The following is a 121,896-nucleotide window of genomic DNA, read 5'->3' on the forward strand; positions in this document are numbered from 1 at the left end:
CCCTCCTGAACCTTTTTTAACCCTTTAACATATTTAAATATTTCAGTCGTGTCCCCCCTTTCCCTTCTTTCCTTCAGACTATACAGATGGAGTTCCTGAAGTGTTTCCTGATAAGTTTTATGCTTAAGACCTTCCACCATTTTTGTAGCCCATCTTTGGACCCGTTCAATTTTATCAATTTTATCAATCAATTTAGAGACATTAAGAGGCTGTTAATGTATAAGTTGGGTTGACAAAACCAGAAACGAGGAAGTGATAAACCGCCTGGAAAAGCCAAGGGAAAGCATCAAAACCATTAAAAAAGCGAAAGTTGGAATATTTCCGGCATGTGATGCAACATCCGGAAAAATACAGCATCCTTCACTTAAATCTCCCAGGGAGAGATTGAAGGCAAAGGAGGTCCAGGCAGAAAAGACCATTGTGGCTTCAAAATCGAAGGGACTGGTTTGGACAAAACTCAGCAGCACTTTTTTTTTTTTGCTGTTGATAAAACATAGGATTGCCAACATGATTGCCAACGTCTGATGGAAGGATATGGCACAAGAAGAAGATTAAAGACATCCAAAATATGTTGATTTGCATTTATAACCTTCTCATCATCTTTCCACCTCCACACACTTTTTTCTCCTAAGAATAAAACAGTGTTTACTGTGACGTTGTCCTCAACCATCAGTTGACAATACAAGGAACTGTCTGGCCTGGAAGCTTTTACTGTAACCAACGTCAGATGTGCTAAATGTTTTGCAATAACTTGTTAAAGAGCGGACCCACCTTTTTTAACAAGTCTGCTTCAGTTCAGCTGTCAAGCCATTCAAATTTCCTCTGTAATCTGCTAAATATAAATCAAAGACAACCTTTTTCACAAAATATCTTGCAAAAATTTGTCTTCAGCAGGCGAAATGCCTGTTTTGTGGTAATTCTGTAGAGTTGTGCACTTTAGGATTTCTCCAAACACTTAAAAAACCAAAACAAATTAAGCCAGTTGCATAGAGAAGAGAATTTAAAAAGTGTTATTAAAAATGAATATGGGAGCAGTCTACCAGCATCTGGGAGAGATGGGGATAATTTCATGGGGAAAATATCTAGAAACATGGCACAAGGCAGCCAAGAATGATAGGATAGCTTAATGGTTTAAGTGCAGATCACATTTCCCCCCAAAACTCATTGATCCATCCTAATTCAGAGAAGTTACAAGCAAAAAATGAAAAGTAATCACTAATGCAGAGCATTTAGGAGAAAATCCTAAAGGAGCAAAAGACTCATCAATTAGATATCAATGACAGACAACCAACAGAGAGACAGAAAAGAAAAACAGACTGTTGAGTATGTTAATATGCCATGTAAATAGTTGCCTGAGGTGAATGCTGTTACCAGGCAGATTGGAAATGCTAGGAGGCGTCTGATTGGCTCAGACGCAGGACAGCTCTTTTGGCGCGAGCCTTAAGAGTATAAATAGAGCCGAGTTTCTCATTGCCGGCTGGTGAGTTCCCAGCTGATTGTCACTTGCGGAAAGAGCTGAATAAAGGGAACCACTGTTTAGCACTTCGTCTGGAGTCTCAATACATTTCACTGGCGACGAGAACCGGAGAGAACCTACAAGCAAGATGAATCCTTCGCAGATCGGCCGAGCACCCGACCATTTCGACCCCGAAAAGGCGTCTTGGGAAGCCTACATGACCCGCTTCGAAATCTTCCTGGAAGCCGCCGGAATGGGGACCGCCGAAGACGACAGAAAGCGAGCCATCTTCCTTAACTATTGCGGCCCCGAAATCTTCGATTTGGTTCAAACGCTCACCGATCCGATTCCTGCCAAGAACGTGCCGTGGCCAGACTTACAATCCAAGCTTGCGGGTCATTTCAAACCCACGAAGCCAGCTGTGGTATACCGCCATCAGTTCTCCAGGATGGCCCAACGTGAAGCTGAGTCTATTAACCAATTCGCCACAAGACTCCGAACCGTACTGTCAAAATGCCGTTTTGACAGCCCAGAAGCTCGACTTACAGACGCGATCATATTCGGCATGAAAAACGCCACCGTACGCGGCAAACTCCTCACCGAGGACGAACCTACTTTGCAAACCGTCATCAAGCTAGCCCAGACAGCCGAGGTCGCCGAAGCGGCTGCCAAAGACCTCCAAAGCCACGTCAACAAAGAAACCGTCTCTAAAATCTCCTCCACAGCTGATCCAGCCGACGACCTCAGCCCTCCAGCCGCCACCGACGACTCCTGCCTCCTGCTTCCGAGCGACCCCTCAAGACAACCGAGATACCCTCGCACACCAGCCCCATGGTATTGAGACTCCAGACGAAGTGCTAAACAGTGGTTCCCTTTATTCAGCTCTTTCCGCAAGTGACAATCAGCTGGGAACTCACCAGCCGGCAATGAGAAACTCGGCTCTATTTATACTCTTAAGGCTCGCGCCAAAAGAGCTGTCCTGCGTCTGAGCCAATCAGACGCCTCCTAGCATTTCCAATCTGCCTGGTAACAGCATTCACCTCAGGCAACTATTTACATGGCATATTAACATACTCAACACCCCTCCCTCCTTAGTCAAGTGCCAACTGTCCATCAGTTGAGCCATGTGATGAAGTCCTCCAATCGAGTGGGTCTGCGCGAGGCTCGCTCAGACCTGCGCAGATCAGTTGAGTCTGGGACTTCGTTGGTGGAGGTTGGCTCTCTGTCGGATCCGGAGCCTGGCTGGGCCCGAGTGGGGGCTCCGGCCTGCAGCGATGTTCGGATGGAAGCTGAATCGACGTCGGAGGAGGATGATGGTGGCTCGTTGGTGTCGCGGGAGCGTTCCAGCCTCGGTAAGCCCAAATCTACATCCAACAATTCTGGTTGTACATAAGAGTCTGCTTTGGGGGAAGAGGTTACAATGGCGGTTTGCGTATTTTCAGAGTTAATCCGCCCTCTTAAGTAATCAATGTGCCGTTTCCAAATACGGCCATCCTCTAATTGTATTAAATATGTTTTAGGCCCCTTTTGTTGTAGGACTTTTCCTTTTACCCATTGAACTCCCCCATCAAAATTTCGGGCAAATACATTCTGGCCTAGATACATGCTTCTTTCAGGTATTACAGACATTTCACCTTGACCCATGGTATTTGAATATCGAGGATGTAACCTGTCTAAAGGAGACCTTAGTTTCCGCCCCATTAAGACTTCTGCAGGGCTTCTATGGGTGGCAGCATTTGGAGTAATATGTTGCATTAACAGGAATTGGTCTAATTTATTTTGTATTTCCCCAGGGCCTGCTCTGCGCAGCGCCTCTTTCGCCACACGTACATAACGTTCAGCCAACCCATTAGCCCATGGGGAGTAAGGGGAGATTAGCGCATGCCTGACCCCTAGATTACTCAAAAACACCTCAAACTGTCGTGCGGTCAGTTGTGGCCCATTATCTGAATCAAGGACATCAGGACACCCATGGGTTGCAAACAAATGATACAGAGCCTTAATAGTGGCACATGTTGTTATATTTTGCATAGCCACTATCTCTACCCACTTAGAAAAGGCATCTACGACAACCAGGAAAAACTGGGACCCAATGGGGCCAGCAAAGTCTATATGTATCCTGGACCAAGGCCCAGTGGGCTCTCCCCACTCTACGGGGGCAGTTCGAGGGGGATTGGGTCGTGACTCTTGACAGGGGTCACACCGAGCTACCCAATGTTCAATATCGAGATCTAGGCCCGGCCACCACAGGTATCCCCTTGCCAAACCCTTCATTCGGACAATGCCTGGGTGTCCCACATGTAACATAGTCAGCACCTTTTTCCTAAGTGTAGTTGGAATGACCACTCGATCTCCCCATAGTACACATCCTTTCATGTAGGACAATTCTAGTCGCTTTGTCTTAAAATCTGCCAGTCCCCCCCTCCTCTGGTCCCCCAAGCCAACCCCTGTGTATACAATTAATTACTGTTTGAAGAATGGGATCTGACTTAGTATGCTCGGCCACTTCCCTGGCTGAAGTTAGGGGGGTTTCTTCTATTTCTAACAGTAGTACATCATCAGAAGGAACTGGTTCTTCCCCTCTTTGTGCCAAAGGGCACCTGCTTAGTCCATCAGCGTGGCTTATGGACTTCCCTCCCTTATGTATTAAGGTATACTGATAACTGGAGAGGAATAGAGCCCATCTAATCAGTCTAGGGGACATGAACGGAGGGGTAGGTTTATCTGAAGGCAACAGTCCCAAAAGGGGTTTGTGGTCTGTTATCAATTCAAACCTCCTTCCAAATAAGTAATTATGAAATTTCTTAATGCAAGCTATTAAAGCCAGGGCCTCCTTATCCAACTGGCTATAGTTTCGTTCAGCAGGGGTCAGCGTTCTGGAGAAAAAAGCTATAGGTGCCTCAGTGTTGTCTGGCATTACGTGGGCCAATACTCCGCCCACCCCATAAGCCGAAGCATCGCATGTAAGCCTTATGGGCAAGACTGAACTGTACTGCACCACCACACTATTAGAAGTCAATAAGGTCTTTATTAGAGTAAATGCTTGGCGTTCAGGTCTGCCCCAGGTCCAGGGAATTCCCTTCTGAAGGAGTCGGTGGAGGGGTTCTGCGACCGTTGCCTTCTGTCTCAAAAAAATAGAATAAAAATTCAGAAGACCTAAAAAAGCTTGTAGTTCAGTCTTATTGGTTGGTTCAGGTGCTTCGGTAATTGCTTTTAATTTATCAGTTGTGGGGTGGATGCCCTGACTATCTATTCTATACTAATTTCGGCTAAAACCATTCCCCAATTGAACCAGAGAATCAGGGCTGTCCTACAACGACTCCAATCCAAGGGCCTCAGAGTAAAAGCAGACAAGTGTGTATGGGGCACCACTAGCATTGAATTTCTAGGGTATAGAATAGATAGTCAGGGCATCCACCCCACAACTGATAAATTAAAAGCAATTACCGAAGCACCTGAACCAACCAATAAGACTGAACTACAAGCTTTTTTAGGTCTTCTGAATTTTTATTCTATTTTTTTGAGACAGAAGGCAACGGTCGCAGAACCCCTCCACCGACTCCTTCAGAAGGGAATTCCCTGGACCTGGGGCAGACCTGAACGCCAAGCATTTATTCTAATAAAGACCTTATTGACTTCTAATAGTGTGGTGGTGCAGTACAGTTCAGTCTTGCCCATAAGGCTTACATGCGATGCTTCGGCTTATGGGGTGGGCGGAGTATTGGCCCACGTAATGCCAGACAACACTGAGGCACCTATAGCTTTTTTCTCCAGAACGCTGACCCCTGCTGAACGAAACTATAGCCAGTTGGATAAGGAGGCCCTGGCTTTAATAGCTTGCATTAAGAAATTTCATAATTACTTATTTGGAAGGAGGTTTGAATTAATAACAGACCACAAACCCCTTTTGGGACTGTTGCCTTCAGATAAACCTACCCCTCCGTTCATGTCCCCTAGACTGATTAGATGGGCTCTATTCCTCTCCAGTTATCAGTATACCTTAATACATAAGGGAGGGAAGTCCATAAGCCACGCTGATGGACTAAGCAGGTGCCCTTTGGCACAAAGAGGGGAAGAACCAGTTCCTTCTGATGATGTACTACTGTTAGAAATTGAAGAAACCCCCCTAACTTCAGCCAGGGAAGTGGCCGAGCATACTAAGTCAGATCCCATTCTTCAAACAGTAATTAATTGTATACACAGGGGTTGGCTTGGGGGACCAGAGGAGGGGGGACTGGCAGATTTTAAGACAAAGCGACTAGAATTGTCCTACATGAAAGGATGTGTACTATGGGGAGATCGAGTGGTCATTCCAACTACACTTAGGAAAAAGGTGCTGACTATGTTACATGTGGGACACCCAGGCATTGTCCGAATGAAGGGTTTGGCAAGGGGATACCTGTGGTGGCCGGGCCTAGATCTCGATATTGAACATTGGGTAGCTCGGTGTGACCCCTGTCAAGAGTCACGACCCAATCCCCCTCGAACTGCCCCCGTAGAGTGGGGAGAGCCCACTGGGCCTTGGTCCAGGATACATATAGACTTTGCTGGCCCCATTGGGTCCCAGTTTTTCCTGGTTGTCGTAGATGCCTTTTCTAAGTGGGTAGAGATAGTGGCTATGCAAAATATAACAACATGTGCCACTATTAAGGCTCTGTATCATTTGTTTGCAACCCATGGGTGTCCTGATGTCCTTGTTTCAGATAATGGGCCACAACTGACCGCACGACAGTTTGAGGTGTTTTTGAGTAATCTAGGGGTCAGGCATGCGCTAATCTCCCCTTACTCCCCATGGGCTAATGGGTTGGCTGAACGTTATGTACGTGTGGCGAAAGAGGCGCTGCGCAGAGCAGGCCCTGGGGAAGTACAAAATAAATTAGACCAATTCCTGTTAATGCAACATATTACTCCAAATGCTGCCACCCATAGAAGCCCTGCAGAAGTCTTAATGGGGCGGAAACTAAGGTCTCCATTAGACAGGTTACATCCTCGATATTCAAATACCATGGGTCAAGGTGAAATGTCTGTAATACCTGAAAGAAGCATGTATCTAGGCCAGAATGTATTTGCCCGAAATTTTGATGGGGGAGTTCAATGGGTAAAAGGAAAAGTCCTACAACAAAAGGGGCCTAAAACATATTTAATACAATTAGAGGATGGCCGTATTTGGAAACGGCACATCGATTACTTAAGAGGGCGGATTGACTCTGAAAATACGCAAACCGCCATTGTAACCTCTTCCCCCAAAGCAGACTCTTATGTACAACCAGAATTGTTGGATGTAGATTTGGGCTTACCGAGGCTGGAACGCTCCCGCGACACCAACGAGCCACCATCATCCTCCTCCGACGTCGATTCAGCTTCCATCCGAACATCGCTGCAGGCCGGAGCCCCCACTCGGGCCCAGCCAGGCTCCGGATCCGACAGAGAGCCAACCTCCACCAACGAAGTCCCAGACTCAACTGATCTGCGCAGGTCTGAGCGAGCCTCGCGCAGACCCACTCGATTGGAGGACTTCATCACATGGCTCAACTGATGGACAGTTGGCACTTGACTAAGGAGGGAGGGGTGTTGAGTATGTTAATATGCCATGTAAATAGTTGCCTGAGGTGAATGCTGTTACCAGGCAGATTGGAAATGCTAGGAGGCGTCTGATTGGCTCAGACGCAGGACAGCTCTTTTGGCGCGAGCCTTAAGAGTATAAATAGAGCCGAGTTTCTCATTGCCGGCTGGTGAGTTCCCAGCTGATTGTCACTTGCGGAAAGAGCTGAATAAAGGGAACCACTGTTTAGCACTTCGTCTGGAGTCTCAATACATTTCACAGACCATATCTTAAATCAAGCTGTCAGTCTCTCTTGCCATGTCAGTCAATCCTGGAGAAAGAGATTTGTCCAGGTGGGTGGGTTTCAGTGCTCTGAAATTGTTACCCAGGCTGTTACAAGAATTCTGGGAGCAGAAATCCATAGAACTGCAAAAACCTGGAGTCCGTTGCAGTTCCTCAGGATTTCCACAGGAGAATTCAGATTTTTTTTAAAAAAATTATTTTGTCAAGTACATATTGGTAGTATACAAGGATATAACGCTGTTTATATACTGTACATGAGATGGGTACTAATAAGAGGGAAACATTAGGACAGGGGATGGAAAGCATGCTGGTGCACTTATGCACATCCCTTACTGACCTCTTAGGAATTGGGTGGGGTCAAAGTGGACAGTGTAAGGCAGGGGTGTCAAACTCGCGGCCCGCGGGCCAACTGCGGCCGTCGGGACAATAGCTTGCGGCCCCCACCTCAATATCAAAATTTAATGTTAGTGCGGCCCGAGTTTGATAGGAATGGCACTTTTCAGTGTTGGGTGCAGAGCTGAATGAACTTGCCAATCACGGTGGGGTATATTGCTCTTGGAGGTGGGACATCAGCCGGGCATATTGCAAACATGCGCCATTACCCCGGGCTCAGAGGCAGAGGCGGAAATTGCTACTCAGCAGGACAGAAAAAAGCCGCTAAACACTGAAACAGTGACACCAAGAGCCCCAAACATGTCTTTTTCAAAGCCTGCAATGAAGAGAAAGGTTGGTGATGAGCACAGACAATTTCAGGAAAAGTGGGAAGTGCAATATTTCTTTGTTGAGCACAGGGGCATCCTGACGTGTCTTATTTGCACAGAGAAAGTTGTGGTGCACAAATAATACAATTTGAAATGTCATTACACAACTAGACATGCTGAGGAGTATGCAAAATACCAGGGAGATGAGAGAGCAAAACAGGTTGCTAATCTTAAAACATATCTACAGGATTTCTTTAAGAAAGCAACCAAAGAGAATGATGCAGCTGTCAAAGCTAGCTATGTGGTTAGTGAGATGATTGCTAAAGCAGGAAAGCCATTCAAAGAAGGCGAATTTGTAAAAAAGTGCATATTACAGGCAGCAAGTATTGTTTAGCAACATCAGCCTTTCTGCCAGTACCATAGCAGAGCGCATTTCTGACCTGTCAAGTGACATTTATGTGAGAAAGCAAAATGTTTCAGTGGCTATACTCAGTCGCTCTTGATGAGACCACAGACATCACCAACACTGCCCAGCTCGCAATCTATGTCCGTTAAATGTTAAAGTACTGTTAATACAGATATTATTATTACAGAATCTGAATAATAATATTTACATTTCTCTAGTCAGCAACTATTTGTAGTTTCTTCAGTCTTCTATATCTGCTGTATTATTATTATTATTATTATTATTATTATTATTATTTTCATTTTACTGATTTATTTATTTTTTTCTTATGAATTTTTCTTATGAATTATTTTTTAACAGATGAAAAAATAAAGACATTTGATAACATTGGAATGTTTCTGTAAGAGCTTTTCTTGTGGAAAACCTGATGCGGCCCAGCCTTACCCAGACTCTACCTCCAGTGGCCTCCGGGTAAATTGAGTTTGAGACCCCCTGGTCTAAGGGTAAAGTTTTGGGGGGTTGGTAATGTTACTACAGAGTCCAGTAGTGAGTTCCATATTTTATTTATTTAATTGGATTTATAAGCCACCCCGAGTCTTTGGAGAGGGGTGGTATATAAATCCAATTAAATAAATAAAATAAATAAATATTAATTACTCGGTTGCTAATGTTATATTTTCTATAGTCAAGTTTGGAACGGTTTACTTTGAATTTGTATCTGTTGTGTGCCTTTTTATTGTTGTGGTTGAAGCTGAAGTAGTCGTTGACAGGAAGCACATTGTAGCAGATGATTTTGTGGGCAATGCTTAGGTCATGTTTGAAGCGACATAGTTCTCAGCTTTCTAAGACCAGGATTTCAAGTCTGGTTGCATAAAATATTCTGTTGTGAGTAGAGGAGTGGGGGACTCTTCTCGTAAAGTATCTCTGGACACTTTCTAATGCAGTGTTTCCCAATCTTTTTTGAGCCACGGCACATTATTCATATTTTCAAAATCCTGGGGAACACTGAACGGGGGGGGGGGCCCCTAAAAAAAAGTTTGGACAAAAAAAAATTCTCTTCCTCCATTTCGCTCTATTTCTCTCTCCCTCTTTCTCTCTCTCCTCCTTCCTTCCCTTCTTTCTCTCTCTCCATCCCTCTTTCTTTCTTCCTCTTTTTTTCCTCTTTCGCTCTTCCTCCTTCCCTCCCTCTGTCTTTCTCTCTCCCTTGCTCTCTCTGCCTCTCTTGCCATCTCTCTGTTCATTCTCTTTCTCTGTCTCTCTTGCTATCTCTTTCTTTCTCTCTCTCTCTGTCTCTCTCTGTCTCTCTTGCTGTCTCTTTCTTTCTCTGTCTCTCTTGCTATCTCTTTCTTTCTCTCTCTTTCTCTGTCTCTCTTGCTGTCTCTTTCTTTCTCTCTTTCTCTGTCTCTCTTCCTATCTCTTTCTTTCTCTCTTTCTCTGTCTCTCTTTCTCTCTCTCTGTCTCTCTTGCTATGTCTCTCTTTCTATCTCTCTCTCTCTCTGCCTCTTGCTGTCTCTCTTTCTCTTTCTCTCTTTCTCTGTCTCTCTTGCTATGTCTCTCTCTTTCTCTCTCTCTCTCTCTTTTGCTATCTCTCTTTCTTTCTCTCTCTCTCTCTCTCTCTCTTGCTATGTCTCTTTCTTTCTCTCTCTGTCTCTCTCTCTCTTTCTACTATGCCAACAACAGTGGCATTAGCAGTAGCCAAGGGTGGCGGCAGAGCAGCTGACTGTGAGCGGGAGCCCTGACGGCGGCAGGGAAGCTTCAGCTGGGCGGGGCGCTGCTCCGGTGCCTCTGACCTGGAGCTCCCACTCGCAGCTGTCCCCCGGCTACTGCCCGATGCCGCTGTTTCTGGCACTCTCCTGCTGGGCCCCAAAGAAGTAAGGCGGGGAAAAGGAGAGCTTCATTCTTCGTGCCTCCTTTTTCCCGCCTTCCTTCTTTGGGGCTCAGCAGGAGAGCGCCGGAAACAGCGGCATCGGGCAGTAGCCGGGGGACAGCTGCGAGTGGGAGCTCCAGGTCGGAGGCACCGGCACTGGCAGCACCCTGCCCAGCTGGAGCTTCCCTAGGAGCTTCGCGGCACACCTGACCGTGTCTCACGGCACACTAGTGTGCCACGGCACACCGGTTAGGAAACACTGTTCTAATGCATTTATGTCCGAGATGCGCTGTGGGTTCCAGACAGATGAGCCGCATTCAAGGATTGGTCTGGCGAAAGTTTTGTATGCTCTGTGTAGTAGTATGAGATTACCGGAGCAGAAGCTACATAGGATTAGGTTAACAACTCTTGGCGATGTTGCAGTGGGCTTTGGCACTCAGGTCATTTGATATGAGTATCCCAAGGTCTTTTACGGACTGAGGGTTGTTTGAAAGGTCTTCTCTATTCTGCTTGTATTTGATGTTCTGATTCTTTTTGCCAATGTGTAGGGCAGAGCATTTGTTAGCTGAGATTTGGAGTTAGAAATTATTGCACAAAAATGAGAAGCGCACAAGGTATGACCAAAAGAGGGCTGAGAAATTTCATTGCTAAAGCAAGGTGGTTTGCAAATGAAATCATGACTCCAAAATGCTGCAAACTGCCATAAATACATGCTGGTTGCCAGGGTCATGAGTTTGTTTATATGACCATGCAATGGTCATAAGTGTAAGGACCAGTCGTAAGCCACTCTCTCTCTCTCTCTTTTGCACCATTGTAACTTAGAGTAGAATAGAATAGAATAGAATTTTATTGTGATTGGACACACAAGGAATTTGTCAGCGTACAGAAAAGAAAAAGATACATTGGACAAGAATCATGTGGTACAACACTTAATGATTGTCACTAAACAAATAGTTGCAAGTCAAGGACTGCCTCGTGATGCCCATTTTATTTCTGCCACTCCACAGGACTGAAATTCATTTTTTCTGCCACAGATATCTGGGGGGGGGGGGGAACCTGGCACTGATAATATCACATTTGGAAGCCTTAGCACCAAGGCAGCTGAGGTTCGCCTCAAAGCATCATTCAGCCCCCAGCCCGCTCTAAATTTTTCTTAAAAGTGTGGATTTTTAAAAAATTACAAATTAAAGAATAGGGAACTAGCAACTTGCAATGCAAGCCATGGCAAATCCCTCATGTGCGTGTGCGTGTGTTTTTTTCGTAGATTTGCACGGGTAAAGGTGTGTAGGTGTTGGCATATTCAGGTTATGCCAAGATCTACAAACACACACATGCAAATTGGGTGCTCTGGGGTGGAGCTCCATTTTTGCTACCCCACTGCGCCCCCCCCCCGGTCCGGACAGCAGCCCACCCCTGCATACCCCACAATTTTCTTATACAGTGGTACCTCTACTTAAGACTTATGAACTTTTCTAGATAAGAACCAGGTGTTCAAGATTTTTTTGCCTCTTTTCAAGAACCGTTTTCCATTTACAAACCCGAGCCTCCGAAACTGTAACCAGAAAAGGCAGGGAGAAGCCTCCATGGGGCCTCTCTAGGAATTTCCTGGGAGGATACAGGACCGGCAAAGGCAGGGAGAAGTCTCCATGGGGCCTCTCTAGGAATCTCCTGGGAGGAAACAGGGCCAGAAAAGGTGGGGAGAAGCCTTCGTGGGGCCTCTCTAGGAATCTCCTGGGAGGAAACGGGGCCTCCACCTTTCCCCAATCGCACACATTATTTGCCTTTACATTGATTCCTATGGGGAAAATTGCTTCTTCTTACAAACATTTCTACTTAAGAAATGAATTAAGTTCGTAAGTAGAGGTACCACTGTATAGATTTTCACGTGTACAGGTATGAAGGTCTTGACATACTCGGGTTTCTTCCCATGTAAGTTTCAGAAATTTCTGGCAACGTTTTGACAAGGTCCCACTCGTCATCTTCAGGCTGGTGCTTCTGTCCTTGTTCTAGGGCGAACACAGCAAGACCTGAGCTGCCTTCCCTCTATAAATACTGGTGGGTGGGTGTGGTGTGCTTGCTCAGCAGCTGCAAGCTGAATAGAAACTTCCTGGTGAGTCAGTGGGGTAACATCTGGCGGCATTGATGTAATTGATGTATGCTGATTAGTTGATGTTTGTGGATTGGGGGTGATATCCTGAGTAGTTGGAGCTTGCAGACTACTTAGCTGTTTTGTAATGTGTGTCTGGGGTGTGGCAATTTTGGTTTGGCTGCGAGTTTGTGGTCTGGTCATGTGTTTATAGTGTTTGTCAGTTTGATTTGTGTGCAAGTCAGAGGGGGCTGCAACAGTTGGGGGCACTGCTGTAGTTGGCTTCTGAGTAGTGGTAGTATTTGGTCTTCTGGGTGGGTTTGGGTCTGGTGGAGGTGATTGGTGGTAGTGTCCTGTGTTGTTCTGGGTCTGGTTTGTGTGGCTGGGATACGTTTGTTAATGAGGGCTGGTTTCCAGATGTCTGGTAGACGGGAGTATCATCACGTTTGTTCATATTGTGGGTGTGTTTTTCTATTTCAATGACTTCCATGATTATTCTTTTGTTGTAGTGTTCGGTTTTGGAAATTAATTTAGTTCTGTCAAAATCAATTTCATGTCAGCACTCCACACCCACCCACCAGTATTTATAGAGGGAAGGCAGCTCAGGTCTAGCTGTGTTCACCCTAGCACAAGGACAAAAGCACCAGCATATGTCAATAATATAGAATATTAGAATATATCAATAATATACGCAATTATACATTTGTTTTCATAGATTTTCACGGGTATATGTATGTAGATTGTTCTGAGTTCGGGTTTTGCCCCGTATAATATTTTGAGTGTCTATGCGACGTTTCAGTGAAATCACATTCACCATCATCAGGTTGAAGTTGTAAGCTTCGTGCTGCTGTAGATATACAGTAGTTTGTTTGCAACTGCCATTTGTTCCTTATAAATAGTGGTGGGGGTGGAGATTTGGTTTGAATGTAGCAAGTAGATTGGGTGGCTATGTTTTAATGATTTGATTGGTTGGTGGAATCACATTTAGTTGAAGGATTGACATGGTGATGATTATGATATGTTTTTTTGTTTAGGGCTAGTTTCCAAATTTCTGGTAGGCAGGACGTGTCATCACATTTATTCATGCTGAGGGGGTGTTTTTCTATCTCTATGGCTTCCATGATTATTATTTTATATACGTGTCCTGCTTTGGAAAGTAATTTAGTTTTTTTGAAGTCAATTTCATGTCCTATTTTTTTAATATGCTGGACAAGGGAGGAAGTTTTTTCTTCTTTTTTGACTGCATTTTTATGTTCTGCAATGCGTGCGTTTATTCTTCGATTAGTTTGTCCAATGTATGTGGCTGCACATTGTAAACTTGAGAACAAGGAAAGGGTCAAACCGATCTACATACATTTCACAAAGCTGAGGATAAGTACTTGCTGAACTCCCATTCTTAAACTGCCTGGCCTGCCTCCAGGTCATTAATCTCCTTCTACAAGCTTCAAAGGCTCACCTTCCAACGGCTGCAGGTAGAAATATCGACTTAAGCAAAATTCCCACCCTGGATTTCCAGCAATACAATGAGGTCTCTTGGGGCAAAATCTCACCTGAATGAAAACTGGATTGAGAAATCTTAAGACTTTGGGAAAGCTTGACAATGAATCAAACCCACAGAGTAGTTTATTGTCAAAAGACTCACCTTGCATTTCCAAGGAAGGAAGCAAAAATACTTTAGCCTAATCCAGCCATACATACTGCTAGCCCAGAACAATGCAAACTGTTTTACTGTCAAGGAAACAAGTTGGGTTTTTTATTCATTTATTATGGTGCAATCATAACAGGGGAGTTCAAGTGAAGGCTGGAAAATATATATCAACATTGTGTGCTAACCAATCCTGGCTTTGAGGAAAAGGTAAGAGGATTCTACAGTAAAATGACAGGGTCCCTATAATATACGCCAAGCCCTTCTGCAGGATCTACAAAAGGGCAGAAGTTTCTGAAGGCATCTTTCTGATGAAAGATTTGACCACAGCTTTGATTTTCTTTCTTTCTCTTTTAATCCTGTTGGATCAGAACCAGGATCTTTCAAGCCTTGATCGAAATTGAGAAAACACTGGTGTTCTGTGAGTTTGGTGGTTTCCTTGCAGACAAGTAACACTGTCCTGTTTGGTGCATGAAACATCGGCAATAAAACCACCAAAACCATCAGAGAGCACCAAGAATCAAACAGTCTTCCTCCATGTTACAATTCCTTCCAGCATTGATGATGTTACCTGGCTAGGTAATGAAACATCTGAAGGAAACCACCAAGCTCAGAGAGCCCCCCACAGCCCCTCCCCATCCTACAATTCCTTCCAGCACTGATGATGTTATCTAATTGGGTAATGAAAGTCTGCAAGGAAACAACCAACCCCACTCCCTTCTGGCACTGATGATATTACCTAGTTGAGTGATGAAATATCCACAGGAAAAATGCTACACTATTGCACCAAGGACCCTTCAAGGACCCTGAGCTTCAAATATTCTCCTTTGTTGGTTAAAGATAGTTAACATTTCATGTTTCCTTTCATCCAAAGAGTTGGAGTTGGAGAGGGGCGGGGAGTTCAAAAAAGGCAAGAGGGCATTTTTGCCCCTATAATCCAATCAGGGGTGGACAGCAGGCAGGACGGGGTGGAACACAGTTCCACTGGCAGAAATGAAGCTGCATGTGCAGCTCTGGCTGACCGGAAGCAATCACTTCCTGGATTACCAGTCTTACCTTGGCTCTCTTTCCCCCCCCCCCTCCTGCTGCTTCTGCACGCGCCTCGCTTTTTTCCTCTTTCCTGGCCTTGGACGAGCTTCCCTCTCTCCTGTCCAGCTCCCCTCCAGCTTCAGGCGGCCACCTCCTGAGGTGAGGAAGGAGGAAAGAAGAAAAAAGCAAGGAGTGCACAGCAGCAGCAGCAGCAGCAGGGGAAAAAAGGAGAGTCGAGCCGAGCCACGCCAAAGCAGTCTGGTCTTGCGAAGCCCTCACTCCACCCGCAGCTGAGATGAAAAGGCATCGTGCAGCAATAATAATCTTGTGACTCTCCCTCAGCTTTCCGATATTTTTAAATCCCCCCTCCTGTCCTCCTCCTCCTCCTCCTCAGAATTAGATTAGATTAGATTTATTGGATTTATATGCCGCCCCTCTCCGCAAACTCAGGGCGGCTCACAACAATAATAAAAACAGTACATAATAACAAATCCAATGCCCACCAATCTAATTACAGTTTAAAATTAATAAATTCATAAAACAATCCCAATGTATATAAAAACAGACACACAGTCAATCAATCAATGGCAAAACAACATGGGCAAGGGGGAGATGTTTAGTTCCCCCATGCCTGACGGCAGAGGTGGGTCTTAAGGAGTTTACGAAAGGCAGGGAGGGTGGGGGCAATCCTAATCTCAGGGGGGAGCTGGTTCCAGAGGGTCGGGGGCCCCACAGAGAAGGCTCTTCCCCTGGGTCCCGCCAGACGGCATTGTTTGGTTGACGGGACCCGGAGAAGGCCGACTCTGTGGGACCTAACCGGTCGCTGGGATTCGTGCGGCAGGAGGTGGTCCCGAAGATATTCTGGTCCGGTGCCATGAAGGGCTTTGTAGGTCATAACCAACACTTTGAATTGTGACCGGAAACTGATCGGCAACCAATGCAGACTGCGGAGTGTTGGAGTGATATGGGCATACTTAAAGATGCCCATAATTGCTCTCGCAGCTGCATTCTGCACGATCTGAAGTTTCCGAACACTTTTCAAAGGTAGCCCCATGTAGAGAGCATTACAGTAGTCGAGCCTCGAGGTGATGAGGGCATGAGTGACTGTGAGCAATGACTCCCGGTCCAAATAGGGCCGCAACTGGCGCACCAGGCGAACCTGGGCAAACGCCCCCCTCGCCACAGCTGAAAGGTGTTTCTCTAATGTGAGCTGTGGATCGAGGAGGACGCCCAAGTTGCGGACCCTCTCTGAGGGGGTCAATAATTCCCCCCCCAGGGTAATGGACGGACAGATAGAATTGTCCTTGGGAGGCAAAACCCACAGCCACTCCGTCTTGTCTGGGTTGAGTTTGAGTTTGTTGACACCCATCCAGGCCCCAACAGCCTCCAGGCACCGGCACATCACTTCCACTGCTTCGTTGACTGGACATGGGGTGGAGATGTACAACTGGGTATCATCGGCGTATTGATGATACCTCACCCCATGCCCTTGGATGATCTCACCCAGCGGTTTCATGTAGATATTAAATAGCAGGGGGGAGAGGACCGACCCCTGAGGCACCCCACAAGGGAGAAACCTAGAGGTCGACCTCTGACCCCCCCACTAACACCGACTGCGACCGACCGGAGAGGTAGGAGGAGAACCACTGAAGAACAGTGCCTCCCACTCCCAACCCCTCCAGCCGGCGCAGAAGGATACCATGGTCGATGGTATCGAAAGCCGCTGAGAGGTCAAGGAGCACCAGGACAGAGGACAAGCCCCTGTCCCGGGCCCGCCAGAGATCATCCATCAACGCGACCAAAGCAGTTTCGGTCCTGTAGCTGGGCCTGAATCCAGACTGTTGAGGACCTAGATAATCGGCTTCTTCCAAGGACCGCTGGAGTTGGAGTGCCACCACCTTCTCAACAACCTTCCCCATGAAGGGAAGGTTGGAGACTGGATGGTAGTTATTAAGCATGGCTGGGTCCAGGGAAGGCTTCTTGAGGAGGGGGCGCACAAGTGCCTCCTTATAAAGGGGTGGAAAGGACCCCCTCCCCAAGGAGGCGTTGACAATCTCCTGGACCCAGCTCCGTGTCACCCCTCGACTGGCCGAAACCAGCCAAGAGGGACACGGATCCAGTAAACAGGTGGCGGAACTCACAGCTCCAATGGCCTTGTCCACTTCATCAGGTGTCACCACGTCAAACTCCTCCCAGACAGATGGACAAAGACGTTTAGCCCCAGTCACCTCGACTGACTCGTTGTCAGTCGACTCTGTTTTACAACTGGAGTCGAGGTCTGCTCGGATCCGAGCGATTTTATCAGCGAAAAACGTGTTAAAATCCTCGGCACTACTCTGCAAGGGCTCTGCAAGAAAGTAGCAGGGAGACTAGCACTGGCAGGAGTGGCGGGGGACCCTTTTCCTCCCCCCTTTTTTCTCGACAGCTGATTGGCACCTAGCTACCCAGCCTGAGGCGTGGGGGCCACCCAGGAAGGAGAGCGTGGGAAACGCCAAGCAAATTGTAACCCCAGCGAACGACACCAGTGAGGTTGTAAGTCAAGGACTTAACAGTTCACATGAACGATGATGATCATTTAAGCCACTCCCCCCTGGTCACATGGCCAGCAAGCCACTCCTACCCAGTCACATGACCATCAAGCCATACCCACAAAATAAACCAAACCCACAGTGTGGCAGTAAAACTTTGGCTGCCCATTACTGAATCCAATACCTTTGCCCTCTTCTAAGGTGGTTCGTGAGGTTCAGAGGTTTTTAACTGCAACTTTTAAGAATAGGAACAGAATAGAATAGATTTTTTTTATTGGCCATGGGTGAGTGGCACACAAGGAATCTGTCTTTTGTGCATAGGCTCTCAGTGTACATTAAAAAAATACATTCATCAAGAATTATAAGATACAACCCTTCGTGATAGTCATACGATACTAAATAAGCAATCAAAATCACATTAGGAAACTAAATAAAACAATATAAATTGTAAAGATACAAGTAACAACAAGGTTATAGTCATAAGTAGAAAAGGAGACAGGTAATAGGAAAGATGAGAAGAATAATAGTAATACAGAGTAAATAATTTGACAGTGTTGTGGGAATTAGTTGTTTAGCACAGTGATGGCACACAGAGAAGAATTGTCCTTCTATCTAGTGGTTCTGGTGTGCAGTGCCTTATAGCCTCATTTTAAGAATAGAAGTTGAAATAATTTATGTCCAAGATGTCAGAGGTTTGTAGAAGAGGTTCTGATCTATAGATTTTATCTTTTTTAAAGTTTTCTTTATTAATTTTTACAAAATATGATTAAAAGAAGATGTATACACCGCAATATCTTTTTTTTTTAACAGATCTTACCCATTTCATCATTTCCTTGTACAGTATTTCCATTTTTAACATTTTATATATTTGCATTTATATATTTACATTTCTATATCAATCACTTACCAGTGAGGACCTGGTATCAAACTGTGTGAAAGAGGCAGGGAGGCAGATTTTCCAACAGAACAATCAACCCATGGAACAGATTAAGATAATGAAGGGCCTGGACTGGAGACTGAAACATATGAAGAACGGCTGCAGGAATTGCATATGGCCTGTCTAGAGGGAAAAAAAGGGACGGTGGGGGGGTATGATAGTAGTCTTCCACATGTGAGGGGCTGCCACAAAGAAGAGGGGGTGAACTAATTTTCCAAAGCACCAGACAAGGAAAGGCAAGAAACAACGGATGGAGAGAAGCAACCTGGAATTAAGAAGACACTTCCAAATAGTGAGGAAATTAACCGGTGGAACAGCTGGTCTCCAGAAGTTGTGGGCGCTCCATCACTGGAGGCTTTTAAGAAGAGACTGGACAACCGCTCGTCTGATGGGGTAGGGCAGTCATGGAGAACCTATGGCACGGGTGTTACAGAGGGCATGCGGAGCCATATCTGAGGGAACGCAAGATGTTGTCCTATATCAGCTCCAACACACAAGTGCACTCTGGAGAGCTGATTTGGGGGCTTCTTTTTAGCCATTTTCATTGAGCCTAGGCTTCAGGAGGCTTTCCTGAACCCTGGGGACAGTGGAAAAGGTCCCAGCAAGGCAGCTGTAAGTTCTGAACTTCCAGTTCTCTCATTGGGCCATTTCCTGCTGTCGCCAGGGTTCAGGAAAGCCTCCTGAAGGCCAGGGATGGTGAAAAACGGCCCAATGGGAGTTTATTTCTCACTGTCCGGTTGGCCTGTTAGGCCGTTTGTTGCTGTCCCCAGGCTTGGCCATTTTTCACTCTCTCCACACTTCAGGAGGCTTCAGTGAGCCCAGTGTGCATGCATGGGGGGGCATTGCATTATGGGCATGGGCACATACACGCGCACTATTGCATGCACATGCACCCTTTTGACACCCGAGCCAAAAAAGGTTCGCCCTCCCTGGTGTAGGATCTACTACTTATTTGTTTGTTTGTTTGTTTGCTTGTTTGCCAAAAACAAGTGGTGGCATACAAATCCAATTAACATTAGCAAAGTAGGTACAGGTAAGTTAGGCAATAGGACAGAAGGACAGGGACGGTAGGCACATTGGTGCACTTATGCCCGCCCCTTACAGACCTCTTAGGAATGGGGTGAAGTCAACAGTGGATACTCTTAAGGGTAAAGTTTTAGGGATTTGGGGAAGAATCCACTTGAGCAGGGGGCTAGGCTAGAAGGTCTCTTCCAGTTCTATTCTGAGATTGATTGATTGATTGATTGATTGATTGATTGATTGATTGATTGATTGATTGATTGAAGTTGTGGGAGCTTTGTCACCAGAAGCTTTTAAGAAGAGACTGGACAGCCACCTATATGGAATGGTCTAGGGCAGTGATGGCGAACCTTTTTTTCCCTCTGGTGCCGAAAGATCATGGGAGCATGCTGTCACACATGCCCGAGAGCCCACACCAGGGGTGGGCTGCTGCCCAGACGGCGGGGGGGGACACTGGTAGCAAAAATGGAGCTCCACCCCAGAGCACCCAATTTGCACTGGAAGATGTTGGAAGAAAATGCAGGCAGTCCTGCATGAGCCACACCCACAATGTGGTGGTAAAAAATTGGATAGCCCTTCACTGTCCACAGGCATTGAATTATGGGTGTGGACCTGCTTTTCTTGAAGAGATTGTAACCCTTCCTTCCTTCCTCCCTCCCTCCCTTCCTCCGTCCCTCCCTTCCCTTCTCTTCTTTCTCCTTCCTCTCCTCTCCTACTTTCTTTTCATTTCTCCTACTTTCCAGGCCTCCTTCCCTTCCATCTTTCTTCTTCCTCACCTACCCTCCCTCCCTCCTTCCTTCACTTCTCATTAAATATTTACCTTTCTTGATTAAAAAAGCTAATTAAGTTTGCACAAACACACACCACACCCATCTTATTTCTCACATAAAAGTCAAGCTCTGCCTTCTCCTTCTTGAGAAATTGGGTGGTTTCAAGAATGGGGGGGTGGCGGTGAGGTGAGAAGTTGTGATAAGTCTAGAAAGAATTCAGAAAATAAGATAAAACTGAAACCCAAGGGCAAAGGCCAAGGCCAAAATCCGAGGAACCTGGGTATGTGTATGTGGGTGGGGATGTGCTTCCCAACACTCCCGAATCCCCCTCCCACAAGAACTCACCTGAAGGAATCCTACGGCAACACCTCAATAAAAATCATATATATTTGATAATTCATATCACAACTGCAGCTAAAATAGCTTTCACTCAAATGTGGAAAAACGAAGAAATACTACAGGAAGAGCTAATACTGGAGAAAATTACAGTGCGCAGAAATGGTCAAATTAACACTAGAATTAAGAAATAATGAGGAATCTCACTTCTACAATTGCTGGGGTCTATTTTATCTATTTTATCTTTTTATTTTATCATTATCCTCCACGCACAAAATCTCCAGAATTTGCGTTTCTGTTCTTTCTCCGCCTGCTAAACCTCGATTACAGGCAGCCCTTGACTTACAACAGTTAGCAGTAGCATTTAGACTTACATAACGCTTCACAGTGCATGTGTGTAAGCAAAAAAAATCACACACGTGTCCCCTCACAAGATTTCAGCGTGTTTTGGCTTCCTGTGAGTGCGCAGAAGGAGAAACACACTAGGGACACGCGTGCATAGCACATGCACATACACAAGACAACCGAAGTTGCATGCGCAGCGCACCAGTAATGGCAGTAATAGCAATCCGTCCCTGTGGATGCCCCCTGGAGGCCAGAAACAGCCTTCCCGAACTTCTGGGAGGCCCATTTTTCACCCTCCTGAGCCTCCACGTGTGCCCTGCACTTACCTGCATTCAAGACGGGCTGTGTGGGGACTCCCGGGAGGAGGGGGCATGGGGGCAGCCAGGAGTGGGATTTGGGGGTCCTCCAAACTGCACAGAATCTTAATCAGAGATTATCCCACATCCCTGAGGACCCCGAGCAGCCCCCTCCCTCCAGTCCTAACTCACTTTTTTCAGTGCTGCTGTCACTTCAATCAATCACTAAATGAATATGTCAAGCCAGTGCAGAAGTTGGTGATAAATAAACGGCTTGCCTCATTATCTCTAGAAGGCCGGATGCAGTGATGGGCTGCTGCCCTCATGGGAGGGGATGCAGTGGGGGTAGTAGGTTTATGCACTATTTATTGAATATTTAATAGTTTTTTTTATTGTCCTTCTTTCTATAGTACCTTAGTGTGATCCTTAATTACTTTTAAAATAGGAAATAATTAAGTAATGTGCTTTTACCCCTAAATGCTTTAATTTATTTATTTATTTAAATCATTATCTAGAAATGAACTTTTATAGCAATTCAAGAAAATTGAGCTACTTGCCTAATCTGTTATCATACTGAACCTTGTGAGTTCAGTACAAAACCTTACAATGTGACTGTGCTCCTCAACAAATAATGCTGTCTATCATTTGTCCTTTTGGTGGCTATTCAAATAATGGGACTCAACTGAAAAAGAATCCAAGCATCTATTTGAAAACTTATCTTAGTCGGTAAGCCACTCCCACCCAGTCACATGACTTTTAAGATACCCCTGGTCAAATGATTGTCAAGCCACTCCCACCTGATCACATGGCTGGAAAGCCATTCCTACCTGGTCACATGACCATCAAACCAAACCCACAAAATAAGCCACGCCCACAGTGTGGCAGTAAAAATTTTGGCAGCCCATCACTGACCTGATGTTTATGGGAACTTGGGAGGGGGGTTTTCAGGAGGGAGCAGATGCAGCCACAAAGCATTCTTTCAAGCAGTTCAAGGACATCCTATGCCCACCCACCTGGGCGGAAGTGGAAGGAGGACTGGCCACACTGGCACAACCTGAGTGGGCAATGTGACATGTTTGTGGGGGGGGGGGGGATGAGAAATGTGAGCTTTTGACTGGGTGGGGAAGTCAGATCCAGGTTTCCCAGTGTCGGTGCCAGGATGGCTCTGGAAATAAATTGGAACTTTAAGGAGCACCTGGACTCGGATTCTGATTTAGTTCGGATGTTACCGATTTTAACCTTGACAGAATAGTTGTTAATCCAGCACTACCTCTATACATGCACATTAGATTACAACCAGGAGTGGGTTGCTATCGGAACAGTAAGTGACGCCACATTGATACCAAAAGTTGAGATGTGCGTGCAGCTTCTGGTGTCTTGCATGCGTTCGGAAGCACACGTCCCAGCGTGTTCTTGCTTCTGAGCATGCACGGAAGCAAAAATAATGCCGAAATCTCTCATGCACGTGCGTCCCCTCATCAGATTTTGCTTCCTGCACATGCACAGAAGCAAGAACACGCTGGGACAGGTGCATACCAGAAACCCAAACTGCATGCGCAGCGCACCAGTAGCTGCGGTAATAGGAATCCGCCCCTGGTGCACACCGGACTATATCACCTCTGTTTTGTGAACCAGAATGGCCACATTCGCCCAGGAGAAGAGCAACTCACCCCACTGTGATGCAACCGAACGGAGGGACGAGACTTCCGTCTGCTGAGCTCTGAGAGGCACCAGACATGTCAGGCTTATCCAGGCAAGTCACCTTGATGGTTCCTGGCCCTGCGAGTGACCCCAAACTTTGTGCTTGTTCATTTGAGTTGTGTTGCTATAAACAATGCAGTGAGCCTGCCAAATGAGGTTGCCAGTTGTGAGGTTTTTTGCCTGGCATCTTTTCCCCAGCAGTCAGGAGATCTCAACCAATCATCTTGTCCAGGAATGCAAATCATTCTTTGAACATTTGTAAAAGTTCCCACAGAGAACCGTTTGAAAGATTTGAGCTAATATGCAAATAATCTGACGTACGTAACAATTGGTTTGTGCAATTTTGGTTCTAGAACATCCCAAGGGGGCATTTTTCAAGAGGCAACTGGACTTTCTTTTTTCTTTCGAAGACGTTTCACTTCTCACCCAAGAAGCTTCTTCAGCTCTGACTGGATGGTGGGGAAGGGAAAGATTGATATTCCTTGCAGACAGCTGGTCCTTGGCATCCTTTGCGAGGGTCTCAGAGGCCAGTTAGAGGTTTGTCTGTGTCCCCAGGGTCTCCTGAGTAGTACAAATAGGTGTGGACCCTTCTTTGAATTGTTGAAAGGACTGGAGATAGATGATGTCCTGTCCTTCCTCCTCTGTTGATGTCTCTCTGTCTCTGTCTCTCTCCTCCCCCCTCCTCCCCCCTCCCCCCCTCCCCACTCTCTCTCCTTCCCTCTTTCTCTCTCCCTCCCCCCTCTCTCTATCTCTCCCTCCATGTGTCCAAAACTTGCATACAATCAACTCTCAAAAGGCTTTGGGAATTTGTGAGTTTAGTGGGAATTCTTTCTCAAACGCTCAGAACAGTTCAGCTTGAAGACCCCGCAGTCTTACAGCATGTTACATGCTCACAAGTTTCTCATTATATCCCTATCTTAAAACAAAAGCAAATGTACAGAGTGTACCAATATCAGACCCCATAAGCCAATCACAATGGATTTGATTAATTGTAGGCATTAATTCTTTTTTTTTCTGAGAAAAATTGCACTCAGGAATGTTCAAAAGTTGTGTGTCAAACAAATAGGGAAGAACTGAGAAGAATTCACAATTGGCTGAACAACCACACTCGGAGGGTTGTCTTCAATGCAACTATATCTAGATCCATGATGGTGAACCTATGGCACCCATGCCACAGATGGCACGTGGAGCCACATCTGCTGGCACATGAGCCAGAGTGGTGCAGCGGTTAGAGTACAGTACTGCAGGCTACTTTATTTTGTTTGTTTCTTTGTAAAACAATTATAGGATGGTAATTTGTATAAATGAAACATTATACAATGATAGAAGACAATAGAACAGTAGGACAGGGACGGTAGACACAATGGTGTACTTATGCACCTCCCTTACAGGAAAGGGACCAGACATCCCACTTTTGGTGGGACAGTTCCGCTTTTTGATAATTTGTCCTGCGTCCCACGGCATTTGAAAAATGTCCCACTATTTTGAAAGATCAACTGCTGCACAGAGGTAGCTGGCGTGACAGTTGGTGTTCATCGATGGTTCCAGGCTGGGTAGCTTCCCATCAAGGCACCCACACCGGCCTAGGCCCCCTCCTGGATACGACCCGGGTAGATTTGCTGTGGGCGGAGCCTCCAAGTCCAGCTGAGCCAGGCCACTCCCTGAAGAGGCAGCTGGAGCTGGCAGCCGGTAGGAGAAAGCCAAAGCGGCCGGGCATTTGACAAGCCTTGGCATCTCGAGAAGTTCCTCCTCTTCCTTCACCTCCTGTGTCAGTCTTTCTGGCCAGCTCCTTCGGTGTGAAAGGCTCGAACGACTCTACTTTCCCCCCTCCTCCTCTTCTTCCTCTGCCCTCCCTTCTACTCAGCCATGGCATGTGGTGCGACCTTAAAACAGAATCTCCATTTCGCCCCTTTGCTGAGCCCGGCCTCGCTGAAATCATGGGAGAGGAAGAGAGAGAGAGAGAAAAAAACTAGAGAGAGAGAGGGAGAGGGAGGGAAGTAGGGAGAGGGAGGGGGCTGTGAGCCCCTTCCCCTATCCCCCCTCTTCTTCCTCTGCCCTCCCCCCCGACTCAGCCATGGCATTCTGGGAGGGAGAGAGAAAGAGAAAGAGCAAGGGAGGGAGAGAGAGAAAGAGTGAGAGGGAGGGAAGGAGGGACAGAGAAAGAAACATAGAGGGAGGGAGAAAGAAAGAAAAAAGAGAGGGAGAGAAAGAAAGAGAAAGCAAAAGAAAGCAAAAGAAAGAGAGAGAGGGAGGGAGAGAGAGAGAAAGGGAGGGAGGGAGGGAGAAAGAGAGGGAGGAAGGAGGAGAGAGAAAGAGAAAAAGAGAGGAAGGAAGGAAGGAAGAGAAAGAGGGACAGAGAGAGAAAGAGAGGAAGGAAGAGAAAGAAAGAGGGAGGGAGGGAGTAAGAGAGAGAGAAATAGAAAGGGAGGAAGAGAGAGAGAGAGAAAAAAGAGAATTTTGTTTTTGCTCCATATAGACCAAATTTTTAATCAAGAACCTTCTCCCTGCCCAGTCAATGGTGTCCCTCTTTGCCAATGGAAAAATCTGGTCACTTTACCTTACAGACCTCTTAGAAAGAGGGAGAGGTAAATTGTAGATAATGTAAAATTATGTTTTGGGGTTAGGAATAGAAACCACAGAGTCAGGTGGAAGTGGAAGCAGTGGAAGTGATGTGCCGGTGCCTGGAAGCTGTTGGGTTCTGGATGGGTGTCAAAAGACTCAAATTCAACCCTGATAAGACGGAGTGGCTGTGGGTTTTGCCTCCCAAGGACAATTCCATCTGTCCGTCCATTACCCTGGGGGGGGGAATCACTGACCCCCTCAGAGAGGGTCCGCAACTTGGGCGTCCTCATCGATCCACAGCTCACATTAGAGAAACATCTTTCAGCTGTGGCGAGGGGGACATTTGCCCAGGTTCGCCTGGTGCACCAGTTGTGGCCCTATTTGGACCGGGGTTCACTGCTCACAGTCACTCACGCCCTCAGCACCTCGAGGCTCGACTACTGTAATGCTCTCTACATGGGGCTACCTCTGAAAAGTGTTCGGAAACTTCAGATCGTGCAGAATGCAGCTCCGAGAGCAATCATGGGCTTCCCTAAATATGCCCATGTTACACCAACATTCTGCACTCTGCATTGGTTGCCGATCAGTTTCCAGTCACAATTCAAAGTGTTGGTTATGACCTATAAAGCCCTTCATGGCATCGGACCAGAATATCTCCGGGACCGCCTTCTGCCACACGAATCCCAGCGACCAGTTAGGTCCCACAGAGTTGGCCTTCTCCGGGTCCCGTCAACTAAACAATGTCGTTTGGCGGGGCCCAGGGGAAGAGCCTTCTCTGTGGCAGCCCCAACCCTCTGGAACCAATTCCTCCCAGAGATCAGAATTGCCTCCACCCTCCTTGTCTTTCATAAGCTCCTTAAAACCCACCTTTGTCACCAGGCATGGAGGAACTGAGGTATTCCCTTCCCCCTAGGCCTATACAATTTATGCATGGTATGTTTGCGTGTATGTTTGGTTTTTTAAATAAGGGTTTTTAAAATTATTTTAAATATTAGATTTGTTACATGTTGTTTCATTATTGTTGTTAGCCGCCCCGAGTCTACGGAGAGGGGTGGCATACAAATCTAATAAATAAATAAATAAATAAATAAATACCAGGTATTGATTACTCTATTTCTGAAATCATATTTTTTGCTGTCTAGTTTAGAGCGGTTGACATTTAGTTTAAATCTATTATGTGCTTGTGTGTTGTTGCAGGTGAAGGTGAAGTAGTCGCTAACAGGAAGGACATTTTGGTATATGGTTTTATAAACTATAGTTAAGTTGGAATGGAGACAACGGAGTTGTAAGTTGTCTAATCGAAGAATTTCAAGTCTGGCAGAGTCAGGTATTTTGTTGCAGGAAGAGGAGTGAAGGACTCTTCTTGTGAAATATTTCTGGACTCTCTCAATTGTGTTGATGTCCAATATCCAATGCAGGTTCCATACAGGTGAACTGTATACTAGGATTGGTCTAACAAATGATTTGTAAGCTCTGGTTAGCAGATCAATATTACCAGAGAAGAAGCTGCGAAAGATTGGGTTAACAACCCTTAAAGCCTTTTTGGCAATGTTGTTGCATGGGCTCTGGGACTTAGGTCATTGGATATGAGTACTCCAAGGTCTTTGACAGAGTGGGGGTAATCAATAAGTTCAATTCCTTCAAGTTTATGTTTAGTATTCTGATTCTTTTTACCAATGTGTAAGACAGAGCATCAGGGGTAGAAATTTGAAGTTGCCAGGTTTTTGACCATTCAGCTACGTGGTCAAGGTCTTTTTGAAGGGTAGCAGTGTTGGTGGTGGTATTAAATAGTTTATCAGCAGCAGCAAAGAGGGCACAGTTGCTTGTGATGTGATCACAAAGATCATTCATGTAAAGCAGGGGTCTCAAACTCAATTTACCCGGGGGCCACTGGAGGTAGAGTCTGGTGAGGCTGGGCCGCATCAGGTTTTCCAAAAGAAAAGCTCTTACAAAAACATTCCAATGTTATCAAATGTCTTTATTTTTTCATCTTATTTTGTGTTAAAAAATAAAAATAAATTAACAAATTCATGAGAAAAAATAAACAAATCAGTAATAAATAAATAAAATGATGATGATGATGATGATGATAATAATAATAATAATAATAATACAGCAGATATAGAAGACTGAAGAAACCACATATAGTTACTGACTAGAGAAATGTAATTATTATTATTCAGATTCAAATGTCTGTATTAACAGTTCTCAACATTTAACTTTCTGAACATGAATGGAACATTGAACATAAACTGTTTTGAACATGGCTACTTTTGCCTATTTCTTGCTGCTAAAGATCTGGCAGTGCTTACTCTCGCATAGCCGAGCCACATTTGGCTTAGGGGAGGAAGCAGTTGAGACTCTCAGTAGGGCTTGAAGAAGCTCATCAGTAAGTCTGGACCTGTACTTGGACTTATTGAAGTTCAAGGTAGAGAAGAGCTTTTCGCACAAGTATGTGCTCCCAAAAAGACACATGGTCCGCTTGAACGTTTGGGAAAGCTCAGGGAAGCTGGGGGGGGGGCAATTCCCTCAAAAATTGCCCGACCATGTCTGCTTTTCCACTCACCTCCCTGAACTTGGCTTTGAGTTCAGAGTTGCACTGCAGGTCAATGAGCTCCATTTGAAGCACAGGAGGGGCATCCTGCACATCAAAGGAAAGGGGTCCGCAAAAATTTGAAATGTGGCTCTGTGCATCTTGAAGTTTGCAAATCTGTGATCAAATTCCTCCTTTAGCTTCAAAATGACCTCCACATACTCCTCAGCACTGAATGGTGTGCCTGCATCCATGAGTGCCTTGCATGCTGGGAAATGGTTTGTCTTAGAAAGCTGGGCTTTCCATAACATAAGTTTTGTAGAGAATGCTCTCACGTTGTCATAGACAGCACTGACAAGTTGCCCCTGGCCTTGTAACTTCTTGTTCAGTACATTAAGCTCATGCATTGATATCAACAAAAAAAGCTGATGTCCCGCCTCCGAGAGCAATATACCCCACTGTGATTGGTAGGTTCATTCAGCTCTGCACACAACACTGAAAAGTGCCATTCTTATCAAACTCAGGCCGCACTAACATTAAACTTTGATATTGAGGTGGGGGGCGCAAACTATTGTCCCGAGGGCCACAGTTGGCCTGCAGGCCGTGAGTTTGAGACCCCTGATGTAAAGTATGAAGAGTATTGATCCTAAAACCACTGTTGACAGGAGCAGGATGAGATGTGGCACTTCCTATTTTGACCACTTGTTGTCTGTTAGATAGGAATGCTGTTAACCATTCGCATAGTAGTCCAGAGATGCCATAGGATTTAAATTTCAGAAGAAATCTGTCGTGAACAACGAAGTCAAAGGCTTTGCAAAAGTCGATATAGATTGCATCAATTGATTTACCCTGGTCAAGTTCGGTGGTCCAAATGTTTTTGCAGTGTAAGAGTTGTAGATTACAGTTGTAGATTACTTCTGCTGATCACCAGTAAAGTAGGCGTGAGGGGAGGAGGTGGCTACCAACTGTTTGCAACAGGAAAGGGCCTGGGCTGGCAATGGACCAAAGTCGTAAAGGCCAGCTTGTCTCTGCTTTCAGCAAACAACACTTTCTCCCTGCCAGGCAAAGTGGCACCAGCCCAGGAGATTAGTCAGCCAAATATAAAGGACAGGAAATTGTGATTTAGCTGGCAATTTACTTTTCTCCCTACAGCTACCCACGAAAATGCAGGAAAACCCCACATAAAAGGCAAAGATTAAGACTGACAAATAAATGTTTGGATTGGGTTTGATTTGCCAAAGAGAAGAAGGTTGTTGGCCTTTTCCTCTGACCTCCATTTCCTTCTCTTTGCACTGGCCGTGTTGATGCCAGCCTCCCCCAACCAGTCCAAGGATCCAAAGTCACGATCGCTGACATTTCCAGAGCAGCAAAGATTAGCCAAAATCTGTCAGGAGCAGGGGTGGTATTTAGCAGGTATGGGCAAGCTGGTAGTTGTGCCCATCTACCCTGGCGCTATGCTCTTCTCTTTGGCCACATTCTCAAGTCACACACATGCGTCCAAGCCGTGCGTGGGAGCAAAGCATATGTGCAGAAAGCCACATGTGTGCACAACCACATGGGCAAACTGGTAGAGAAATTATGTGGTCAGGAGCAAAGGAGCAGGACTCTGCATGAAGTTGCTGTTCAGAATATCTCTGGAGAGTCTCCATCTTCCAGGTCCCGGTTGTCCCAAAGAAGCTTTTTGTTCAAGAGGCAACTGGACTTCCTTTGTTTTTTTCTTTAAAGACATTTCTCTTCCCATCCAAGAAGCTTCTTCAGCTATGACTGGATTTCCATTCTTCCATTCCCCATGATGCACTCAGTGGTGAAGAGGTTGAAAAGAAGGACCAGGGGAGACACGAGAGCAGCCTTCCAGTATCTCAGGGGTTGCCACAAAGAAGGAGGAGTGAAGCTATTCTCCAAAGCACCTGAGGGCAGAACGAGAAGCAATGGGTGGAAACTAATGAAGGAGAGAAGCAACTTAGAACTAAGGAGAAATTTCCTGACAGTCAGAACGGTTGATCAGTGGAACATCTTGCCACCAGAAGTTATGAATGCCCCAACACTGGAAATTTCTAAGAAGATGTTAGATAACCATCTGTCTGAAGTAGTGTACTACTTTGCTATTCTATTCTGTTCTGTTTGGTTCCGTTCGGTTCGGTTCCATTCCATTCCACAGATTTTTCCAGAAGGGTCTGTTTAAGGAATGCTAGTTTAAGGGAAATGTTAAGGGAAGTTGGAAGCATGAGGGAGAAAGGAGAGCAATCCCATCCAGCAGCCCCTTTTTCAACATAATCTGAACAACAAGGAGATTTGTACTCTACATGAAGCAGAAAATCACAATGGGCTGGGCTAAAATTCTGCAGCTAGCATTGCCCTCCTGTGGCCATTTCATTATTGCCAGTGCTTTCAAACTAACACAGGCGATGGTGTTGTTTCCATGGCATTCTCTGGATGTGAAAGTTGGATTTTGTTTTGTTGTCTTTGTTTGTATCATAGAAAATGTAATTTTTATTATAAACAGTGTGTTGTCTGGGCACAAATAATTTTAAAAAGTTGTTATGATAATAATAACAATAATATTCATAGCATAAATACTAATCAGATTATGGTGATGATGATGATGATGATGATGATAACAATAATAATAATAATAACAACAACAACAACAATAGTATGTGCTTATCCAATTTAATGAATCTTATTTATATAATTACCTCTCATGCTTTTAAATTTCTAACATCTGTTTCTATTAGTTAGCCATTGATAAAACAAATCCCATGTTAAAAAGTATTCCATTTCAACTTTCTCCTTAATTTTAAGTGTCAATTAGTGGTGAGTTGCTCCCAGTTCAGCCCGGTTCTAAGAACTGATAGTGCTGGTGTTGGGAAGCTCCACCCCCCTGCCTGGAAGCATGACCTGCGCGAACCAATAGTAAAAGGTTTTAGAGTCCACTACTGGTGTTAATCTATCAATTTCTGCACATTCTAATAGTTTTTAAATTACATTTTCATCTGTTGGGATTTTTCTTTAAAGACATTTCTCTTCCCTTTCAAGAAGCTTCTTCAGCTCTGACTGGATTTCCATCCTTCCATTCCCTATTCCCATTCCCTTCTCCTGGTGAAGGACTACGGGAGACATGATAGCAGCCTTCCACTATCTCAGAGGTTGCCACAAAGAAGAGGGAGTCAACCTATTCTCCAAAGCACCTGAGGGTAGAACAAGAAGCAATGGGTGGAAACTAAACAAGGAGAGAAGCAACTTAGAAGTAAGGAGGAATTTTAGAATGGTTGATCAGTGGAACAGCTTGCCTCCAGAAGTTGTGAATGCCCCAACACTGGGGCAGATGTTGGATAACCATCTGTCAGAAGTAGTGCAGGGTTTCCTGCTTAAGCAGGGGGTTGGACTAGAAGACCACCAAGGTCCCTTCCAACTCTCTTGTTGTTGTTGTTGTGATGAAGAGGAGGAGGAGGATTGAGAATCTCCCGAAACTCCAATGATTCTAAGATTACACCAAAGTTATCACTCTAGAGACACAAATGGCAAGGTTCAAATTTTTGTTTGCCACAATGTTTTAAAAAATGCTGAGACTCTAGAAAGAGTGCAGAGAAGAGCAGCAGAGATGATTAGGGAAGCGGACACTAAAATATACGAAGAATGCTTGCAGGAACTGGGTGTGTTTAGTTTAGTGAAGAAAAGGACCTGATGATGACAGTCTTCCAGTATTTGAAGGGCTACCACAAAGAAGGGGCGGTCAAGGTATTCTCCAAAGCACCTGAAGGCAGGACAAGAAACAATGGGTGGAAACTAACCAAGGAGAGAAGCAATTGGGAATTGAGGAGGGATTTCCTGGGCTTATACTTTCAAGGAGATTTTTTACATCTTTCTCTGTAAAGCCATCTGAGGTTTACAGCCAGCAGGGTCTGATCAGAGCCATCCCCAGTAAGCTGTCGAGTTTTCATTTACTGACATCTGTCAGAAATGGTGTCGGGTCTCCTGCTTGGGTGAAGGGGGGGAGTTAATTAATTAATTAATCCAACTCCCGAGGGCAGTGATGGCGAACCTTTTTTTGCTCAGGTGCCCATGTGCCCAGACCCATAATGCAATGCCCCCCACATACAACCCCCCTGCGCTGACTCCCCCCGCACAGGTGTGTGGGCCTCATTGAAGCCTCCAGACTTCCGATAGGCCCCGTAGGCCATTTTTTGCCATCCACAGGTCCCAGAGGCTTTCCTAAAGCTTGGGAAGTTTCCTAAAGCTTCCCCCCTCTGGAACGCCACGACTCAGTACCCAGAGCAAGCGTGCATGCTGGAGCTGAGATAGGATAACACCCCGTGCCCTCATTTGAACCTCACAGCAAGTTGGGGTAGACCATAAACTACACAACTCCCTGGTAGACCCTAAACTGCATTTCTCCCAAAACCTCAAGTTATAAACAAGCAACAACCCTCCCTCCCCCATCATTTGAACTGATAACGTTACCTAGTTGGATAATGAAACATCTGCAAATAAGCTTAGAGAGCACCGAGACCTCCATAGTTCCACCAACAGAATTTCAATTATCTGCCTGGTGAGCTACAATTCGGCCGTGATCTAAAACCACAGTAAACTGAAACATGAACTTGACTGTAAAAAATATGACTTCAGTAACCAAGTTGTTGAAGCATGGAACTCATTACTCCATAGTGTCATCCCCAAACCCCCAACACTTTACCCTTAGATTATCTACGGTTGACCTATCCAGATTCCTAAGAGGTCAGTAAGGGGCGAGTACAAGTGCACTAGAGTGCCTTCCGTCCCGTCCTATTGTTCTCCTATATCTCCTATACCTTCCTTCTATTCCTATATCTCTTCTTCTATTCTTTCATTGATATGTTTCATTCCTATATCTTCTCTTATATTCTTTCTTAGATATATTTTACTGTGAGTATATCCTATAACCTTTATTATGTATTTAACTATGTGTATACCCACTAAAACCCTCATTGTGTATTGGACAAAATCAATCAATCAACCAACCAACCAACCAAACAAACAAAAAATAAAGTAAATAAATAAATAAATAGATGATAGATTAGATAGATAGATAGATAGATAGATAGATAGATAGATAGATAGATAGATAGATAGATAGATGCATTCTTTTCTGGGACACACCGACATTTTATTGCTTGTAAGTTATTCTCTTCCCTTTGTGAGCCACCTAGAGTCCCCGGGGCCGTGATGGAGAACCGATGGCACCCGAGGCGTTGCCCCGTATCAGTTCCAGCGCCCTCTGGAGTGCAAAAACCAGCCCAACGGGCAAACCAGAAGTCTGTTTTTTTGAACTTCTAGTTTTCCTGTTTTTAATTTGTTCCAAGCTTCAGTGAGGCCTGTGCGAATGCATGGGGACGGTATGTGTGTGTGCACATGCACAGGGCAGTGCAAGGTGTGTGTGCATAAGTGGGGAGGGGAGATGTGTGGGCACACACACACGTGCTAGCACATGCACTCACATCCTTTTCGCACACGAACCGAAAAAGGTTGGCCCTCCCTGCCCTAGGGAGTTGGGCAGCATGCAAATGTAATTAAATAAAGAAATAATTCCCCTCCTCCTAACTAGAGAGCCTTCCAAAAAATGACAGCTCCTCTTCTCCACTAAATGTGCCAACACCTACATATTCTTTATATTAAACATGCATTTTGTGTATACCGGTAGATGGCAAGTGGTGTATGAAATTGTATCTCCTCCACCTGCAGCTGTTTCTACTCCAGCCTCCACCTTTAACTGCCTGAGTTGCAACCTTCCAGTTCTTGTATCACCTGCCTTAATCCATGACACCTTTCCACAGCGCTCGAGGCCCAACACAATGGGAGTGTGGGAGTCCGGTGGCTGACCCTGCCCTTTGTCCTCTAGGGCAGTGTTTCCCAACCTTGGCAACTTGAAGATATTTGGACTTCAATTCCCAGAATTGGGAGTTGAAGTCCAGATATCTCCAAGTTGCCAAGGTTGGGAAACACTGCTCTAGGGAAAATCCAGGGGTAGGCAAAGTGGGCTCTTCTGTGACTTGTGGACTTCAAATCCCAGAATTCTTGAGCCAATCATGCTAGCCCAGGAATTCTGGGAGTTGAAGTCCGCATGTCACCTGGACTAGATAGATGACCTTCAAGATCCCCTCCAACTCTGTGAACGCTGTGCTGTTCTACCTGCTTTTGATGTTTTGGCGGCTTTTATGCTCTTCCCCTGATTTTCTTCTTTTGTTGCAAAGTCGGATGTTCAGGCTGGATTTGCATTTTTATCTATAAGCCCAATAGGTAGATGCTGTTGCGTAATACAGAATAACAGAGTTGGGAGGGACCTTGTAGGCCACCTAGTCCAACCCCTCCACTGCGCCGTCTTCGGTGGTCTCCAAGTTTCCTCTGGGTTTTTTTTTTTAATGAATTAAAAAAATTAAATTCGAGCGCAACGCGGCTCGAAGAGAACCGTCTCATCTGAAATCCGGTTGGGCGCTAAGTTTGAGAGGACATCCGCCGATCCCTCGGCTCCGACAGAAATAATCCGGCGGAGGGATATCCTAGCAGTCTCTGAACGCTCAACGGCGCCTGCGCAAAAATCCTGCCTCGTCAAAACAAGCGACGTCAGTTTTGCAAATTTTGTACGACGAAAGAGAGTTAGTTGGCTAAGCAGTCAGGATGGCCGAGCGGTCTAAGGCGCTGCGTTCAGGTCGCAGTCTCCCCTGGAGGCGTGGGTTCGAATCCCACTTCTGACAAATGCCTATTTTGTCTCCTTTACCATGAGGAACAATACTTAATGATAGTCCAGGTAAAAATAAGCAATCAAATTCTATTAGGAAATAGTCTATATAAATCGTTATATATAAAAGTTGCAGTCTGGGGATCAACCCCTCACCCAGCCTGGCACTCCCTTGAATCTTAACTGCCTGCAAAGAAGGTGGAGCGGAGTCCCTTTTAATTCTCTAGAGCAGTGTTTCCCAACCTTTTTGGAGCCGCGGCACATTTTTCATATTTTCAAAATCCTGGGGAACATGGAGGGGGGGGGGCGCTAAAAAAAGTTTGGACAAAAAAAACTCTCTTCCTCCCTTTCGCTCTATTTCTCTCTCCCTCCCACTTTCTCTCTCTTCCTTCCTTTCTCCATCCCTCTTTCTTTCTCTCTTCCTTCCTTCCTCTCTTTCTGTCTCCTCCTTCCTCTCTCATCTCTTTCCTTCCTCTCCCTCCCTTTCTCTCTTTCCTTTCTCTCCCTTTCTGTCTATCCTTTCTATCTCTCACCCCTTCTCCCTCTTTCATTCCCTTTCTCTCCCTCCCTTTCTCTCTCATTCCTTTCTCTCCCTCTTTCCTTCCTATCTCTCTTTCTTTTTCTCCCTCCTTCATATCTTCTTTCTCTCCCCCTTCCTCCCTCTTTCCCTTTTCCCCCTCCCTTTCTCTTCCTTTTTCTCTATCCTTTCTACTTCTTACTCTTTCTTTCTCTCCCTCCTTCATTCAATTTTCTCTCCCTCCCTTTCTCTCCCTTTCTCTCTCTTTCCTTTCTCTCCCTCCCTTTCTCTTCCTTTTTCTCTATCCTTTCTACTTCTTACTCTTTCTTTCTCTCCCTCCTTCATTCAATTTTCTCTCCCTCCCTTTCTCTCTCTTTCCTTTCTCTCCCTCCCTCTCTTCCTTTTTCTCTACTTCTTACTCTTTCTTTCTCTCCCTCCTTCATTCAATTTTCTCTCCCCCCCTTCCTCCCTCTTTCCTTTCTCCCCCTCCCTTTCTCTTCCTTTTTCTCTATCCTTTCTGCTTCTTACACTTTCTTTCTCTCCCTCCTTCATTCAATTTTCTCTCCCCCCCTTCCTCCCTCTTTCCTTTCTCTCCCTCCCTTTCTCTTCCTTTTTCTCTATCCTTTCTACTTCTTACTCTTTCTTTCTCTCCCTCCTTTATTCAATTTTCTCTCCCACCTTCCTCCCTCTTTCCTTTCTCCCCCTCTTTCTCTTCCTTTATCTCTATCCTTTCTACTTCTTACTCTTTCTTTCTCTCCCTCCTTCATTCAATTTTCTCTCCCTCCCTTACTCTCTCTTTCCTTTCTCTCCCTCCCTTGTTCTCCCCTGGGGCTGCCTGTGCCTGCCCTGCACCACCCAACACGGACGGACAGCCCCCAGTCGTCGGTTCGTCGCCCCCCACCCCCCACGGAGGGAGATCAGGCTGGCGAGGGCGGTAGATCTACGTCACCAGCCACTGGAGGGAGATCAGGCTGGCAGGGGCGGCGAATCCACCTCCCCAGCCGCGCGGAGGGAAATCCGGTAGGCGGGCGGGTGGCCGCGGCTCCCTGCGCGCCCCTGGAAAAGCCTACAGGGAACGGTGCCCGGGGCCGCTTTAGCCGCCCCCCCCGCTCCCCCCGCCATCTCCCCGCGACTGCCTGCGCCGCTGCAGCCGCGCCCCCCCCCGCTCCCACCGCCAGTGCCCTCCCGCCGGGCCCCAAAGGACACTTGCCGATGACGACAGGGAAGCTTCAGCTGGGCGGGCGCTGCCGTGCCGGTGCCTCCGACCTCCCGGTTCCTGCTCGATGCCGCGGTTTCTGGCGCTCTCCTGCTGGGCCCCAAAGAAGGAAGGTGGGAAAAAGGCGCAAAGAATGGAGCTCTCCTTCCTGCCTTCCTTCTTTGGGGCCCAGCAGGAGAGCGCCAGAAACCGCGGCATCGGGCAGGAGCGGAGAGGTCAGAGGCACCGCAGCGCCCCGCCCAGGCGGCACACCTGGCGGTGTCTCGCGGTACACCAGTGTGCCGCGGCACACCGGTTGGGAAACGCTGCTCTAGAGACCCCCAACTGGAAGGTATTGAAATCCTTCTTGAGATATAACTCAGAGTTGCCTTTCCTAATTGTCTCAATGTGCTTTCTGCAGAGGGTCCCCTTGCCTGGGGAAATCTAATCTCAGCATCTTCGGAAGCCAGAGAAAAGTGGGATGGACAACCTCACCAACAGATGGATACAGGGGGGGGCTGCTGCCTGGACGCGGGGGGGGGGGAGGAACGCAGTGGGGTAGTGAAAATGGAGCTCCACCCCAGAGCACCCAATTTGCACCGAAAGATGTTGAAAGAAAATGCACAAGCCACGCCCACAGTGTGGTAGTAAAGATTTTGGTAGCCCATCACTGGATAGATCCACAACTGGTTGGCAAACTGTACTCAACGAGTAGGCCTTAATGGGTCTAAGTCTACATGGAGAGAAGGAATCAGTGGGGTACTGCAAGTACTACTCTGTCTTAGGCCCAGTACTCTTCAATAATCTTCATAAATGACTTCGATGAGGGAATAGAAGGAGAACTTACCAAATTTGTGAATGATATGAAGCTAGCAGGAATAGCTGTTAGTACATGGTACATACCGATATTTGGTGTTGCCATGTATGTTAAACTACCTATTGTAGTTTGCATTTGTTACAGTTGTAATATCTCTTTAAGGACTTTGGCTGGCTAGCCATAAGAGGGCACCAGCACTCTCTCCTGTTGATGAAGCTGGATAGCTCATTCACCTTTTGCCTTTTACCTTGATGGGGGAGTATTTTTCTGCTTCGTGCTGCTATGTGCGGTTTGTTGATTATTTCTGCTTTGTGCTTGTAAATATGTATATATATAAATAATACTTGTTCAGCATACTAAGTCTGTGTCATTACTGGCTGTATCACACATCCACACTCTTCCTTAAACTCTGCTCAGCGTATGTCAAAGGTCTCGTAGCCTAGCTGCACCGAGACAATAGCTAACACCCTAGATCAGTGATGGAAAACCTTTTTTTCCCTTGGGTGCCAAAAGAGCATGAATGCGTGGTGTCATGCATGTGTGAGTGCCCACACCCATAATTCAATGCCTGGAGAGGGCAAAAATAGCTTCCCCTGCCCCCCGGAGGCCCTTTGGAGGCCAGAAGTGGCCTGTTTCCCAACTTCTGCTCCGAGTCCTCGGAGAGGGGCGGCATACAAATCTAAATAATAATAATAATTATTATTATTATTATTATTATTATTATTATTATTATTATTATTATTATTAATTAGATTTGTATGCCGCCCCTCTCCAAGGACTCGGAGCAGAAGTTGGGAAACGAGATCACTGTGCTGGATTTTGTATTTCATCATCAGTCGAGTGATTCCCAAGTGATGTAGCGGCAAATTATGTTTGCCGATCCCAGTAAAGCAGCCTTTTACAATTGACAGATGGAGATTTTGTCAATTCCGACCACATTTTCGGGCTTATGATCTCACCAGTTCTTTGCCACTGGTAGATGGTAGTTCTGGCACAAGCTTAATAGCAATGATCGTGAGAGGGATCTTGGAGTCCTAGTGGACAACCAGTTAAACATGAACCAGCAGCCAAAAAAGCCAATGTAATCCTAAATTGCATTAACAAAAGGATAGAATCAAGATCAAGGGAGGTACTAATACTTACTAAAGCCTTAGTAAGACCACACTTAGAGTACTGCATCTAGTTTTGATCACCACACTATAAAAATGATGTTAAGACTCTAGAAAGAATGTAGAGAAGAGCAACAAAGAGGAGACTGGAGATTAAAATATAAAGAATGGTTGCAGGAACTGGCCATGGATAGTCTAGTGAAGAAAAGGACAGCAGTCTTCCCATATTTGCGGGGCTGCTACAGAAAGAAGGGGGGGGCAAGCTATTCTCCAAAGCACCCAAAATTCAGCCAAGGAGTAATGGATGGAAACTGAACAAGGAGAGATTCAACATAGAAACAAGGAGGAAGTTTCTAACAGTGAGAACATCAACTAATAGAACAGACATTGCCTTTGGAAGTTGTGGGAGCTTCATCACTTGAGAATTTCAAGAAGAGACTGGATTGCTGTTTCCCAGAAATGGTGTGGGGTCTCCTGCTTCAGCAGGGGTGGTGGTGATGGAGAAGATGACCTACAACAGTGATGGCAAACCTATGGTATTGGGTGCCACAGGTGGCACGCGTGCCATATCTCCTGGCATGTGAGCCATTGCCCTAGCTCAGTTCCAACCTGCATGTATGTGCCAGTCAGCCGAATTTTGGCATCCAGAGAGCCTCTGGGTGAATGGGGGGGGGTGTTTTTACCCTCTCTCAGCTACGGGGAAGCCTTTGGAGCCTGGGGAGGGTGAAACACGAGCCTGCTGGGCTTATCAGAAGTTGGGAAACAGGCCATTTCTGGCCTCCATAGGGCCTGGGGGCGGGGAAGCAGTTTTCACTCTTCCTAGGCATTGAATTATGAGTGTGGGCACTCACGCATGTACGATAGCACAGGTGGACACTCTTTCAGCACGAGGTGAAAAAGGTTTGCCATCACTGACCTGCAAGGCCCTTTGCAACTCTGTTAATCTGTTAATCTTTATAACTCTGGTTGAACTGTAGAGTCCTTGGTACTCCCTGCGCCTAGTGGTTTGCTTGTAGATAATTCATATAGAACCTAAGAACCTAAGAAGAGCCCTGCTGAATCGGGCCAAAGCCCATCGAGTCCAGCATTCTGTGTCATAGAGTGGCCCACCCATTATCCATGGGGATCTTGAGCAGAAAGAGAAGGCAAGACCTCCCTTTCCCCTGACCCCCAACCAATGGTACTCAAGGGAACCCTGCCTGCCTCAACCCACATAGAGGTAGCACTTGGACATCCGTTTCAATAACCACCTATGATACACTTGGTTGAATCCCATAAACCAACGACCCTCTAAGTGAAGAAATATTTCCCTTTATTTGTCCTTGCTTTTTTACCTATGAGCTTTAGGGGGTGACCCCTTGTCCTAGTATTGTGTGATAGAGAAGAGATTTTTTTCTCTTTCCACCTTTTCTATCCCATGCATGATTTTATACACTTCGATCAAATCACCCCTTAAACGTCGCCTTTCAAGGCTGAAGAGACCGAGGTGTTGCAACCTGGTTTCATAAGGGAGGGGCTCCATTTTCTTGATCATTCTTGTTGCCCTTTTTTTGCATCTTTTCCAGTTCCATTATATCCTTCTTGAGGTGCGGTGACCAGAACTGCACACAACTCCAGGTGTGGTCTTACCATTGATTTGTACAGAGGCAATACAACACTTGCCGACCTATTTTTGATTCCCTTCCTAATCATATAGGTAACATTATCAGCACTATAAGGAAGCGGACTATGCAGACAGCAGGAGGAGGAATGTGGGGTCCTTGGTGGTCTCTGAGCTTGGTGGCTTTCTTGCAGACATCTCATTAACCAACTAGGTAACATCATCAGGGCTGAAAGGAAGTGGGGTTTGTGAGGAGGAGGAGGAGGGCTGTGGGTCCTGGGTGGTTTTCTTGCAGTCATTGTCTCTGTCAGCTGCTACAATCAGAATTTAAGAAAAATAAAACTCAGAGCCCATTTTAGCTTCAAAAGTGAATGTATCATAAATCAGAACTGAAAGCAACGAACTTAAAGCAAAGACTAAGGAAAAAAGGTGTGATACATGCATATATGAAAACCCCACTTGACCCCCCCTTTGGAGATTGGCCAATCCCTAGTGTCCGTAACCGTCAAGTGGACACATCTTCAAAACCACGTCAAACTGATGGAATGCAGCTTCTAACGGTCTCCTCCCGGTCACCTGTTTTTCAGGAAAGCGAAACTTATCCCACTCTGCATGACCAAAACCCCACCCCACCCGTTTCTCATGGCAACCAAAGCATAGTAGGAATGTAGAATGTAGCGAGGTTGACAGTCTCATTCATTATCCAGTTTGTTTCTGGTGCTGATGAACTTATCTAAGTGGGTAATGAAACCTCTTCAAGAAAACCATCAATCTCCGAGAGCATCGGGAACTTCACCGTTCAAATTTGGTCTATAATTGCTGGCTAATTTTATATTCTGGGTTTCAATCCTTGCCAGTGTCAGGGCTGGATCCCAACGGTTTCTCTTTTCTCAACTTACTGAACCCAACTGCTTAAAGAGATGCTCATTTTAATCATAGTTCCTTTCCCCCCCTTTTTTCTTTTGCTTCACCTGTGGAGTGATTCCCTTGGGTCAACGTACTGGTACAACAGATTGTAACCAAGGTAACTCCCCATCTGTGGATTAAGCTACAGTTGGGGGAGTTCACCTATCGCAGGAAGATCTAAATAATCTTTTAAAAGACTTGAAAGATTGGGAGATTGTTGGAGAATGAGAAATCAGGATAAGAGAGAATATACATTTTACTCTAATGCCCATCAGAGTTGGTCTAGAATAGACATGGCCTGGGCTAATGGTAAAGTAGAAAATTTAATAAATCAGATTAAAGTAGATATTAATGAATGGGCAGATCATAACCTTATAAAAAAGTTTGGAAAGGTAAAGATAGAAAAAACAAAAGATGGATGTTGAATACGCAATTATTAAAAGATCAAGAATATATATATTGGATTAAAAAAGAAATGGAGCTATTCCTTAAAGAAAATAATAATCAAAAAACTTCTTTGCAGAACCTGTGGGACACAGCTATGGCATACCAGAGAGGGTTAACAATAGTTTATACATTTAGAAAAAATAAAGAAAAAATACAATGTACAAATGAATTAATATGTAAACTGAAAATTTTAGAAAAAGAATCTCAGGATAATCCAGGAAACCAAACTACAAGACAACAAATTGAGCTAACTAAGCATAAATTAGAATTATTGGATCAGGAAGAGGTAGTAAGGAAATTAAGAGCTGCAAAACCAGATCAATTTGAAAATGCAAATAAATCAGGTAGATGGTAATCTTATAAATTGAGGAAAGAAAAGGAAAAAAGATCGATTCAACAGCTAACAGACAAGAATAAAATATTACACCACCGATGAGAAAAAAAGAAAGAGATAGCATTAAATTATTATAAAGAACTATATGATAAAGATAGCATTAGAGAAGAAGATATACTAAAATATTTAGAAGACTCCAAAATTAAGCCAATAAGTAAAGAAGATAAAGAAATGTTAAATAAAGAAATAACTAAGGAGGAGTTAGAACATGTAATCATGAAACAGAATAATAATAAAAAAACCTGGACCAGATGGATTCCCAATGGAATTTTATAAAGCAACGCTTCATATAACAGGAGATTTATTATTAGGAATTTACAACAATACGCTAAAAATGCTGTATGTCCCTTACCTTGGCAAAAAGCCAATATAACATTGTTACACATAAAGAAGGTGCAGTTCCAGATCAGATTAAAAACTATAGACTTTGCTAAACACTGACTACAAATTATATATGTCAATTATAGCAGAGATTGAAAAAAATACTAAGTAAGACAATTCATCCAGATCAGAATGGTTTTCTGCCTGGTAGACAAATAAGATACAACATCAGAATAACTTTGAACATGTTATTGTATTATGAAAGCTATAGTGATAAAGAATTTGTAATGTTGTTTTTAGATGCTGTTCTGCCGGCGTGTCCCAACCGTCTGTAATTACAGGGTAATTAGTCCAAAAAGACACACACCACACGATAGAAGGAAAACCAAAAGTCTTTATCAACAGAAAAGCAGAAAAAACTCCCTTTTTAAATGTCAAAGGGATTTTCTGGTACACACCAGGCACAGGTTAAATGCAATCCAATTTCTCACCCAGTAACTGGGAAATTGAGTCCAATTCCAAAGTCCAGAAAGTCCACACACAGTCTTGAACAGGGAAACAGCAAAACCACGATTTTGACAAAACTATGAATCAGATAAACTTCCATAAGGCTAAACCAGCATGCTGCTCTTTTTATCTGTAGCACTAATTGCAGCAGCCCCACCCAAGCACAGGTGGCCTCACTTATCTCCTGTAATAATCCTTCAGTTGTTATCTCCTATGTATCACTCTATGCATGGGTCTGTCATAAGTTCTTGTTCAGAATCCAGAGATGATAAGGATGATTGATCTCCTCCTGGGCTGTCTGCCAAACTCCCCTCTTCCCTGCCACTCATGCTTCCTTCATCAGAGGAGACTTCATCGGGAGATTCTATTGGGAGCAAAATAGGCCTGTGGCATGTGGATGTTTCCCCCACATCCACATTTCTTGGGGCAGGAGCTGGGCCAGAGTCAACCACAACAGATTGGGATTTTTTTTAAAAAATAATAAAAGGTATGGAATTTGGAAATATGATTCAACTTTGAAAATATGATAAATAATATATACTCTAATCAAAAAGCAAGGATCTTAGTTAATGGAGATTTGATGGATAAATTCGATATTAGGAAGGGAGTGAGACAAGGGTGCCTGCTCTCCCCTTTAATTTTTTTATTGTCAATTGAAATTTTATTAAACCAAATTAGGATGAATCCTAAAATACAAGGAACTACAGTCAAAAAACAAGTCTATAAAACACAGGCATTTGCAGACAATTTGGTTTTCTTTTTAGAAGACCCAATCAATTCAATGACATATTTATTAAAAGAACTGGAATTATATGGAAGGGTAGCTGGTCTTAAAAGAAACAGGAATAAAACTAAGATACTAACTAAAAACTGCAACCAAGAACAAATCGTGACAATAATGGAGAAAACTGAATTTCAAATAGAAAAAAAAATAAGTATTTAGGACTTTGGTTCTCATTTAGATATTCATCTTTAAAAGAATTAAATTATATTAAACTTTTACATAAAACTAAAGAAGATTAGAAAAATGGTCTAAATTAAATCTATCTTTAATGGGAAGGATTAACACTATAAAATCTAATATACTGTACTTCTGAAACGGTTGTACCTCTTCCAAATGGCACCAATCAAATTGGATTAAAAAAAATTCTCAAACGTAAATAGAATAATTTCCATATTTATTTGGAACAACCACACACCAAGAATTCCAGACTGAAAGGAGGATTTGGTCTTCTGAACCTAGAATTATATTATCAGACGACAATATTACTATGGATTAAAGAATGGATTAAATTGGATAATAACAGATTTTTAGCAATAGAAGGACATAATATTCAAGAGGGATGACATGCACACCTGTGGGGAAAAGAGCATATTAAACACTCACAATTTAAACAACATCAGATATGGAATATTCTACTCGAACATTGGAGAAAAATAAGGAAAAAACATTACAGAGAAGTCCCTAGATGGTTATCTACATTGGAAGCCCAAATACACCCGAATATAATTAATAAAAACCAAATCAAAACATATGAAGAACTCTTAGATTCCAAGGAACTCTTAAAATCCAGAGAAAAAGTGAAGGCCTGGAGTTAGATTGGTAATCTTATTTCCAGGTACAAAGTAGATATAAAAAAGACCTAATTGAATTTGGAATATGTAAAAAACCCAGCGACATAGATACAATTTTAATAGGACCAGATAAAAAATGTATTACCAAAATGTACATTATTTACTAAACTATGAAAATATAGAGGAAGTAGTTAAACATAATATCATAGCATGGATGACAAATTTTGGTTATTCCACTCAGTTAGACGATTGGGAAAAAGTATGGAAAATTAATTATAAGATTGACATTGTCAGTATTGTATAAAGAAAATTTACATAACATATTTTATTGGTGGCATTACGCTCCGGCCCGTTTAGCCAAAATTCATCCAAACATAAGCAATAAATGCTGGAAATGTAAATCTGCCATAGGTACATATTATCATATTTGGTGTTTATGTCCGGAAGCAAAACAAATTGGTCTAGGATTAAAAACTGGTTGAAAGAAATGTTAAATTATCAATTGGAAATGAAACCTGAAATGTATCTTTTGGGAATAATTAGAGGGCAGCATAGAAAGGAAGATTACTATTTGATAACGCATATATTAACATCAGGAAGGTTGGTGTTTGCACAAACCTGGAAAAAGGAAAATACTGTACAGTGATCCCCCGATCATTGCGAGGGTTCCGTTCCAGGACCCCTAGCAATGATCGGGTTTTCGCGAAGTAGCGCTGCGGAAGTAAAAACACCATCTGCGCATGCGCAGATGGTGTTTTTACTTCCGCAGCGCTAGCGAGGAGCCGAAGATTGGGGTTTCTGGGAAGGGGACTCAGCTGGGAAGCGGCGCTGGGGTTTCCCCACCGCCCACGCAAACTCCTCGCTGCCGCTCGCCCGCCCTTCGCCCGCCCACGCCGTTCGCTCGCGCCGCTTCCCAGCTGAGTCCTGAAGCCAATTCGCTTCAGGACTCAGCTGGGAAGCGGCGCGAGCAAACGGCGTGGGCGGGCGAAGGGCGGGTGAGCGGCGGGCGCGCGGGCAGGCAAGCGGCTTCCCAGCTGAGTCCTGAAGCCAATTCGCTTCAGGACTCAGCTGGGAAGCGGCGCGAGCGAACGGCGTGGGCGGGCGAAGGGCGGGTGAGCGGCGGGCGCGCGGGCAGGCAGGCGGCTTCCCAGCTGAGTCCTGAAGCCAATTCGCTTCAGGACTCAGCTGGGAAGCGGCGCGAGCGAACGGCGTGGGCGGGCGAAGGGCGGGGCGAGCGGCGGGGCGCGCGGGCAGGCAGGCGGCTTCCCAGCTGAGTCCTGAAGCCAATTCGCTTCAGGACTCAGCTGGGAAGCGGCGCGAGCGAACGGCGTGGGCGGGCGAAGGGCGGGCGAGCGGCAGCGAGGAGTTTGCGTGGGCGGTGGGGAAACTCCTCGCTGATGCCCGCCGCTCGCCCTCCCGCCAGCAAGAGGGGGAAGACCTAGGGAAGCCGCCCAGCAGCTGATCTGCCCGGCGCCATCTACGCATGCATGCCCATAGAAAAAAGGGTGCGCATGCGCAGATGGTGTTTTTACTTCCGGGTTCAAAAATCGCCATATAGCCGTTTTGCAATGATCGGGATTGCAATACCCGGGGGATCACTGTATACCAAATGAAGAAATAGTGATTAGGAAAGTGCTAGATTGTGCCAAATTAAGCAGAAAACAAGCCATATTCCTACATTACTGCGGTCTGGCGATTTACAACTTGGCAACCACACTCATGGATCAAGAACCGATCGAGAGTGTACGATCGAGCGTGGTCAACGCTTCAAGCAAAGCTTGAGAGCCATTTCAAGCCAACGACTCCTGCCCGTATCAGCTGAAACCAATTCTCTCAAATGAAGCAGGCTGATGGGGAATCTATGAATGACTTCGTGACTCGACTGAGAGCCCTCTTGTCCAAGTGTAAGTACAAGGATCCCAAGGAACAGCTAGTCGACCATTTAATATTCGGCATGAGCAATCTAACCCTGCAAAAGAAGTACCTCATTGATGAGGAAGCCACCCTCCAAGACATCATAAAGGCAGCCAAAGCCGCTGAGGTCTCCAAAGCATCTGCCGCCGAACTCAAACGTTCAAACTAGACAGTCAACAAGGTAACCGAGAACAACCCTGCGACTGAAGAAGGCACAACCGAAATGACACCCGACACAACAGCTGAAGAACACTACTGCCTCCAAATTCGCCGCCAGCCACATTTCAATGCCTCACAATGGCCTTTCCCACCGTGTTTCGGCTGCAACGGCTCCCACGCACATTCAAGATGCCCTTTCAGAGACTCCCTCTGCTGATGCTGCCACAGAAAAGGCCACATCGCGGAAGTCTGCAGAGCATCTCCCCCCAGGGATTTTTCCCAACCCTGGCAATGCCAACCGACACCATTCGCAAACGCCAATGCGCCCTATAACCACGGAAACTTCAAACAAACAACCGGTTTTCGCCCAGGATTCCGCAAAGGTAACTCTCCATTTACTATTAACTATAACTCTTCGCCAGCTCTGGGAAAACTGTTTACCTCGCTTTTCATAAACAATTGACCCTGTAAAATGGAGATCGACACGGAATCCAGACATACTATAATGCCATGGCATAAATTTCTTCTGTATATGCCACATGTTAAAAGGGAACATTTGACCCCATGGACTTCTGGGCTGTCGGACTTTCAGGGAAATGCTATTCCTGTGTTGGGTTCTGTAAATGTACCAGTATGTTGTGAGGGGTTTAGGGATTTGTTACCACTTATTGTTGTAGATGGGCCCAAGCATACCTTGCTAGGACTAGGTTGGTTCCAACCACTAGGCATGGGGGTCACGGGAATCCACTCTATTACCAGCCAAACCTCAGCCCCCATGGAATTAATAAAATAATTCCTTGAAGTATTTAAACCAGGATTAGGGAAGTACAAGGGCACTCCAATTTCGTTCAACCTTGACCCAACAGTGGCCCCAATCCGCTTAAAACCCCGTAGGGTGCCCCTCCCGCTTTTGCCAAAAGTTGACCAACAGTTAGATAAGTTAATCGCCCAGGGGATTTTAGTACCAATAGACCATGCTAAATGGGAAACCCCTATCATCCTTCCATTGAAGCCAGATGGGTCAGTTGGAATATGTGCTGATTACAAAGCTACAATTAACAGAGCGTTGCAACATAATGCCTATCCAATACCAGTAGTGCAACATTTGTTGCACACGTTAGGAAACGGATCCATTTTTGCTAAAATTGATTTGGCCCAGGCATACCAGCAGTTAACCATGTCGGAAGAAACAGCGGAAGCCCAGACAATAGTAACCCACCGGGGGGCATTCAAATGTACCCGTTTACAATTTGGGGTCGCAATTGTTCCTGGCATTTTTCAAAGCTTAATGGAGCGTTTATTAAATAAAATTCCCGGGGTGGTGCCATATTTCGATGATGTGCTTATTTCCGTTCAAACTGCCCCCCAATTATGGGAAAGAATCCGAGCAGTTTTGACTAAATTTCAGGAGATGGGTCTCCGCGTAAAAGCGGACAAGTGCTCATGGGCAGTTCCCAGCGTTGAATTCCTAGGTTTTGCTATAGATAGGAACGGCATGATTTTTTGGCTCTGGGAGGGTGTTTTTGGCTTCCAGAGAACCTCCAGAGGGATAAGGGAGGGCATTTTTAATCCCCCTCCCAGTTCCAGGGAAGCCTTTGGAGCCTCGGGAGGGCAAAACACGAACCTACTGGGCTCACCAGAAGTTGGGAAACAGGCTGTTTCCGGCCTCCAGAAGGCCTCCGGGGGGGGCTGTCTTTGCCCTCCCCAGGCATTGAATTATGGGTGTAGGCACTCATGCATTCGTGATAGCGCACACACATGCTCTTTCAGCACTCAAGGGGGAAAAGGTTCACCATCACTGCCCTATACCATTTCCGACAAAGAATTGTCCAATCTCTTCTTAAAAACTTCCAGAGTTGGAGCATTCCCAACGGTGTTCCACCGGTTAATTGTTCTCACTGTCAGGAAATTTCTCCTTATTTCTCTCCTTGATTAGTTTCCATCCATTGTTCCTTGTTTGGCCTTCGGGTGCTTTGGAAAACAGCCTGACCCCCTCCTCCTCTCTGTGGCAGCCCCTCAAATATTGGAAGACTGCTCTCCTGTCTCCCCTGGTCCTTCTCTTTGCTAGACTAGCCGTGCCCAGTTCCTGCAACTGCTCTTCATATCTTTTAGTTTCTAGTCCCCTGATCATCCTGGTTGCTCTCTTCTCTGCACTTTCTCTAGAGTTTCAATGTCTTTTTTGTAGTGTGGTGAACAAAACTGGACGCAGTACTCTAAGTGTGGTCTTATTAAGGCTTTATAGAGTGATATTAGTACCTCCCTAGTCCTACAGTGTATCCCTCTATTAATGCAGTTTAGGATTGCATTGGCTTTCTTGGCTATATCTGCAGGAGACCCTACACCAGTGATGGCAAACCTTTTTTTCCTCAGGTGCTGAAAAAGCATGAATGCACGCTATCGCACATGTGCGAGTACCCACACCCATAATTCAATGCCTGGGGAGGGTGACAACAGCTTCCCCCCCCCCGGGTCTCTGGAGGCTGGAAACAACCTGTTTCTCAACTTCTGGTGGGCCCAGTAGGCTCGTGTTTCACCTTCCCCAGGCTCCAAAGGCTTCCCTGGAGCTGGTAAAAAACGCCCTCTCCCATCCCCCTGGAAGCTCTCTGGAAGCCAAAAATGCCCTCCCAGAGCCTCTTTGCGAGCCAAAAATCAGCTGGTTGGCATACTGGTTGCCACTGGCTGCCGATCAGTTTCCGGTCACAATTCAAAGTGTTGGTAATGACCTACATGGCATCGGACCAGAATATCTATGAGACCGCCTTCTTCTGACCTCTGTTGTATGATTAACTGGGTTGAATGTGTACGATTGTGTAGTTGCTGATTTTATGACACTGTTTATGCTATATTAATGTTTTTTAATTAACTTTTAATTTTTTAAATTATATTTGTAATGTATTGTATTATTGCTATGTTGTGAGCCGCCCTGAGACTTCGGAGAGGGGCGGCATACAAATCTTATTATTATTATTATTATTATTATTATTAATAATAATAATAATAATAATAATAATAATACTACACATGCATGTTGGAGCTGAGCTCGCATGCCAACAGATATGGCTCTGCGTGCCACCTGTGGCACCTGTGCCATTGGTTCGCCATCACTGCCCTACACCCTTTCTGACAGATGGCAGTCCAGTCTCTTATTTATTTATTGATTGCTTGATTGATTTTGTCCAATACACAATGAGGGTTTTAGTGGTTATACACATAGTTAAATACATAATGAAGGTTATAGAGGATATACAGTACTCATAGTAAAATATATCTAAGAAAGAATAGAAGAGAAGTTATAGGAATAGAACATATCAATGAAAGAAGTGAAACATATCAATGAAAGAAGAAGAGATATAGGAATAGAAGAAAGGTATAGGAGAGATATATCTTCTTGAAAGCCTCCAAGGATGAAGCTCCCACAACCTCCCAAGGCAACTTCTCTTCCATCGGTTGGTTGTTCTGACTGTTAGAAAATTCCTCCTCATTTCCAGGTTGAACCTCTCCTGGACCAGTTTCCCTCCGTTATTCCTTGTCTGGCCTCCTCTCCGTGGCAGCCTCTCGAGTATGGGCAGACTGCCCCCCTGTCTCCCCTGGCCCTTCTCTCCCCGAGACTCGCCGCGCCCGCCTCCCTCCTCCCTCCCTCCTCCTCCTCCGCTTGCCTGCTCCGCTCGGCGCTTTCTGGAGAGTCCCGCCGCCTCTCGTGGAGGGCAGAGCTGCTGGGGACGCGGCCCCTCCGCCCGGCTCGGCCCTCCTCCGTCTCCCGGCGCCGCCAACCAGCCACCGGAGTGCCCCGCCGGCCGCGCCCCAGGTGACCTGCCCCTCCCGCCCCGAGCCGCAGCATTAGCGCCACCGCCGGCGGCAACAGCGCTCCAGCTTGCCCGGCTGCGCTCCGCAGCCGCCCCGCCGCCCTTCCGCACTCCCGGCTCGCCCCTTCGCCGCTTCTCCCGGGCGCAGTGCCGGAGAGTTCCGCCGGCAGCATGACGGAATTCCCGGCCAAAGTCAGCACCCGCACCAGCACCCCCGCCGGGGAGCCGGCCTTCCGCGTGCCCGCCTTGGATGGGGACTTCGTCAAGTCCCCCTTCGGGATCCTGATGGTGGTGGAAATCGTGAGTGAGCCCAGCCGAGCGGCCCTCGGAGCTCGTGCAGAGGGTCCCCCAAGGGCGGCGGGGGGGGTGGGTCTGCGTTTGCTGCGCCAAGGCAACGCTTTGTTGGCCACAAGGTGACTTCCTTCTCCTAGAAGTCTCTCCTTGCTAGGTAGGCTGCTTTGAGCGGGTCCAATGTCCCCGGGGAATGTCCAGGGCCAGCGTAAGATTCGAATCTGACTCTTCCCAAGCTCTGTTCCAGCATTTCCCCACGGAAATAGGAACTTTATGTGGATTTTCTTCTAGGGGCTAAGAACAGTGCTGGTCCATAAAATCCAGTATTTTACAATAACAATTCATATGTATAAACAATTACTTTCAAGCTCAACTTTGTCCTTTTACAGGATTTTATAGGGATCTCATTCTTTTCAGTTCTTTATGAAGATTTTTTTTTAAAAAAATCGTGCAGGACAATTCTTTTTATATTGTATTTCTTCCTAAGTTGAATATTTGTTTCCTCTTTAGAAATTTAGAGAGATGTTTTATCTAAGAATTTGAGCTCTAACAATGTGCACCTTCCTAGCATTTGCTTTATTACATCATGTTAGCACACTTGATATTATCATACTTTTCTCTTCTCTCTTCTCCCTTCCCTTATTCCTTCCCTTCCCTCCCCCTCCGTTTTCTCTTCTCCCTTTCCATTTTCCTTCCTTTATCCCTTCCCTCCCCGTCCCTCTCCTGCTTTTCCCCTTGCTCCTTTCCTCTTCTTTTCCCTTCCCTTCCTTTCCCTTCCCTCCCCTCCCTTCCCATTCCCTTCTCTCTTCTCAATACAAGGATTTCTGCTTTGAAATACTGTAACTCAACAATGTAAAATTGTGAGGGGTGGAGTAGTCTTCAATACAGGGAGAGGCAAACATTCTTTTCAGTTCTTGTGGTGTAAATATATAAACATCCACACCTTCCCTTGAGTGGAATAACAATACCAATGCTGCATGGAGTAGCATATTTCCCATACTAATCCCTGCTGAGAATGGTGTTGTTGTTTTAATGGGAATGGAGTAAGTGAGACCTCCCCCCCTCATGTTTTCTAAGACAGGGGTCTCCAACCTTGGCAACTTTAAGACTTGCGGACTTCCACTCCCAGAATTGACATCCACAACTCTTAAAGTTGCTAAGGTTGGAGACCCCTGTTCTAAGAGACCAACGTTAGAGCCATAAAAAGAGGAGATCATTCTTACACAAACTGTGAAGTTCAGCTGGGTCCACCTATAGTATGAGCTGTGTAGTGCCACCCACTTGGAGGGCACGGACGTGCGGAACGGAGAAGGGGATTATTTTTCAAAGGCTGGGATGTTTGGGGTGCAAGGATGTTATGGTAAGTCTGCAAGGAATAGGGATAGATCTCTTTACCACTGGTGAGCTTTCGGATGTAAAGCTCACAGACTGTCAGGAGGAGTGGGGAGTGGGGCGGGGGGTGGTGGCAAGAGAGCCAATAGAGCCACTTCCGTCTAGCGGTTAAGGCAGCAGGCTAAAAACAAGGAGATGGTGAGTTCTAGAAACATAAACGGCAGAAAAAGGCCTCCTGGTCCATCTAGTCTGCCCTTATACTATTTCCTGTGTTTTATCTTAGGATGGATCTATGTTTATCCCAGGCATGTTTACATTCAGTTCCTGTGGATTCACCAACCACGTCTGTTGGGAGTTTGTTCCAAGCATCCAAGCATTGTAGTTCCACATTGCACATGAAAGCCAGTTGGGTGACTTTGGATCACTCACCAGGAGAGGGAGAGTTGTAGTTCAGCCTTAGGCAACAAAGCCAGCTGAATGATTTTGGATCAACCACTAGGTGATGGTGAGTTCTAGTTCCACATTGCGCATGAAAGCCAGCTGAGTTTAGTTTAGTTTAGTTTATTTGGATTTGTATGCCGCCCCTCTCCGAGGACTCACAGCATATATAAAAGACATAATAATACAATTGATCCAATTAGTATAACTAAAAAATCTAACTTTAAAACATTCAGTGTTTTGGGATCAATCAGTAGGAGAGGGTGAGTTCTACTTCCACCTTGAGCATGAGAGCCAGTTGGGTGCCTCTGGGTCACTCACCAGGAGAGGGTGAGTTCTAGTTTAGCCTTAGGCAAGAAAGCCAGCTGGGTGACTATGGATCAATCACTAGGAGATGGAGAGTTCTAGTCCTGCCTTAGATATGTAAAGTCAGCTGGGCAATTTGGGCCAGTCACCGGAGATGGTGAGTTCTAATCCTGATGGAGGTCTGAAAGCCAACTGGGTGACTCTGGGTCAATCACCAGGTGATGGAGAATTCTAGTCCTGCCAGGTATGTAAGCTGGCTGGGTAACTTTGACCCAGTCCTTCTCTCTTAGCCCAACCCTCTTCATAAGGTGGCTTTTGTGGGTAAAAGAGGAGCAAGGAGTATGTTTGCCAAGGAACACAAATTAATAAAAACAGGTTCACTAAAGCATAAACGATACATGAATGGCAAATACCAACTCCTGCCTTTCCTAAGACCAGGAAAAAAAAGATTCCTTATCTAGAGAAGAGATGTAGCCACCATCTCAAGCAGATAATGCTAGGAAATTCCCATGCTATTTCTCATGACCCAATTCTTGTCTTGACCCTTTCCTCTAAAAAATCTATAGAATTTGGTTCCTGCTTTGCAAGTTCCAAACAATCCTCCCACATGTTCGGAGGCAACAATGAACACACCACAACATAGTTCATGGTGGCAGAACACTTCTTTTTTTATTAAGTATTTTTATTAATTTTTATAATATAAAACATCCACACAGCACACAACATATAACAATTTGTTCAGTGCCCGCCACCAGACAACGTTCCTACCCCTCCACCAAAATGGGGGCATATTTTGTATATACCATTTTAACTCAAGAACAAAATATCTAATTACATATTATAAAGTGATTCCAATTTATTTCCTGTAGCTTGGTCTCGGATTCTACTGACCACGTATCCTCTTCCCTTGTCCCATCATCCCATCAGTTCCCGCAAATTGGTTTTCATTCAAGAGGAATTCATTCTCTTGTCCATAATCTCAAACTGAATGTGATCCACCATGAACCCATACTAGTTTTGTATTGTCCATTTTGCCGGATCCTTCCAGATTAGGATTATTACCGCCTGAGCGCTTTCTATCGCTGCTTCTTTTATTTCTCTAAATTCTCCCATCTCATTCTTTTTGACTAATACCGCCATTTCCTTTGTAATTGTCCATCGTATGTTTAGCATCCTATTAGTGTCCTCTTGCACTACTTTCCAAAAGCTCTGCACTACCGGGCATTCCCAAAACATAGACATAAACATCTCCTTACCTTGACACCTGTGCCAACAAGTATTCTTAACAGTCTGCTGAAAGTATGCAAGCCGAGTGGGTGTGTGGTACCACTTATGTAATATTTTCCTTCTCGTTTCCCTGACCCTTGTATTCTTCATTTTCCTTCTATTCTCCACTGTATTCTTCATCTCTTGCACATCTACTTGTAATTCACTCTGCCACCATTTAGTCAATCCTTGGATCGCACACCCGTCTGCCTGCACTAACATCTTATATATATTACTTGCTTGAACCTTGGTGCCCTCACTTTTTTATCTTATTATTTTCTGTAACACTATCTCCTCCGTAAATACCAGTAGTGCTTCTTTATTCAATTCCCTTTCATTCAAGTATTTGCATACTTGCATTTATTTGTAGCCATTATCCCTTACCCAACCACCATTCTATGCAATTTCCACTTACCCCCCCCCCCCACATCCTTCTCATATAACTGTTCTATCTTAATTATCCCTTTTGTGGTGGCAGAACACTTCATACAACCCCGGAGTTGTTTTCAGCAAACCGAGTCATGATCGGGATCTAAACAAGGCTGCCAATCTTCCCACAAACCTGAGCAACAGTACATATGTTTGTTTGTTTGTTCAATTTACAGGAAAAAGAAATTGCTTATATTCCAGCTAAAGAAATGCATCGCAGTTGCATCCACATGAGGGGTTCCCCTGGGGAGATTTCATAGCATGCAGGCGGTGTTAGTTTGCAGTACCCCAAAACACCAGGACAGCTTTTCATAAAATTTGTTTATTGGAAAACGTGCTTGCAAATGTCTTCTGATTTTAGATTACTTTGGGAATAATTTTGTGTATTTATTTATTATTTCGATTTCTAGGCCACCTTCTCTGGAGACTCAGGGTGGCCTACAACATAAAATTAAATATATAAACATAACACAGTAGAAATCGAAGTTAAAACTAAACCAATTTAAAACTAAAATCCATTAAATATACTAAAATCCAATTTAACAAGCCTGAAAACCCATGTCATTAAAACCATTCAGTTACATTTATCCCTATTTCTGTCATAACATGGGCTGGAGCTGAGAGTCTATATCCAACAGCCCCAAGCCTGGCGGCAAAGATGTGTCTTCAGCATCTTCCATTTCCAATTCTGTGTATCGGTTTAATCCTTCCTCTTTGGTTAGTTGAGAGTGCAGGAAATGTTTTCAAACCAAATCATACATGAATTACTGATTAGCTAAAAATCCCATGTTTTTTTTAAAAAATCTATTTCTTCCTTCTTAATTTTAAGTGTTAATCTAGCAATTTCTGCACATTCTAGTATTTTTATTTCACTTTCTTCTGTATAGATTTCTTCATTTTTCCATTGTTGTGCAAACACAATTCTCACCGCTATTAACATATGTAAAATTAAATAGGTATTCTCTTTATTATACTTTTCTGGTAAGATATCCAACAAAAATATTCCTGGATTTAGATATATCTGTTGCTTTACCATTTTTGTCCAATGGCTAACAGAAACATAAGTTAGAATTTTAAAAGCTTCAGAGAATGATGAATTATGTAAGGAAAGTTTATTGAAATGATAAGCAATTATTATTATTATTATTATTATTATTATTATTATTATTATTATATTCTTATCAATGTTCTGGATAGAATTGTTATTGTTATTATTTCTCAAAATTAACTGCGCTCATGAATTACTGACTAGCGATTCACCTTCAGGGGGCAATTGTCTCCCCGAGACTTGACATAAAAGTGGGTGCTTCAAAGGCACCACTTTTCTCAGCATCAGTCCAAACACAGCTGGAAGGGACCTTGGGGGTCTTCTAGGCAAGAGACCCTTGACCCTGGAGGGTGAACCTCGGTCACGCGTGCCACAGGTGGCATCCAGAGCCCTCTCTCCGGGCACGCGATCTCTCACCCCAGCTCAGCTCCACCCCACACGGGCATGCGCTTCCCATTGGCTGGCTGGTTTTCAGGTCTCTGCCATGCATGGGGGGGCAGCTGGGCAGTGTGGGGCACATGCGGGGGGGAGGAGCATGTGTGCATCAGAGGTGGGATCCTACCAGTCCAGTCGGGTGCACTGTTCCGGTAGTGGCCTGCCAGTTGTGCAATTTTGGTGCGACAGCTCTGGTGCTGTCTTTGCTGGTCTGTGCATGCTGCCATCTTTTTTTCCTAATTTCTGGCATTTGTTCAGCTCTCTCCGCCTGCACAGAAGGAAAATCTCACTAGGGGATGTGCACGTGAAACATCACAATGCACACGCAGCGCACTGGTAGAAAATGGCAAGAGGAACCTGCCCCTGGTGTGCAAGGGTGGGGTGCCCATGGGGGCCATGGGTTCATGTGTGGTGGATGATGGGGTGTGTGATGGGCTCATGCACACTTTCGATGCTCAGCAACAAAAAAAATGTATGTGTGATGTGCCCACGCTCCTTCCCTCCCTCCCATGCCTGTGCATTCCCCCCCATGCTGCTCCCCCCATGTATGTGCACAGTCCTTTCTGAAGCCTGGTAGGTGAACAAAATGCTCACTTCCCGTTTGTCCATTGTGCTGTTTTTTGCACTCCGGGCCGCAGGAAACTTCCTTGAACCTTCCCAAGTGCAAAAAACAGCACAACGGCAAACTGGAAGTGTATTTTTATGAACTTCTGGTTTTTCCGTTGGGCATTTTTTTGCATCTGGGGTTTCAGGGAAGCCTTCCTGAAGTGCCCAGAGAAGGAAACAGCCTTTCCCAAGGCCAAAAATCACATGGCCAGCACGCGCATGCCTGCTGGAGCGGACCAAGTCCGGCATGCCCTCTGACCTGGTCCCATATGCCACCCGTGCCCTAAGTTCCCCATCACGGCCCTAGGCTATTTCACTCAGTGACCCTCCTGCCTTCTGTCTCCTGAGGGCTTTGAGCCGAGTTGTGCTGGGTGGGGGATTGGCTGGCTGTATTCTCTGCCTTGGTTTCACGAATGCTTGCAGAGCAACACCAAAGATCCTCGGAATTTCTTGTTGTCATTCTTTTGCTCTGGAAATAAAATTTTGGAACGCTCCTTCCGCCCCTCCCCCATCCAATTGGCTGAAGACGAAAAGATTTTCAGTCCTGCCCAGATTCAAAGCGGCAGCTGCAACCGCTACACAACTTTTTTAAAAAAATAATAGATTTCTTTTTAAAATCTTGCCTTTATCATTTTGTCAGTATACTTCAAAGTGGTGAATGTTCATAATGCTCCTTGCTCCTCCTCTTTTTCCCCACAACAACTCTATGAGTGGGCTGGGCTGAAACAGATGGGCTGGGCCAAATCGCCCCTCAGGAAAGAACTCACCTTTGCCTGGCAATAGGCTCAAAGGGGCCCAATCAGCTTCCGTGCCTTAGGCAGGACTAGAACTCACCCTCTCCTAGTCATTGGCTCAAGGCTACCCAGCTGGCTTTTGTGCCTGTCATCTCCTGGACTAGCCCCTTGGGGCAGCCGCTTAAGCACAGAAGTTTCCTGAGGGATTCCTGGAACCCTCTCACAAGCTGGAAGAAGACAGTGGCCAAATTAACCACGGGGCAGAGGCTGTGGTGTGCTCTGAACCAAACCTGGTTCATTAGACCTGGGAAACGGGGCCAGTTTTGATAAGCTGCAGCAGTTTGGTGGCTGGAAAGCAGATCATCCACCATTCAAAGAGCAGAGTCAGAAGAGAAGGGGCCCAATTGGAGAAGGTCCTTAAAGCTATAGCAATAGTACTTAATTATATACTGCTTCCCAGTGCTTTTCCAGCCCTCTCTAAGCGGTTGACAGAGTCAGCCTCTTGCCCCCAACAATCTGGATCCTCATTTTACCCACCTGGGAAGGATGGGAGGCTGAGATTTGAATTGCTGAACTACAGCTAGCAGTTACAGCTGCACTCTAACCACTGCGCCACTCCGGCTCTGGAGGTAAAAGAAAGTTAAAAAATGAAAAAAGTGCAAAAGCTTCTCCCTCTATAACTTATAGCAAGGGTGGGTTAAGAACATAAGAACACAAGAAGAGGCCAAAGCCCATCAAGTCCAGCCTTCTGCGTCCCACAGTGGCCCCCAATTGTCCACCTTGTGATCTTGAGCAGAAGGAGAAGGCCAGACCCTCCCTTTCCCTGGACCCCCAACAAATGAAACCCAAGGGAACCCTGCCTGCCTCAACCAACAGAGAGGCGGCAATTGGACATCCACTTGGTTCCACTTACCTACCCTCCTGGTTCACATCGTGATGGAAGTGCACATTTGGCACAGGCCCCCGTAAAAGACCAGGAAACACACTGTGCATGCACAAAGGGTTCTTTTTTTCTTTTGCAAACTGTGAAGATCAGAGGACTGGTTCACGAGCATGGACTGCCAGTCATCACTGCTGGTTCAGTGAGCAGTAGTAAATATCCGCTAATGGTTTTAAAGAACTGGTCCGAATGGTCAACAACCCACTACTGGGTTATAGATTTGTAGAGGTTCTTCTGCTTGAGCAGGGCAGGACTAGACGACCTCCAAGGTCCCTTCCAGCTCTATTGCTATTCCTTTTTATATATATAAAATAGTTGTCATTATTTTTCCAACTTTAAAAAATACAAATACAAAATACAAATATTTTTTTAAAAGGAAAATAAATAAATAATAATAACAAGACAAAAATCAAATTGAACAAATACAGAATACATACAAATATAAACATTGAGAACGCTATACAATATATTTTACTGTATTTCATGCATATATATATATATATATATATATATATATATGTATATGTATATGTATATGTATATGTATATGTATATGTATATGTATATGTATATGTATATATATGTATCACATGTTTTTGCTGAATTTTTAAAATTAAGGGAGACTAGGATAGTGCTGTCCCAGAGACAGAGATTCTCTGTATTTAGGCATGTCTCTTTAAGATATTGCATTAGGGGAAATGTAGTGAAATTGCACTCTGGGTAATGTAGTTCTACATGTGACCACATTTGTGTATTCCTATTGGCTCTGACTCGGGATGAGGGGTAATTGGAGAGAACATTCCAGAGGGTCTTTGTCGTCACTCTTTCACTAAGCCAGCCAGCTTGTAGATGCTCCACCTAGAGCCTGGGTCAATTCAACCTCTTTTTACCTGCACAATGGGAAAGATTATACTACAGAAGAATCGCATCATAACTGTGAGTTATTGTGAGAATGCCTGTAATAAAATGATCTGTGATATTTCATTGTGCTGAGTTATCTGACTGGGAAAAGTTGATCTTGAACCAGAACAGCACACATACATACATACATACATACATACATACATACATACATACATACATACTACTTTCATACTTCAAAATTGCAGTTGGTACATGTTTTTTGCCATTTGCAATCAATAGTTTTATATATACATGAATATTTTATCATTCAGATTTCCCCCCGTTTCTTACTTTGATTCTTAATTTCTAGCAATTGTAAAATCTATTCCAAATTTTATTATAGTCCAATTCCTCTTTTTCTTTTAATCCACCATCGTCCTATTCCTATTCCTAAATCACATTGTCAACATTCCAATTAACATCCAAGGAATAAATCAGAGCCCAAGGCTTGGCCTTCTTCCAAGTTCCCATTTATTAACAGAGTCATGTTGGCACGAACTGTAGGAACCCGAATCTAACTTCCCCTAGAGTTCTTCACCCAGTTTAAAGTTCATCCCCTGTCCCCACGCCCACAAGTTCATCACATGAACCACTCTGTTTCTCCCGATGTCCATGATCTTCCCATTGACTTCCGGGCAGGTGCTGAACAAAGGATGACCTTGAATCTCTGGAAAGAATTAGTTGTGGCTCGTATTCTTCCCTCTCCTGCAACCACCCCTCCTAATTTCCCACAGTACTAATGCATATTACATTCTAGCTTGTGGCAGGCCAAAGTCTCAATCTCAAAAGGATGCTTTCGGCTTGACACAGGTCTGAAAATAGAGATCCCAAAACTTCATGGACTTGTTTTTATGGTCATTAGGAATCAAGATTGACTCTATGAACCATAATGTCATCAAGAAGGTCTATTCCGCCCACATTTATTTATTAGTTACCTATCTCTGGCTTAGCCAGTTCTAAACTGCAATAATAAATGGAGGTGTGCTCATTTTTCTAGGCCATTAACAGCAGCATTGAATTTACAGTCCTTGTTTTGAAATTTCCACCTGTTGTTGAGGAAGACAAAGATGACTGGTTTTAACTTTCTGTTCTTGGCCATAAAAGGAAAAGCAGATTCATTAGCTTTGCGCTCTGAGCTTGGCCAGCAGACTTGTTAAAACATACAGGGAGAGGGGAGGACATGGCTAAACAATTTCGTTAGATTCCGTGTTAGTGCTGTGCAAAGGCTGGGCATTTGACCAAACAGGAAAGTGATGAAAAATAAGAGCCGGCGTTCTTTCGTTCTTATTTTTTTATATTATTATTTTTTTAAATATACTTTATTAATTTATACAAAAAGGAATAAAACAGGGGGAAAGGGGGATGGGAGTACAGAAAAGAAAAGTGGGAGGGGAGTGGGATAAACAATATTGTTATATCACAGCTTATATATTTCGGGTATTTGTCCATATGTAAATATTTCGTATTCAGAGTTCTTATTTAAGTATCTTATAGCTATAATATTTGATAATCCAACAGTAATGTGGGAAGAGAAAGGATAGAGGAGGAGAGAAGGGAGAGAAAAAAAGAGAGAGAAAAGAGAAAGAAGAGAGAGATAGCAAGATGAGAGGTAGTACCTGCAAGCAAGCAGGTGTTTGGGTTGTGGCGACTTAGATGGATTATATTTATTGTTTTTGTTAGTAAAATTTAATCATAGGTTGTAATATTAATAGATTTCTAATAGTTATCAAATGGATTGAACTCAGACAGGGATTGAGTTATTTTTGATCTGATTTTTGGTTATACATATCTTTATTTTGGTTTATATTAAACAATTTTGGTTATTTTTCGCTTTGTCATCTTTAGAGTTGGATAGCCATTTGAACCATTTCTCCCAGGCCTTGTAGAACTCTGAATCATTTTTGTTCTGACCTTCCATTGTTAATTTTGTTAGTTCGGCACATTCCATAATTTTACTAATGATGGTTAGATCTGTCAGAATGTCTTCGTTTTTCCAATGTTGTGCATATGTTAGTCTGGCGGCTATTAGTATTTGGATGGTGAGGTATCTGTCTTCTTTACTTAATTTCTGTCTAAAAATGCCCAGAAGAAATAGCTCTGGTTTAATTATAATCTTTGTCAATATGACTTGGTCAATTATTCTTTTAATTTGTGTCCAAAATTTTTGGGCGTATGTACAGGTCCACCACATATGATAGTATGTTCCCTGATTTTTTTTACATTTCCAACATAAAGAAGATACGTTTGGGTACATTTTAGAAAGCCTAGCTGGTGGAAGGTGCCATCTGTATATAATTTTGTAAAGATTTTCTTTATAGGAAACCGTGAGTGTCATTTTATAGTTAATTGTGTATATTTTTTCCCATTCCGTGAGTGTTATTATGTATCCAAAGTTTTGTGTCCATGCAATCATTGAGCCGGCGTTCTTAATGACCCAGGAAAGAGAAAAATGCAATTTATTTATTTTATTATTTATTTATTTATTTATTTTGTTTAATAGACAATGAGGGTTTTAGTGGGTGTGTGTATATATATACGAAAACAAATATATATATATATAATATTTATATATATTTATATATATAAATGTAACCCTTCCCTGGTACAGAGCTGAAGGGATTGGATACTGTAGCCTAGAGGTTAATTCTCTGCCTTACAAGGCAAAGGTTGCAGGTTCAAGTCCCAGTGGGTATGGCTAGCTGATGAGGCCAAAATAAGGCCGAAATAGATCTATCCTAGTCTCCCTTAATTTTCAAATTCAGCTTAAACATGTGACACATACAGATAGAATTGTCGGCTATCAATAAAATTAACTGCCTTGGAAATGGCCCTGGGTTGGGCCGAGAGGCAAAAAAGGAGCTGTGATGTTCCTTCAATATACCAGGGTGATTCGACACAAAATGTAACCCTTCCCTGGTACAGAGCTGAAGGGATTGGATACTGTAGCCTAGAGGTTAATTCTCTGCCTTACAAGGCAAAGGTTGCAGGTTCAAGTCCCAGTGGGTATGGCTAGCTGATGAGGCCAAAATAAGGCCGAAATAGATCTATCCTAGTCTCCCTTAATTTTCAAATTCAGCTTAAACATGTGACATACATACATACACACATACATACATACATATATATTTGTTTTCGTAGATTTTCACGGGTATATGTATGTAGATTGTTCTGAGTTCGGGTTTTGCCCTGTGTAATATTTTGCATGCCTATGCGACGTTTCGGTGAAATCACATTCACCATCATCAGGCTGAAGTTTTAAACTTCGTGTTGCTGTAAATATGGAACTTCCGGGTTCGGCTTCGGGAGGCTGCTGGGAAGACCCACAGCTGTTTTAAAAGGTGACAGCCGGGCGGCGCGGCTTCCCAGCAGCACTCCCGAACCTGAACTTTTGCCGAACTTCCGGGTTCGGCGTTCGGGAGGCCGCTGGGAAGCCCCGCTGCCTGGCTGTCACCTTTTAAAACAGCTGGGGGCTTCCCAGCAGCCTCCTGAACGCCAAACCCGGAAGTTCGGGTTTGGCATTCATAAGACGAAAAAAGTTCGCAAGAAGAGGCAAAATTTTTCTGAACCCCGGGTTCATATCTCGGGTTGTTCGTAAGACGAGGGGTTCGTATCATGAGGTACCACTGTATATATATACAGTGTTCCCTCGATTTTCGCAGGTTCGAACTTCGCGGAACGTCTATACCACGGTTTTTCAAAAATATTAATTAAAAAATACTTCGCGGTTTCCCCCCCTATACCACGGTTTTTCCCACCCGATGACATCATATGTCATTGCCAAACTTTCGTCTGCCTTTAAAAAACATTTCTTTAAATAAACTTTAATAAATAAACATGGTGAGTAATAATCTAAATGGTTGCTAAGGGAATGGGAAATTGTAATTTAGGGGTTTAAAGTGTTAGGGAAGGCTTGGGATACTGTTCATAGCCAAAAATAGTGTACAGTATTTACTTCTGCATCTCTACTTCACGGAAATTCGACCTTTGTGGGCGGTCTCGGAATTCATCCTCCGCTAAAATCGAGGGAACGCTGTAGTAATAGAACATATCAATGAAAGAAAAGAAGAAGAGATATAGGAATAGAAGAAAGGTATAGGAGATACAGGAGAGCAATAGGACAGGGGACGGAAGGCACTCTAGTGCACGTGTACTCGCCCCTTACTGACCTCTTAGGAATCTGGATAGGTGAACCGTAGATAATCTAAAGATAAAGTGTTTTTTACAGTCAAGTTTGGAGCGGTTAATATTAAGTTTAAATCTGTTGTGTGCTCTTGTGTTGTTGTGGTTGAAGTAGTCGCCAACAGGCAGGATGTTGCAGCATATGATCTTGTGGGCAATACTTAGATCTTGTTTAAGGCGTCTTAGTTCTAAGCTTTCTAGGCCCAGGATTGAAAGTCTAGTCTCGTAGGGTATTCTATTTCGAGTGGACGAGTGAAGGGCTCTTAAGGTGAAGTATCTTTGGACATTTTCAAGGGTGTTAATGTCTGAGATGCAATATGGGTTCCAAACAGATGCGCTATATTCGAGGATGGGTCTGGCAAAAGTTTTGTAAGCTCTGGTAAGTAGTGTGAGATTGCCAGAGCAGAAGCTACATAGGATTAGGTTTACAACTCTTGAAGCCTTCTTGGCTATGTTGTTGCAGTGGGCTTTGGCACTTAAATCTTTTGTTATTAGTATACCGAGGTCTTTAACCGAATGGGGATTATCTGTGATAATTTGATTATTCAGTTCGTATTTGGAGTTCAGATTCTTCTTCCCAATGTGTAGGACAGAGCATTTGCTAGTTGAGATTTGGAATTGCCATGTGTTAGACCATTCAGAAACAGAGTTCAGGTCTTTTTGGAGAGTAGTTGTGTTATCGGTGGTGTTGAAGAGTTTTACATCGTCGGCGAAGAGGACACAGTTGCTTGTGATGTAATCGCAAAGGTCATTGAGGAAGAGCATTAGTCCCAGTTCACTATCTTGGGGAACACCGCTTTTAACTGGGACGGGGGTGGATATGGTGCTTCCTATTTTGACCACTTGTTGTCTGTTTGACAGGAATGCTGTAATGCAGCTATGGAGGGATCCTGAAATGCCATAGGATTTGAGTTTTAGGAGTAGTTTGTCGTGGACCACTGAATCAAAGGCTTTGCAGAAGTCGATATAAATTGCATCTATAGATTTCTCTTGATCTATATGAGTTGTACATATATTTTTGCAGTGGAGGAGCTGCAGGTTGCAGGATAGTTTTTTTCTAAAATCAAATTGTTTGTTAGAGAGCAAATTATTAGTTTCTAGATGTAGAGTAATTGATTTGTTTATAATTGATTCCATGACTTTGCATGGGACGCAGCATAGTGAAATTGGTCTGTAGTTATCGGCAAGAGAGGGGTCTTCTTTTTTGAAGACGGGGATGCCTGTTGCTTTCGACCATAGCTTAGGAAGTGTGCTGGTTCTGAAGGATTTTTCGAAAATTATGCTTAGTGGTTCAGCTATGGCAGAAGAGAGCTTTTTTAGGAAGTAAGCACATAGACCATCTGGTCCGACTGATAGAGAAGGTTTAAAGTCACGTAATGCTTTTTCAACTCGGTCTTCAGTGAAGTCTACTTGGGTTAGGTCATTGAGGGAGTTTGAGGTGCGATTGATGAAATTGGGGGATGAGCCATTGCTGTTAACAAAGACAGAGCCAAAGAAAGAGTTGAGGAGATTCACTTTGGATGAATCATTGTGGTATTCTTTGTTGTTGGGTCCTTTGAGAGGTGGGATAGGTCTAGAGTCTTTGAGTTTATTGTTGACAAAGTTGTAGAAAGCTCTATTAGATTTGGTGCATATTAAATGTACTACTCTTAGAGTAGGTTGAATGTAAACAACGGTATCAAATGTAATTGATAAAGCAGAGTGCTTTATTTCTCCTTTTTTCCTTTGATTTCACACCTTTTTCTTTTCTTCTATTCTTTTTCTTTCTTCTAATCTAACTGTGTGTACGTTGTATTGTACTATATGTACTAAATTTGTGTGATTTTATTATAAATATTTAATAAACTTTGTTTAAAAAAAAGATTTGGTGCGTAGGAGGTTTTCCTCTTGTTTGCTGTAGTAGTTAAGGCATTCTGCTTTTATTTGATTGCAAGTGCTTTTATATCGGCTTTTGAAGTTGGAAACTTGTCCTTTTTTGTTTTTTCTCCAGAGAGATTTTTTTCTTGTTTGTAATTTTCTTATTGAGATGGGGAGGTTATTTTTTTTGTTTATGGTACATGGGGAGGTACATGAAGTCTGATGATAATTTTCATTTCGAGTAGGAATGTGTTGTAGAGGTCATCAGTAGTGTAGCATTCAGAGAATAGAGTTTTCCAGTTTAATGAAGACCAGCAGTAGTTTGCCTGTGGTGCAATGGGGAGGAAAAAGAAGAGCACCAGGCTGGCAGCTGGGCAAAAGGCAAAGGCGATGCTGCTTTTGTAGGATGGATTGGAGGGCTGGATGGAATAGAATAGAATAGAATAGAATGATGGAAGAGGAGAGGAGAGAATTCTTTATTGGCCAAGTGTGATTGGACACACAAGTAATTTCATCCCAACCAATTGTGTCATTTTGTGTCATTTTGGTTGGTGGTGTGCCCCAGGATTTTGTAAATGTAAAAAATGTGCCGCGGCTCAAAGAAGGTTGAAAATCACTGACCTATATTGTGGTGGCATTGCAGTTTCCAAATCCTAGGAATTGATGGTCTCTCACGCTCTTGAGAGTCAAGATATTAATCGAGGAGAAGGAGCCACAGGGCTTAAAATTAAGAGGCACAAGAGACAAGGAGTCTTTCTGGAAGTTAAGCCCCAGCAGCTAATTTGGGGAAAAAATATTTGAAAATTAAATGGTGGTAAACCCAAGAGACAAAATTAGGCTTAGAGGGGCAGCATTACATTAAAAACATATACCTAGAATAAAGAGTTATAGGTACAGAAAACGATATAAAAATAATGATTTTAGAAGAGACACCGACAGTTTAAAAATGTATGGGAATATGTTATCAGTCTGTTCAATATGAGATGAACTAGGATAAGAATCACTCAGGGAAAGGTTAAGATGGAGAAGGAGGGAGGAGAAAAGGAGTGGAAGGAGGGAAGAGAGGGGGGAGAAGGAACAAGAATTTGGTTGGGGAATTCTGGAAGTTCAAGTCCACGAGTTTTAAAGTTTGCCAAGGGTTTTTTATACACAAGGGGACTTTAATGAAGTTGTGTGGGGAAGGACTGGGCCGAGTGGAGAAGCCACAGGCCAGGAGAACAGGTGAACAGAATCACAGAGTTTGAAGGGAACCTGTAGGTCATCTAGTCCAACCCCCCTGCGGAAGCAGGAGACCCGGCACCCGTGATGGTGAACCTAGAGCACACATGCCACAGGTGGCACACGGAGCCGTTTCTGAGGGCACATGAGGCATTGCCCCAAGTCAGCTCCAGCACACATGTGCACCCTGGCCAGCTGATTTTCAGCCATCCGAAGGGTGGGCGAGGCTGTCTTCGCACTCCCCAGGCTTCAGGAAAGCCTCCAAAGCTGCGGATGGAGAAAAGCAGGCCCAACATGTCTACCAGAAGTTCATTCTGATAGGCCCACTGGGCCCATTTTTTGCCATCCACAGGCCCTGGAGGCTTTCCTGATGCCTGAGGAAGGCCAAAAAATGCCCCAGCGGGCCAACTGGAGGTCTGGTGGTATGCACAGGGGGGCAACACTGGAGAGGTTTGTGCACGCATGCGTGGGGGAGGGCATTTCATTATGGGTGTGAACATGCACGCTATTGCACACACACACGCACACACATACACACACTTTTCACACTCAAGCTGAAAAAGGTTCACTGTCACTGCCCTGCACCATCCCAGACGAATAGCTGTCCAGTCTCTTCTTCAAAACCTCCAGTGATGGAGCCAGAAACTCCCATAGAAGCAGTGAAGGGCCACAAAATATTTTATTACCACACTGTGGGCGTGGCTTATTTTGTGGGTCTGGCTTGATGATCCTATAATTGGGGGGTGGCCTAAAGGTCATGTGACTGGCTTAAAGGTGGCCAACTTGAGGTCACTCACGTCAAGGCTTTGGCCTCGCCTCAAAGAGATACAACATATGTATTTACTATTACTGAACATCCAAAATATATTATTTAATCCTATATGTGTATGTGCCATATGTGTATATACATATTATACACAGGCATTCAAAAATATGCATTATCCACTATATGTAAACTCCATTTTTGCTACCCCCACTCCCTGCCCCCCCCTGCCCCATGTGTGCAGCAGCCCCTGACTGCATAGAACAGTGTTTCCCAACCTTGGCAACTGCTGGCTGGGGAATTCTGGGAGTTGAAGTCCAGATATCTTCAAGTTCCCAAGGTTGGGAAACACTGGCATACAAGACTGACTCAAAGGTGTGGAAACACACACACTGTCAACTGCAACCAAAGGCCTTGGTTTAATTTATGAAGCTCAGAGCCCAGAAAACCAGGTTAAATTCGTAATGACACTGGTCACAGGATGAGGTCACTACATACAAGTGGTTTAGAGGACGCATAAGGAGAGAGTTGTGCAAGTGACCCAAATGACACTGCTTAGTGTCAGTTGCTGCCAGCTGTGTGATGACATCATTAAACAAATGGTGCTTTGGTCTCAGTCATGACGTCATCATATGAACTTGCCTCATTTACATTGCTCTAATAATATCCTTTTCAATTTATCACACTTTGGAGCACAACCGGCGCCTGTTTTTCTCTGTTGGTCCCTTATTATTATTATTTAGTGTGTGATGAGATCACGAGAGAAGAGAAGTAAACATAGATAGGTAGAGTCATCGGCTTATGGCCCCAATTAAATCCAGAATGTATGTTGCTAGGTGAGAAAGGCATTCTCCACTTGCACTGCTTCGGAGAGTCCAACATGGGTTAATCTTCAGCCTTGCTGGAAGGGACTGAGTTAAAAATTAGCATAAATAACTGGTCCAACCCCCATGCTGCCCTTCCTGGGTCAGTCTTACAATAAAACGAAGTCATAGTGATATTAAACCAACCAACTTTTATTAAACCAATCTAACCAAACTTTCAAGTAACCCTGTGTCCCTGGGCCAAACAGCCGGGTGGGTTTGGACTCTCCTTGCAGTGCAGCGAGAAGACCGTTCAGGTAAGTGCAACGGTTCTTCTCCACTTGCACTGCTTCGGAGAGTCCAACATGGGATGTACCCAAGCTTAACCAATTAGGGAGGGAGAAGGCTGGACCAGGGACGCAGTATCGTTGCAAACTCTCTGCAGTACTCTGCGTCCAAAGTCTGCTTCAGCTGAAGCGAAAGAGTCCAAACGATAGTGTCTGATGAATGTATTAAGGGCAGCCCAGGTCGCCGCACGGCAAATGTCCTCAATCGGGGCCTGTGTTGCCCAGGCTGCTGACGTGGTTGCACTCCTTGTTGAGTGTGCTGTAATGCCATTAGGTATTGGTGTGGGCCCTGATTTGTATGCTGTGACTATACAGGAACGGATCCAACAGCTAATCGTTTTAGATGATACCTTATTTCCCATAGATGCCGGAAAATAAGAAACAAAGAGGGCTTCAGTCTTCCTGAAGGTACTTGTGCGTCTAATGTAGATTTTGATGGCACGCCTAACGTCTATCTTGTGCCATTACAGTTCCAGAGGGTGTGTCCCGTGGGTACAAAAGTCTGGTAGAGTAATGTCTTGTGATCTGTGGAAAACCATGTTCATTTTAGGTAGGAATGAAGGATCCGGTCGTAAGACCACTCTGTTTGTGTGAAAGATGCACAAGTCAGGTCTGACTGACAAGGCTGCGAGTTCGGAGACCCTCCTTGCTGATGTGATAGCTGTTAGGAAGGCGGTCTTTAGCGACAACAGTCGCAGTGATATCCCCCGTAAAGGCTCAAAGGGGGGTTCCGTAAGGGCTTGCAGCACCAAGGGTAAGTCCCATGTGGGGAACCGATGTACCGGTGCAGGTCTGATGTTCGCAGCTCCCTTAATAAAGTCCCGAATCCATGGGTGTTGGGAGATTGGGCGAGAAAAGTCCATCTTGAGTATGGTGGCGATTGCCGCTGTCTGCCTGCGCAGGGTGTTAGGTGACAATCCTTTGTCCAAACCTGTTTGTAAGAATTCCAGGATCTGAATCACAGAAGGGGACTGTGGGTCCTGATTCCGGGCCCTACAAAAGGAGCAATATGCTTTCCAGGTCGCTTGATAAATGCGAGTCGTGGAGGGTCGACGTGCTGCTTGGATGGTGCTGATTACTCTGTCAGGCACGTGTTCCTTCCTTAATCTCTCCCCCTCAAGTGCCACACGGCAAGACTCCACCACTGGGGTTCCGGATGGAAAATTGACCCTTGTTTCAGTATCACCTTGTGGTATGGTATTCGCCAGGGGGGAGAAAGAGATAGTTCTATCAAGTCCGTGAACCACAGGCGTCTGGGCCAATATGGAGCCACCAATAGTATCTCTGCTTGTTCTTGCAGCAGTTTGTTGATTACTCTCGAAATCAGGCAAACTGGAGGAAAGGCGTAAAGCAGCTCGTCCGGCCAGGGGCAAGTCAGTGCATTGATCCGCTCTGCCCCTGGTGTTGGGAACCTTGAGAAAAACCTGGGTAACTGATTGTTGTACTGTGTGGCAAACAGGTCCACTGCCGGTGTCCCATATCTGTGGGTGATCTCCAGGAACAGATTGCCGTCCAAACTCCATTCCCCCGGATCGATGGTTGTTCGGCTGAGCCAATCCGCCTGAATGTTTGATGTGCCTGATATATGTTCTGCTCTCAAGGATGCCAGATGGATTTCTGTCCATTTGAACAGGGACTGAGATTCCTTCATCAGGCGGCCTGATCTTGTGCCCCCTTGATGATTGATGTGGGCCTTTGTTGCCACATTGTCTGTAAGTATCAGTACATTCTGTCCTCTGACTTGCGATGTGAATTGTCTGAGTGCCAGGTGCATTGCCCTGAGCTCCAGGTAATTGATGTTTGGACAGATAAGGTCGTCTGGATTCCACAGTCCCTGGGCTACTCCTACGTTGGAGTAAGCGCCCCAGCCCAAGAAGCTCGCATCTGTTGTTATGGTTATTTCCTGTTGTGGCAGGAACGGGGAACCTTGTAATAGGGCCGCCGATGTCCACCACGGAAGTGATCGACGCACTTCCAGTGGGATTGTGACTAACTTGGAAGAGTGACTGGTTCGATTCCTTTGGAAGGGAATGAGGAACCATTGCAATGGCCTGGCATGGAGTCTTGCCCAAGGCACTATGCCTATGCAGGATATGAAGACTCCCAGCAGTTGAGAAAGGAACGCCAGTGTTGTTGTTCTCTTGCGCTGCAGTTCCTTGACCAAGCATCGGACCTTGTCTTGTCTTTCCTGCGATAGGAAAACTCTGCCAGCTATGGTGTCTATGCTGGTTCTCAGGTGGGGTAGGTACCTGGTTGGTGTGAGGTGGCTTTTTGGATAATTGATTGAGAAACCCATAGTCTCCAATGTCCGTATGGTCTCTGTCAGGTCCTGTCGTGCTCGGCTGGGGTTGCTGGACAGTATGATGATGTCGTCCAAATACGCCATAAGGTGTAATGGACGCGTCCTGAGCTCTGCGGTGAATATGTCCAGTAATTTTGTGAATGTTCTGGGTGCTGATGATAGGCCGAAAGGCATGGCCCTGTACTGGAAGTGCTGGCTTTCGAAGCAAAAGTGAAGATATTTCCTGTAGTCCAGATGTATAGGAACATGAAGGTATGCTTCTTTGAGATCTATTGACGTCAGCCAATCCCGCTGATGGATTGCTGCTAATATTGTCTTTAGCGAATGCATTTTGAACCTGCGGTATTTTATGTATATGTTCAGTTGTTTCAGGTTGAGTATGAGATGACAACCTCCCGAGGTTTTGGGTACTATGAACACAATGGAGTAGTACCCCCGTCCCTCCTGATTGACAGGGACCTTCTCGATGGCACCAATGGCTAGTAGGTGATCGATCTCCTGGTGGAGGAGGCTGCGCTTGTGATTGAACAGTACTGGACACTGCAAGAACCTGTTTGGTGGTCTCTGAATGAATTCCAGGGTAAGGCCCTGGGTTATTGTATTTAGAGCCCAAGTGTCTGTGGATATAGATTCCCAGGAGTCGGTGAAGTGCTGCAGCCGTCCTCCTATTGGAAAAGTTCTGATGGAGTCATTTGTTTCTTCGATAACCTCCTCTGTTAGAGCCTCTGAAGGCTCTTCTGGTCTGCTGGAACTGTCTGTTCCTGTCTCCATAGTTTCCCCTGTCCGACCTGTAGGAGGGCTGGGAAAAGGACCCCTGGGCATACGACCTTCCCGCCTGGGGTGCAGCGGTGGAAGATTCTGCCCGAAAGGGCTGGCGTCTGAAGTAAGGGGTAGTGCGTCTGTCTTGACGTCTGTAGGTTCTAGGTAGGACTTTTTTCTTTTCCTTGTCTTCAATGAGGACATTATCTAGAGATTCCCCAAAGAGTTTTGTCCCATCAAAGGGGGCTGAGGCCAGTCGCCATTTGGATTTGGCGTCAGCTTGCCAAGTCCGGAGCCAGAGTAAACGGCGGGATGACTGGTTCGCTGCTAAGGCCCGTGAGGAAAACTGGGATGCCGACAGAGTGGCATCTGCAGAGAATTCTGCTGCCGCCAGCAACTTGTTAAGGTCTTGCCTCAGGCGGCCATCCTCCGGTCCCAGCTTTGTGAGCATCTCTTGGAGCCACAGGACTGAAGCTCTGTTAAAGAATGATGCAGCTGAGGCCGCTTTCAGTGCCCATGCAGTCATCTGGTGAGTCTTTTTATTCACGCCCTCCGCCCTCCGGTTCTCTGGTTTCAGTCCATCTGCCACCTCGGACGGAACGAGCGCATTAGACACCAGTGCTGCAATTGGGGCATCTATAGATGGAAATTCCAGCAAATTTTCTAGCTCTGGTTCAAAGGCATAAAATTTGCGTTCGGAAGCTGTTGGGCCTAGAGCTCCCGCTGGATATTGCCAAGGCCTTTTGACATTGTCCAAGAAGATTTTGGGAGCCGGTATCAGGTCTGCATCCTTCTAGTGTTCTGTGAGCACCCTGGAGGCCGGCTGGGGAGTTGATGACGCCTCTGTAGGCTTCTTAGGAATACCTGGAGTAACAGTCATTTTCGCCTTGTTGAGGAGCACTCGAAAAATGGCTGGTCTGAAAAGCCCTTATATGTTGGGGGTTCTGGGGGTGCTCCCTCATCCTCGGATAGGCCATCATCTGGCTCTGAGCCCTGTTCGCCAAATCCAGGATCCTCATGGAATGAGTCCTGTACAGGGGATGGGGAGGCTGGAGCTGCCCAAATATCTCTCTGCGCAGAAGGAGGAGGGCGTGGTGATGCGGGGGGGGGCAGTTGCTGTATACTGTTGTACCCCTGCCACTATGCCATGAGAGTAAGCGGAGGCAATCATATCTTGCAATGCTGGTGGTAAGCGTTGCCAGGTGTCAGGGGAAGAGCAAAGGCCTGCGGCTGTGGGGGTGAATGTGGCTGTTGGCAGAGGTTGCGAAGCCATGTGCCATGCTGAAGAGGAAGAAGAAGGCCTAGTGAATTCGGGCCTTGTTGTCTCAGCCACTTGAGATGGGCCCCCAAACCTATCTGGTGACCAGTCCTTATCTGTGGCCAACCCAATTCCCTCCGGGAGTCTCGGGGGTGTGGCACTAGTTATGGTTCCCAAACTCTGACCTGGCACTTGTACAGAAGAATTTGCGGTTTGCCTCTGAGCCTCCAATTGATCTTCCAACGCTTTAATACGTCGTTCGGCTTCTTTAAGGGCAGAGGAAGATTGGGAACTTTTAGATTTGGCCTTGGAGGAGTGCGTTTTCTCCTTGGCCTTAACAGTCAGGGGTTTGTTGTCCCCTGTGGAGGAAGATCAGCCATCGTGTGAATAAGGCTGCTCCGGTAAAAGTCCCAATATCGGCTTTTTTTCTGTGTTGTTTACACTCTGACTCAGTAAGAAATGGCTGCCCTCCAGTAAGCGCTGCCTCTTCCTGTGTCTTACAGGACATCCGGCTCCTTCCTGCGCTTTCCCGGGTGAAAACGGGGTGTCAAGCAACCCTTAATTTGGCAGGCGGAAGTTGGCTCCAAAAGGGGGCGTCTTAAAATGGCGGCCTCCTATCCAGCTCGCCATGCTTTCAATGGCCGCGCCCTTCGCTCTAGCCGTCTCCGACGGCGATCCGCGATCCGTACAGCCGCCCGGCCAGGGGCTCGTGTTCTTCCGCCTCTGCTCTCGAGGAGCTGATTCCGGCGGGAAATTCAAATTGACCCCGTCTGTTCCATCCTTGGCCGATTTGCAAGTCGCTCCGACAGAGGTATGGCCGCGCAGGCCGGGGACCTCCTCGTTCGGCGACACCCGGTCTTGGGAGCGGTACCCACTCAGGGAAGAGGCTCCGACCTGGGAAAAGCGTTGTGGGCTATACTCCACAGAGCAGGGGCCCAATCCATCGCTGTGAGTTTCTTGATGTATCTGAAAGATAAACAGAGAAAAGAAATTGTTAGTAATATTTAATTAATTAATTTATAAAATACTAAATTCTAAAACTAGACTACAAAAGTCATAGGAGAGAAAACTCATTGTGTCCCTTCACTATGACTGAGTTTTTTAGACTGACCCAGGAAGGGCAGCATGGGGGTTGGACCAGTTATTTATGCTAATTTTTAACTCAGTCCCTTCCAGCAAGGCTGAAGATTAACCCATGTTGGACTCTCCGAAGCAGTGCAAGTGGAGAATGCCTTTCTCACCTAGCAACATACATTCTGGATTTAATTGGGGCCATAAGCCGATGACTCTACCTATCTATGTTTACTTCTCTTCTCTCGTGATCTCATCACACACTAAATAATAATAATAAGGGACCAACAGAGAAAAACAGGCGCCGGTTGTGCTCCAAAGTGTGATAAATTGAAAAGGATATTATTAGAGCAATGTAAATGAGGCAAGTTCATATGATGACGTCATGACTGAGACCAAAGCACCATTTGTTTAATGATGTCATCACACAGCTGGCAGCAACTGACACTAAGCAGTGTCATTTGGGTCACTTGCACAACTCTCTCCTTATGCGTCCTCTAAACCACTTGTATGTAGTGACCTCATCCTGTGACCAGTGTCATTACGAATTTAACCTGGTTTTCTGGGCTCTGAGCTTCATAAATTAAACCAAGGCCTTTGGTTGCAGTTGACAGTGTGTGTGTTTCCACACCTTTGAGTCAGTCTTGTATGCCAGTGTTTCCCAACCTTGGGAACTTGAAGATATCTGGACTTCAACTCCCAGAATTCCCCAGCCAGCAGTTGCCAAGGTTGGGAAACACTGTTCTATGCAGTCAGGGGCTGCTGCACACATGGGGCAGGGGGGGGCAGGGAGTGGGGGTAGCAAAAATGGAGTTTACATATAGTGGATAATGCATATTTTTGAATGCCTGTGTATAATATGTATATACACATATGGCACATACACATATAGGATTAAATAATATATTTTGGATGTTCAGTAATAGTAAATACATATGTTGTATCTCTTTGAGGCGAGGCCAAAGCCTTGACGTGAGTGACCTCAAGTTGGCCACCTTTAAGCCAGTCACATGACCTTTAGGCCACCCCCCAATTATAGGATCATCAAGCCAGACCCACAAAATAAGCCACGCCCACAGTGTGGTAATAAAATATTTTGTGGCCCTTCACTGCTTCTATGGGAGTTTCTGGCTCCATCACTGGAGGTTTTGAAGAAGAGACTGGACAGCTATTCGTCTGGGATGGTGCAGGGCAGTGACAGTGAACCTTTTTCAGCTTGAGTGTGAAAAGTGTGTGTATGTGTGTGCGTGTGTGTGTGCAATAGCGTGCATGTTCACACCCATAATGAAATGCCCTCCCCCACGCATGCGTGCACAAACCTCCTTTGACCCACCTCAGAAGGAGGGAAGGCTGAGTCAATCTTGAGCCGGTGGTGAGATTTGAACTGCTGAACTACAGCCAGCAGTTAGCTGAAGGAGCCTGCAGTCCTGCACTCTTAACTACTGCGCCACTCCAGCTCTTGGCAGCCTCCCACCCCACAGCCCCTTTGTCACACTGTAGCCTCATGGCTTGGTTTGCAGATTAGCAGTGCAAAATGGAAGGGGATTGGGGGTGAGTTTCCTAAGCATCCAAATTGTGGCAGTTGTGTGAATAATTTAGAGACCACCGATCCATAGAAGAGAATTTGTGTAACTCTGGGGTCCCTGGCCTGCAGGAAATCAAGACCCCACAGATGCTTTCCTCCTCCTCCTCTTCCTCCCCTTCTCATTCTCCTCCACTCCACAATTCCCACCCCCTTTTTACTCCGATGATGTTTACCTAGTTGTGTCAAGAAATGTCTGCAGGGAAACAAGCAAGCTCCGAGCGCATCAAGAACCCCACAATTTTTTTTCTTTCTTTCTTTCTTTCTTTCTTTCTTTCTTTCTTTCTTTCTTTCTTTCTTTCTTTCTTTCTTTCCTTCCTTCCTCCCTCCCTCCTTTCTTTCTTTCCTTCTCCCTCCCTTCTCCCTTCTCCCTTCCCCCTTCTTCTCCTTCTCCTTCCTCCTCCTCTCCTTCCTCCTCCTTTTCTTCTTCTTTTTCTTCCTCCTCCTCCTTCTCCTCTACCACCACCATCACCTCAAAAATGGATGAAGTTGAAGTCCACCCACCTTCAAGTGGGCAAAAGTGAGAAACATTTCTTCAGAACGCCTCTCATTATTTTTTATGGGTTGCCTCTTGTTGTGCTCCTAACAAAAATGGGGGTTTAGTGGGAGGAACTGCAACAAATATTATCTCATAAAATTATCTTTTTTTCCCCTTTCTGGAAAAAAAATCAAATGAGACCCAATCTCTTTTTTCCCACTGGACAAAACTCTCATGCGGAGCTATGCCACTGTGGGAATCTGGGCTCAATCAAGAACGTGTGTTTCTGCTGTACATTTCAGCTCCTAAACAAATGGTCTTAAAAAAAAATGCTTGTACTTTATCTGTTCTGGGAGCTGTCGGAGGGGGGTGGGGGAGAAGGACACCATTGTCCAGGCTGAAAGAATCGGGGAGGGGGGGGGGGCAGACTCAGAGCATTTGTGTTGAGTCAAACAATGTCTCTTTGGCAGCTCTATGGCTGCCTCATGGCTGCAACCAAGTGAGAGCTTTGTAGAACATAGAATACGAGGGCTGGAATAATAGCAATAGCATTTAGACTTATATACCGCTTCACATTGCTTTTTATAGCCCTCTCTAAGTGGTTTACAGAATCAGCCTCTTGCCCCCAACAATCTGGGTCCTCATTTGACCCACCTCAGAAAGATGGAAGGCTGGCTAACCTTCAGTTTGCCAGAATTGAACTTCTAGCAGTGGGCAGAGTTTGCCTGCAATGCTGCATTCTAAGCACAGCACCACTATAGGAGGGAGAGAGGGAGGAAGGAAGGACAATAGCATTTAGACTTATCTATGCTTCACAGCGCTTTTACGGCCCTCTGCAAGTGGTTTACAGAGTCAGCCTCTTGCTGCCAACAATCTGGGTCCTCATTTGACCCACCTGGGAAGGATGGAAGGTTGAGTCAACCTTGAGCTGATGGTGAGATTTGAACTGCTGAACTACAGCTAGCAGTTAGCCTGAAGGAGCATGCAGTGCTGCACTCTAACCACTGCGCCACCCCGGCTCCCTTGGAAGTCTTCTAGTCCACCCTCTCTTCCAGAGGTAGGAGATGGTTGTCCAATCTTTTTGTCATGGTTGCATCTCTCTTATCTGAGCTCTGTGAGTTGACAGCCTGACATTCACCATGGGGAGGGGAAGGGGAACGGTGGGAATGGAAGGAGGAATAAGAGGGGGGGAATGGAAGCCCAGCTGAGCCTTGTGAGAAGCTTCTGCCAGCCAAATCAACCATCTGGAGGCAGAGGTGGCCACCAAGAAGCTGTTTCCTAAGCAATATACAAGCATGTAATTGGACATTTACAGATAGCCACGGGATGACTGGGGGAAGAGAGAGTTTTACTTTGAATTGTTCACACAGGAAATCCTCAGATTCAGCTTTGCTACTTCTGGAATCTCTTAAACATCAGAAAGTATTTACAGTAGCACCTCTACTTACAAACTTAATTCGTTCTGTGACCAGGTTCTCAAGTAGAAAAGTTTATAAGAAAAGCAATTTTCCCCATAGGAATCAATGTAAAAGCAAATAATGCGTGCGATTGGGGAAACCACAGGGAGGGTGGAGGCCCTGTTTCCTCCCAGGAGATTCCTAGAGAGGCCCACGGAGGCTTCTTTCTGCCTTTTCCCACCCTGTTTTCTCCCAGGAGTTTCCTAGAGAGGCCCTGCCTTTTCCAGCCCTGTTTCCTCCCAGGAGATTCCTAGAAAGGCCCCACGGAAGCTTCTCCCTGCCTTTTCTGGTTACAGTTTCGGAGGCTCGCGTTTGTAAGTGGAAAATGGTTCTTGAGAAGAGGCCAAAAAAATCTTGAACACCCGGTTCTTAACTAGGAAAGTTCATAAGTAGAGGCGTTCTTAGGTAGAGATACCACTGTACTCTCTCGGCAAAACCAAACGGCCAGGGGTCTTCCCTTGCTAGAAGGACAAAGTGGCATGGTGGACACTTTTCTTGAAAACCTCCAGTCAGGGAGCACCCACCACTTCTAGAAGCAAGCTATCCTGTTTCTTAATTGTTCTCACTGTCAGGAAATTATACATCAAAAATATAGTATTTAATGTAAAATAGAAATAGAAGCAAAAGCTAAGAAAAGTTTTAAAAGAAAGAAGAGAGATGCAGAAAAAATCATGGGGGGAAATATTGGGACTTCAGACTTTTTTCAGTCCACAGAACGCAAAAAAATAAAAAATAAATTACAACCTCAATTGTTTCCTTTACATTTCTAAATGATTTCAAGTCATCAGAACCTAAAATTAAAGTTGTGGTTTTTTCAGTGTTGAATACAAAACCTACAAGTGATTTCCCATTAGAAATAAAAATAGAATCTTTTCTTTAATAAAACTGTCATCTCCACCAATTCCATCACCTTTATCATCCATTCTTCTATTAGGCAAGAGAGTGAAGTGGAGTGGCATGGCATGGCATAGACTAGACTAGACTAGAAAATAGAATGGAATGGAATGAAATGGGATGGAATAGAATAGAGAAGAGAGGAGAGAGGAGAGAAGAGAACAGAGAATGGAATGAAATGGAATAGAATAGAAAATAGAGAATAGAGAATGGAATAGAAGAGAAGAGAGTAGAAGAGAAGAGAAGAGAGAATGGAATGGAATGAAATAGAATAGAATAATAACTGAATGTACACTAATTGGCATACATTAAAATGAAATTTCATTGCATACAGTTTTTAAAAAGTCACCACTTCCAATTTTACACTACATAAACATGACAAGATAACCCAATAAATACAAAACTATGTATATTCTCACATATATTATATAACACTAATGCATATACATACAGTAGATGAAAGAAGATAGTGATCTAATGCCAGGATGAGTGTGACCACTTTCTTGTTGTTGTTGTGTTTTGCACAGGTGCTGGGCTGCTTGGTGTGGGCCCTGATTGCCGACACGTACTACCAGCCCTACCCGTCCTATGGCTGGGTGATGTTTGTAGCGATCTTCTTCTGGATGGTGACGGTCATTCTTTTTGTGATGCATTTGTGTCAGCTTCAGTTGAAATTCTACATGATCCCTTGGCCTGTTGTGGTGAGTACGGAAGGCTGGGGAAATATATAATTTTAGCTTCTTCTCAGATGGCCTTTGACCAGTTCAGCTGGACTGGAGTACCTTTCACGTCTGACTATAACGGGTGTAATGATGGGAGTTGGGTTACCTTTGAAGTCCTTACATGGTGTCAGATCTCTTCCCAAATGACATTGGCACCTCATTTTGACTTGGCTAAACTTATAAAAATTGTGAGCGCTCCATCACTGGAGGTTTTTAAAAAGAACTAGATAGTCTGTCTGAAATGCTATAGGTATCGAGCTTGAGCAGGAGGTTGGACTAGATGACCTTTGAGGCAGGGGTGAAATGCTACCAGTTCAAGCCAGCTTGCCCGAATTGTTAGTAACAAATACTTCTGGTTCTCAGGTAGTACAAATGTTTTTTAAAGGTTTTAAAAAATGTTTTTGCATGATTTTGTGGCACAGCTGATTGTCACAGCTGATGAACCTTTTTAAATTTTAAAATCATTATTACTACCCATTCCTCCAAGCTGGAAGTAAAAAAATGCTTTAATTTTTTTTTTAAAAAATCCTGACTCTCAGCTATTTGACAGTCACCTGAGAGGGCGATCATGGGAAACTTTTTAAAAAGTTTTTTAAAGCATTTTTAAAAACTACCTATTTGTTGGAACTGTCACTCTGTGAGGTTCCTGCTTTCTTGCAGAGGCCATTTTGTGTGAAGTTTGGCTGTTTCTGCATTGTGTGTGAGTCGGTTGTGTAGCTTTTGTGCTATTTTTGTGCAAATGTGATAGTTAGTTTTTGAGCTCTCTGTGACTCTGTGAGATTCCTGCTTGTTGCAGGGGCCATTTTGTGTGAAGTCAGCTACTTTTTCATTGTGTGTGAGCTTTTGTGTTGTTTCTGTGTGAAGTGTGAAAGTTGATTGTTTGAGCTCACCTGGTCACATGACCACACCCACCCAGTCACATGACCACCAAGCCATGCCCAATACTAAGCCACGCTCGCAGCACTAGTAGGGGACAATTTTAGATTTCACCAATGCTGCAAGGTCCCTTCCAGACAAAGGCAGATTGCGCCTACTGCTGCTACTGGTGTGCTGTGCATGCAGCTTTGAGTGTCATGCATACGCATGCATACATCCCAGCGTGGTTTTGCTTCTGTGCATGTGTAGGAAGCAAAATCTCACAAGGGGAAGTATGCGTGCACAGAAGCAAAAAATCGCCAAAATCTCGCTCGCATCCCCTTGTGAGATTTTGCTTCCTGGATGTTCTGCCGGCATGTTTCAACCACCCGTAATTGCAGGGTAATTAGTCCAGGAAGACACACACCACACGATAAAAGGAAAACCCAAAAGTTTTTATAAACAGAAAAACAGAAACAGCTCCCTTTTTAAATGTCAAAGGGATTTTCTGGTACACACAAGGCACAGGTTAAATGCAATCCAATTGCTCAGTCCAATTCTAAAGTCCAGCACAAAACCCACGATCTTGAGGAAACAATGAATCAGATAAACTGCCATGAGGCTAAAACACCAGGCTGCACTTTTATCTGTAGCACTAATTACAGCAGCCCCACCCAACCACAGGTGGCCTCATTTTCTTTTGTAATAATCCTTCATTTGTTGTCTCCTATGCATCACTCTACGCATGCATGGATGTGTCATTAATTCTTGTTCAGAATCCAGGGATGATACAGATGATTGATCTCCCCCTGGGCTGTCTGCCAAACTCCCCTCTTCCCTGTCACTCACGCTTCCTTGGTCAGAGGAGGCTTCGTCGGCAGATTCCATCGGGAGCAAAACAGGCCTGCGGCATGTGGATGTTTCCCCCACATCCACCTGCACATTCCTTGGGGCAGGAGCTGGGCCAGAGTTAACCACAACACTGCACATGTTCAGGAGCAAAAACATGCGCATACAAGACACCCAAAGCTGTGCAGGCAGCTCAACCTTTGCTACCGGTGTGGCATCCTTTACTGTTCCAGTAGAAACCCACAACAGCTTCTAGCTCTGCTCTCGGCTCTGTTCCATTCCATTCTCTCCAATATGGCTTGGCTATCTTAAAATCTTTATTACAGAAAATAAAGGGGCGTTAAAAGTTGATTGTCTACCGGCTGTAAGAAGATGTACATCAGCTTTCTATCCCTGGAAATTTAAATTCCAAACGTTTCTTACAAATTATTGGATACTTGGTGGCCTTCAAGTCTAAAAGAGAGGTCTATCGGTGGCTTCTAGTTGCTGCCTCTAGGCTTGGAGCAGTTCATCTTTAGGTGCAAAGGAGCCTGAATGAGAAAGGAAGGCAAACTTGAGAGCTATAGCTATAGCACAGGCTTACTGTATATATCGCTTCATGTGGGAAATAATAGCAATAGCATTTAGACTTATATACCACTTCCCAGTGCTTTCCAGAGCCAGCATATTTTCCCCAACAATCTGCATCCTCATTTTACTAACCATGGAAGGATGGAAAGCTGAGTCAACTTTGAGCCAGTCAGAATCGAACTGCTCGAGTGAGCAATAAGTTAGCACTTCAATACTGCATTCTAACTACTGTACCGCCAGGGCTCATTTTAATCCAAGTTTGGGGATGAAAACCAGTTTCTCAAACACTTCACTTTTCTCTCTCTTCAGAGAGAAACAATGGGGAAATCAGGCAAAGGTACGATTACTTTGCTAGCAAAGCATCAAAGATCCCTTCACTCGTTAGCACCTCGTTAGGGCTGAAAAAAGGCAGAAGATCCCTTCCTCGCAAAGCACCAAAGACCCCTTCACTCTTAGCACCTTGTTAGAGCTGAAAAAAGGCTCAGCTGATTGTCAGAGGGAGCAGCAATGAAACAAACAAACAGAGGAAAGATCGCTTAGCTAGAAAAGCCCGGAATATCATGTTAGTACATTCTTAAGGTTTAAAAAAAAAGCTTAGTAAAAGCTACATTCAGAGTATAAGATGCACCCAAATTTTCAGCCTCTTTTAGGGGGAAAGGAGGCATCTTATACTCCCAAAAATATGGTACAATCACAGGGTGTCTTGTGAAAGCATCAATGATAATGAACTCAATCTGTATACTCTGGAGGACAGAAGGGAAAGGGGGGACACGATCAAAAGCTTGAAATACGTGAAAGGGTTAAATAAAGTTCATGAGGGAAGTGTTTTAAATAGGAAAGTGAACACAAGAACAAGGGAGCACAATTTGAGTTGAGTTGGGGAAAATATCAGAAGCAACGTGAGAAAATATTATTTTACGAAAAGAGTAGTAGATGCTTGGAACAAACCTCCGGCAGACGTGGTTGGTAAATCCACAGTAACTGAATTTAAACATACCTGGGATAAACATAGAAATACTGGAAATAGTAGAAGGGCAGACTAGATGGACCATGAGTCTTTTTCTGCCATCTATGTTTCTATCCACTATAATTGCCCACGTCTCATCCCTTCTCAAAAGGTCTTTTTCTCTTGATGCTCTCGTGAGTGCCGAGATGCTCCTTCAGCTTTGAAGAATGGCAAACTCCCATCATCTGGAGAGATACCTTGGTTTTTCCAACTAGGGTGACTCACCCTGAAGTTGGTGAGCTGCTGTTGCTCAAAGGCCATTGTACACCAGGAGTGGAACTCAGTTCCTGCACTAATTTATTTTTCGCACTTGCAACTTAGTGTGAGCTCTGACCTCATTGAATGGCCTTTGCCCAGTGCCCTTCGCCACAAAAAAAACCCTTTGTATTCTGTCCAAGTGAAGCCACTACTTAAGCAACTTGTCTAAACAGGTTGTGCAAATAGAGCCAATACTGAGCTAGGTGAGATCTAGTTTATGACTTGATCATTCCCTAAATGAATTACACCTTCACTTTTGCCCTCCTTCTTCTGCTTTACGTCATAAGACCAAGGAAATGCATTTTTATCATAGTTTAACAGATTTAATAGTTTTACACAGTTGGAAGGGACCTTGGGGGTCATCTAGTCCAACCCCCACCCCCACCCCCACCCATGAAGGAGACCCTACACCATTTCTGACAAATAGCAGTCCTGTCTCTTCTTTTAAAATTTTTTTATTACATACACAAAACATTACAAAATTTACAAACATACATTTTGGCACACTCGAGAATTTTCCTGTAAAGTGCCATTTTTTCTCTTGAAATCCAATCGTTCTCCTACACCATTCAAAGGGTGTTCATCCCAAATTGTATAGCTAAAAGTCTGTAAAGATGCAAAAAGGATGTTGAGACTCTAGAAAGAGTTCTGAGAAGAGCAACAAAGATGATTAGGGGGATGGAGGCTAAAACATCCAAAGAATGGTTGCAGGAACTGGGCATCGCTAGATAGAATAGAATAGAATAGAACAGAATAGAATTCTTTATTGGCTAAGTGCGATTGGACACACAAGGAATTTGTCTTTGGTGCAGATGTTCTCAGTGTACATAAAAGAAAAAGAATCATGTGGTACAACACTTAATGATTGTCATAGGGGTCAAATAAGCAATGAAGAAACAATATTAATAAAAATCTTAGAATACAAGCAACAAGTTTAGTAGAGTGATGGCGTTCGGAGAATAACTCCTCTGTGTCTTGGTGTGCAGTATTCTATAGTGTCGTTTTGAGGGTAGGAGTTGAAACAGTTTATGTCCAGGATGTGAGGGATCAGTAAATATTTCCATCGCCCTCTTTTGGATTCGTGCAGTATACAGGTCCTCAATGGAAGGCAGGTTGGTAGCAATTGATTCTCCTGCAGTTCTGATTATCCTCTGTATTCTGTGTCGGTCTTGTTGGGTTGCAGAACCGAACCAGACAGTCATAGAGGTGCAGATTACAGACTCAATGATTCCTCTGTAGAACTGGATCAGCAGCTCCTTGTGCAGTTTGAGTTTCCTGAGTTGGCGCAGAAAGAACTTTCTTTGTTGTGCTTTTTGGATGACGTTTTTGATGTCAAGTGACCATTTTAGGTCTTGAGATATGGTCGAACCTAGAAATTTGAAGGTCTCTACTGTTGATACTGTGTTATCTAGTATTGTGAGCAGTGGAAGGGTGGAAGGGTTTCTACTAAAGTTTACCACCATTTCTACAGTTTTAAGTGTGTTCAGTTCTAGATTGTTCTGGTCACACCACAAGGATAGTTGTTCAACCTCCTGTCTGTATGCGGATTCATCATTGTCTCGAATGAGTCCAATTATTGTAGTTTAATGAAATCACTAGTTCAATGAAAAGAAGGACCAGGGGAGACATGAGAGCAGTGTTCTGATATCTCAGGGGTTGCCACAAACCACCTGAGGGTAGAACAAGAAACAATGGGTGGAAACTAAACAAGGAAAGAAGCAACTTAGAGTCCTTTCTTCCAGCAGTTAAGAGTCCCATCTCATCTGTCCTAGAGTGACCAACAACCGCCTCTCCCTTTCTAGTTGCCTTGCCCTGGGTTTCAGGAGAGTAACAGTGCTGCTTTTGTTATCCTGCTCTAAGCTGAAAGGGCAGTGCTGACAGGCAAGTCAGAGAAACAGCCTTGTTTCAGCCAGAAAACGTCCCACGCCAATGCCGTGCGGCAGTTAAAAAAAAAAAGACCAATCATCTCTACATGGGTCGCTTGCAGAATACAGAATAACAGACTTGCAAAGGACTTGGAGGTCTTCTAGCCAGGGGTGGGCTACTGCCCAGATGGAGAGGGGGACATGCAGTGGGGTACTGAAAATGAAGCTCCACCCCAGAGCACCCAAAATGGAGCTCCACCCCAGAGCACCCAAAGAAAGATGTTGAAAGAAAATGCATAAGCCACGGCCACAGTGTGGTAGTAAATTTTTTGGTAGCCCTTCACTTCTTCTAGCCCAACCCCTTGCTCTTTATTTCAATTTCTGCATTGTTTCTTTGAATGGTGGCTGTGTCAATCATGGTTTTTTAAAAAAATATATTTTATTGGTTTTTAATCCTTTTCTTTAAAAACAATAATAAAATACTTTGAGCAACTCTGCATTGTTACATATTTCCATTTTTTCTACACACAGTTACATTACACTTATTATTATTATTATTATTATTATTATTATTATTATTATTATTATCCAATACACGCGCTATATAGAATGCTGGTGAGACCACATTTGGAATACTGTGTTCAGTTCTGGAGACCTCACCTACAAAAAGATATTGACAAAATTGAACGGGTCCAAAGACGGGCTGCAAGAATGGTGGAAGGTCTTAAGCATAAAACGTATCAGGAAAGACTTCATGAACTCAATCTGTATAGTCTGGAGGACAGAAGGAAAAGGGGGGACATGATCGAAACATTTAAATATGTTAAAGGGTTAAATAAGGTTCAGGAGGGAAGTGTTTTTAATAGGAAAGTGAACACAAGAACAAGGGGACACAATCTGAAGTTAGTTGGGGGAAAGATCAAAAGCAATGTGAGAAAATATTATTTTACTGAAAGAGTAGTAGATCCTTGGAACAAACTTCCAGCAAACATGGTTGGTAAATCCACAGTAACTGAATTTAAACATGCCTGGGATAAACGTATGTCCATCCTAAGATAAAATACAGGAAATAATATAAGGGCAGACTAGATGGACCATGAGGTCTTTTTCTGCCGTCAGATTTCTATGTTTCTACTTATACATTTCTGTTTACATATTTACATATTGTATTCCTATTATTAGTACTGTGTGTATAACTGGTTGGGTTTTACACTATACTGTATAACTTAAGCCAGCAATGTATGGTTAAAGGAATTAGCCCACTACTGCTTTAAGAGCTGGTGTTGCAGTCAGCTATAAGAGGGAATCAGCAGTGCCTCCCTTTTGCAGAGCTTAGAGACTCTTTTCCTACGGAGATTCTCTCTGATATCTCTCTGATTCTATGCTGGTTTGTAAGGACTACTGTGTGTAGTAAGAACTATGTGTTCCAATGTTGGTCTGTATATGTATTGAGTAAGACTTGCATTGTATATGTATGAATGACTAGGACTGTTACTGACTACGATATTTGCCTAATGTAAATAATATTTATACATTTAACGTATGTAGTCTGGTTATTTGAAGTACTGCTCATATCTCTGGGATATTAGCTGGATATCTTCAACCTCCATGTTTTCCTCTGTGCATCCCTTGTAGCTCTTAAGAGTAGCACAGTTACTCCTTAACACCTAAAACCTATATTAACTTTTATTTGCAACCCATTGATACCATTTCCCCCAAATATCATAATAATCCAAATCTTTTTGGTCCCGCAACTCTATTGTGAGTCTATCCATTAAAGCACATTCATATTTTTTTAAAAAAATTATACTTTTTGAAGGAATTTTTGGATTTTTCCAGAATTGCACAAATATTATTCTAGCTGCGGTGGTAATATGTAATACTAGGTATTTAATGCTTTTGTTGTAGTTTTTTTTAAAAATTCCCAAGAGGAAGAGCTCTGGTGTAAATTCTATTCATATTTGAGTTATTTCCTGTAGCCATTTGTATATTTTAGTCCAATATCTTTTTCTTTCGGGGCACAATCACCACATGCAAAAGAATGCATCAAACACGTGTAAAGAGAAACATAGAAACATAGAAGATTGGTGGCAGAAAAAGACCTCCTGCTCCATCTATCTGCCCTTATACTATTTCCTGTATTTTATCTTAGGATGGATATGTTTATCCCAGGCATGTTTAAATTCAGTTACTGTGAATTTACCAACCACGTCTGCTGGAAGTTTGTTCCAAGCATCTACTACTCTTTCAGTCAAATAATATTTTCTCATGTTACTTCTAATCTTTCCCCCAACTAACCTCAGATTGTGCCCCCTTGTTCTTGTGTTCACTTTCCTATTAAAAACACTTCTCTCCTGAACCTTATCTAACCATTTAACATATTAAAATGTTTCGATCATGTCCCCACTTTCCCTTCTGTCCTCCAGACTATACAGATTGAGTTCATTAAGTCTTTCCTGATCAGTTTTATGCTTAACACCTTCCATCATTTTTGTAGCCCATCTTTGGACCCGTTCAATTAGATCAATATCTTTTCGTAGGTGAGGTCTCCAGAACTGAAAACAGTATTCCAAATGGGGTCTCACCAGCACTCTATACAGCGGGATCACAATCTCCCTACTTGTTATACCTCTAGCTATGCAGCCAAGCATTCTACTTGCTTTCCCTACCACCTGACCGCACTGTTCACCCATTTTGAGACTGCCAGAAATCACTACCCCTAAATCCTTCTCTTCTGAACTGCCAATACAATACTCAGATTGAGGATTCCTTTTCCCCAAGTGCATTATTTCACATTTTGAAACATTAAACTGCAGTTTCCATTGCTTTGACCATTTATCTAGTAAAGCTAAATCATTTGCCATATTACAGGTGCCTCCCGGAATATCAACTCTATTGCACACTTTAGAGTCATCGGCAAATAGGCAAACCTTCCCTACCAAACCTTTCCCTATGTCACTCACAAACATTAAAAAGAATAGGACCCAGAACAGACCCTTGTGGCACACCGCTTGTAACCAGGCTCTGCTCAGAATACTCGCCATTAACAATAACCCTCTGATATCTACGCTTCAGCCATCTGCAAATCCACTGAACTATCCAGGGATTAAGTCCAATCTTCACTAATTTATCTATCAGCTCTTTATGTGGAACCATATCAAAGGCTTTGCTGAAGTCCAGATAGGCAATATCCACGGCACCACCTTCATCCAACACCTTTGTGACATAGTCAAAGAAATCAATGAGATTAGTCTAACATGATTTGCCCTCAGTAAAGCCATGCTGGTTTGGGTCCAATAAGTTATTGGTTTTTAGGTGCTGATTTATCCTCTTTGAGTAGAGTCTCCATCATTTTAACTATAACTGATGTCAAGCTGACTGGCCTGTAGTTACCAGCTTCTTTTCTACTCCCCTTCTTGTGAATAGGCACAACATTGGCCATTCTCCACTCATCAGGAAATCTCCTGTTAACAGGGATTGGTTATACAAATCAGTCAAGGAGACAACAATCACATATCTGAGTTCTTTAAGAACTCAGGGATGGATGCCATCTGGACCCATTGCCTTATTTGTCTTTAATCGTTCAAGTTCTTCTAAGGCATCAGCTTCTGAGATCACTTGAGCTGAATCCATGCAGCTGGAAGCAATGTTATATCCACCCATAGTATTATATTGTAAGCTGCCTACTGAGAAAACTGACTGCTTACTTACCCCGCTCTCTGGAGGTCCTCTGGAGGCCAGAAATGGCCTATTTCCCAACTTGTGGTGGGCTCAGTAGGCTCATGTTTTACCCTCCCCAAGCTCCAAAGGCTTCCCTGGAGGGAGAGTAAAAATCCCATCCTCCCAGAGCCTCTGTGTGAGCCAAAAATCAGCTGGCCGGCACACACATACACGTTGGAGATGAGCTAGGGCAACGAGTCGCGTGTCAGCAGATATGGCTTCATAGGTTCGCCATCACTGGCCTAAACCATTTCTTCTTGAAAACCTCCAGTGATGAAGCTCCCACAACCTCCAAAGGCAACTTCTGTTCCATTGGTTGATTGCTGTAATCATAAACAGGTGTGCCCATTTAGCAAGTGGGGGAAACTACCATTCTTTTAATCAGTTTTATCAGTTTTCAACTAGGGAGGACAATTGATGTGTATGGTTTTTTTTCCTCTTTCTCTTTTATATGCATTGTATTTTTATTTTATTTTAGGTCATGTTTATCTTGGTTTTTGTATTTTTTCCTCCCGTTTTGGGTTTTTTAATGTTGCAAATAAAATATATTTAAAAAAGAAACTGGGGGCATCAAGGTTAAAACGTGGGCTGAGCCTCTGCCAAGACCCAGTCCAGAATGTTAAAAGAGATTTTCACCTCTGGATCCCATGATTGTCTCCTCTTTTCCGCAGCTTGTGGTGTTCAATGTCTCAGCCGCCGTCCTGTATGCCACAGCCTTCATAACCAGCGCTGCATCGGTGGAGCCATACTCCTGGCCCCATTCCCCGGACTACAACAAAAGGGCCTCCGCATCGGTACGTAACCATTCAGCCATGTGATTTCTTTAGGCTGAGCTGTGGGGGAGCTGCCAGCCCCATTGAGCTTTTCTTGCTCCCTTTCCAATGGGCTTGAGCCCCTGCCCCTTTCCCCAATCACAGCGAATAAGAACGGAATGGAACGGGGGTGGGGGGTCTCAGTTAACCTCATTCGGGTTCACTTTCTCCCATGCTATATGGCTGAGCCTCATGGTTGTGTGCTTGCTTTCTGCATGCACATGCACAGTGGCAAAAATCCCCCCCCCAAAAGCCCAAAACAAGATGACGACACATGCACAAGATGACGACACATGCTCAGCTTCTGCACATGCTCAGAAGAAAAAAAAGAACCCCAGGATTTTTTTAAAAAAGTTTTTTTAAAAAATGGCGGTCTCTATGGACTGAACCAGTTCATGACATCATTGTGACATCACCAGTGGTTTGCTACCAGTTTGGGTGAACTGGTCCGAATCGGAAGGAATGGAATGGAATGCAGCGCAATACAATGTAACACAATGCAATACAAAACAAGAGAGAAGTGGAGTAGAATAAAGTACAATGTAATGTAATGCAATACAGGAGTTGAGTGGAGTGGAACAAAATGGTAGAGAACGGTATAGAATAGAGAAAGATGAATGGAGTGGATTGGATTGGAATAGAGAAAGATGAATGAAATAGAGTGAAGTGGAATGGAGTGAAATGACTAGAATTAGAATTAGAATAGAATTCTTTATTGGCAAAGCATGATTGGACACACAAGGAATTTGTCTTGGTGCATAAGCTCTGAATGTACACACAAACAGCAAATGATAGGTTCATAGAGCATAAATCATAGTTACAATAATTAATTATAAAATATAAGCAAGTGATAAATCGTAATCTCTGAGAGAAGATAGTAGGAAAGATGAGAAAAGATAAAAAATAAGATGAGAAGAATGGGAAGATGAGAAGGATAATATAGCAATGGAGCCTACTACGTGGGCGAATATTTTTAGGTCCAAACCATTGCTGTGAGAATCAGATGTTCAGCAAAGTGATGGCACGGGCAGAGGGATGGGGTAGGGAGCAGGGAAGAACTATTTTTCTATCTAATTGTTTTGGCATGCAATAATCTATAGCAGGGGTCTCCAACTTGGCAACTTTAAGACTTGTGGACTTCAACTTCCAGAATTCTTCAGCCAGCAAATCTGGCTCTGAGGAACTCTGGGAGTTGAAGTCCACAAGTCTTAAAGTTGCCAAGGTTGGAGACCCCTGATCTATAGCATCATCCTGAGGGGGTGGAGTTGAAGTCCAGCGTGTGAGGGATCTGTAGATATCATCTCAGCCCTCTTTCAGGTTCATGCAATAAATAGATCCACAGTAGAAGGCATGCTAGTTACAATATTGGTTTCTCTGCCAATAACTATCCGTTGGAGTTGGTTGCTGTGCCAAACCAGACAGTTACTGAGGTACAAATGACAGGGGTAATTCTCTAGAACTGTAGGATGATATCACGTATCATGATTTCTCATATGACGATATGCAATGCGATGATTTCTCTCCCGTATTTTTTGTAATCTTCCTCTTCCTTCACTCACTGCATTCACTCATTCTTTGGAACGGAGCTGGCTTTTTAAAGCCCCGACTCTTGTAATGCCAGCCATGACCTCATCTTCATTCATAGGTGAAGCCGCAGCTGAGAGCTACATCATGCATCAGAGCTCCCTTTGCTTTCTAAGTGGCACCCGCTTGGACTCAAGTGTCAGTCGCCAGCCTGTAAAACTGGGCCTTCCTCAAGTTGGCACCATCTGTGGGTCCTGGGTTTGCACAGGTTCGGTACAACCGGTAGCTAACTTTCTGTGCAGTTGAGCGAACCAGTCAAATAGCACCAGTGAAGGGCTGCCAGCTCCTACCGCTACTGCTGTGCTCTGTGCACTGCTCTGTGTCTCTGGCACACGTGGCCGAGCAAGATTTTGCTTCTGTGCAAGTGCAAGGAGCAAAATCTTGCGAGCGGATGTGTGCACTCACAAGATTTCGGTGCATTTTTTTTGCTTTGAAATGACTGAGATCATGCACAGCTGCACATCCTCTCGTAAAATTTTGCTTCAATGTCGCTTCAATGCATGCGCACCGGTCACCCAAAGCCATGCGCGCATCACCCTTTTCCTCACTGGAACGCCTGTCCCCCCCCTCATCCAGATAGGAACCCAATACTGCTCGCCACCTATTGTAAATCCTTTTGTAAGCCTCCAACAAGATCCTTGGGGACAGAGTTGGTTTTCAGCAGATTTTGACCAGTTCTGGAGAACCGGTAGCAGAAATTTTGAGCAGTTCGGTGAAGCGGTAAATCCCCCCTCTCACTGGCCCTGCCCACACCTGCTCTCTGCCTCCCGAGTCCCAGCTGACCGGGAGGAAATGGGGATTTTGCAGGAACCTTCCCCGGAATGGGGAGGGAATGGAGATTTTACAGCAGTGGTTCTCCACCTTCCTAATGCCACGACCCTTTAGTATTGTTCCTCATGTTGTGGTCACCCCCAACCATAAAATAATAACATTATTAGGAAACTCGGGGGTGGGTTCTAACTTACCTCACTGCCAGTTCGTTTCCTCCCACGCTGTGTAGCTGCGTCTTGTGAGCATGCATGTGCTTTCCGTGTGCATCCCTGTGCCAATATTTTTTTTAAAGTACTCTACTTGCATGTGAGCAGACCCGCCTGGAGATGGATAGAGGAGCAGTGTCTCGGTTCCGAAGACCATTGGAAGTAGGTGTTTTCCGATGGTCTTAGGCGACCCCTGTGGAAGGGACATTCGACTGCCAAAGGGGCCACGACCCACAGGTGGAGAACCTCTGTTTTGCCGCCTCCTTCCCCCTGCCACGCCCACAAGCCACACAACCACAGAACTGGTCATGAAAAAAGAATGGAATCCCATCATTGCTTGGGAACCTTGGAACCGACCGGCTCTTCCGCCTCGGCCCAGGCTTGGGTGCAGCTGGGGTCTCTCAGCCACCCCTACCCAGCCGGTCAGGAGGGCACAGTACTTATTGGTGGTTGAATTATCTGAATCTCACCAGTGGCTGCCCCCTGCCACTCCAGTCAGTTGTTGGCACAACGTCTCTTACAAGGAACTGGATGGAAAGAGGCAGCTCTTGAAAACAGCTGAAATAGAAACTGATCCATTTTAGGCTTTTTAGCATGGTTACGATTGTGTAGTATTGATTGTTTTTAAGGTAATGGGTTTTAGTTACAGTTTTTAATTATTAGATTTGTATCTGTATTGTTCCATTGTTGTTGTGAGCCTCCCCGAATCTTCGGAGAGGGGCGGCATACAAGTCTAATAAATTATTATTACTATAGAAACATAAAAGATTGACGGCAGAAAAAGACCTCATGGTCCATCTAGTCTGCCCTTATACTATTTCCTGTATTATTATTATTATTATTATTATTATTATTATTATTAATATTAATAATAATAATTTATTAATTTATTTTATCTCAAATTTAAAATTTAGAATCGTTTGCCTCCTGGGACCCGTTCCTCCCTGCCAAATTTTGCTTTTATGGTGCAGTGTTTTTTTTTAATGAATTTATATTTTCTTCATAACAGATACCAGAACCCCAAAATGATTGTTATTGATGCCTTCAGTTTCTTGGCTCTTCCTGCACGACCGTATTTGCATTCCGAACTGAATAGTGAATGGTGCGATTGTTTACGTGTGAATATCCAAAAGAAACTCTGGCATTGTCTCCTTTTTTAACTGAAATATTTTCACTGTCTCTGGCTGAACCGGCTGCTGGGCAGCTCATGTGCACTCAGTGGTAAGAACCCAAGTCTCTGCTTTGCCAGGCCCAAGTGGTCCTCGACTTACGGCCACCACTGAGAGCAGAGGTAGGATTCATATAATTTACCTACCAGTTGGTTCACCCAGCTCCGAAAATGTTAGCGCATGTGTGCACGGTTTTTTGGCTCGTGCACTCGTCTTCCGTGCATGCGTGCAGCCTTATGCACTTGCGTTTTGTTTGCACGTGTGGCTTGAAAATGTGGCTAAATAGGACTGCATAGCGCTGGGGCGGCCATCCACAGGACAACACCAGATCGCCTGAATTGGTCTGAACTGGCTGAATACCAACTCTGGTTGAGAGCCCAAAATTCCTGTTGTTAAGCAAGACATATCTTAAGTGAATTGTGCCCCATTTTATGAGCGTTGGTATTGACGGCAATGAATCCAGATATGGCTTTAATAATAAATTGAATTTTCTGTGTGTACACAGCAGTGGATTACGATTTATTTCTCAGATGCTAGTTGGTTCACTGACAATCAAATACCAACACTTGAATTCTCTTCCGTAAGTATCTAGGTTAAAGTTCATTATCACAACCCCACACCCACAAGTGTATCACATGTACCAATCCGGGGAAGGGAGTGCTGGCTTCTTCACTTGTTCAATCGACCTAGGACTCTGCACAAGGCATGTGCCGTGGTACCAATCTCTCTCTTGCTCGCTTGCTCACTCCTCCCATCTCCCTATCGCTGTTACTGTGTCAGGTGGCCTGATAGGGGATTCCCCCTAAAACTGTGTGTGCGTGCAGAACACGTATCCCTCCCCCTCATGAAGGACTTGCTTAATCATCTAGCCAAGGGGAAGTATTTTACCAAGCTAGACTTAAGGGAGGCATATTACCGCATCTGAATAAAGGAAGGGGACCAGTGGAAAACCGCTTTCAACTGCCCATTAGGGAGTTTCCAATTTCGGTTGATGCCATTTGGCCTAAAAGGAGCCCCTGCTGTATTCATGCAATACATAAATGAAGTTCTACACGACCACCTCTACAACGGGGTTCTCGTGTACTTAGATGATACTCTTATCTACAACCAGAATCTCCCTGACCATGTCAAGTTGGTGAGGCAAGTTTTGAAAAAAACATTTGGCTGCTAAGCTCTATGTAAAACTTTCCAAATGTGAATTTCATCAGACCTCACTAGACTATTTGGGATACCGCATATCAAACAAAGGCATAGAGATCGACCCAGCCTATGTGAAGGCTATGCTTAATTGGCAAGCTCCCCACACATGCAAACAATTACAGAGTTTCTTAGGCTTTGCAAATTTTTACCGGCAGTTCATTCCAGCTTTTGCTAAGGTTGCCTTGCCCCTAACCAAACTACTAAAGACCAGGTCAGTCCCTACTAAGCCCAGACTGTCTCAGTCAATCAGGTGGATGATGGAATGCCAAAAGGCTTTTGAAAGGCTCAAAAGACTTTTTGCAAAGGAGCCAATCCTGCAACATCCTGACCCTGAACGGAAGTTTGAGATCTAGTCAGATGCCAGTGACGTGGCAATAGCTACAGTGTTGTTACAAGACAATGGAAAAGGACAGTTACTGCCTTGTGCATACCTTTCCAAGAAGCTAACCCCACTGAGAGGAGGTGGGCCATTTGGGAGAAGGAAGCATATGATGTATGTGAAGCGCTGGGGACATGGAGGCAATTTCTAGAAGGCAGAGCTACTCCTTTCAAAGTATGGACTGACCACAAAAACCTCAAAGCGTTAAAGACCCCTCGGAGGCTCTCTCCTAAGCAAGTACGATGGGCCCAATACTTCAGACGTTTCAGTTTTACGCTGAAACATATCCCAGCCAGGAAGAATTACATTGCTGACGCTCTGTCATGAAAACCACAGTACAACAGCAAGAGAGAGGAAGAAGTACATCCAATCATTTCATGTCTCTCTCTGCATCCTGAAAGTGGGGAAAAAGCGGCGCCTGTTCTCACCCGAGACCAACCTAGGAGACAGTCTCCACCAGGAAAAGAGGAGTGGGAGAAAAAATTGAAGTCACATTTGCCCACTGACCCGTGGTTGAACAACCGCAAAGAAATCCTAACACTGAGGGAAGGGTTGGCTTGGAAGGGAACCAAACTGTATGTGCCTGCCAGCCTGCGATTAGATATTCTCCAACGGAGTCATGACTCCAGACTAGGGGGCCATTTCGGATTCCTGAAAACATTGCACCTGGCGCGGAGACAGTTCTGGTGGCCCAGAATGAGAGCAGAAGTCGAAGATTATGTGAAAAGTTGTGCCAACTGTGCCACCAGAAAGCATAGGCCTGGAAGACCCCCTGGATTACTGCAGCAAGTAGCCAGCCCTACTAGGCCCTGGGAAGAAATAGTGATGGACTTCATAGTGGAACTCCCTGAGAGCAAGGGATACACTGTTATATGGACTGTCATTGATTTATTCTCCAAACTAGCCCATTTCATTGCTTGTTTGGGGCTACCTCCTGCCAGACACTTGGCTAAGTATTTCCTAAAACACACTTGCAGGTTGCATGGAGTCCCCCGCAGGATCATATCAGATTGGGTGGTCCAATTCACTGCCAGATTCTGGAATTTGTTCACACCTTGGTTCCAGCCAAGGACTTAGTTCTGCGTTCCACCCTTCCACAAATGGAGCAGCAGAGAGAGCTAACACCCTAGTGGAACAATACCTTAGATGTTATGTGAGTTACCAGCAGAATGATTGGGCTGAATTCCTGCCTTTTGCAGAAGTAGCTTACAACAATTCTGTACACAGCACCCCGGGACTAACTCCTTTCCAGGTTACCAGTAGTCGAGATTTCGTTCCCATGCCGGAACTACCTACAGAACCTCCCTCGTCAATCATGTTGCAGAGTGGATGGAGAAACTGAAGAGAGGGTGGGAGGACACCAAGAAGGCGCTGGTGTTGACAGCGCAAGCCTATAAGAAGCAAGCAGATAAACACTGATCTCCCAACCCTCTTTTAGAGTGGGAGATAAGATTTTCCTATCTATCACATACATTGGGTTGAGGCTGCCTAGCAAAAAGCTAGGTCCAAAATTCCAGGGCCCTTTCCCAATTGTGAAAGTAATCAACTTGATCACGGTGCAGTTTGCATTGCCTAGAATCCTAGGGAGGATCCACCCTGTATTTCATTGGAGCCTAGATACTTACGGAAGAGAATTCCAGTGTTGGTATTGATGGCAATGAATCCAGATATGGCTTTGATAATAAATCAAACTTTCTGTGTGTACACAGCAGTGGATTGTGATTTATTTCTCAGATGCTAGTTGGTTCACTGACAGAGCGTTGGTCCCAGTACACTACCTTGGGGAACACCGCTTTTAACAGGGGGCAAGGGTGGATATGGTGCTTCCTATTTTAACCACTTGTCGGTTTGACAGGAATACTGTAATCCAGCTGTGGAAGGATCCTGAGATGCCAGGGGATTTGAGTTTTAGAAGTAGTTTGTCGGTGACCACTGAATCAAAGGCTTTGCAGGTCGATATAAATTACATCTATGGATTTTCCTTCATCTAGATGAGTTGTCCACGTTTTTGCAGTGGAGGAGCTGCAGGTTGTAGGATAGTTTTTTTCTGAATCCAAATTGTTTGTTAGTTTATTAGTTTCTAGGTGGAGAGTACAGTAATTGATTTGTTTATAATTGATGCCATGACTTTGCATGGGATGCAGCATAGCGCTCTGCTGTTATTTCTACTCTATTCTTATTCTATTCTTAATTCTATTTCTTATTCTATTTCTTATAATTACTCTATTTCTTATTCCTATTCTTTATTCCAATTCTATTTTTATTCTATTCACAAAAAAGTCCACTTGCCTCTGGGGAAAAAATAGCATCCTTGGGACAGCCATAGCCTGAAAGACTTGAGCATCATCACAAATCCTTCACTTCCAGAGTGATCGGCAGCTCCCTATGACTTCTGATGGCGACACAGCTTTCATTCACCTCTTTGTCTCTCCTCAGTTCTTTGCCTGTCTGGTGATGATCAGCTATGGGATCAGTTCCTGCTTCAGCATCCGAGCCTGGAGAGGTTATGGAAGCAACGCAGCCACCAGCCAAGCGAACATCTCCAATCATGCTTAAAGAACTCGGCCTCCTTTGAAATCCACCACTGGGGGGTGGGGCATTGCAGCTTCCATCTCTTCTCTTCCACGTGAACGTGGCCTGGAAGCTTCAGTGGGGCTGTTCCGATCACAGGGCTCACCTCCCTCCCCTGTGCTCTTCACCGGCATCCTTGACAGGATGGCTAAGACCCGGATGAGATAGGTAGCCTCATGCTTATTTCCATGATTCCTGGTTTGTTCCTAACCCCAGAGCTAAACCTTTTGACGTGCCTTAAATGCTACTTTCAGTGATTAACATTTATATGTATTTATATGTACGGGGGCAGGTATATACATATGTATGTATATGGCGTGTCTTGTGTGTTATGTATGTGTATACATTGGATGGCACGCAAGAAGACTTCATTTTTAAAGTGTGCCATTGTGCCCACACTTTTAAAAAAATGACAATAATGGTTGTCAACCTTATCCCCCTTGGCTAAGATGATGTTAGCTAAGCATTACAACTGAACATGACAGTGTTAGCTGAGCATAAGTGGAGTGCAAGGGCACAAAAGAGCCTATAATGTCTCTTGGCTAAACCAGTTTGGGTTTACTAATTACTGATTACTAATATTGATTGGGATCCTGGCAGAGAACAGCCCTGGGTGGAAATTATGCAGTCACGTTTAAATGCAGTCACATTCCTCAGGCCTGTTATTGGCCTCTTCAGGGATACACAGCAATAGCATTAAGACTTATATACCGCTTCACAGTGCTTTACAGCCCTCTCCAAGCAGTTTACAAAGTCAGCATATTGCCCCCAACAATCTGGGTCCTCCTTTGACCGACCTCAGAAGGTTGAGTCAACCCTGAGCCTACTGAGATTTGATCTGCCAAACTGCTAGTGACCAGCAGAAGTAGCTTCCAGCACTGCACTCTAACCACTGTACCACCAAGGCTCCCACATGTGAGGGTGGCTGCCTTAACTTAAGGTAATTTGGCTGTTCTCACAGTAATGCAGCGATATCCAACCTTGGCAACGTTAAGACTTGTGGACTTCAACTCCCAGAATTCCTCAGCCAGCTGGCTAGGGGATTTTGGAAGTGAAAAAGTACACACATCTTAACATGGCCACAGTTGGGACGTCCATGCGCCAGTTTCTAGGAATTAAAATCTACAAGTCTTTTGCAGACATTGCAGAGTTGGACATTCCTGCATTAGAGTTCCTAGGAATTGAAATCCACAGCTCTTCAGCCCTTGCACTAGAGGCTTCTGGGAGCTGAAGTCCACGGGCCTTCAGGTTAGCCAGGGCTGGGTACTCCCCTGCTGTAATGTTTGCAGAGGAGTGCAGTAAAGATCTGCAAAGCACTCCAGAGCTTGCATATGTCTCCAGGGGGTGGCCAAGCATTCCTCACCGGAACTAGGCAAACTGAAACCCGTAGGCTCGCTGCCTGCAACTAGCGCCTGTAAATAATGTTTAATTATTAATTCTGTTTTGTTTTGTAGTACAGTAGAAGACATGTCTCTGGTGTTTTTTTATTTTTAAAAAACCCCCACCTGTTTTAAATACATTTTTAAAAGACCTTCTGTGTTATTTTCATTTGTAAAAAAGAGGGTTCTTCAGGACGTAATTTGCTTGGAAAAGATGCATCCGGACCCTGTGGGGAAAAGTCTCTTCCTTGGATTGTAAAGATTTAAGATAGCGTTAGGTATGATCTTCGGCTAGCGATGTCCAACCTTGGCCAACTTTTAAGACTTGCAGACTTCAACTCCCAGAATTCCCAAGTGTTGGCTAGGGAATTCTGGGAGTTGGAAGCCCATTAATCTTAAAAGTCAGCAAGGTTGGACACCCTGGATCTAGGCTTCTAGGTATAAAATATACCATGCCAATCTAGCAATAATGACGTAGTACAGTGTTTCTCAAATAGTGGGTTGGGTCCCCTTGGGAGGATGCATAGAGCGATGCCAGGTGTGTGTGCGTGACTCTGGGGAACATGCTTTTTTTGCTGCAGGGAGTAGGGGTTTTTTTTTGCACCAAACAATATCACACAGCACAGAGTGAGAGATATGAAGTGCATATAACAAACCCTTAAGAGACACCGTGGTAAAATAGTTAACAGGGATGAAAAGAGAGGAGGGGAGAGACAAACATAAATCTCCTGAAAGCTAAGACGAGGATATATGACAAAGCACATGTAGCGTTTGGCTTCACTGTGACTATGGTGGGAGACGAGGAAAGACTGGGATGTTTACTGTATGTAAAAATGTTGGCAGTGGAAGCCAAATTAACTGGCTGCTGTGGCCTAAAGGTAGAGGTCTTGCCTCACAATCAGGAGGTTGTGAGTGCGATCCTAGGTAGATGGAGATATAGGGTCTCCTGCTTGGGCAGGGGGTTGGATTAGATAACCTGCAATGTCCCTTCCAACTCTGTTAATCTATTAACAAATAAATTAAGGCGTTTCTTAAACACATTACACCCCAATCACGCTGATAAGCCGCTTGAGTTTTTTCAGCGAAAATGTGCTGAATATTGCAAACAGTCGTCCCAGCAGAGTTGGGGGGGGGGGGCGCAAAATGTTTATTTCTTCCTAGGGATAGCACAATAGAAAATAATTGAGAAACACTGACTTAGTATGGAATGAGAGCACTGTTGCAATGTCCGGTAAGATCAAATAAAGAGGCCGCCGCCTCATTCAATCCGCAGCCTAATAGCTGATCTTGACTACTGAGCTAGGAGCGATCCATTTCTCTTTTACAAGCTGAAACAAGGACTTTCCTCTCTAACTATCAGATGTAAACTCTAAAAAACTCGAGCGATCTCCTGAGCATCCACAGAGTTCGGATGGAGTTGAAGAACTAGGGACTGTTGATAGGGAGGCAGTCCTCCGAAATTCAATTCAGTCATAGAGCTAGAGGACTAGAGCTACCCATCCTGGACTCTCCTGGCGATGCCATGGGTAATTTCAGAAGGCAGACTAGAGGCTTAGCAACTAAGAGTTAATGAGTCTCAAACATACCAGGAGATTTAACTACTAAATGTTATTTATTGCAGCTTGTCATTCTTTCCTGAAGAATCTTGTAGCTGGGTGCCAAATAGTTATTTTCCTTCTGGGCACTGCTGGGCCAGGAGCGAGGCCCTTTGGGTGGCTGGAGGATACATTTAAAATCCTCGTTCAGAGTCTCCGGAGAGGAGCAGCATACAAATCTAATAAATAAATAAAATCACACAGAAAGCTGAATTATGAGCCTGCTCCCCAGCTCCCACAACTCTTTCCTTCATTAGTTCCACTTCAAGTCCGAGGGGAATATCAGCAGCCACCTCCACCATCTGCTGTGAAAACAGAACAAACAAGCTGCAAAGGAGAATAGGGGTTTGAAGCTCCATTTGAAAGCCTGCTTCCCTCTCCCATCAGCAGGGTTGAACTTTTCATATCAGAGGCCTTCAAACTTGGCAATTTTAAGATTTGTGGACTTCTTCTGGGAGTTGAAGTCCACAAGGTCTTAAAGTTGCCAAGTTTGGGGACCCCTGCCCTATACCACTTCAGACAAATGGCTGTCCAGGCTCTTCTTAAAACCTCCTGTGATGGAGCACCACAACTTCTGAAGTGAATTTGTTCCACTGGTTAATTGTTAATTGTTCTGATAGGTTTCTCCATAATTCTAGGTTGCTTCTCTCCTTGATTTTTTTCGGAGTATAAGGCACACCATTTGCCACCCTAAAAGAGGCTGAAAATTTGGATGTATCCTATACTCCGAATGTAGCCTTTCCAAAGCTTTTTTTCCCAACCCTAACAAGCTGCTATCTTCTCAGCTTGCAGGCTTTTTTATTGTTACTCTCTCCAAAGAAGGTTTTTTCCAGCCCTAAGTCTTTGTGGGCTTTTTTTCATTGCTACTTGCTTTGAATAAGATTTTAAGCCCTAACCAGGGGATAAAATATTGTGCTGAAGCTGACCAGACTAAGGACGTTAGTCAGATGATAGGCAGATTTTTTCCACTATTTTCCTCCCCCAAAACTAAGGTGCATCTTATACTCCAGTGTGTCTTATACTCCAAAAAGTGTGGTAGAGCGATTTCAGAGTCAACGCAGAGCAGAATGAAAATAGAGACCCACACTTACATGCTTAATTGGTTAAGATCAGGAATTTGGGGAAGGGGGATACTATTGAGAAGAGTGTATCAAATGGCAAGAGCCATTAAATAAATGACTTTAAAAACTTTTTTCCCCCCCTCCCAAAAACCCTCCATCTTTTTATAACTGCATACAGAGGATCACCTTTAACATGTCAGAATAATGTATTTGCCACATTCTATAGGATATCTTTTTACCAAGCATAGTGGTTTTATGATCAACACGAAGCAAGCAAAATACAAGACACACCACCCTGGGTGCTGCCGCCACGAGACTCTGAAAGGTGGAGCTTTCTTAGATGCTTATCTCCATAACATGGACTTAGGGGTCCAGGTGGGCTTATTTCTCACGTACCTGCCTCCCAGCTGCGTATCAAAAGCCCTGCCTGTGCTACTCGAGGAGGTAGCCGGGTTGGCGGTGGAGTTCCCTGGACTCATTGTCCTGGGGGACTTCAACCTGCCGTCACTCGGCGAAACCTCTGGGTTGGCACAGGAGTTCATGGCCACCATGACAGCCATGGACCTGACTCAAGTAGTACAGGGTCCGACTCACGAGGGAGGGCACGCACCTGACATGGTATTCCTTTCCGAGCAATTGAGTAATGGTCTGAGACTAAAGGGGCTTAGAAGCATTGCCTTTGTCATGGTCAGACCATTTCCTACTACAGCTTAACTTCCTGGCTCCAATCCTTCCCCGCAGGGAGGCGGAACCAATGAAGATGTTCCGCCCCAGACGCCTGATGGACCCAGAGGGCTTTCAGACGGCGCTTGGGGTTATTCCAGAGGCACTCATCCACAGTTCGGCGGAGTCTATTGCGGAGGCCTGGAATACGGCTGCTGCGGAGGCTCTTGACCGGATTGCGCCTTTGCGACCTCTCCGTGGCGCTAGACCCCGTAGAGCTCCATGGTTCAACAAGGAGCTCCGGGAGTTGAAACGCCAAAAGAGACGTCTAGAGAAGCGATGGAGGAAGAGTAGGTCTGAATCTGATCGAACACTTGTAAGAGCTTTTATTAAGACTTACAAAGTGGCGCTCAAGGCGGCAAGATGCGCGTACCATGCCGCCTTGATTGCATCAGCGGAATCCCGCCCGGCCGCTCTGTTTAGGGTGACCCGCTCCCTTCTTAACCAGGGGGGAGTTGGGGAGCCCTTGCAGAGTAGTGCCGAGGAGTTTAACACGTTTTTCGCTGATAAAGTCGCTCAGATCCGGGCCGACCTTGACTCCAATTGTAAAACAGAGTCGACTGACAATGAGTCAGTCGAGGTGACTGGGGCACGTACTTGTCCACCTGTCTGGGAAGAGTTTGATCTGGTGACACCTGATGAAGTGGACAAGGCCATTGGAGCTGTGAGTTCCGCCACCTGTCTACTGGATCCGTGTCCCTCCTGGTTGGTCTCGGCCAGCAGGGAGGTGACATGGAGCTGGGCCCAAGAGATTACCAACGCTTCCTTGGGGAGGGGAGTTTTTCCATCACTCTATAAAGAAGCGCTCGTGCGCCCCCTCCCCAAGAAGCCCTCCCTGGACCCAGCCGTACTTAACAACTATCGTCCAGTCTCCAACCTTCCCTTTATGGGGAAGGTTGTCGAGAAGGTGGTGGCACTCCAGCTCCAACGGTCCTTGGAAGAAGCTGATTATCTAGGTCCCCAGCAGTTGGGTTTCAGGCCCGGTTACAGCACGGAAACCGCTTTGGTCGCGTTGATGGATGATCTCTGGCGGGCCCAGGACAGGGGTTTATCCTCTGTCCTGGTGCTCCTCGATCTCTCAGCGGCTTTCTATACCATCGACCATGGTATCCTTCTGCACCGGTTGGAGGGGCTGGGGGTGGGAGGCAATGTTCTTCAGTGGTTCTCCTCCTACCTCTCTGGCCGGTCGCAGTCGGTGTTAGTGGGGGGTCAGAGGTCGGCTCCGAGGTCTCTCCCTTGTGGGGTGCCTCAGGGGTCGGTCCTCTCCCCCTTGCTATTTAACATCTACATGAAACCGCTGGGTGAGATCATCCAAGGACATGGGGTGAGGTATCATCAATATGCCGATGATACCCAGCTTTACATCTCCACCCCATGTCCAGTCAACGAAGCGGTGGAAGTGATGTGCCGGTGCCTGGAGGCTGTTGGGACCTGGATGGGTGTCAACAGACTCAAGCTCAACCCGGATAAGACGGAGTGGCTGTGGGTTTTGCCTCCCAAGGACAATTCCATCTGTCCGTCCATTACCCTGGGGGGGGGGGAATTATTGACCCCCTCAGAGAGGGTCCGCAACTTGGGCGTCCTCCTCGATCCACAGCTCACATTAGAAAACCACCTCTCAGCTGTGGCGAGGGGGGCGTTTGCCCAGGTTCGCCTGGTGCACCAGTTGCGGCCCTATCTGGACCGGGATTCATTGCTCACAGTCACTCACGCCCTCATCACCTCGATATTCGACTACTGTAATGCTCTCTATATGGGGCTACCTTTGAAAAGTGTTCGGAAACTTCAGATCGTGCAGAATGCAGCTGCGAGAGCAGTCATGGGCTTACCTAGGTATGCCCATGTTTCACCATCACTCCGCAGTCTGCATTGGCTGCCGATCAATTTCCGGTCACAATTCAAAGTGTTGGTTATGACCTTTAAAGCCCTTCATGGCATCGGACCAGAATATCTCCGAGACCGCCTTCTGCCGCACGAATCCCAGCGACCGATTAGGTCCCAGAGTGGGCCTTCTCCGGGTCCCGTCAACTAAACAATGTCGGTTGGCGGGCCCCAGGGGAAGAGCCTTCTCTGTGGCAGCCACAGCTCTCTGGAACCAACTCCCCCCAGAGATTAGAACTGCCCCTACTCTCCCTGCTTTCCGTAAAGTTCTTAAAACCCACCTTTGTCGTCAGGCATGGGGGAACTGAAACACCTCCCCGGGCCACGTACAATTTATGTATGGTATGTTTGTGTGTGTGCTTGTTAATATGCTTGTTAATATGTGTTTGTGTGTGCGCTTGTTAAACTATTTTAAATACTTAAATTTATTGAATCTATTTGGATTTGTACGATTGTTTATATTTTTGTTGTGAGCCGCCCCGAGTTCGCGGAGAGGGGCGGCATACAAATCTAAATAATAAATAAATAAATAAATAATAAAACATTTTCTATGTAATGCTCCAAGGACTTCCCAAGCCTAACACCCCATATGTAGTGCTGTGAATCTGGCACCTTTAACTCAGCCCTTCTGACCTGGTGCCCCTGGCTGTGTTGACTTCTAATTCCTCCTAATCCGAGCCCATCTGTTATCCAAGTATTAAACCAGGAGTCTCCAACCTTGGCAACTTTAAGCCTGGTGGACCTCAAGCTGGCTGGGGAATTCTGGGAGTTGAAGTCTACCAGGCTTAAAGTTGCCACGCCCTGATCTAATATACCTGAAATGCCATACAAACAAACGTTTCCTTATTGTTCTCCTCGATGCCCAAACCTAGTGCCTTCACGATTAAATTGGCAATTATGGCAAAATGAGAAAAGAGAAATTCTGGATAGGATCCTCCAGTGTTATCCTTGTTATCGATGGAAAGACTGGGCTTTTGGGGGAAAAAATCAAACAGTGCTAAGGTAAATACTTATTGATATTTCCAGCCTGCTTTAGGCTTGTTTGATAATGCACCACCTGCACAATTCAATCATGGCAATGTGCAGTACCTCTACATGCTGTGAGTAGGAACCTGAAAGAAGGGGTACTCTTGGCTGAAAAGTTAGAATAAGTTATTTTTTGTAAAGCAGAAGGTGCCTCAAGACAAAGAACTTGAAAATGCTCCTGGAGACCAACGTCCCAATGTAGAGAGCATTACAGAAAGGAAATTTACGAGGGAAACAACTGCAACAACTGTAATTATTGGAATTGCAATTGTAATTAGAGACACAATGTTCTCTTTACTCTCTCCAGTCCTAAAACGTTGTGTACAAGGGGGAAGGGGGTTTCCCTGATTCTGTACTGAAGATCTTCCCTCCTCAAGGGGCACCTAGAAAACGTCTTCCAGTCGCAGGTGAATATACTCAGACCAAGTGAGAGCATAAAGCACAGCTGCCTACTGACCAGGGCTGGTCCTCCTGTTTAATGGCACTCTGCTCCATTCCTCCCAGCAGGTGGAAGAGAAACCTAGGCAGGGGTCGAAGGGAAGGTGGGTGAGGAGCTGGCTGCGAGTGGACAATTCACACCACTGGCACTTGATTTGGCTCAATATGGAGGGTGGCAAGACGTTGTCCTAATAGCTAGATTCCTTGTAGGACATGGCTATATCCTTACATTACGAGCTACAGATCATAGCATGGACACTGCATGGTAGTTTTCCTAGAAAAGATGGAATGTACATTTCAAAAATATCATGACCTGTGAGATAAAAAGGGTGAAAGCCCTCAAAGTGAAGAGAAAAAGTCCATTGACAGGAGGAGTTCACCATCCGTAGAGAACATTTTCATGCTACAGATACAACCCCCCCCTCATTTGCATCAAACACTGAAAGAAAGTACTCAAATGCGTATTACCTGTTAAGTCAACATGTTTCATTCACAGCTACACACAAAGACAATTTGCCAGAGGTCCTGTGGTTGTGAAACTCGGGGGTGGGTGTATAGAAATGGTCCCCTCACACCCGACACTACTTTTCCATGACCATTGTCTCATAAAAAAAAAGGGGGAGGGGGAGCTTAGAATGTCCTCAGAGAAATGATTGCACCTTGATCTCCACAATGTAAAATCCGGTTGGGTGGGAACTGCAAGAGTCAGTCCTCTGATGGAGAGATGGTGGTGGTGGTGGTGGAACCGTCCATCCAAGGAGCCAAAGAGAAGATCAGGCTGGCTGAGTTCCCTCATTCCTCTCTTTCATATAGGGCAATGGGCCTTCTCTGGAGCCAAGCACTAATGCCACAGGCTGTTCTGGGGGGATGACCTGGAGGGCTTGCTTAAAGAAGTGACCACCAACCCAGCACTAAGGTCCAGGCCTCGTCCTTCTTTCTCCTAGAGCGAGACACAAAAAACACACGCGTCAGTTCGGGGGGCATTTGTAAAGAAGCCAGCAGAGGAAAAAAAGAAAGCAATTTACAAATATTGGACTTTTATTTTCTCCCAAGCTCCGCAGTGTGGAGCTTTGGCTGCTCCTGGGTTGCGCCAGGCCTGCGTGCAGGCAGCAATCAAAAATTAGCTTTGAGCTCTAAGCACATAACACTTATAAACAACTTAAAACCCACCTCTGCCACCAGGCATGGGGGAATTGAGATCCTCTTTCCCCCTAGGCCTTTACAATTCTATGCATGGTATGTATGTATGTATGTTTAGTTTTTATATTAATTGATTTTTAATCATCAATACCAAATTACTATTGTACACTGTTTTATTGTCGCTGTTAGCCGCCCCGAGTCTCTGGAGAGGGGCGGCATACAAATCCAATAAATAAATAAATAAATAAATAAGCGAGCTTCCTACAATCTCCTCCGCTATCCTTACTATTCTCTCTGAGCACTTCTCTTCTCGTGACCCCAGAGAACCACTGTTAATGGGAAGACTGGAGCCCAGGTCAGCACTGCCCCCGCCCCCAAGCTCAGTTTCCAAATACTTACAGCTCTGTAATCCAGGAACATCTCTTTAAATGCCAGAAAGTCAGTGAATGTGAGAAGCATATCAAAAATGTCTCCGGCTATTTCATCCTTGTGCTGCCTGCAAGGGAAATACTGGGATAGGTGATTAATGTGGGAAAAATATTTGAGACTGTAAAGCATGACAAAATCTGTTCTACAGAAGTGAGGAGGAAAACACTACAGGTAATCCTTGCTTAACGGCCACAGTTGGGACTGGTACCTTGATTGAGGAGTGCCACAGTCGTTAAGTGAAACATCACGTGGCCATAACTTGCGGTTTCACTGCCAGCTTCTCCACTTGCGCTGCTCGTCGGAAGCCAGCGGTGAAACTGCAAATGGTGAGCATTGCTAAATGGAATTCTTACTTAAAGATTCTGTCTGGAGATTGTTCTATCATTTTCCCCGTTCGATGCCAAGCAATCCTGACTTGTGAAATTTAAAAAACTGACTGCTTTGGCTTTTTCCTTAATGCAGCTCTTGCTCGTGGGAAATTCTCTGATGTCGTAGGAGGTAGACAAGCATCCGTGGGCAGGCAATCCCGTGGTCCATATGGGGTTTAGGAAATGTAATCCCCTAGTTAAAAGGAAAGAATTAAGCCCCTGGCCTCCTGGCCGGCACCACCTGCTAAGGGTCTTGTCTGGGGAACCTTTTAAGAAATGAATTGAGCATCTCCAGCTGCTGCAAATTCTCCCCATTCACCCACTGATTTGCAGCTTCTTCTTTCCAAAATGCCTCTACCATTTATTTATATTTTTTTTGCTATTATTTCTGGAAAGTAACTACAGGATGAAGTTCATGGGGAGAACTTCAAACCCCTTCCGGCTTTGTGGACTGGAGGGGGGGGACATGAATGGCAAGGAAATATTGCACGCGCAGCTCCATCTGCACAAGTAATGTGCACGTGTGATGGCCGCTTGTTAGTACTATGTACATAACTAGTTAGGTTTGGAAATATATAAAATAGACCAACGATGTATACTTACATGTATTAGAACACTATTGCTTTAACAACTATTTTACAGATTGCCACAAGAGGGAGCCAGAAGCGTGACTCACTCTCTCGGCTACTCTCTCTGCTATTTCTGTTTTGTCTTTGTGACTATACTGTAGAAAGAACTATGTGTTCAAATAATGGTTTATGTATTTGTAAGCTGGACAAATAAGCTTATAGCATTGTATATTTATTGAGAGTTACTGACTGATTTAACTGTGTATGACTAGGACTGTTCTTGACTAAGATATTTGCAAAAGTAAATAATATTTTATATACTTAATGTACAGTATCTGGATTGTATTACTGAATTATTACTCGTATTTCTGACCTATCAGGTGGATATCTGCTAGACCTCCAAGTTTCCTCTGTGTACAGGTATCTTTGACCACTCAGAGATAACTCTGCACACTCATTAACACCGCTCACACAAATGGGAGTATGCAATGCATGCACCTACCTGGTAAAAGTGGGGGTGTGAATGCTCACGCTCGTCCATTTCTGTGGCCCGGTTGCAAACACCACACAGACTAGTTATCCCCGGCCCAACGGTTGGGGCGCAAAAAGACGAGAGATTCTAATACAGAAAGCCCTTGGCTTATGGCCATGACCGAGCCCAAAACATCCACTGCTAAGCGGGATAACGCCTATTTTGCATCAGTCTTCACACAAAAAGGAACCACCAACCAACCTGCAACTCAACTGCAACAAACAGTCCTAGAACTGAACTCAACATAAATAAAAACACAATAAGGGACCACTTGTGGGAGCTCAACGAGTACAAATCGCCAGGACCAGAAGGACTTCACCCCAGAGTCCTAAAAGAACTGGCAGACACCATCGCGGAACCACTTCTCCTCATCTACCAAAAATCCTGGATCACTGGAGACCTACCGGAAGACTGGAAACAAGCTGATGTAGTCCCCATTCACAAAAAAGGCAAAAAGACTGACCCAGGCAACTACAGACCAATCAGTCTGACTTCTATAACTGGAAAAATACTGGAGAAAATAATCAAAAATAACTTTGCCACTACCTAGAAACAAACAAGATTATATCCAACAGCCAACATGGGTTTGTCAGAAACAAATAATGCCAAACCAATCTCATATCATTTTTCAACACCATAACCAATTCAGTAGACCAACACAGTTGACCTCATATACTTGGACTTCAGCAAAGCTTTTGATAAAGTAGATCACAATCTCCTAATCCACAAATTAGGGAAAAAAGTGGTAGACTTCAACACATGCAGATGGAAAAACAGTTGGCTGCCCAACCGCACCCAATGAGTTGTCCTCAATGGCTCCAAATCCACATGGAAGAAGGTGGGCAGTGGGGTACCAGAAGGTTCTGTCCTGGGCCCGGTGCTCTTCAACATTTTCATCAACGACCTTGACGAGGGAATAGAAGTGAAACTAATCAAATTTGCAGACGACATCAAGCTGGTGGAGATAGCCAACACCCTAGAGTACAGGCTCAAAATACAGAAAGACCTAGATAGATTATCACTCTGGGCCCATACTAACAAAATGCTGTTCAACGTCGAGAAGAGCAAAGACCTAAGTAAAAAAAAACAAACCTAGACACACATACAGTCTGGGAGGAACCCCACTTAGCAGTAGTGACTGTGAAAGAGATCAAGGAATCTTGGTCAATAATCAACTAAACACAAGCCAGCAATGTGCTGCTGCAGCTAAAAAAGCCAACACAATCCTAAGCTGCATCAACAGGGGAATACACTCCAAGACGAGGGAGATATTAATACCACTCTATAACGCCCTGGTCAGACCACATCTGGAGTACTGCATTCAGTTCTGGTCACACTTCAAAAGAGACATTGAAACTCTGGAGAAGGTGCAGAAAAGTGCAACCAAAATGATTAGGGGACTTGAAACCAAGACTTATGAAGAGAGATTGCTGGAACTGGGCATGGATAGCCTTGAATAAAAGGAGGGCCAGGGGGGACATGATAGCAGTCTACAGGTACTTGAGGGGTGCCACAGAGAGGAGGGGGTCACGCTGTTTTCCAGGGCACCAGAGGGCCAGAAGAGGAACAACAGTTGGAAGGTGACCAAGGAGAGATTCAACTAGAAATAAGGAAGAATTTCCTGACGGTCAGAACGATAGACTAGTGCAACGACCTGCCAGCGGAGGTTGTGAACTCCCTAACTCTGGACATTTTCAAGAGGAGATTGGACTGTCACTTGGCTGGGGTGCTGTATGATTTCCTGCCTAAGTGGGGGTTGGACTTGATGACCTGCACGATCCCTTTCAACTTTAATTAATTAATTAATTAATTAATTAATTAAATGTTTGTTAAGTGAGTTTTGTCCCATTTTGCAACAGCTTGCCAAAGCTGTTAAGTGAATCTGGTTCCCAAATTGACATTGCTTGTCAGAGGGTGCAAAAGGGGATCACATGACCCTGGGACACGGCAATCCTTATTCGTACATGCTAGTTCCTTTGTGCCTGAATTTTGATCATGTGACATGAGGATGTTGCAATGGTTGTAAAGTGTGAAGAACAGTCATAAGTCACTTTCCCCCCCTGCCGTCGTGATTTCTGAATAGTCATTAAGCAAACCACTGTAAATTGAGAACTACCTCTAATCCATTTGTCCCTGTTGTCTATAATACATGCCAGGGTTTGTCTTACTATTATTTCACTGGGCCCCAATATGCAGAAAATATAAATTAAAGTACCGTATTTTTCGGATTATAAGACACACGGGCGTATAGGATCCACCATAATTTCAAAGAGGTGAGTAAGGTTTTGTTCTCTCCAGCCCCCAGGAGCACTTGGGGACAGTCTTCTATGTTTCTATGACCTCCAAAACCATCTGCGGGCCCTTTTTTTTGTTGCAAAAAATGGTGTGTGCAGAGGGTTTGAGAGGCCTGCAGAGTGCTCCTGGGGGCTGGGGGGAACAAAAGCGCCGTTTTTGCAAAAATGGAAGATGGGGCAGGGTTTCAGGAGGCCAAAAATGGCTGCATTTACTGTATAAAACGCACCAACATTTCCACCCTCTTTTTTGGAGGGTGGGGTGGGGGGAAGAGAAGGTGCATCTTATACTCCGAAAAATACAGCATTTACCTGGTGGCATCCCAAGAGTACACCAAGGTCCCAGTGCTATGAAACCCAGTGGCAGCTGCTTACTTGCCCAAGATTCAAAAGGGGAGAGGAAAAATTACAGGGAGTCCTTGACTTACAACAGTTCGCTTAGTGACTGTTTAAAGTCACAACGGCATGGGGAAAAAGTTACATTTCACACTCAGGACTGTTGCTGCACCTCCCACAGTCATATGATTTGCATTGGGATCCTTGACAAGCGTCTCACATTTGTGACAGTTGCAGTGTCCTGGGGTCATGTGCAATCACCTTTATGTGGCATCCTGGCAACGTCAATGGGGAAACCAGACTCCACTTGACAAATGGCAGTGATTCACTTAACAAATGTGGCAAGAGACGTCGCAAAACAGGGCAAAATTCACTTAACAATTTTCTCATCATAAATTTGGGGCTCAATTGTGTTTGTACGTTGAGGACAACCTAAACAGAATAAACCCAGAGGAAAAACATCAGAACAGAAAGAACTCAACCAATGTTAAAGACAGAAAACAAGAGCGAAAGCTGACTTACTGTAAAGACAAGGTGAAGGAGGACATGTTGAAACCAGGAATCCTGTCCAGGAGTTTTGCTTCAATGTATTTTTCCACCAAGCAGATCTAAAACGAGAAAATTTTTATTTGCTGCTCCTGGCGTACATGTGGCGTTGGCAGCCGTAAACCAGGTGAAAATAATTAAAACATTAGGGGCACGAGTTACCTGTCTGTTATTTATTTATTTATTTATTTATTTATTTATTTGATTTGATTTGATTTGATTTGTATGCCGCCCCTCTCCGTAGACTCGGGGCATATGTATTGTGAATAGATACACTCAGCGAAAGGCTAAGAGGGAGGAAAGGAAGGGGAGAAGAGGGGAGTAAGGAAGTGGGAGGGGAAGAGAGATAGAAGGAGGGGAGAGATATAATATAAAGGAGGGAAACAGATAAGTAATTTAATATACACAAGGTGCAAATTAAGACAATGATCCACGTACTGCTAAATAGAAATGTATAACTGTGTATTTTGTTAAGAATTAAGGTACATGTATCAATGTGTTTTGGAGAAAAACAATAAAAATTCTATTAAAAAAACAATTAACCCGACAGGTTACCATTCAGAAGCTAAAGGTATCCTCGGGGATAATTCAGAGTGCAGACTTCTGATTTACAGGATCTCTTATAGCTGAATTTTAATGGATCTGTGGCAAAAATAAATCTTCCGCTTGTTGAATTTGCTATTGAAGCTACAGTTGTCCGATAATAGGATGCTATGTTTAATGCACTTTCCCCACCCCAACGGCTCAGCAATTAAGAACATATAAGGGTGGTAAAATGTACAAGCAGGTGTAGTAAATGCCAATGGAGCGGGAAGTAAATTAAAGTCAAGTCCAGGTCAGCTCCTTGATATCTAATGACAACCTAAACCAGGGGTGTCAAACTCAAGGCTCGGGGGCCAGACCCGGCCTACGGGGTGCTATAGATCTGGCCCACCCTGGAAACAGCAAAGAACCAGCCCCCGGTGCCTCTGCTGGTGAAACTGGAGGCCAAGAGGGGTAGCCTTCCCAAGCTCCATTTTCACTGGCAGAGAGTTGCAGGAGGTCTTTGCAGCTGAAAATGGAGCTGGGGAGCCTGTTTTCGCTGGCAGAGCACAGGTGGACAGATCTTATCTGCACGAACAAAAAAGACCACCACAAACTTACATATTCATTGAAGATAGGTGTGTAGACCAGTTTATTCTCCTCTGTGTCATCGAACTCTCGGTAGTATTTATCCATGAAGTTTCTTTGGATTAGCTGGAAGTCATTGTCTGAAATTGCAAAACAGATGCTCAATAGGGCGGCTATTTAGCTGAAAGACAGGGAATCCATTCTTTTGGGTCTGCTACACCCAACTTGCAATCCAGCACATTGTGCTCCGGGTCAAGCATGACAGCAGCACAGCTGCAACTTGTGTGGGGGGGGGGAGGGGGGGGGAGAGGAGCACCATCTACTCAACCACTTCCACTAGTTAGGAAGGCTCTTGTAGGACCGGAGCTCTCGGAAGCAAATTGCCTAAAAGTCTTTTGGAAGTCTCCTTGAAGAAGGGACATCAATTCCCTAGAGAATTTGACAGGCCTGCAAGAGTGTTTCCTTTATCAGGATTAACATGAAGCTGACATTAAGCAGACTGTCTGATCATTCCAAATGCTCGCCTGATCATGGAACCCCATTCATCCAAGTATGAGGCGCGCCGTTTTCCCACCTAAAAGAGGCTGAAAATTTGGGTGCTTATACTCTGAATAAAGCTTTTTTGAAGCTTTTTTTGCAAGCCCTAACGAGGCTCTAACAACGTTCCTGGTTCTTGCTAGCTTGCAGGCTTTTTGATTGCTACTCTCTCTGAAGGTTTTTTGCCCAGCCGTCAGTCTTTGCAGGATTTTTTTCATTGCTGCTTGTTTGGAATAAGGTTTTTATAAGCCCTAAGCAGGGGATAAAATAATGTCCTGAAGCTGACTATGGTAAAGATGCTACCCAGATAAATACCTGGCAGGCAGATTTTCCCTCCTCCTATTTTCCTTCCCCAAAACCTAGCTGCATCTTATACTCCAAAAAATATGGTCGTTTGAAAAGCCCTGTTCCACATGTGTGCAACGACAAAACACAGATCAATCCATCTAACAGACATTAAAACGAGTGACACTGAGGATGCGTTTAAAATCTTCCATGAACTTGGAACTAATAGATTTAACCAGCCACCTAGCAGTGATCAGGACTCCGCTTCAAGTGTCTTCCTCAGGTGAAGATCAGTGCCTGAAGATGACAAAAATCTCTGGAGATAATCTCCTCACTCTGACCAAAAGTGATGGACTCTGCAGAAGCTTCTGACCTCTGCTGGGGCAGAAGCAATATTTATAAACCAGGAGGTCATCCAAAACAGATGGCTGCCCTACTCAGCAGGCTCTAGCCTCCCGCCATCTATCCTCAGAAGGAGCTGAGGGCAGAGGAGTCAAAAGAGAGGCCCAGAAACGTTACCCTCGGGAATTTGGGGTTACTCAAGGGCAGAGATTCGAAGAGACATCAGGCCTTATCAAGAGCTAGTCATGCTCAGGTTAGGGCAGTGCTTCTCAATTAATAATAATAATAATAATAATAATAATAATAATAATAATAATAATAATAAAAAGATTTGTATTCCACCCCTCTCCGGAGACTTGGAGCAGCTCACAACAATAACAACAGTGTAACAAATCCAATATATTTAAAAGACATCTAAAAACCCATTATTAAAACCATGCAACACAATCATACCATACATAAACAATATACGCCCAGCGGTATCTCAATTTCCCCATGCCTGACAACATAGGTGGGTCTTCAGTAGCTTACGAAAGGCAAGGAGGGTGGGGGCGGTTCTGATCTCCAGGGGGAGTTGATTCCAGAGGGCCGGGGCCACCAAAGAAGGCTCTTCCCCTGGCGCCCTCCAGACAATATTGTTTAGTCAACGGGACCTGGAGAAGGGCAACTCTGTGGGACCTTATCGGCCACTGGGATTCGTTCAGAATTATTTTGTTACACCCCCCCCAGGAAGAAGTAAATATATCAGCCCCCCCCAACTTTCCACCTGACCTGCCACCCCCAAATTGCACCCCACCACAAGACGCATGTCCTATCTACAACTGGGTAGTAGCAGGGCGGGCGGGGTGTGAGTCCTACCTGACACTTATACCAGTACCTCCGTTGCCTTCCTTGGCGTTGTGTCCAAGGCAGCCCGTTCTAGAAGAAAAGGTCTCGTAACTATGAGAAGTTCGATAACTTGCAAGACGTTTTCTTTTAGAACGGGCTGCCCTGGACACAACGACAAGGGACGCAACGGAGGTACCAGTACACGTGTCAGGTAGGATACACATCCTATACCCTGTCCCCCCCCCCCCCCCCAAGGAGCCCATCCTCCAGGGTCATACGAACCCCCACCCCCACGGCATTGCTCCGTACCCCATTATTTGTAAAACATTGGTTTAGGGCAAGGCAAATCTGAGGCAGAAAATAGCCTGGCTTGGCGTACCTGCTGCAGCAACATAGCTCAAGCATGATAATGGCTTGGCACAAGAAGCGTACCGATGTTTGACTTGGCACTACATTTATGACTGAGATTAGGAAAATATATATTGCTCAAAAAATTAAAGGGAACACTCAAATAACACATTCTAGATCTGAATGAATGAAATATTCTCATTGAATACTTGGAGTTATATTCTGTTGTTTAAGTATTCCCTTTATTTTTTTGAGCAGTGTACGTTATATATTTTAGGCCTATCAATCAAATACAAGCTGATCTTTGTGAGGCTGGAGTATCAATGGAGGCCTTTGGGGGGCAGTATTGACTATTAAAGCAGAACTCACCCATTACAATATCTTCCAAATATCCCACAATAGCATCAAACTCAGCATCCGAAGGCGATGAGCTGAAAGAGAGAGCAATTTTGATTTCAGTAACCAGGGGAGGCGAAATGCACCCTATGTAAAATGGGCTGTCACTGAATTAAGAATTACATTAATTAATCCAGATTTCTGTTCAAAGCCTATTATAGGTCTAACATTTTGTAGTCTTTCAAGGATTTTTTAAATTCATATTTGGCAGGAATTGAAGGTCATAGAATTACAGGATTGGAAGGGACCTGGGAGGTCTTCCAGTCTGACCATTTCAGACAAATGGCAGTCCAATCCTGTCTTAAAAACCTCCAGTGATGGGAGCACCCACAACTTCTGGAGAATAATTATTCTCACTCTCAAGAAATCTCTCCCTATGACTAGGTTGGCTCTTTCTTTAATAATCTCCTTCCTGTTACTCCTTGTTAGGCCATCTGGGGTCTCAGACAGGAAGCTAATCCTCTCTGGCCCCAGGCACTCGCAGCGAATGGTGGGGAAGGAGGCGTTAGGGGGCTGTTCGAAGCTTCCGCCCACTTGCAGAGGAGGCTCCTCCTTCTCCAACAGCAGGTTCGCCAGGCCACTCATGGCTACCGCGGCACCCTCCGAGAACAACAGAAACCCATGAGGCCACCCTGCCGCCTTCTCTGATGGACTCGGCGCAGCATGCAACTGGGAAAACCCTCTCCGTCCGGAGGAATCAATCGAGAAGGAACATGCATGTCTCCCGGGTCACATGCGCCCCCCTGGCATCGCTCCACAAACACACACGGGGCCCGCACCCTACTACTTGAGAAGCACTGGGTCAGACATACTCGGCTCCCTCAATTATTCATCATATGATTTTTGTAGTGAAAATATCATGGGAAACCTTCTGTTTCATTTACATCCCAAAATTTGCTGCAGTTGGTTCCGAGGCTCCACCTTCCCTCTTGCACCTTTTTAACCACTCCCCCCCCCCAAAAAAGGGACTAGAATTTTCATCCTCTCTTTCTTTCATCCTCCCCAGCGCTATAAGGCTGAATTGCCACTCCCAATCCTCCAGCCTGTTGGTTTCCTTATATTTCTAATGAAATTGCATCTCTTCCAGAAGTAGAAATAGACTTACATGGATACACCAAAATTTTCTTCTTCTAAAGTCTCCATTCTTGCTTTGCCACCTGTGTTTATGAAGGAAAGATTTGAACACGGGTGACTCATTTTCAGAACCCCGTGCACACCCCCAGACAACCCCCCCATAGGAATGTTTCCCCTGTGAGCGGACTTAAATTCCCAAGGTTTGGATCCTTCGTAACAGCCAGTTGGTGATGCCCGTTCTCAATGAAAATAGCTTGCTATTCTTTCATCAGGAAGCTTTTCACCTTAATTGTTCATCATAGAGGATTTTTAATAGTTAACAGTAAAAGGAGAGTAGGTTGGTGCTGGTCAAAGGTATCGATCAAAGAAAGGCATAGATGCAGGGGTGGGCTGCTAGCCGGAACCTTAAATTGGGCTCGTGAGCATGATTTTGCTTCTGTACCTGTGGAGATAGCAAAATCGCACACGGAGCAGCAGGTGCGACTGTGTTTCGGTGAGGTTTTTTTGCTTCTGCGCACGCCAAAACACAGGCGCTCTTTGTGTACGATTTTGCTACCTCCACAGGTGCAGAAGTAAAATCGCGCTGGCCCCGAAGCACTCAGAAGCCATGGCGCCCAATTTAGCGTTCCGGCTGGAGCCTACCCCAGCATAGATGCTTTTGATGATACTAAGAAAAGGCCTACAATTGGCCACCTTAAATTCTTAACTCTAGGGAGTTAACAGTCAATACACAAGAGGAAAACAATTCAATAAAACCCACCTAAACTAAACCAAACACATAATTAAAAAGCAATCCTTCAGAACAGGAATCAGCATTCAAGATATATGATGTAAACTGCACCAAGCCTGTTAGACTTTCATCTAAGAACTGGGTGTACATAATGGAATCCAAACCTTATTAACTTTATTTAAGATAGCAGTGTTCACTTTGTGTGAAGATCTGACAGTTTTTAACATGGTTTTGCAACTCTTCAGCCAATTCTTGGATTTTTAAATGTCTATTTAAAAGATAGTTCAAAAGAATGAAAAAACTGCAGTCAAATTATTTTACTGCAGTCTTTCTACAAAATCCCCTGCTCTGTGGAATACTCTTTCTCCTGAAATCTGCCTGTTCCTGCAAGGGTTGGAGTAGAATTAGTCAGGAGCTCAATGTAGTTAAAGGTGAAGTATATTGCCTTTGGAATGCTGGGAGGTTTTGTTAAAGTTTTGATAGGGTTTTTTTTTTGTTTTTGTTATTCTGTGAGTTTCCCAGAGTAGAAAAATAAAAATAAAAATAGGGGCCTTCCAATAAGCAAAGTCAATGGGGATAACCAAATTCACTTAACAACTGAAGCAGAAAAGGTTGTAAAATCGGATGTGATAAACAACTGCATTACTCAGCTATGAAAGTTCTGATCTCAATTGTAGTCACAACAGAATAACAGAATCTGAAGTGATCTTGGAGGTCTCCTAACCCAATCCTCTGCTCTAGCAGGAGACCAGATACCATTTCAGACAAATCTCTTGGATTTCTTAAAAGCCTCCAGTAAATGGAACACCAACCTCTAGAGGCAAATTGGTCCACTAATTGCTTTCACTGCCAGGAAATTTCTCCTTAGTTCTAAGTTGCTTCTCTCCTTGGTTAGTTTCCACCCATTGTTTCTTGTTCTACCCTCAGGTGCTTTGGAGAATAGCTGGACTCCCTCTTGTTTGTAGTAGTCCTTTTCATTGAAATCAAATCAAATATTTCTGATTCATAATCAGAATAGAGTTGGAAGGGACCTTGGAGGTCTTCTAGTCCAGCCCCCTGCTCAAGCAGGAGACCCTATAGTATTTCAAACAGGTTTTGATTGGCTGTCCAATCTCTACAGAAAAAGCTTGAGCATAACTTCTGAAGGCAAGCTGCTCCACTGGTTAATTGTCCTCACTGTTAGGAAGTTTCTCCTCAATTCATTTTGCTTCTCTCCTTGATTAATTTCCATCCGTTACTTTTTGTTCTTCCCTCTGGGCCTCGGAAAATAAGTTGACCCTCTCCTCTTTGTAAAAGCATTAACAAATCATGTCAAGAACTCAGATCTGCCCATCTTATTTAATCTTACAGGATGTTAATTTTGCAGTTTTTTCCCCAAACACCATCACTCTGTTAAACAAATAATTCCCCCAATACTGTCAAACAGCACTATTACTAGTTTTTTCTCATCATTCCTATCACCCATCTCCTCCCACTCATGACTAGGATTGTAACTTGTTGCTTGTATCCTTAATATTTTTATTAATATTGTTTCCTGCTTGCTTATTTGAAGCATATGACAATCATTAAGTGTTGTACCTCATGATTCTTGACAAATGTATATTTTCTTTTAGGTGCACTGAGAGCATCTGCCCCAAAGAAAAATTCCTTGTTGTCCAATCACACTTGGCCAATAAAGAATTCTGTTGTTCTATTCTATTGCCACAGACATGGATGAGGGGGTGTTGTTGGACTGAGCAATGCAAGACTTCCAGAATTTATCAAATTTTATTTACCTGCCCATCTCATCAAAGGCAGCCTGCCACTAATGAGAGGGCATCCAAATTGACCTAAGCCAAAGAGATCCTTTGATCAATAATGATATTCTTTGTGGGCTTTCTATCAGCAGGAGGAGGAGAGACAAAAAAGAAATGTCAGGAACGGCATTAGGCTGGGTCGGATTTTGCAATGTTGCTCAATCTCTTCATCTAATGAAGTTAAAATTAAACAACTATTTCCTTTGAGCTCCGAGAGGTTTTGAAATGCTGCTAAATCAAAAGGAAAAATTCATCAATTAAATACCTAGGTTCTCCAGGCCTGGGGATGCTGCTAAATAGATGAATAAAATCCATAGAAATAAACCAGAAAAAGAAGTCCTCTAGGCCTTTCCAGCGCCGCTCCATGAGTCAATAAAGAAACGTAAGTGAAACAAGCGCTTTAGGCCTCGGGAAGCTTTGAAACGCGGTTAAATTAATAAAAATAAATGGAACAAATCAACCCTCCGGGCTTTTCGGGGGGGGGTGTCTTTGAAACGCTGCCTGGGAAATTGAAATATAATTTAATGTAGGCCGCCCAGAGATTGAAAACCGCCTTTCATTGAAGGGGGAGAGATCCGAGCACCTACCCCCCAATCAAAGGGCGCCCCTCTCTTCTCGGGAGATCGAGCCTCTCGCTCTGAGCGCAGACTACCTGCGGCCACACGCGTGGCGGAACGGCTGGCTCCCCCTCCCTCTTCCAAAAGCGGCCCACCACCACCACCACCTTCTCTGCCCGGTTCTCCGCGCTGGTTACCGGGATCAAAGCAGAACCCAAGGCCGCGGCAGCGACGCCGCCGTCCAGTCGGTTAAAAGGGCCGCGGCTTCCCGCCCCTCCACTCGCGTCGTCCGGGTAACGGCCGCTTCCGAGAACTCAGAGCGAGCCAATTGGCAGGAAGGGAGGGGGCAGGAAAGGGCGGGCCTCCTCTGGTTTCCAAGGGAAGGCCAATCAGATATAGAGGGGGCGTGGCTTTTCTCCTTTTGCAAAGGACGGGTGGGAATGGCTCTCCGCGTGGCCTGAAGACGCTTAAAATTACTGCGCATGCTCGCTTCGGCTTGTTTAAATTCTTGCAGCTTTATTTGGGGTCTGCTATGTGCCTCTTGGCATGGACGCCGCCTTAGTGCAATGGAAAGAAAGAATTAAAGCAGGACTCTCCAACCTTGGCCACTTGGAAGACTTGTGGACTTCAAATCCCAGAATACCTCATACAAAAGCTGGCTGAGGAATTCTGGGAGTTGAAGTCCACAAGTCTTCAAGTGGCCAAGGTTGGAGATTCCTGAGCAGAGGTATTCAAACTTGGCAACTTTAAGGTTTGTGGACTTTATTATTTATTTATTTATTATTATTTATTTATTTATTTTGTCCAATACACAATGAGGGTTTTAGTGGGTATATATCACTATACTCATAGTAAAATATATCTAAGAAATAATAGAAAAGAAGATATAGGAATAGAATATATCAATGAAAGAATAGAAGAAGAGATATAGGAATAGAGGAAAGGTATAGGAGATACAGTATAGGAGAGCAATAGGACAGGGGACGGAAGGCACTCTAGTGCACTTGTACTCGCCCCTTACTGACCTCTTAGGAATCTGGATAGGTCAACCGTAGATAATCTAAGGGTAAAGTGTTGGGGCTTTGGGGATGGCACTATGGAGTCCGGTAATGAGTTCCACGCTTCGACAACTCGGTTACTGAAGTCATATTTTTTACAGTCAAGTTTGGAGCGGTTAATATTAAGTTTAAATCTGTTGTGTGCTCTTGTGTTGTTGTGGTTGAAGTAGTCGCCAACAGGCAGGATGTTGCAGCATATGATCTTGTGAGCAATACTTAGATCTTGTTTAAGGCGTCTTAGTTCTAAGCTTTCTAGGCCCAGGATTGAAAGTCTAGTCTCGTAGGGTAGTCTCGTAGGGTATTCTATTTCGAGTGGAGGAGTGAAGGGCTCTTATGGTGAAGTATCTTTGGACATTGCATTTCTGAGATGCAATATGGGTTCCAAACAGATGCGCTATATTCGAGGATGGGTCTTGCAAAATTTTGTAAGCTCTGGTAAGTAGTGTGAGATTGCCAGAGCAGAAGCTACATAGGATTAGGTTTACAACTCTTGAAGCCTTCTTGGCTATGTTGTTGCAGTGGGCACTTTGGCACTTAAATCTTTTGTTATTAGTATACCGAGGTCTTTAACTGAATGGGGATTATCTGTGATAATTTGATTATTCAGTTCGTATTTGGAGTTCAGATTCTTCTTCCCAATGTGTAGGACAGAGCATTTGCTAGTTGAGATTTGGAATTGCCATGTGTTAGACCACTCAGAAACAGAGTTCAGGTCTTTTTGGAGAGTAGTTGTGTTATCGGTGTGTTGAAGAGTTTTACATCGTCGGCGAAGAGGACACAGTTGCTTGTGATGTAATCGCAAAGGTCATTGAGGAAGAGCATTAGTCCCAGTTCACTACCTTGGGGAACACCGCTTTTAACTGGGACGGGGGTGGATATGGTGCTTCCTATTTTGACCACTTGTTGTCTGTTTGACAGGAATGCTGTAATCCAGCTATGGAGGGATCCTGAAATGCCATAGGATTTGAGTTTTAGGAGTAGTTTGTCGTGGACCACTGAATCAAAGGCTTTGCAAAAGTTGATATAAATTGCATCTATAGATTTCCCTTGATCTATATGAGTTGTACATATATTTTTGCAGTGGAGGAGCTGCAGGTTGCAGGATAGTTTTTTTCTAAAATCAAGTTGTTTGTTAGAGAGCAAATTATTAGTTTCTAGATGTAGAGTAATTGATTTGTTTATAATTGATTCCATGACTTTGCATGGGACGCAGCATAGTGAAATTGGTCTGTAGTTATCGACAAGAGAGGGGTCTTCTTTTTTGAAGACGGGGATGCCTGTTGCTTTCGACCATAGCTTAGGAAGTGTGCTGGTTCTGAAGGATTTTTCGAAAATTATGCTTAGTGGTTCAGCTATGGCAGAAGAGAGCTTTTTTAGGAAGTAAGCACATAGACCATCTAGTCCGACTGATAGAGAAGGTTTAAGGTCACGTAATGCTTTTTCAGCTCGGTCTTCAGTGAAGTCTACTTGGGTTAGGTCGTTGAGGGAGTTTGAGGTGCGATTGATGAAACTGGGGGATGAGCCATTGCTGTTAACAAAGACAGAGCCAAAGAAAGAGTTGAGGAGGTTCGCTTTGGATGAATCATTGTGGTATTCTTTGTTGTTGGGTCCTTTGAGAGGTGGGATAGGTCTAGAGTCTTTGAGTTTATTGTTGACAAAGTTGTAGAAAGCTCTATTAGATTTGGTGCGTAGGAGGTTTTCCTCGTTTGCTGTAGTAGTTAAGGCATTCTGCTTTTATTTGATTGCAAATGCTTTTATATCGGCTTTTGAAGTTGGAAACTTGTCCTTTTTTGTTTTTTCTCCAGAGAGATTTTTTTCTTGTTTGTAATTTTCTTATTGAGATGGGGAGGTTATTTTTTTTGTTTATAGGTACATGTTAGAGGTACATGAAGTCTGATGATAATTTTCATTTCGAGTAGAAATGTGTTGTAGAGGTCATCAGTAGTGTAGCATTCAGAGAATAGTGTTTTCCAGTTTAATGTTGAGAGGTGGGCTTCAATGAGTTCGTAGTTCGCTTTTTTGAAATTGAAGTTTGGTGTTGTATTATTTTGGTGGTTCATAGTGTGGCTTAAGTTGAGACTGAAGTTTATCATGCTGTGGTCGCTGTTGGAAAATGGTTCTGTTATTTGTAAGCCATATATTGTACTTTTGCTGTTACAGAAGATGAGATCCAGACAGTTATCAAGTCTGGTATTTTTAGTTAGTAGTTGGTCGAGTCCCAGATGGGTGACGGTATTATATATAGTAGA

The 121,896-nt window shown here is 44.6% G+C and overlaps 2 protein-coding genes and 1 non-coding gene across 7 annotated transcripts; 2 read left to right on the plus strand and 1 right to left on the minus strand.

Moving 5' to 3' along the window:
* Positions 1-34,708: 34,708 nt before the first annotated feature.
* TRNAL-CAG (transfer RNA leucine (anticodon CAG)) lies at positions 34,709-34,791 on the plus strand. The gene has a single exon. It is a non-coding gene; the product is annotated as a tRNA-Leu (tRNA).
* Positions 34,792-49,929: 15,138 nt separating this feature from the next.
* PLLP (plasmolipin) lies at positions 49,930-97,803 on the plus strand. Of its 2 annotated transcripts, none has more exons than XM_070760715.1 (4): positions 49,930-50,339; positions 78,263-78,436; positions 88,252-88,374; positions 96,138-97,803. In XM_070760715.1, the coding sequence occupies exons 1-4, from the start codon at positions 50,211-50,213 to the stop codon at positions 96,255-96,257; spliced, it is 546 nt and encodes a 181-aa protein (XP_070616816.1). In that variant the 5' UTR covers positions 49,930-50,210; the 3' UTR covers positions 96,258-97,803. The 2 variants fall into 2 exon arrangements, with proteins under 2 accessions (XP_070616816.1, XP_070616817.1); XM_070760716.1 differs by lacking the exon at positions 96,138-97,803 and adding an exon at positions 91,963-92,817.
* Positions 97,804-104,839: 7,036 nt separating this feature from the next.
* On the minus strand, positions 104,840-118,880 carry ARL2BP (ARF like GTPase 2 binding protein). Of its 4 annotated transcripts, none has more exons than XM_070760755.1 (7): positions 118,757-118,880; positions 115,538-115,589; positions 114,406-114,467; positions 111,730-111,836; positions 110,563-110,648; positions 105,915-106,011; positions 104,840-105,315 (listed from the first exon to the last, which is right to left on the minus strand). In XM_070760755.1, the coding sequence occupies exons 2-7, from the start codon at positions 115,573-115,575 to the stop codon at positions 105,217-105,219; spliced, it is 489 nt and encodes a 162-aa protein (XP_070616856.1). In that variant the 5' UTR covers positions 115,576-115,589; positions 118,757-118,880; the 3' UTR covers positions 104,840-105,216. The 4 variants fall into 4 exon arrangements, with proteins under 4 accessions (XP_070616856.1, XP_070616854.1, XP_070616855.1 ...); XM_070760753.1 differs by having other exon boundaries at positions 118,298-118,880; XM_070760754.1 differs by lacking the exon at positions 118,757-118,880 and adding an exon at positions 118,620-118,706.
* Positions 118,881-121,896: the final 3,016 nt, after the last annotated feature.

The sequence above is a fragment of the Erythrolamprus reginae genome, chromosome 9 (genome assembly GCF_031021105.1).
Source record: "Erythrolamprus reginae isolate rEryReg1 chromosome 9, rEryReg1.hap1, whole genome shotgun sequence".
Classification (NCBI taxonomy): Eukaryota; Metazoa; Chordata; class Lepidosauria; order Squamata; family Dipsadidae; genus Erythrolamprus; species Erythrolamprus reginae.

Excerpts from the sequence above, each read along its gene's own strand:
- ARL2BP (XM_070760755.1), bottom strand. The coding sequence starts at position 115,575 with ATGGAGACTTTAGAAGAAGAAAATTTTGGTGTATCCAT. Across the intron at positions 111,837-114,405 it reads TTTGGAAGATATTGTAATGG|ACAATGACTTCCAGCTAATC; the intron begins GTGAGTTCTGCT and ends TTGCAATTTCAG. Across the intron at positions 105,316-105,914 it reads TGTTCCTGGATTACAGAGCT|GAGAAAGAAGGACGAGGCCT; the intron begins GTAAGTATTTGG and ends GTCTCGCTCTAG.
- PLLP (XM_070760715.1), top strand. The coding sequence starts at position 50,211 with ATGACGGAATTCCCGGCCAAAGTCAGCACCCGCACCAGCACCCCCGCC. Across the intron at positions 78,437-88,251 it reads TGATCCCTTGGCCTGTTGTG|CTTGTGGTGTTCAATGTCTC; the intron begins GTGAGTACGGAA and ends TCTTTTCCGCAG. Across the intron at positions 88,375-96,137 it reads ACAAAAGGGCCTCCGCATCG|TTCTTTGCCTGTCTGGTGAT; the intron begins GTACGTAACCAT and ends GTCTCTCCTCAG.